This window comes from Chrysemys picta, chromosome 21, assembly GCF_011386835.1.
Source record: "Chrysemys picta bellii isolate R12L10 chromosome 21, ASM1138683v2, whole genome shotgun sequence".
NCBI lineage: Eukaryota > Metazoa > Chordata > Testudines > Emydidae > Chrysemys > Chrysemys picta.
In genome coordinates, this window is record NC_088811.1 from 18,094,091 (window position 1) to 18,215,904 (window position 121,814).

Genomic DNA, 121,814 nt, shown 5'->3' on the forward strand with positions numbered 1-121,814 from the left:
AGTTGCCCCATGTCTCCATTTTCCACTATGGGCCAGGCTCCTGGATGAACTACATCTCCCATGTTGCACCATAGCCAGGGACTCCCCATGACACACTAGATGACCTCTCCAAGAGGGAAGATCAGGGTGCATCATGGGAAACATAGTCCAACCAGAGAACGTAGTCTATAGAGGCAAATAGGAGTATTAGGCACCTGACCTACAACACCCATTTCTAAAAACCAAAATATTTTGGATTTTGGCCAGAATTTTTGGTATTCAACTTCCTGCCACTAATCAAACTTATCCATCCCCCTTTTCCATCCAGCTCCACTAATCATGCTGATAGGTAAAGCAACATTTCTCACCTCTCCACACCAGAGCAATTGCAGTCTTTCTACCCTGCAGGACCCAGCACTCCTCTTAAAGTAGGGTCTCATTTTTATGGGCCTCAAAGGGTCGTGTGTCTACTTCTGGCCATCACATGACCCTGGCACTTCTTAAAGAGACAGTGGGTTACCAAACATCTCTAATCTTGCCTTTAAAAAAGCAGTAGTGGAGTGGAACCTTCACTCCAAACCACTCGGCATGTCAGGGTACGCTGGAGTTTATGGAATCAAGTCCCTGGATCTGAACCTGCTCCTACGGTGTTGAATTCAGGTTTGAACCAGCAGCAGAAGGGGTCCGTTTTACAGCTGTCGTTCTCAGTACCTTTGTCCCAAGATGGCAGAAATCCCAATAGGACAGTGGAGCTCCCAAGAGCCCCACCATTCAGGGTGGCAAATCTTGCAATATTTTCTTCAGTGCCTCTTATGACATTTTCTACCTGTCTGTGCTGAAATTTCATGAGATGAGCTTGGGAGATTTTTGGCTCCTTTGGATCCAAATGCAGACCCCTCACCCAGATGCAGCGTTAGACCGCTCCTGGAGTCTGGTCCAGATCCGAACACACCTCCTCAGTCCAGGTCTGTTAGAAACAAGACATCGTATGTCACCAGTGACATATGGGCTGGATCAGTCTAGGCGTCAGAACAGCAGACTGGCATATAGGAGACCTGGATTCTATCCCCGGCTCCCTGTGTGAACTTGGGCAAGTCATGGCATTGCATGGTGCCTCCATTTCCCCATCAGTAAGACAGGGATACAAGTGCTTTGAGAGCCTCAGCTGCGCGGTGCCGTGCATGTGCACAGGACTAGTGTTGCCCGGTGAGCTGGCAGGGGCTATAAAGTCAAATGTTGACCGGAACAGGAAAGCAAAGTCATTTCGGTCATAATGACAGCAGCCTCCTTTAAGGCCTTTCACCCACCAGCCTGCGCCTTCGTGTGCAGGCACAAGTCCAGGCAGGGTGCGGGTTGGGGAAGGAATGTTGCCGTCAGCATTACGCTGGCAGGGCGCCGTTCGGCAGCGGGTAGCTACAGGCCCTGAAGCAGACCCTGGGATGCCCGCTGTTCGGCGTTAGAGCAGGGATTCCTGTCAGCGCCCGGGGGACACAGGGAGAGCTGTCAGTGCCCGTGAAGAGAGCTGGGCACGATTCCCGAATTTCCCAAGGTCCCCCCCCGGCTTTCTGAGGCGGAGTGGGCATCGCCGCAAACACTGCTCTTCATCGTGATGAGGGGGAGCCTCAGCCCACCCCCTCTGCAGCTGGCCAGCTGGGCTGCCAGCCCCACAAGCTGCTGTCCGAGGAGCGGATGCGACAAGTTGACGCAGGCCGAGGGGAATCAGCAGCAGAGGTGGGCTGGGCTGACCTGTGGGAGAGCCCCCCCTGGGCCTGCGCTGCCCCTCTGCATCGGCATCACTCGACAGCAAGTCCAGCTCGGACCTGTTCGCACCCAGGTTCATTCCCAGCCAGCCGCTGCTGACGCAGCCCTTTGCTGGGACACTGGTGAATAGCAACAGTGACACCCTGTGGCCGGCTGGTTGGCCTAGATCCCTGCTCCGCATTTGCAGGAGAACCAGCTGATCCCAGCACTCAGAGCCAGGGGCTACATCCTGGCCAGCCAGTGCTCAGAACCCCACTGGAAGTGTGATGCCCATCAGAGATACAGTCACTGGTGGGGGCCTCAGTAGCTGGGTGGCTGCAGGAAGTGGGCCGGGGAATGCAGTAGTGACTGGGCTGGTGCTGATCCCATGTGGTGATAGCACTTTACAACCCACAAGCTCCCCTGGCTACTGCTCCCCCAGCCCCTCAGCTCCCCTCAGTCTTTTCTGCTAGCCCCTGCTGGGAACACCTGCCGCTGCCCATGGGCTGATGGTCATCCTCCCTCTCCTCCTTCGCCCTGGCTATGAGCACAAAGGAGAGGGGCACTGGGGGTGCAGGGCCAGCGGCCGGGCATGGATCTACATCAGGGCAAGTTGTTCCAGGAGAAGGGGGCTTTGAAGGGGAGGATGGTCCTGGAGCTAAAGCCTGTAATAGGCCTCTGGGTTCCACTGCTGCCTTTGCCTTGTGCGGCCTGGGGCCAACTGCTGCCCCAGGTGTAAAATGCGGGTTGTGATTCTGCAGGAACATGGGCCTTGCATCATGGGACCCTGCCGTGGCTGGCCCTGCACACAGCCTAACTTCACAACGGCGAATGGTGCAGTGAGCGCAGAGGGAGGTAAGTTTTCACCCTGGATTTCACAGGCTCGAGAGGCTGAGTGGGGCTGTGCCCAGGGCCGGCTCCAGGCACCAGACGAGAAAGCACGTGCCTGGGGCGGCACATTGTAAGGGGCGGCATTCTGGCCAATTTTGGGGCAGCCAGCCCAGCCCTGCAGGGGCACGAACTAAGCGATCCCCGCCGCTCACCGTGGCCCCGGGCTCTCCGGGACGCGCCACTCCCCACCGCCTGCACCGGCCTCCGCCACCCGTGCTGCTCTGAGCCCGGCCCAGCCGAGCTGTCTTTAAAGGAGCGGCTGAGCCAGCATCTCCTGCAGCCCCCGGGGGCTCCGCCTGCCCGGCCGGGAGAGGCACCCCAAGGCCGGAGGGCTGCCTACAGGCGGAGAGAGCGGGCGGGTGCCATCCTCCACCCCCCTGCAAGCCGCCCTGACTGCCCTCCACGCGGTCCCTGCGGCTGCCATTTTTTTGTTTGTTTTTGGTTCAGCAGTCGGGCTGCCTTTTTTTTTTTTTTTTTTGCCTGGGGTGGCAAAAAATCTAGAACCAGCCCTGGCTGTGCCTCATAGCTCAGGCCCTGGAGTTGGCCCATTCCTTAGTCGCTGGGACTGTACCCTCCCGGGGACAGCAAGGGGGGCCTGGGGGTAGGGTACAGTCATAGGAGGCAGGAGCCCTGAGGCCAGTTCCAAGCCCCCGACTCTTGGTAAGGTCACAAACTCTCTGTGCCTCAGCGTCCCCATTTGCAACGAGGCCAGTACCCCCCGCCTCCCACGGGCTGGTGAAGAGCACGGAGATCCCAGCCGGAAGGTTTTAGGGCCAACATCTCCCCATTACTTGGTCCCTACTGGAGAAACGTGATACAGCCAGGCTTTGGACTGGGGCGGGGCGTGCGTGCGTAAAATGAGCAAATCATGCTGGCTTAGGTTAAAATAAAACCACCACCATAACCCTTCCACACGGGGAGCAGGAGCCCTTCAGCACCACTTAAGAAGACGATTTTTTATTTAAGCTTCTCTCCCAGCCAAGACATCAACTCCCCACAAAATTTCACATCCCCAGCTGGCCTGCAGCCCCCATCTCACCAAGACAGGCAGTTCCACCGTGAGACCCATCAGTCAGGCCAGGCCTGCTAGCACGGTCTACTCAGCCGCCCGCTACTGGAGTCTGTTCCCGCTCCTGGTTTGCAACAGGTGGCAGCAGGGTTTACGGTCGGAGTGGAAATGGTTCTGAAGGACCCCCGCCTGATGTGGAAGGTAGGAGCCCAAGAACTGGCATGTTGGACTGGCCCGTGGACTTCACCCATCATCTTACTTGGCTGGATAGGCCAAAGCTAGTGAGATACAAATGCCGGGCAGCTGGAGGAGGGTAGGGGCAGGGCAGGCTGGCGGGGGTGAAGAGAAGATTGAAGCACATCAGGCCACGTAGCTCCAAACATTTCCTGTCACTTCGATTGCCGGTGATCAGGTCAGGACCCTCCCACGGCCAATGATAAACAGTCAGAAGCGCCGTAACGAGGGACGGGGCTCTAGCCACCCACCTTCCAACTCAGTGTGTTTTAAACACTTTATTCTCACGGATGGCCATACAATTGACAGTACAAACCTCCATGGATTCCCCTCTTCCACCGAACTCACTAGACAGGGAAGCTGATGGGCACCGCGCCTCACGTCTCATTATGGGATGGTGTCTGGAGCCCAGCCCAGGCGCTCACTGAAATCACAGCCCCAGAGGATGTGGCCCAAGGGTTCTGAAGGTTCAAGGTCGGGGAGAGCCTGAATGGGACAGAGCAAACCTGGAGCAGGAGGTCCAGACAGTCCCATCATGGGCTGCTCAATTTCAAGGTCAGCTCCAGCCACACACGAAGGCAGCAATTCAGAGATCCCGTCCAGCTGAGCCAACCCCTGCTTTCCAAACATCCAGCTGCAGGCTCATCCCCTTCAGAGCCCCTGAGGAACGGCTCTATGCCCCCGGGACAGTTAGATGCTCAGGGGTACTGAGGGACACCCCAGCCCCTGGCATAGAGGGACGCTGAGGAGGTGCACACGGAGGGGAGGGCTTGCCTGCTGCTGTGAGATGAGAGGGAGCCCCCACTGCACCAACACCCAGTGAGGAGGGGTAATTCCTTGGCAATGAATTAGGAGTGAATTCTTTACAGGAAGGGTGTAGGTCCTGGATTAACAGGCCTGGACCTCCATCCCCCAGCTTGTCTCCTCTGCTGCCCGGCCAAGGGGCCTCAGCCTTGACTTGAAGGGGGAACCTCCAGGAGGAGAGCAAGGCCCATGTCCATTCACTCTCTAGCAGCTGCTGAGCAGGGGGTCGATGGGGACTGAGAGTCAGGCAAGAGGGACACCTGTGCATGGATCCAGCTGGCCACCAACTCATTCCACCCGGGCCACCAAAAACCTCAGATGGCAGCAACCCCGGCTGGCTTCGACCAAGCTCCTCCTAGCCACCCCGTCCATCATGGCCTCTTCCCCGCCACCCACCTCCAGAACTGGCCTTATGCACCAGTTCAGTGGGCAAGACACTTGGCTTTGGGGTTGATCCAGGGACAGGTGGCTCCGGACACGAGCATTGCAAGCTCAGGTGCCCGGAGAGGCTGGGATCACTAGCCCCCGAGAGCTGCTGGTCGGGGCAAGCTAGAGACAATCTGGAAAGAGCCAGCAGGGAAAGTGAAACCTTTCAAGGCCAGGCGTGCGGGGGGGACTGGTTTCCCATTCTCCAGTATGCGATGCAGCCCGGAGGGCGATGGGGGCCTCCCCATTTCCAGGGACCAGTGCAATTCGACCAACCGCAGGGTGTTGGGGGTTGAGGGGAGCAAAGAGTCATCTAGGTAGTTAACCTGGGACTGTGCAAACAACTGTCCATTTGAGAACGTCCTCAGCAGATCGCCCCCGAGCCTGGTTTGCTACTGGAGCACGTACGGCATGTGAATTAAGCCGCTTCAGCGGACCCGGCCTGGAGCTTAAAATGTCACATTTCAGTCCCGGTTGCTGGGGCTTTGCCGGTCTCGCCATCGCTGGAGCATGGCAGCCCCCTGCTCACCTCTCGGCTCCGGCCCCTCCACTTGAGGACCTGGTCACGGAGCTGTATTTTCTGCCAGGGGCCTCAGGCCTAGGCTGGGGCTGCCTGGAACTGGGTTCTGGGAACCTTTGAGAAAAATCCTGCGGAGAAGCAAAACCCCATCCCCCACCACCACACAACTATTAGACAGCGAACAGCCTCTCCAGCCAAGAGCCTGCCCTCACAGCCTGCCCGAGCGGCATCAGGCATAAGCCAACCGGCAGGTACCTGCGCCCCATAGCTGCACAGCCTTGGCCCACTCCCCAGACAGGTGTGCCCTGAGGAGGTGCTACCTGTCTCCCTCCCACGCTCAGGGCCCAGGTCTCTGCTGGAGTCAGTGTCATTCCACCCCAGAGAACTGGGCCCTTGCACTGGGCACAGATGTTCTCATTGGCTCCATTGTAACTGGTTGCTGGCTTCATCCTCCTGCCTCCGTGGCAGCCCCTTAGCTACTCATCCTCGTTCCCGTCGACCCGCTGTGCTTAACATCCTTCTCCTCTCCCCTCACTTCCACAATTCCTCCCCCTCCCCCTCAACAGAGTCGGTGAGACCCAGAGCCCATCATGCGAGTGCCAAGCAGACTCTCCTGAGATTTCCAAGGCAGGGGAACAGTTCTGCCCTTGCAAGCCTACTCACAGTCCCTCGGAGGTTAGATTGCACAGGGCAGGGCTGGATTTGCCCCGAGGAACACAAGAGACCATTTGGCAACACTAGGGCGTCTGGCTGCCCTCGTGCTCCTCCAGGTGCAGCATACGCGTACGGTATGTGGGCAGTCTCACCTGCGCTCGGCAGATGTCCAGCATGATTCCTGCCCGAACCAGGCACCAGATCTCACCCACCAGCGAGATGAAGATGTTCATGATGTCCATCCACCGGCCCACCGTCATGAGGAGGATGAGCAAACCTCCCATCCTCACAAACACCGTCTGATAGACCATCTGCTCGCTGGGGTTATGCCTCTGCTCCTCTGTCAGGAACAAAACGGTCATGGCATGAACCATTTCCTCCCCTCCCTTTGGGCTCGGGCAGCAGCTTCAGCCAGGTGGCTGCTATGGCCAGGAAAATGGTCCCTTCCTGAGACATTGGATTCAGCCACACTGGCGCTGGAGGTGTAACTCCCAGCTCGGGCTGACATATCTGCACTGGCTTTGACCAAACTAACGTGCTAAGAACAGACGAGTAGCTGCAGTGGCACAAGCGGTGGGACGGGCTGGCCACCTGAAGTACGCACTGAGGGTCCCGTACTACGCGTCAGCATAGACGCGCCCTTTGCAGCCGCATTGCAGCCACAGGAGAGCAAACTGGCGTCTGTTCTGCCTCCAGGGAGGGGCTGCAGGAAGCCATGCTCTTGACCTGCTGCCCGGGACAGTCCAGATCTCTGCCCTTGGCAGAAATCGGAGAATGGATCGTAGGCGTTGGAGTCCTATGACCTGAGCTAGGCAGGAGGTCAGAGGAGAGGATCACAGCGGTCACTTCTGGATTTATAATCTGGGGGATCAAGGTGGTGAGAACAGTTCCCAGGACAATGCTTCATTGCAAGGACAAAGCTAAATGCGGAGGTTAAGAACGAGAGAGAAACATGCCTGAGCGTTACCAAAGCTACACAAGCAGCAGGAGAGAATTGGGTCCCATTCTGGTTCCAAAAAACATTCCCGCCCACCACACTCGCTCCACCAACGAAGCGCAAAACAGAAGCGGCACATCATCAGAACGAGCTCCCATTGGCTGATCATACCCTGGAGGGCAACTTGACCCCTTGTCCTGCGTCCAACGGCTGGACTTGCTCATTGGGAGGTCTCCATTTAAAGGTCCCGTTTTGAGCGTTTTGTCCCCACGAATAAGACCCGGGGGTTCCTCCGTCATGCCTGGAAGTGCACAAAACAAATCCCCTTGCCAAAAAAACCTAGGGGCCTTGGGAGCATCCGGCCAGGAAGGAGCTCAGCTGGTTTCCAGCTGCCACGGGGACCTCACCTTGCATGTAGATGACCAGCAGGGTGTAGCAGATGGTGAGCGGCGTCCAGAAGCGAATGGCCTCCGAGGTGGTGAGGAAATCCCTGTTGATCAGCGCGACAGCGGCCAGGTCAGCCACCACGAAGGTGATCTTGAGGGCGTTGCAGAGCAGGGCGGGGATGCCGTGCCAGGCGGTGAGCAGGAAGATGCAGACCCCGCAGTAGCGCTCCTTGCTGTGGAGCTCGTACATGGTGCAGACGTGCCGGGCCAGCCTCCAGACGTAGCAGGTGATCAGGCCGGCCAGGCCCAGGCTGAGGAGCAGGTTGTAGCTGCGGTGGGGAGCCCCCTCCAGGAGGTAGCTGAGGCTGCAGGAGATGCCGCACCCCAGGGAGTACTGGCACAACAGGTACAACTGGCTGCTGTGGGCCCCCTGCGGAAGCGGAGCATTGGAGATGCAGCACGTTAGCTACACGCCCGTGGGATGGCTAGTTACACATGTTCCTCCAGACGGAGCCCAGTGGCTGGTCTAATTCCCCGGCACAGCAAGTGGAAACCACTCAAGACATCAGAGAGCAGCCGCCAACTTGGGGCGGCTAATGTTACACCACAGCTAAGATCGTGGTGGTGTCACAAGACAGCGGAGTAAGCGCTGGGACCAGAACACGGCTCCTTCAGCTACCCACCTACCACCTGAGCTACGGGACTGCCCCAAGACAGGTAGCTCCTTTGTTCTCCGTTGCCCTCTAATGTCTGGCACAACATCCCTTTGCCTGTCCTCTCCTCTCCTCCACATCCACACCCCCACGTGGCCTGTGGCCATGAGTTAGGACTTTGTAGACCTCTGCCTTGAGGTTTCGTGAGCTGCAGACCCTTGGGCGGAGGAGCACTGGTAAAAACGAGGGGCTCCCAACCCTGGTAGGTTCTCCCATCCCACAGCAGCCCAGATACAGGACGGTCTGATGAGCAAAACCTCTGGGCCTACACTTGCTTCTAATCACGGTCATCTGACGCTGCCCAGGAAGGGTGGTCCAGCGGCTAGGCTAGTACCCTAGGCCGGTGGTTTTCAACCTTTTTTTTCTGGCAACCCAGTTGAAGAAAATTGTTGATGCCCACGACCCAACGGAGCTGGGGATGAGGGGGTTGGGGTGCGGGAGGGGTCAGGGCTCTGGGCTGGGGGTGCAGGCTCTGGGGTGGAGCTGGGGTTTGGGGTGCAGGAGGGGTCTCTGGGTTTGGGGGGCCTCAGGGCTGGGGCAGGGGTGTGGGAGGGGGTCAGGGTTCTGGGTTGGGGGTGCAGGATCTGGGGTGAGGCCAGAGATGAGGGGTTTGGGTGCAGGAGGGGGCTCCAGGTTTGGGGGGGGCTCAGGGCTGGGGCAGGGGGTTGGGGTGCAGGAGGGGGTCAGGGCTCTGGGCTGGGGGTGCAGGCTCTAGGGTGGGGCCAGGGATGAGGGGGTTGGGGTGCAGGGGGGGCACAGGGCACGGGCTTACCTCCAGCTGCTCCCGGTCAGTGGGGCAGCCAGGGTGCTAAGGCAGGCTTCCTGCCTGTCCTGGCACTGTGGACCGCGCTGCACCCCAGAAGTTGCCAGCAGCAGGTGCTGGCACTGCCCCCCCAGCTCATGGGAACTGGCCAATGGGAATGTGGAGCCCGTGCTCAAGGTGGGGGCAGTGCACAGAGCCTCGTGGCCCCACCGCCTAGGAGCCGGACCTGCTGCTGGCCATTTCCAGGGCGTAGCACAGTGTTACACAGGTAGGGACTAGCCTGCCTTAGCCAGGCACTACCGCCAACGGGCCTTTGACTGGCCCGGTCGACGGTGCTGACCAGTGCTGCCGCGACCCAGTGCCTTCCATTCCGCAGTTTGAAAACCACTGCCCTGGGCTGCCACTCAGCAGATCAACATTTGACTCCTGGCTCTAGTCTCTTGGTCCTCAGACCAGCGAGGTCTGGAGAAGTAATCAGCGTCAGCTCAGCAGCACCTCCCTCAGGTCAGTCGCAGGGGTGTTTAGAGACATCAACGAAGGGACTGGGCACTCCCTGGGGCAGGAATCTTACAGGCAAATGGAAGATGGAGAACCATGCACAGTGTGGCCTAGTGAACAGAGCACTAAACTGGGACTCATGAGACCTGGGTTCTGTTCCTGGCTCTGTGAGACTTTGGGCAAGTCTCTACTCCACTCTGCCTCAGTCTCCCCTTCTGTAAAATGGGGATAAACGACACAGATCTCCTTTCTTAAGCATTTTGAGATCTACTGAAGAAAAGTGTCCTGTGAGAGCTGTGAGTTATTACTACAGTGCACTAGACTATACATCAGGAATCCACCCTCCTGGTCCAGGCCCAGCGATGGCTCATACACGACTACAGAGAGTATCAGGAGATTATTACACAGGCCCTTTCCCAGAGACGACGACTCACCTTATTCAGGGACAGCAGCATAGACACAGCCCTGAGGGAAAACTCCAACACCACCAAAGCAGCCACGCGATACCCAACCACCGTGAAGATCAACGTCAGTAGAAAGAGGTGGACGTGATCCAGCAGGGACCACTGGGAGCGGATGGTCTCCTTCTCCTTCTGCCTGTCCGGGTCACTGGGAACAGAGAGACACACGCTCAGGATCAGCCCTCCGACTCCCCCCATTACTCCAACCAAGAGCAGCTTTTCTTGCTTTTGCCTTTGGTCCATCCAGGCCCCTCTCCTGCCTGGAGGATGCCCCCTGCTCCCCAAGTCCTCCATCCAAAGCAGCTAATAACTACCACAGCAGCTCAGGATCCCAACGTGTTACCCGTCTGCTCTAGTTTATGCATAAAGGCCAGCGCCGCACATCCAGCCCCAGCGAGACGCAGCCGACTCTGGGGAGAGGAGCTTGAGTCAAAGACACCAGCCGTACGCTTATGAACGAGGGGCAGGAGATCTTCACAGAGCAGCGGGACTCGTGTGGGTCTTTGGGTCTGACCCAAGAGATCCAGGCACAAGAAGCTGCCCAGGGTTGGCTCCACCTGACGGGCAGCGACTCCAGAATTCTGGCCACACAAGAGGCCCCCTCAGCCGGAAAGTAAATAATAACCCCAAAGAAACCCAGTTCCAGACTCTTCCCCCACCCCAGCTACCCACCCGTTCTCCCAGAGCTCTTCAACCTACACCAGGTCCCCTGTCCCAGGCCCCCCCGGCAGCTGTTCCTCACAGATCATCTCCTGGGCTCTGGCCATGGGGGAGAGCGGGTCCACTCTGGTGGAGGGTTCAGGGCCAGGGAGGGGGGTGTTCCCCTTTGGCTTTTGAGGTGGCAGGTCTGCCCTGAGCAGTGTTGGGGTGGGGGGCAGATGTCCCAAGGCTGGAGCAAGGAGAAAGGGAAGGGACCCCTTCCAGAAGCAGCTGGGGCTGGGTTGAATAGGCTGCAGCCCCTCCGTGCAGGGGTAGCTTGGTGCTTTCTCCTCCCAGTGCTGCAGGCAAAGGCTCTGGGGTGCGCCCCCATAGGCACCAGAGACACCCAATTCCCAGCCACAGGGGCGCTAGTGGGTCCCTCTCAGAGAGGGCGGAGCAGCTCGACCAGCAGAGGTTGCCAACCATCCAGGATTCATTTCATGCAATGAAACCTCCAGGAATAACGCCAACCAAAATTGGCCACCTGAAGAGTGGCCTGTGCATTGCGGGGTGGGGCACAAAGCCTTCTTTTTTTGCCAATCTTCCCCCCCTTCCCCAAGTGTAACTAGTATCTGGCCCCTGCTGCCCCCCAGAGGCAGCCTTAGGACTGTGGGGCCAGCCAGGGAGCTGATCTAACACATTGGCCGAGCCAAGAGAGGCCCTGAACGTGTGTCTGTAACGCGATAACTTTGGAAGGCCGGGTCTGGTCAATTCCAAAAGCCAGGGAATGTTCTAGGCATCACTGGGCAGAACCCTATTGATTGGGTGGGTGGGGGGGGAGGTCAGAAAAACCCAAAGGGGGAAGTGGGGAGACCCTGTCATGTGGTTGGCAGAGTCAGCAGCTTCAACCAGGCTTGCAGCCTTGGGGGGCAGCCATGAATACCATCCAGCGTCACACGACCCCAGCCCAGCTGTGCCCATCCTCCCCATAGAGGCTAACATGCTGACCCCCAGAATGACTTAGCGCCAAGACAGAAGGAATGAATAATGGGCTTGCGGGGGGGGAAGGGAGGCCCCCAGAGCCATGGGTATGGGGAAGAGGGAATGTGGGTACAGAGAGCCCCTGGCATGCAGGGCAGAAAGAGAGAGAATTTTATGGGGGAGGGGGACACCCTGTGCCCTGGCATGAGGGAGGAGCGGGGGGATTGCAGGAAGTCCCTGTATTTTTAATGGAGATATCTCACCCATCTCCTAGAACTGGAAGGGACCTTGAAAGGTCATCGAGTCCAGCCCTCTGCCTTCACTAGCAGGACCAAGTACTGATTTTGCCCCAGATCCCTAAGTGGCCCCCTCAAGGATTGAACTCACAACCCTGGGTTTAGCAGGCCAATGCTCAAACCACTGAGCTATCCCTCTCCCCCTGTAGTAGAAGGGGATGAGGGGGCAGCACACGGGGATCTGGGGGGGGGGGGGAGAACAGAGGGATGTGTGCAGTGAGCTGGGCCTACACAAGGCATGAAGTGTGTCACGCCCTTGTTGTATAGGCTAGTAACCAGCGTGTGTGAGTGAGAGAGCGAGCGCGTGGCGGGGGGGGGGGGGGGGGGGGAGAGAGGGGGCAGCCTAGCCCCAGATACCAGTTAATCTTTACAATCAGCTCCAAGGCTCTGCCCAAGGGAAAAGAGCTAGAGACTCAAACAGCTTTTCCCCCGCCAGGCCCAGGGGCAGCTCCGATACCAGGGGACTGGCAGGAGCCCAGCAGGGGACAGAACCCGCCATTCCAGACAGCCCGGTATGGTCCCGCTGCAGGGGTAAGCTGCGACCCGCCTGGATTTTAATGCCAGGCGTCAGAGTCCGTTCTTCTCCACGTGGGATTCATGCAGCTGGCGTGCCCGTCTCAACTGAACCCGCAGGGCGGTGGGACCCGGGGGCAGGGAGAAAGGGCTTGGAGGAAATCAAAGCTGCTCAGGGAATCAGTTTTGTTGGGACGAGCGATTCCTCCCCCACTTACTTCAGACACTGGATGTAGAGATAAATCTTCACCAGGCTGCAGAGGACAGACACGGCACAAGCTCCTATTAGCCCTGCAGGGGAGAAAAGAGCCAGGTGGGTCCTGGGGAAGCCAAGGAGACCAGAGAGGGAAGCTAGTAAAGGGCTCTAACCTCACCTTGCAAGAGAGAGTCCAGCAGGGTGGAACCCCAGGCCAAGCTGGGGAAGCCAGGGAGCCAGGAGGCCAAGAACTCAAAGGAGAACATTTCCCACCAGCTCTGAGCGGGCTTGGAACCAGGTGTGGGGAGCTGGGCTGATGTCAGTCTCAAAGGTCTGCAGAAAGGCGTTTGATAAGAGGCACCAGGAGGGGGCTAGAGTGCTGGTGAATCATTCTCCATGTGCCCTGCCGCCTGCAATCAGCTGGCCAGAGAGGGCTGGGGGAGTGGGAAGGGCTCTTCACAAGGTTGCCTGGAATTCCTGTGTTAAAGGGACCCAGCCAGGCAAATTCGTTCTGCGGCTGGGCTAAAGAAATCGTTCCAGTCGTCGCCCCATTCACAGCCAAGGAACAGATTTCTGTTCAGCACCAAGCATTCGCCCTGCCCATTTCACAACCCAAACACTGCAATGCTTTGCTAGCCTAAGGCAGCCGGCCCGGTGGCAACATGGAGGGGAGAAGCTGGGTTCCGTGCTTGGTTCTGCTACCAACTCAAAGCCTGGGATATGGGGCAAGTTATTTTGCTGCTTGTGCCTCAGTTTCCCCGTGTGTAAAATGCAGCAAATGCTGCTCACCCTCCTTTCTAAAGTGCTTCCAGACCCTCTGATTCAAACTCTCCTTGTGTCCTTGATATTGTTAGTAGTGCATGAAAACTGACCCACCCCCGCTTCTCCGAGCATGAAACAGAAACAGCCAAAACGTGGCAAAGTACCAGTTTTAAAAAAACCCTTTTGGGTTGTATCAGCTCAGGTTTTGGTGCTCACCTAGGGGGAAAAAACTGGTTCTTTTCTTAAAGTGATTTTAAGCCTGACCCCGCCCCCCATGTGTGTAGTTAATCAATGTAAGCGTGGGGGCGGGAGCCAATACATGGGAGAAAAACTAGAAGAAAAGCTGATCTCTGTCCCGCTCACCCCCTTTCCTCCGCTCTCTTCTGTCTGGGTATTTCTGCCGAGCCAGGTGGGATCTATGTGGAGAAGATGATGGCAAAGAACCACTCTCTGTTTACACGTCCCTGCCACAGGGCAGAAGGTGTGAATGGTCCAATATAACATTTCTCAGTCAGTTTCTCATCCCAATGGCATTTGGGTGTTTGAATTAACCCCCCTTTTTTTTCGAGCAGTGTGGCCAGACACTGAGGGAAAGGGACTTAGTGGTTGGTTAAAGTAATCAGTGATTACTGGGATGCCCTGATACTTTAACCCCTTCAGAGCTGCAATCTGAAGGCCCCGCTCCTGTGATTAGCTCTGTGTGGGTCAATGCCAACACCCATGCACCGTGCAGGGCTCATTGCTGGCTGAGCCTAATCGTAGAGCATGTGAGTGGAACATGCTTCAAATCATAGTCAACTGGGTTTTTAGGAGAGCAGGGCACCTTTGGGGGCACGAGCCCAAATCTGCCCCACCTCGCTCCCTGCTATTGGAAACCCTCCCCAATGCTCGGAGCTGCAGCCCTGCCTGCAAACCCTCGAGCGCATCTAGAGGCCAGGTGTCACCTCTTTGGGACCTGGCCAGCTTCCTACAGCTCGGATAGTGGCCCCCATCCCTTAGGGCACATGGAGCTGTTTGGGGCAGGAGGGTTAATTGTTTGTGTCAGTGATTCTTGGCGCTGGGCGGGTCTGCTCCAGCCCACATCCATGGCCTTACAGCCCAGCTGCCCCTGGGATGCTTTGAGGGGAGTCTGTCCTGCAAGACTTTCTGCTGGTGCAGGGGGATAAATTTGGAGGGAGGGGGTGGGGGAGTTAGAAGGGACAAGCTGGGTGCTTGACAGAAGGGGCAGGGACTATTCATGGCTTGATATAGGTGTTGGCCACATAAGCAGCCACCTAAAGCATCATCATTTTAAGCACCTCTAGCCCAGCCACCCCCTACCCGCTGGAGGCCAATCAGTTACGGTCCTGGCCTTTTCGGAGTGCTCCCCCACACCCCAACTTTCAGAGGAACTGGCTAGAGCAGCAACCCCTTTCAGAGGGGAAACCCAGCACTGAATTGGGGGGGGAGGGGGTCTGTATATTGCAGAGTTTCTGTGCCACTCGCTGGTGGCATCAGGGCAGGGCACCAGGGGGTGATTCTATGGGCCATGCCCCTTTCCGTAGAGCTGTATGCCCTTTGCTCCAGGGGCACAGGCATGATGCCAATGAAGTATAATTGGTCACATTTCCTGCATGGCCCCAGTAGGTGGCAGCAGGAGTCCACAGGGACCCAGGTGAGCTAGGCCTGGACTCAGGGCCAGGAACCGGTTTAGTGCCTGGTGCCCAGGGCTGGGATCCCAGCCCTGCGTGAACACACTGTGGCTGACGCGCCTGGGATTGAACTAGGGATCTCCAGAGCTGAAAGCACAAGCGTCTACAGCCTGAGCCACAGCTGGGGGCTGTGAGAGATGCCTCCCCCCGTGGGTCCGCCCTGAGGGGCCCGTAACACGCTCCCCAGCGGGTTACAAATGCCTGGCAGCGTCTGCCCTGCTGCCAGTACTGGCATTGGCCGGCTGCACGTGCAGCCTGGCACGGGCACCAGAGGCCGACTAGCAGGTGCCTAGGGCGGCACCTTGGTGCAAGGGATGAAGCTGGTGGGGCTGCCTGAGGGCGGGGGCAGCTGCCAGCTGGGGCTCTGAGGAGCTGGAAGCGGCCGCCTGCCCCTTCCCCGGGTGCTCCCCGCCCCCAGCACAGGTGAGGCCGGGGCTCAGGCGCTGAGCAGCTCAGGGCTACTCCTGGCAGCACCATGAGCGCGGCTGGGTCTCCACCTGGCTCCATGTCAGTGCCCAGCCCCCACGGGCACCCCAGCTCCTGCTTCAACGCCGTGGTGTCTGGGCTCTGGGGGCGCTGCCACCGCGTCCTGGCTACGAACCAGACAGCGAGGTGCTCACCTGGAACAGGCGGGGCCCAAGCTGGGGGGCAGAGTGTGGGGCACTGGCAGTGCTGGGGCTGAGGTGTCGGGACCCCCCCACACCCCACTCCCTGCGTAAGGAAGGTCAGTGTGCCCAGTCCTGGTGGCGTTGTGTGGGGCCGGGGGAAGGAGGGGGACGTGCTCCCCGTTAACTGGCGCCTATGGGCTGGGAGCTGCCCCCTGCGGGGACATTGGGCTCCTTGTGGTCGAGCTGAGCCGCTCCAGGGGGAGGAGCTGCTGCTGCCCGAGCCCGTTCCCCTCTTGGGCCCTGGGCAGCTGGACGTGCCTGGAAAGGGCCATTGGGCAGGGCAGCCCTGGGTGAGGGTATTGCCCACCCAGAGGGCAGGGCTCAGTGGCTTGCAGGGCCTACGGCTAAGGCCGAGGGGGTCTTTCATCCTGGCCTGGCCCAGTTCATCCCGGCATCTGGCACCGGGGCACAGTGGCCGCTGCAGCCCCAGGCCGGGGTCTGTCCCTGCAGCCTCCAACCCAGCAGCGCCAGGTCTGGGGGCGGTGGTAGCGGCAGCGGGGGAGGTGCCGGGGCTCCACTGCAAATTTCTAAAGGGGTGGGCGGCAGTCAGAGCATCTTAAGCGGCCCCTGGCAGGCACCATGTTACCAGCACTGATCTCCGTGCCCCCCAGATGGCTGCTCCCCGCCCAGTTCTCCTGCTCTCTGGCCTTGCACTCCCGTGCTGTCTGCATGGCACTGCCCTGTTCACACGCCAAAGTCAGGGCTCTGCCCTTCCACGTCCCCAGCAAGGGGCTCAGTGCCTGGCCTTGCTCTGATGGGCCCGGTTCGTTGCACTGGTTTTTCTTTGCGCTTTCCCCTGGAGCACCCCTCTGGAGTTGATCACCTCCTTTCCCCCCACAAAATACACCGACAGTCAGCTAGGGGCCCTTCTTACACTGTGGCCTGGCTCCCTGGACAGCAAGGGCCAGAGATACGGCATTACGGCTAAAACAATAAGGAGTCCAGTGGCACCTTAAAGATTAACCGATTTATTTGGAGAAGTGAGGTTTTTACCCACGAAAGCTTTTGCCCAAATAAATCGGTTAGTCTTTAAGGTGCCACCGGACTCCTTGTTGTTTTGGTGGATACAGACTAACACGGCTACCCCCTGATACTTGTCATGCCTGCTGTTTATCCCGGCACCGGGGGAGCCGGGTTCAAGTCTGGCTCATGCAGGGGACCTGATCACTAATTCCAGTTGCAGAATCCCCGTTCCAGGTGCCGACGCAGGAGCCAGAATGAGCAGGGTGTGCCCTCAGGCCACGGGGCAGGGGGCCTGCTGCTCCCATACAGGGCAAGTATGGGGGTGGAGCGAAAGCGTCCCCAAACCTGCATGGCTAACGGTCAACACTGCACCGCAGAGCCCTGCAGTGCTGCTCAGTTCTCTGGGGCCGGTGCAGTCTATCAGCCTGGTACACACCGGCGTATTTCTAACAATCTCCCGTGGCTGTGCCTTGCCAGCGGGGGTTGAGCCTGGGACCTCCCGAGCTAACGCCTACAGCTTTACTGCCTGAGTAGCACCCCCATAAATCTCTAGGCACAAGTCTAGCCACTAGAGGGGGACAAAAAGCCAGACTGTGTTCATGGGGAGCACAGTTGCCCCACCCTGGGCAGCGACAATGGCCGGGGAAGCCGTGCAGGCAGGACCCACGGGCTGACAGTTTACTGGCCCCTCGGCTCCCCCTGCTCAGAGCAAGTCTCGGCGTGATTGTTAAAGTTGACTCTGCTAAGGGCCAGATTCTCAAAAGCTCATCTCCCAACTGCACCCCATCCTAGTGCCCCTCTGAAGGCCTAGTGCAAGGGCAGCCCTGGTATCTTGGGAGTGGGTATCGTCTAGGGAGGGGGGCGGTTTGAGCCAGGGGCAGTTGGTGCCGTGGTGTGCGGATGGGTTTTTTTTTGGTGGTGCTGGCCCAAGGGGGGGGGGAATCGAAATCTGTCACGAGAGCTCCCAGCTCCTTACGCTGCAGCAATCTCATCTCCTTTTCCGGGTGTGAGGGTACAGGGAGAGCCCACTGCTGCCATGTTCCCTTGGCAAAACCAGAGATGCCCCTGCATCGGTTCAAACTTGCTGGTGCCTGAAATTCCCAGCCAGGAGGCCCGTCCCCAAATCTCCCCCCCAGCTGTGTTCACTGGCAACACACTGAGATGGGTGTGATGCGGGTGTGATTTGGGCACCGTACTCCCAGAAACAGGTGGCTGGCACAGGGAAGAGGGAAAGGAACCTGGTTCAGCAGCAAAATTAAAACCCACTGGAGAGATGTAAAAGTAAGAAAGTAGAAAAAAATCTTTTATTTGATTGCGGCAAGCGGCCCGGAGCTGGGGCTGTGGTTCCAGCATCTGCTGAGTAGAAGTGAACGCTGTGCTGAGAGCTGGTGACCCCTGCACAGAGCGGGCAGCACTGGTTTAGTAGCACCCAGCGCGTGCCGGGCACTAGGGCAGGGTGAGATTAAGGCTTAGAGATGTGGCAGGCCCAAATTGTCAGAGCCCAGGACTTAGACGTCCCCCTTACTCAGGAAGATGTTCTCCTGCTTGCCTCCTGGGAGGGCAGGAGCAGGTCCCAGTGACCCCGCCAGTGGCACAGCATCCTCCCCCGGCACATGCCCCCGGCTGCGTGCAAGGACCTGGGAACACCGAGCGCAGCCTGCACCTGTGGGTGCAGCCAGGCTGAGCAGAGCTGAACTCGTCCCTGCAATCTGACTGAGCAGGGCTGGGGGGAGGTGGTGATGTGGGGGGGGCCCTGCCTTACAAGGGCAGGGGAAGCAAGGGCCAAAAGTTAACCCCAAACAAGCAAATCAAATTCACCGTGAAACCCAGGCCTGCCTCCCCGCCTTGCCCCACGGCTGGGGGGCTCCACGGCCTCATCGGGGGGCAGCCTCTCACCACTTTGCTTCTGGCTGATCTTGGTTCCTGTGCCGTGCCTGGTGTCTGAGCGCCTGGAACTTCTCGCAAGCCAGGGATGGGCACAGTGCCAGGGCACCCCAGGCTGGCACCATGCTGGGACTCGGCGCTGCCAGGTACGTGCTCCGTAGGACGTAACAGTCCACCCTTCCCTGCCGCAGCTCCTGGTACAAGGGGTTAAATGCGATTTACTCAGGGAAGAAGGCCAAGGCCTGCACCGGGGAGCACCTCCTTGAACAACGCTTAGGAACGGCACTGGGTCCCTTCAGTCCTTCCAAGGCCACGTTTACCTGGCAAGAATCCACCTGGCACATGTATCTACCCACCTCTTTACAGCATCAAAGCACTCTGCAAAACGTCAGGTCGTTTAATCCTCACAACTGCCCTCTGAGGAGGCACCTAGGAAGATCCCCATGTCACAGATGGGGAAACTGAGGCACAGCGCGGGGCGATGGGCTTGCCCGAGGCCCCAGAAGGGAGTCAGTGTCAGAGCTGGGATCAGAACGCAGACCTCCTGGCTCCCAGGCACACGGACAGAGGACAGCTCCCTCTCGCTCCACAGCAGCTGGCCAGCGCTCCTGGATGGAAGCCCGCTCTTGCTCTGCGCGGTGGCTGCAGGTGGGAGCCTATTGTAGGCAGTGGAGTTGGACACAGAGCTCCTCTCTCCTGAAACCCTACAAATCTGGGGGATTTCAGCACCCCCTGAAAGTTCTGAGCTGACTGCCTGGGCTCCTAGACTGCCGTATCCCCCTGTCCCCCACTTCTGGTCCCATCAGGCGGGCGGAGAGACCCCCAAGGCCACGCGCAGGTGATCTTGTGGCAGGATCTGCCCACGTAGCCCCAGGGGCTTAAACGCCATGTTGCTGGTGGCGGTAGGTGAGCTTCCTGAGTTCGTCCCAGAAGAGCAGGCTGAGGATGGTGTGAGGCCCCAGGCGGAGGTAGGCAGGACCGATCCCTTTGTACAGAGCCAGGATGCCCTCTTTCCTGGAGATCTGCACAAAGCAGTCGAGGAACCCTCGGTAGTGCTTCCCCTGGGGACAGGAGAGACGGAGAGGCATCAAAAACCTGCCCCAGCACACACAGGCCTCCGCTCACATTTAATATACATGGGTCTGGTCTACATGCTATGGTAACTCACTGATTGTAAGGCCAGCAAGGACCACAATGACCATCTAGTCAGGCCTCCCGGCTGAGACGGGCCAGAGAACCTCAGCCAGGAATTGCTACAGCAAGCTCATAACTTCTGGCTGAGCTCATTTGGGGGAGGGATAGCTCAATGGTTTGAGCATTGGCCTGCTAAACCCAGGGTTGTGAGTTCAATCCTTGAGGTGGCCACCTAGGGATCTGGGGCAAAATCAGTACTTGGTCCTGCTAGTGAAGGCAGGGGGCTGGACTCGATGACCTTTCAGGGTCCCTTCCAGCTCTATGAGATAGGTATATCGCTATATACATACATATTTAGAAAGACATCCAGTCCTGAGTGACTGACTCTGAGTACTGGAGACTCCACCACTCCCAAGGATTAATTCCTCCCTGTTAGTAACAAGCACCTTATTTCTAGTCTAGCTTCAGCTTCCAGCCACTGGATCTCATTGTCTTTTTCTGCTAGATTCAAAGAGCCACCTACTACCAGAACTCCCTTCCCCACGTAGTCACGCGGGCTGCAATCCAGTCACCTCTTCACCTTCTCCCGTGAAATGAACCCGCCAGAGCTACTCTCTCACTAGTTTCCCAGACGTCAGAGCATTCCTGTGACATCTTTCTGACCCTCGGCCATTTGTCAACATCCTTTTCGATGTGTGGACACCAGAACCAGCCAGAGGCTCCAGGGATGGTTGAATGGTGTATACAGAGGTAACCCTGCCTCCCTACGCCTGCTTTTCTCCGGCTTTAACATCCAAGCCAGGCCAGATTTTCAGAAGAGCTGCGCACGTTAGTGCTGAGTGCTACTGAAAACTCCCCCCCCCTCCCCCCGAGCTCAATAAACAGAATAATTCACAATGCTCTGAGCCCCTTATCCAAATGCTGCAGACAGTGGTTAATTAGTCCTCACACTAGTCTGTTTGGGGGAAGCCAACACTACTTAGCCCCATTTTACTGATGGAAAAACTGAGGCACAAGCAGTTCTATTTTGTAGTCCCCCCGCCTCCCCACTCCCAAATTACAGCTTGTGACGCTTGCAGTGCACGGCCCCTAGGTCTCAACGGGACAGTGACAAACACACACCAGTCTGGTTCCTCTGTGTGCCAGTATTGTTAAAATAGGTATTAGAGTTAGAGAAATGTTTTTAGACTTTATGAAATGCTTGTAAGTAGTTGCCTGCATTCATCTCACAATATCTGTAGCCCCGGTTAGAACATTTGCTGTGGGACTGTAAGTCATCAGGCAGGAGAGAAGCATTAACGAATGTGAAATACTAGTTTCCAACAGGTGTTGGCTCCGACCCAACCAAAGAGGCCCATCAACGCCAGGCAAAGCACTGTGGAACATCAGAGGACAAAAGACTTGGTCGATTGCTCCCCTTCCCCCCCACGAGGAGGAGACTTGTAACTGAATTCCTTCCAGCAGCTGAATGTGCAACTTGAAGCAGAAGCGGGGAAGGGATAAAAAGCCCTAGCAAGGAGGAACTTGTGTCTTTTATGCTGCTTGGACTCTAAAGCGCAAGGAATTCTAAGTATAAGCAAAAGATGCCCAGTGTTCGCCATGGGTGAGCCCTAAAGGACACATAGAGCCTGCTTATTATAGACGCTTCTCTTACCTTTTGAAACTTAAGACTGTAACTCATTTGTATGTGTCTGTTTACCACCTTTAACCCTGTAAGGAACTCTCCTATTTCCTTTTCCTAGTTAGTAAATCCTCAGATCGTTTATGACAGGATTGCCTCCAAGCGTTGGCTTTGGTATGAGACTCCAGGTCAGTTGCACCTTAGATAAGTGGACTGGTCCTTTGGGACTGGGAATAACCTGAATCTTGTGATTTTTGGTATAAGGGACCATCTCTCACAAAGGCAGGCTTACTTGGGTGGCAAGATAGATCGGCGTACCCAAGGGGACTGTCTGTGACTCCACGGTAAGGCCGTTATAGTGTCTGAGCAGTTGACGCTTGGTATAGGACTCACAACCAGTTTGGGGTTTGTGCCCTGGTTCTTAGCAGTCTGCCCTGAGGTTGGCACTCACGCTCTGGAGCCACCAGGGCAGCTTGACGCACCTTTTTCACAAAAGGGTGGGTTTTGGATTGAAACAGGTAAAGTATTGAAAATCACGGTTCAATAACAGAGCCATTAACGAGCCAGACTGGGTTGCCAGTTACCCCAAAGTGAGATTGACCAGCCTGCGCCGGAGTAACTGAGGGCAGAATCTGGGTCCTTTGTTTTCATTTGAAAACCTGCGAGATGTTGCACTTTTGTGGACAAGACTGGGCCAAATGCCACCAGGTCTCCTCCACCTCCAGTGGGAACCGTTCACCCTGTATCTGGCCCTCGCGAGGGTTCTCACATCCTTGTGAGCTCTCAGCTGGACTCTTGCAACATACACGGACACACGCTCCTCAGATAGGGCCGAACCTGGGTGCAGCCAGCTTCAGGGGCTTTCCCACCTGTTCTGCACCGGCGTCTGGGTGGAAAACTGTCGACTCTGATCTGTGGAGCCCTTCTATGGGTTGGGTCTCCCAGCAGCCAGGCCCCACCTCAGCAAAGGTCAGCTGAGCAGAGATGCTCAAATGAGCAGCCCTGCACTGGAAGCCTGGGGAGCTGTCAGCAGGGTGATCTCCAAGGAGGCCCCACCGTTCTGGGATTCACTGCCCCATTAGTCCAGCCGGGCTCAGGAGGGTGCACGGCTCAGCTGGTCACTCGCCGTGGGGCTGGCACATAGCGGCTCGGAGGTGGGTGGGGTTGGTTTAGTCCGGGGCTGGCTGCCTGTGCCTGGCCTTGAGCGGCATGGTGCGGATTTTGCTTTTAAATGCTGTGAAGTTGCGTGCGTGCAGTAGACTGGTGCACATGACGATGCTCCAGGTAGCACGGCCTAGTGGACTGAGCACAGGGAGGCGAGCCAGGAACCTCTGGGATCCAAGCCCAGGTCTTCTGCAGCCTGCCTGTACAGCCCTGCCATCAGTAAACGGGGATCTGGCCTCCCAGCTGCGGGACATACTTACCATGCCCCGCTCATCCACGGGCTGGTTATAGAGCCTGGTGCTGACCACATCGAAGGGCGTCATCGCCACAGCCACAGCCACGCTGCTGATCATGCCTCCCGCCAAGGCCACCATCCAGCTGCCCTCCTTGAACCACTGCCAGACATGGGACCAGTTAGACTCATCCCCTGCACCAGCTCCTGCCGCTGGGGTTGCAGCTGCCACGCGTTGCCATGAGAATGAGAACGTCACCATCGCCAGAGCAACGGAGATGACACGTGCGTGCAGGGAGGAGGCCAGGTAAATGTGGGGGGAAGATGCAGCTGTCTAGGGATCTCCTCAAGGTGACCCACCATGCCCATTGAGGGTGGAGAAAGCCCCAGGCCCAAACCCAAATCCAGACGCCCCTGAGCTCCTGGGCAGGGCCAGAATCATGAAGCTGGCTCCAAATTTCACAAATGCTCCCTTCTGTGTCATGGGTCGAACCAAACCCTTGAATCGGACGCCCCACCCACCCCTGAACCATGAGGTGTTCAAAAGCTGAGCCCAATCCGCCCCAAACTTGGCTGGTTCCCCCCCGCCCCCCCCCCATCTCTCTAATGGGCCGAACTGGACCCCTGGATCCGAATCCTGAACCACAAGGACGACAAAATGCTGATCCACGTGTGCCCGAGACACAGAGGTGCAATTAATTCCCACCCCTAGGGGGCAGCAGACGGGCCTGTTGAAGCAGCGACTGGCACCGACAGCATGAGGGGAGATGGCCCAGCCCTCTAGGTGCCCTCTTCAGGCAGCTGTTTATCTCTCTGTGGGCTGGGAGCAGCAGGCGTGCCCCAACCCGCTCACCCGGCCCCGCTGTTATTTTTAGCTTTGATGATCCAGGCAAAAAGCCAGGATAAAGCGCCTTTTAAGCAGCGCGTCAGTTCCGCTCGCCATCCTGCACGTTCGCCCGCACCAGAGCCCTGTTGATCTTGTGGTGGGAAAGCACTGAGTCAGCGCCAGGAGGGATCGACTCGAGGACAGAAGCGCTGTTTTTCTGAGTTACATGAGGAGCAGAGCCGGCCTGTCAATCTGGGAGGCTGCTGACTGGCCAGCGCGGAGGGGAGCAGAGGGCAGGCTATGAGACCGCCTCACCCACCCACCCCCACTTCTGGGGAGTTGGAGTGGGGGTGGGGGTTAAATCTGGCAGCCCCCTGGTCTTCCTGGCAGCTGTTTGCTTTTCTGATCATGAAGGCCTGAGTCAGACCTGATTGGGGGAAATAGGCACCACTGTCTCTAAGGGAACAAAGACCGATGTGAAACGGACACCAGCTCCGGCTCCCACCAGTCCCTCCTGGAGCGTGCAGCAGGGGAGCTCGTGTGTGTGGTGGGCTAGTTCTGTAGATCATGTGAATGAATCTGTTGCAAGGAAGTTCCTATAACAGAGGGAGCCGGAACAGAGAGGTCCCCTGCCGGCGGCTGCCTTTCCTTCCCTGATCCCCACGGTCTACAGAGTCTGGATGAATAAGTAAGAAGCTGCCTGGCTCAGCAGTTGACGCTCTGCACTGCCCCACTGGAGCCCTGAGTTTGCTTCCAAGGAGTGGGGTCACTCCACGGGGTGGCTGAATCCACGCACGAAGGACGGATTCCTCCTTGGGGATCTAAAGCAGGGGGAAATGAAGGCAAGGAGCCCTGGGTGGGGAGCCGCGGCATGAGCATCATCTCTGAAGAGATACTGCAAGCGACTGGACCAGCGACACTGGGACACAGATGGCTCCAGAAACCAGGCTGGGGCTTCGTGGCTGCTTGTCTAAAATGACAGGCCTTAGAGGCCCACTGTGACGTTGCACCCACCCCATAACGCTTTGTGGAAATACGCTTATGAATGTAAATATGACATAACTGGGCATTTGGGCAGCTTCTTTAGAAAGGAATGTGCAGGTTAAGTGCCCAATCAAGAAACACTTAACGGACAATGGATCTTAAAAGGCTCCAATCCACATAAGAAGTCTACCTGAGGACGTTCAAGGTAGCATGTGAACAATGGCTGCTACCTGTAAGTTCTGAGTCATGCATGGACATGTGACTTGCCCATGTGACTCCAAAACTCCATCTTGTAGCTGGATTCTACACAGGGGAAGGGAGGGGGACCACCCACATGAGAAAGTCTATTTAAACCTCTGGGAGACCCCTCCATTTTGTCTTCAGCTGGCTCAAGAGATATTTGGGGGTGGAGAGGCTGATACCTGAAAGAAACTGGAACAAAGGACAGTAACCAGAGGGGTGTGAGTGATTGCTGGACCCAGACTAGAAGGAGACTAGTCTGTAAAAAGAAGCTTATTGGAACTCCTCTGAGGGTGAGGTTTTATCTCTATTCAGTTTTCTTACTGTATTAGGTTTAGACTTGCGTGTTTTATTTTAATTTTGCTTGGTAATTCACTTTGTTCTGTCAGCTGTTACTTGGAACCACTTAAATCCTACTTTTGTATTTAATAAATCAAGGGAGGGGGCATCCGGTTTTCGATTGGAGCGCCTGGTCGAAAAGGGACCCTGGCAGCTCCGATGAGCACCCCTGACTGGGCCTCTTAAAGTCTGGTTGGCTGCACGGGGCTAAGGCAGGCTACGAGTCTGGCTCCACACAGCTCCTGGGAAGCAGCAGCATGTCCCTCCAGCTCTTAGGCGGAGGGACAGCCAGGGGAACCACAGCCAATGGGAGCTGTGGGGGCAGCACCTGCGGGCAGGGGCAGCACACAGAGCCCCCTGGCTGCCCCTCTGCCTAGGAGCTGGAGAGACATGCCACTGCTTCCCGGGAGCTGTGTGGACTTCCTCTGTCCCCGGGAAACGCCTGAGGTGAGTGATGTCTGGAGCCCATACCCCAAACCCCCTGCCACAGCCCTGAGCCCAATCCCGCACTCTGAACCCCTCATCGCCGGCCCCACCACAGAGCCTGCACCCCCCGCCTGGAGCCCTCTCTCCGTCCCGCATCCCAATGCCCTGCCTGAGCCTGGAGCCCCCTCCCACACCCAGAACCCCTCATTTCTGGCCCCACTCCAGAGCCTGCACTCCCAGATGGAGCCTTGCACTTCAACCCCCTGACCCAGCCCAGTGAAAATGAGCGAGCGACAGAGGGAGGGAGGATGGAGTGAGCGTGGGCGAGGCCTGAGAGAAGGGGCGGGGTGGGGCCTGAGAGAAGGGCGGGGCAAGGCAAGGGTGTTCGGTTTCCTGCAATTAGAAAGTTGGCAACACTACTCCAGAGCCAGGCCCCATGGTCCTGCCCATCTCTCACCCCATAGGGGCCAAGCAGCCCCTCCCACCACTGCTCACCTTGAGCTTCTCGACCCACTCTTTGGCTGATGCAAAGGTGGCCAACTGCACTGCAGAGCCCACCATGACGCGGGGCACAGCGCCGTTCACACCCCGCCACAGGCCCACGAGCCCCTGCTTCCTGTAGATGGTCTCAAAGGCGCTGGAGACGCCCTAGGTAGAGAATCAGAGAGGTGAGGAGATATTAAAGTGGCAGAACACAGGAGGATTTAGGGATCTTTGGGAGGAAGGGGGGAATCTCTGGGTCGGTCCAGTACCCCAGTGGGCAGGGCGTGCTGCATCCAGTCAGCGGCTCTGATGTAGCTCAGGGCCACCTGAGTGACCCTGTGCCAAGGACGCAGCCTAGCAGAGGATGTGCTTGTAAATTAGTATCCGAGATAAGCCGGGCTGCACCATACCCAATAATTGGCAGGATTCCACTTACATAATCCCCTTACAGGCGACTTCGCGGCTACGCCCCGCAGCCTGGGACAGACACGTACAGTGTGTCCTGGCCACCCCGTACCTACGGCCCACGAGGAGGCCTTTGCTTCCACCGCCCCTAGGAGCGGAGCCAATAAAAGTGCCGAGGACTTTGGAACCTGCTCCGTGCGGCTGCCGCGCAGAGAAACACAAACAGCCTGGTGGAGCCAGAGTCCCCAGCAGCAAATGGCCCATGACAACAATCCGCCCCCCCAGGCCCGTTCCTCCCATTCAGCAACTTTCTTGTTGAAAAACACTCCGCGTCGTCATCTGCAGGAGCGTTAATGGGAGTGAGTCACCGTGTACAGAGCAAGGCAGCAGCGGGAGACTCAACAAAGGGGCCCCCGGAGGGAACAGGACCAGTGCACTCCAGGGGAACAGGCATGAAAACCCAGTGGTTCCCTGATCCACTCAAGTGCAAGGGTCCTTCACGCCAAACAGAACAGCCAGCACACGCAGACAGCATGTGCTGCTACATGTCACACATTCACCACGTGTGTCATGGACACATGCACACACAGCCACCATTCATGTCACATCCATGTAGCCACCTGCCACACATCACACTCAGGCACACACATCCACTGCCCTCGCCGTTCTCATGGGCACCCAGGCATTTCCACTAGATTTGCACACATGGACCCAGCATGCACTGCATGGCACACTTACATATCCATGCAGGCCCACTTGGATTTACTACGCAAAAAACTACATGTGCACACACTCATCTCACATGCACACACACACTCACACGACCCCCATAGTGCTATACATTCAGACCCCCTTTGCACATCGTCCTACTGTGGAGAACATAGGAATTCTCTGTATTGATTTTTATTACTCTAATATAGCTGCACATAATCTCTGTGGGTTTGGACGCTGAGGTGCTGCTGACTAAAAGGCAGCTAAGGGTTAAATCCTGCAGGACCCATGGACAATGGCTGAAGACAGAATCAATCCCCTGGTGCGCAGTGGGACAACACCGAGAAGCTACTGTGCAAAGAGCAGGAAGTCTGGAGACATGCAGAAACTAGTCTGGCCAGGTTCAGGTGCCCAGCACATAATCACAGGCGATCATCAGGTGGGACTGGGTTGTGGAAGGGATAAAAAGACAACCTGTGATTTCAGAGGGCAGAGATACTGATGGGGTGACAGACTATCCAAGATGCAGCCATTACAAGATGCAATTTGTCTCCCCACAGCTGGGTGCCCCGTGGACCCTACTGGCAAGGAGAGGCTTAGGTTAGGCGACAGAACCCATTTTATTATTTTAACCCTGTTTCTCTCTGCTCGTTAAATTTCAGTGAACCAATAAACCAAACTTGGCTTTGATCAAGCTGCCCAGAGGCACCACAAGTTCACACTGGTCACAAGCTCCGGAGAGAATTCTATACCCCGACTCAGAGCCGGAGGGGTCAGAGGCGGTAATATGATGTGTAAAGGGGAGAGGGTTTAGCCAGGTGACCCCTGAGATTCCATTTAAAAGAGGGGCCTAAAGCGAGAGAGACAGAGAGACCCAGCTGCAGCTCACCCTGGAACCCCAACACGGATACATACACAACGCACACTCGACACCCAGCACAGCCACGCAGTCCCCGCAGCGTCCTGTGCACACAACACTCCTCATCCCACCACCAGCGTTAACTGCTCCAGGTCACACGCACGAACCAGGGAGGACTGGGCAGATCCCAGAACCCGCTGCTCACCTGGTGGTTGTGCTGATGCCCCACAGCCATGGCTGCCACCGTCTGGGCTTGCAGATGCGTTTTGACCTGTCACGATGAAAGGGAATTGGCCAGGTTAGAAAGGAGCAAGTTGCCAGGCTGCACCCAGCCCCTCGTAGCAAGTGAGACACCCGTGTGGTGGGGCTGGCTCACTGAACCACTCCAGCTCCTCCTCGTCTCTTCCCGTGCAAGGGAGTGAAGATCCAGGCCCCAACTTGCAACCTGTCCTAGTGATGGGGGAAACAACAGGGCACCCACCTCCATGGGCCCCACCCAGACTCATCACAAAGAGCTCAAGTCCAGGAGGTCCTTTCCCAAACCCTCCCACCGACGCCATCTGGGTAGGCGCCGCTGCCAATGATCCAAGTGCCACCACTGCTGTGACCCACATTGGGAGCCAGCATCCTCCCCCCATGCTCCCCTCACAAGGGTATAACTTGACTAACAGGAAGTTTCTTCTCTAATTTACCCCCCACGGGTCCACTACGGGGTTTATTGCATCCTTGTCTGAAGCAGCTGGTGCTGGGACGTGACACTAGAGTAACTGGACCCCGGGTCTGATCCATGTCACAATTCCTCTGCTCCTACACTGAGCAGGGTCAGACCTTCGCACGGGAGTCCTCTGAGGAGGAGCAGGGGAGCTGCTGGAAGTGGGGTTGGGGGTCCAGTAGGCGTCTACCTGTTAGCTTAGAGGCATGAGGCCTAGTGTTGTGGCCAAATTCCGCGTTGGTTAAGTACATTTCGCCGCCCTGAATACCGCTGTGCTTTCATTCACTTCCTCTCCTCAGCAGCTGTATCACGTTGCTGTGCGCTGTTAAACAGCTACCACATCCCACCCCAGAGATGGCTGCATTTACAGTAGTGGGGGAAGTGATTCCAGGTTGCCAGGCTGCACCCAGCCCCTCATAGCAAGTTAGACACCCATGTGGTGGGGCTGGGTGCAGCCTGGCAACCTGGAATCGCTTCAGGATGAAAAGCACTAGAGAAATCCTTATGCCCCTTCAGCTGACCCCCTTCTTGACATGCTAGAAACCAATCAAGAGCTTGTGATCTAGTGATGTTAAAGTGGCTTTTGGATCAGTTGACTGGTGACCAACTGGCACCGCCGATGGGTCACGTGGGTTTATTACCAGGGAAGGAATTTACTTCCCCAGACTCACCCGAGAGCACACGTTCCCTCTGCTAAGCCAAGGAGTGGGGCTCCGTCCACTCCCGGCCTTGATTTTCTTTTGGCAGAAGCAGATGGCATTTGATTTCCTCACAATTAGTGTGAGCTCAGCAGATGTGATTCCGAAATCAGAGCTGAGGAGGGGGAAAAGTATAACCCCACCATCCGCACTCACCCTTCACCCACCTGCCTGGGTTCCCGTCTAATGAGACTGATTTGCGGGCTGCTAGGGGGAAAGGGTCCCGCGGGAGCTCAGGCACCTGGGAAAAATGAAAAATTTGCCTCTTTGTAAGCCTGCCTGTCCCCCCAGCACTCCCCCGAGCAGAGAGGAGCTGGGGGGGGGGGGGCGTTGCATGAGTCTCTGCCTGGCTCCCTTTCAGACTTTGAGCCCTGTTTTCTTCCCTTGCAGCTGTCAACCCCCAGTCTCTCCTCCTCTCCAGAGCCCAACTAACTCCCTCTTTAGAGGGCTGGATAAAGGTCATCACCACCTCAGCTTGGGCTTCACAGGAGCGACTGTGGCAGCCCCAGGGCAGACCCCCCAACGCAGCATCTCAGCTGAGCTCAGACGCTGCTCCCAAGCCACCATCCAGACTGAGCAGCTGTGTGCCCATGGGCTGGTCTCCCCTCCACCGACTCTCATAACCCTTCCATCCCCATCCAGAGCAGTGACCCCAGGCTGAACGGTTTCTCGTATCTGTTTTCCCCACACACCCCAACTCTGCCAGTGTCCCCAGGCCTGACCCACAGAACCCTGGTTGCTCCAGTTCTGACCTGTCCACCCCAGCTACGCCAAGCCCCTCAGTCCTGACCACAGCCCCTCTGCCTTTGTCTTGGGTTCTCCCCTACAGTTCTACTAGCGCCCCTCAATCCTGACCCACAGTCTCCCTAGTCTGCCCCCACTCCGACAGAGGCCCCTCTCCTGTGACCTGCTGTGCTTCAGCCTAGCTCACGCCCAGGTCCGCCCGGCAGAGAGCATACCAGATTTGGTGGTACCCTTGCAAGGTGCACGGAAAGGGACTTGCCAAGGCCAAGACCAAACCCTCTCTCTCTCTCACAACCTTATTAAGATTGAACCCAGGTGTCCGGCGCACTGCAAGTCTCCTCCAGAACTCATTGCCCCATGGAACGCACCCCACCCAAACTGGTCTGTAAACACTCCAGCAGCGCAGAGATGGGCTGACAGGGACGGGCAGGTGGGGGCGATGGCTGCGGGCCAAAAGAGTCATCCAGCTGCTCTCCCAGCTCAAGTCCCCTGCAGGGCCCCTGTGAGCCATCCCTCTGGCACTGCTGGGAATTCTTCATACAGGCCAGGCTGGGAAGGGGGCCATAAACCAGGTGCTTCACAGGGACTCCAGATGCAAACCCAGGCCTTAATGACCCAGAAATGTCACTGGAGGCCACCCACCGAGTGACACTGACACACGATGCAGCATAAACACGATGCACGTTCATAACAACTTTACAGGTGGCAGGAGCCCTCGTCTCCCCCCACCCCCTTCCGTTGACCCACTTTCTCTCATTAGAGACCCTGGTGCTATCCAGATGGGAGCTGCCACTTCTATCAAAGGGAAATCATAAGCTGGGGGGGACCCCACTCTCCTCTCAGGAAGCATAGGAGCTTTTCCAGCAGCAGAGACAAGGATACAGTTAAAACCTTTCTGCAGGAGAACGGGGCCTGTGATAGTCTAGCCCTCCCTTGTGTATCTATGGGGCGCGGTGGTGCTACTTTCTCAAAGAACATTGCGCTGAAGTCCTGGGTCAGTCTCAAATATTAACCTCCCCTCCCTCTTTTGTTTCTGGTCGGTTCTGTGGTCTCAGGGGGGTTTGGTTTGTTTCCAGGCCCGTGGGCGAGGTTCCCGCCCCTCACCAATGTTGACAGCTGGCTTGGAGGTTACCACCAGCTCACCTATCCATGCACAGCTCTGGGGGCTTTGGCATGGCGGGGTTTGTGGGTGCATTTGCATCAGTTTCACCCATTTGGGTTGCACTTGGGGTTCAAACAAGCCCCGAATCTCCATGCAAAATGCAACTGGGGCCGATCCGTTCCAGACCGAGAGTTGTTATTATGGGGGTGATTCTCCACCCAGAGCCACGGGGGGAGACAGAGCTACCCGCTTGCGGGCTGAATGGCCACGCGTGGCACAGCTCCCTGAAGGGATGTGGCCCAATATCTAGTTTGCTCCCCCAGGAGGGGTCTCCTGGGATAAGGGAGCTACTAGCCTGGTACCGTGTGACCACAGCATCCCAGCTGCCCCACAAGAGCCTCCCCCAGCAACGCAGCCCCCACCTCCGCCCCTATGGAGAATCACACCACTTTTCCGCTTGCAGGGGGCAATCTACGGAGCCGCCCCGGCAGTGACCCCGAGTCCTGTCCCCTCCTCGCCCCAACCAGCCCCCTGCCTTCCCCCTAACTCACAGGGGCAGCAGTCCTCCAGCACACCCAGCAGCGGGGGCGGTTTCCCCAGCACCTGCCCAGGGGGCCAGGTCTCCAGACCCTCCCGCAGGCGTCTCGCCGCCCCCAGCCCTGACCTGCCGCCCCCTCTGGAGCCGGCCGCGGGTTTGTTTCCACCGCCCCGCCGCTGTTCGGGGGGGAAGCGGAGACGAGTCCTGCGGCCGGGCGGGTGGATGGAGGGAGACCCCAGGGAAGGCACCAGCCAGCGGGGCAGGGCGGGGGCACGGAGGGGCCGCGGCGGGGACTCACCAGATACGCCGGGCTGCCCACAAACGCCCCCAGCGCCCCCGCCACGGCCCCGGCCGCGACGGTGCCGCCGGGCCGCTGCGTGAGCCCGCGGTCCTCGGCGTGCGAGTAGCAGTAGAAGCGGACCCCGTTCATCAGCCCCTGGTAGAGCAGCCCGGCCGCCAGCCCCTTCTGCAGCCCGCGCAGCCCGTCGGCCCGGCTCACGGCCGCCAGCGCCGGCAGCACCCCGCGGTAGTGCCGGCGGTAGGTGCCCCGCGGGCGCAGCTCCCCCTGCAGCTGCAGCCGCGTCTTCACCACCTCCAGCGGGTTCGTGAAGACGCAGGCCAGGCAGCAGCTCGTGGCGCCCAGCACCAGGTCCACGGGCGGCGAGACCGAGACGGCGGGCGGCGGGCGGGCGCGCTCCATGGCCGAGCCCCGGGGCCCCGCGACGAGCCCGGCCCCGGGGGCGCAGGGCGAGCGGCTCGCTCCGGGCACTGCCCCGTCCGTCCCGCTGCGGCCCGGCCCCGCCCCCGGCCAATCAGCGCCGGCCCGGCCCCGCACACCCCCGCCCCGGGGGCTCCGCCCGCCCAGCGCCCCCCCCCCCCCCCCGCACCTGCCGCCCGCCCAGACCCCGCGTGGGAGCGCGCAGCCCCCTCAGGGAGCCGCCACGGGCGGGGGCACAGCCGGGGGGGGGGGTGCAGGGTGACCCATTGAACGGGGATTGGAGGGCACACACAGGCTGTGGGGGAAATGGGGTGACCCACTGAACGGGGATAGTTGGGGTACGCGATCCCCTGAGGTGGCCTGGTGTACGCGGCACAGTCGAGGTACAGGGTGACGCAGTGAACGGGGATAGTTGGGGTACGGGATCCCCTTAGGTGACCTGGTGTATGTGGCACAGTCGAGGTACAGGGTGACGCAGTGAACGGGGATAGTTGGGGTACGGGATCCCCTGAGGTGACATGGCGTACGCAGTGCAAAGTACAGGGTGACCCATTGAACAGAGCACAGTCGGTGTGTGGGCTCCTCCGAGGTGACCTGGTGTGTGGGAGACAGTCAGAGTTCGGGCTCCCCTGGGGTGACCCAGGGTATTGGGGCATGATGGGGGTGCAGGTTGCCCGGGGGTGACCCTGCTATGATGGGCACAGCTGAGGTGGGGTACTCAGGTGGCCCTGTATACTACACAGGCCCGCCCAGCGCCGGTGACATACGGTGATTCAGGAAGCAGGCTGCCTGAGAAAGCACTGGCCCGATTCTTGGCATCCATGGTGTAAACTGACCTTGAGTAAGAGGATCTGAGCTGCTCATGGAGAGTTGCTGCCTGGCAAGGTATTTGACCCTCACTGTTCACGCTCGCTGCGCATGCTGCGTTCATGCTATGACTGGCCCGAGGAGTTGCCTGGCCACCTCCTAGGTGCTCAGTTGGGTCACACACAGCGGGTTGTTGCTCCTGGGAGCCATTCCCTCACCACAGCCTACTTCCTGCTAACGCTCCCCCAGTCCATTGGAGAGAGGATGAGTTGTCGGCCCAGGAGAACGTTTCAGATGAGATGCAGAAGGAGCTGGACTGTTACTCAGGCAGAGGTACACGGCCAGGCTGATCCAGCCAGTAGGGACTGCAAAGGAGAAGCTCTCTCGCCCAGCCTGGTCGTACTCCATAGAGAAGCAAAGGGCAGTGGGAGGAGAGTAGTGATGGCACGGATTCAATTCAGCCGGAGCTGAGCTCTGGTAAATATTTTCAAACCCCTTGGCGGGGCAGTCTTCACGGCTGAGGATGTTAGGGAGATTCCCAAACCCGACCTGGCCTTTGTAGGTGACAAATCTGAGGAATTGTTACAGACTGAAGTGTCACTAGAGGAGGTTTTGGAATTAATTGATAAACTTAACAGTAAGAAGTCACCGGGACCAGATGGCATTCACCCAAGAGTTCTGAAAGAACTCAAATGTGAAATTGCGGAACTATTAACTATGGTTTGTAACCTGTCCTTTAAATCAGCTTCTGTACCCAATGACTGGAAGATAACTAATGTAATGCCAATACTTAAAAAGGGCTCTAGAGGTGATCCGGCAATTATAGATTGGTAAGTCAGTACCGGGCAAATTAGTTGAAACAATAGTCAAGAATAAAATTGTCAGACACATAGAAGAACATAACTTGTTAGGCAAAAGTCAACATGGTTTCTGTAAAGGGAAATCATGTCTTACTAATCTATTAGAATTCTTTGAAGGAGTCAACAAACATGTGGACAAGGGGGTTCCAGTGGACATAGTGTACTTAGATTTCCAGAAAGCCTTTGACAAGGTCCCTCACCAAAGGCTCTTATGTAAATTAAGTTGTCATGGGATAAGAGGGAAGATCCTTTCATGGATTGAGAACTGGTTAAAAGACAGGGAACAAAGGGTAGGAATTAATGGTAAATTTTCAGAATGGAGAGGAGTGGTGTTCCCCAAGGGTCAGTCTTAGGACTAATCCTATTCAACTTATTCATAAATGATCTGGAGAAAGGGGTAAACAGTGAGGTGGCAAAGTTTGCAGATCATACTAAACTGCTCAAGATAGTTAAGACCAAAGCAGACTGTGAAGAACTTCAAAAAGATCTCACAAAACTAAGTGATTGGGCAACAAAATGGCAAATGAAATTTAATGTGGATAAATGTAAAGTAATGCACATTGGAAAAAATAACCCCAACTGTAGGTACAATATGATGAGGGCTAATTTAGCTACAAGTCAGGAAAGAGATCTTGGAGTCATCGTGGATAGTTCTCTGAAGACATCCACGCAGTGTGCAGCAGCAGTCAAAAAAGCAAACAGGATGTTAGGAATCATTAAAAAAGGGATAGAGATTAAGACCGAGAATATCTTATTGTCCTTATATAAATCTGTACACCCACATCTTGAATACTGCGTACAGATGTGGTCTCATCTCAAAAAAGATATACTGGCATTAGAAAAAGTTCAGAAAAGGGCAACTAAAATGATTACGGGTTTTGGAATGGGTCCCATATGAGGACAGATTAAAGAGGCTAGGACTTTTCAGCTTGGAAAAGAGGAGACTAAGGGGGGATATGATAGAGGTCTATAAAATCGTGAGTGATGTAGAGAAAGTGACTAAGGAAAAGTTATTTACTTGTTCCCATAATATAAGAACTAGGGGCCACCAAATGAAATTAATGGGCAGCAGGTTTAAAACAAATAAAAGGAAGTTCTTCATACAGCACACAGTCAACCTGCGGAACTCCTTGCCTGAGGAGGTTGTGAAGGCTAGGACTATAACAGGGTTTAAAAGAGAACTAGATAAATTTATGGAGGTCAGGCCCATTAATGGCTATTAGCCAGGATGGGTAAGGAATGGTGTCCCTAGCCTCTGTTTGCCAGAGGGTGGTGATGGACGGCAGGAGAGAGATCACTTGATCATTACCTGTTAGGTTCACTCCCTCTGGGGCACCTGACATTGACCACTGTCGGTAGACAGGATGCTGGGCTGGATGGACCTTTGGTCTGACCCAGTACAGCCGTTCTTATGTTCTTACGGCAGTGAGCTGGTTTCAAAGGGTCCATGAGGCCCCATGGCTGAAGCCCGGCATGCCCCGCGAGGCAGAAACCCTTGTGCCCCTGTAGGACTGAAGCCGCAGTGGACACCCCTCCCAGGCTAAAGCCCCAAGACCCCCTGCTGCAGCTGAAGCCTGGAGCCCCAAATGTGTGTGTGTGTGTGGGGGGGCTCTGGGAAATAATCTATGGGAATTTAAGCCCTGAGTGACCGAGCGAGCCCGTGGGAAGTTGTTCTAGGCATCCTGAGCTGCAGTGGGGAAGCCTCTGGCTTGGGGAAGGAATAAGCTGTTTGTGGCTTCAAGAAGAAATCTGCAGAATAAGGTGATGTAACGTGGCACACAGCTGGCTGGGGGCTTTATACCCCACCTTGGGAGGAAAACCAGCTGTTTGTCCTGCATTTAACTAATTAAGGATTATGCAAGACACCAGGTATCTACAGTCAGGTCATCTCTGTGCAAGTTTCCCCACGCACAGCTAGGCCCCTGCACCTGACCTGCCACCCCCTCGCACTAGGCCTGGTGTTCCACCAACACAATTATGCCTCTTAAACTTGACCCGCAGCCCAGCTACCCAACTCCTGGCTCCCCACCCGTTCTGGTACCGCACCTCAGTCCTGATCTGCTGTCCCAGCCTGCGTGTTGGTTTAGAATCCAGGTGGTTCTCAACCTATTTACCATTGTGGGCTGCATCCACACAGTATATATACGATCTGTATGGCCCTGAGGATGTCACATGGGCTGCAGGTTGAGAACCACTGGGCTAGACAAATATGCCCTGGAACCATCCACCTCATTGCACTTGTGACAACTTTTGGTCACAGAAAGCAACAGGAATCTGTGCATTACTTGAAGGGCCAGGCTGGTTTCAAGTTTTTCTCTTAGGAGGATGTTCTCATGGCCCGTGACTGGGCCATAGTTTCCTCTGTGAGGCTTGTCTGTTCCTCCCTAGGTTATCGGTGGGGTTGGGTGCAAAGTGCTTTGAGTCTGGAAAGCCACCAGGGTATGTCCTGGTGGGGGTGGTTTGGCCCTTTCTCACCCTTGCTCCGCCCTGTGTAATGTAACCCAGCCGGAGCTCAGTCTCGGGCTGGGCTTTCTATTTGGGGCTGTGTTTATTGAGAGCCCTGTTTATAGCTCGCTGCTCAGCTGCCCTTTAGCACAACGGCTGCATGGAGCACATAGGGCGAAAGCTCCTTGGGGCAGGTCTCCATCAGGCCGAAGGCTTTTCCCACGTGTGGCCCCCAACTGGAGGAACATTTGCTAGCACCTAGGTCCCTGGCTGGGCTCCCACCCCCCAACACATACACAACAGCTGCTGCACACGCAGTACGTGGCGGTTGCCAGACACAAGTTGTTGTCATTGCAAACAAGCCTTCCCGACCTCAGCCAGGCTAACAAAGCAAAAACAACAAGAGCTGCACCAGGGCCGGGGGCTGGACTTGATGCGTGCTCGAGGTCCCCCCTCGCCCCGCAGGTCTATGGTCTGTCCCATGGGATAGCAGGTCCTTGACCCTCCTCAGCTGTTAGCAAATAGGCTCTGTCCCCCCATAGCAGAGCAATGCAATAGCGCTACTGTAATAGCTTTACAATGTCATGGGGGCGGGGGGGGAGGGAATGTGCACTGGGTAAGTAAACAGCACGTGACTTGTGGCCCTAGGCGTGAGTCAGAAATGGATTGTAGTTTGCCGGCAAGTCCTGCTCACCCCATCCCCCCTCAACCAGCCTCCAGCTCGCTCTGCCCAATCTAGCCCCACTCCCTGCAGTGTTTAGCCCCTGTCACTTTAATGTACCGCATCATACTTTGCGCTTATAAACTCAAAGCACTGAACAAACAGAATCCGTCTTGCGAGGGCAATGGCTGATGGGGCTTTATTGGCTAGATGAGCCAGCGACTGCCTCACCTGATAGACAAATGCCCTTGAAACAAATACGTGGCATGGGAAAGCAAAGGCCAAACTGCAGGGAAGTCAACACACCCGTGAAATAGCCTTGGTCTCCTGAGCAATCGTTTTGCCTGGCCAGTGGCTACCTTTGTATCTGTGCCTGAGCCCCGGTCCTGGCGGAGCCCCTCTCGGCACTTGGCCTGTGGGCAGTGCGGGATCCAGCGGTGATAATTGCTGTGGGCGATTGAGAACATTAATCTACACACCACAGCCCCTGAGCTGTGCCCGGACGTGAGCTCCCAAACCCAGCCCCGAGCCGGGAGAGGGGCAGCCTCTCCGCTCCAAGCACACAGGCGTGGCTGCTCCTTCCCCATTGCCATCCAGGAATGCACAAGGCCGAGTCGGGGCTTTTGTTCCACGAGGGTCCGTTTGCTGAAGTCTGACAGAGCGTGATGTGCAGCAGGGGGAGACATCCCCACACGTACAGCACTCCCTGGGAGAAGATGCAAACACTAGAGATCACCAACTTCCTTATGGACTTCCATGCGCAAGGCCTTAGCGCCAGAGTCAGGATCTCTCCAGGCCTACTGGGCTTGCCCTGTTGTCTCTGGTGACGGATCCCCTTGAAGCCAGGCCCAGCTCTTTGTGACTAAAGCCCCACGTGTCTGCTACCGCCACAGACTGGCTCCTGTCCCTGCAGTCGTGTTCCTATCACCTAGAGCAGTGACTCAACCTTTCCAGACGACTGTACCGCTTTCTGGAGTCTCATCTGTCTTGTGTACCCCGAAGTTTCACCTCACTTAAAAACTAGTTGCTTACAAAATCAGACATAAAAATACACATGTCACAGACACTATGACTGAAAAATTGCCTACGTTCTCATTTTTAATCATATAAGTATAAAATAAATCAATTGGAATATAAATATTATACTTACATTTCAGTGTACAGTCTATAGAGCAGTCTAAACAAGTCATTGTCTGTATGAAATTGTAGTTTGTACTGACTCCGCTAGTGCTTTTTATGTAGCCTGTTGTAAAACTAGGCAAATCTCTAGATGAGTTGATGTACCTCTGCGTACCCCCGGGGCACACCTACCCCTGGTTGAGAACCACTGACCTAAAGGCCCCAGTCAGGACCCATTGTAGTAGGTGCTGTTTCCAGGCTCCTAATAATAACCCCTAACTCTTACCTACCGCGTTGCATCAGTCGCTCTCAAAGTGCTCTGCAGTGCTCAGGATCATTATCCCTCCTACACAGATGGAAAAAACCGAGGCACCTAGCAGGGAAGTGACTTGCCTAAGGTCACCCAGCAGGTCAGTGCCAGAGCTGGGACTAGACCCCATATCCCAGCCCAGAGCTCTATCCACTAAGCCACACTACCTCTCATGAGGCCTGAGTCTCTTCTCACAGTGTAACACAGGTGTGAATGCACGGACCTCTGTGAAGTTAGTCTGGTGTGAGTGGAGACTCCAGTGATGGTTGCGAATATCATTCAGTCCACATCAGCGTGTCCCTGGAAAGCCATTTTACATAAGAACAACCATAGTGGGTCAGACCATTGGTCCATCTGACCCAGTATCCCATCTTCTGACAGTGGCTGGTGCCAGATACTTCTGGTAGTTGAGTTTTAGGGGCACCTGGTCCTGGAGCATGCGGTTATGTCCCTGAGCATCTTGGCTAATAGCTATTGATGGGCCCATCCTCCAGGAACTTAGCTAGTTCTTTTTTGAACCCTGTTATAGTTTTGGCCTTCACAACATCCCCTGGCAAGGAGTTCCACAGGTTGACTGTGCGTTGTGTGAAGAAATACTTCCTTTTGTTTATTTTAAACCTGCTGCCTAGTCATTTCATGGGGTGACCCTTTGACTGGTCCTTAACAGAGCCGCCCTCTCCTTCCAGTGGTGCACCCCAGTACACTGAAATACAGTAAAACAGGGCAGAGGGTCACTGGCTCCCCGGGGGAATCTCTTACAGGCTGGGAATTTGGATTCCACCCTTTGCAGATCCCGCGCCCAGGCACCATCTGTGTTTTAAATCCTCTCATCACAGATGGAGATGTGGGAGGAGGTGGTTTCCCGTCTGAACTGGCTCAGTCGCTACAGTCTCCTGTGCTGTGGCCAGTTCGGAGAGTTTGGAGCATTAGTTCATCCAGCTCCGAGGCGCTTTGCCTTCCAGGTGAGCGCCTGCAGGGTTACAGCTGCAGACTCGGGCGGAGCAGCAGGCTGGATTGTGCTTTGCCCTGCCACTGTTTCTAGTAACACCCTTGTCCCCACACCCAGAGTCGGCTGCACCTTCCAAAGGGCAGAGAAATGCCATGAAAATAGCAGCCCCTGCCTCCCGTCACCCGCAGCTGGTGATTTAGGGAGAGCTCAGATCCGAGTTCAAGAGGGGTTCTGGGGCAATGCCATGGTCCCTGTGATCTAATGGGAGACGCTGGGCTGCCAACCAGGGCGGGGTTCTGAAGACTAGTGGCCCAAACGCCAAAGAGGCAGGGGTCGGTATCCATCCTGCGCCTCACACTTGTTCTTAGATGCCTCCTCCTGAGCCCGCCTACACCAGCCGGGAAGCTAATCAAAGTTAGGCACGTAATTCTCACTGAAAGTCGATAGGAGGCAGGCTGCTAAGGGCCCTTCATAACTTTCACCATCTCCCCCCGTGCTGGGCTACTCCTCTGCCTGGACTATGACACGATGAACATTGGCTAATAAAAGATGGCAACCACTTGAGGGGATTTGGGAAGCAGCATGTCCCCTGGCTGAGGGGTTCCTGCAAAACAGTCTTGTTTCGGAAGGAGAAAAGGCTTGGGCCCAGATCCCCAAAGGTTCTGGGGCTCCCAACTTCCCTTGAAATCAAGGACCCTAACTGCAGCTGTGGCTCTGGGCTGCGGTTACCTGATTAGCCTGCCCAAGAACAGGAACCGGGCTTTGGCCTTACGGGCAATTCTAGGCCAGAACCAACATGTGATTCCATCTGACGTGTATTCCGGCATTGCTCCGATGCCAGCTGTCCAGGGAGGGAAGAGAATTCAGGGAAGGGAGCGTCATCTTCCGGGGATCGCTGATCAACCAGGTGGAATGATACGGTTGTTCCCCACCCGCTAAGCACGGGAAGCTACACGCACAGCGCTCGCTGAAGCTCTGCGCATTTTTGCAGTCACTTTACAGAGCAGAACCTCCCTTTAATCCTCTCAGCATGCCTGCGGGGCCCGTGTCATCCTCATTATACTGATGGGGAAACTGATGCACAGCGAGGGGAAGAGATCTGCCCAGTGGGTCACTAAAACAGTGTAGCACCAGGAGGAGGCCGCAGATGTGCTAATTCCCAGGCCTCTGCCTTAACCAGCAGGTGCATATGGTCCCTTATTTGAGTCCGGTCACTTCCCAGGCCATGTGGGTGGGTAAGTGACTAATAGTACAAGCTGGTAAATTAATCACCAGCTCCCAGCCGAGGAGAATGTTTGTCTGTTGCCTCACCCAGCTGACTTTTGGTTCAGACTTGATATCACCTCCCCCCATCCCTCCCAGCCTCCTGCCCCCAGTGAATCCTCGACACGGCCCACAGAGCAGTCAGACAAACACGGAACCCCCTCAAAGACACCGTCAGTGACTGCATAACCCAGAATCAGGGCTGGGCACTGGGGTCAGGGGTCTGACCCCCAAAATCAGAGAGGGGGCCCTTCTCTCTCACCTTTCATAGCCACCCTCCCAGGAGTCAGGATGGAAAGGGTTAATCTGGGATGAGGTGACAGGCGTGACAATGTTACCGTAGTGCCCCTGGTGGTCAGCGGGGAGCAATGGCCCACACCTGGGGAAGACGGGCGGGGAACACTGGGAGCTCCAAACACCCCTTAACCAGGCAGACTGGGGGTGATCAAAGGGTCCAGATCAATTCCCCTTTCCCTTCTTGCCAGAGGGAGGGACGTGTCTCGTCAGTACGTCTCTGCTGAGCGTATGTCTCTCTCTGGGGGACGGAACGTCTCCCCCATCACCACAGTATCTGGGCACCTCACAATCTCAAATGTATTTATCCCCTCAGCCCCCCTGGGAGGCAGGGCAGGGCAGGGCAATTATTATTAAGGCCCAGGTCATCAAAGGTATTTAGGCACCTAACTTCCACGGAAATCACCGGTGCCTAAATACATCTGAGGATCTGGGCCCAAGTGACTGGCCGAAGGCCACACGGTGAGTCTGTGGCAGAGCAGGGACTCAAACCCAGGTCCTAAACTAAAGCCCCACCAGCCAGGGCCACCCTGCTCTACCCCCCCGGAGTAGAGCAAGCTCAGGAGCACAGACCAGCAGTCACTGGAGCAGGTGCCAATTGCATGGTACAAGAGAGTCCGGACCCTGAGCTGTCGCCAGGCCCAAATGAAACAGGAATCTGGACAGACGGAGGGAGTGTAATTGGGTGAAGGTTAATCTGCAATATGAGAGGAACGAGGGCCAATTTGCAACGTCTGTGCAATCCAAAGTGAGCTGCCAGTGCTCGTGCTCTGAGAAGAGGTTAAACGCCTGTCTCATAAAACCACCCAAAGCAAAACACGCGGCTGGATTCAGGGAAATCTGTTACCCCTTCGCCCAGGGCGCTAACGCAGCGCAGTGATTCTCTCAGGGGCTGGGCCAGAGATTGGCACAACAAATAGGATCAGTGGGGGGGAAGGAGAGGAGAAAAATAACCAATAAAAGGGAATTTCTCCCCACACCCAGCCAGTTGGATGTATCTAGCGCTGCACCTAGGCCATAGCTACTGGCCAGGCTGTAATGCTTGTTAGCCAATCGCCAAAGCACATTAACTCACATGACCAACGTTTGCTCTTGGGCTTGCTTCACCTTAGGCCGAGCGAGGGTCAAACACGGCAGAAGCGTCTATGGAGCTGTCAATCCATTGGCAATGTTACAACACACCCAGAAGGTCTAGTCCAAGGCCTGCTCTCCCAGTAGGTCAGGAGTGTGATTGTTTTTCCAGTACAACCCCTCGTGCGAACCTAGGTGCCTTCTACCCGGTCAGCGGGTGCCCCTTTCTGCATGGGAACCGTGGTACCAGAAGAAAGCACCTTACACTGACAGACCTACATGCCCCCCAGGGGAGTGCTAGCACTTTAACTATACATAGGTCTAGGACGCTGGGCAACAATCTAGCGCAGACACAGCCTAGGTCAGGCCCAGGGGAGCCCAGCTAAACACAGTAACAGGAGGCAGGGATTTTTCTTTTCAAGACTCGTGTGGCTCAAGGTCTCCTCCAGTTTCCATCTGTGAGCAGAGCCCTTCACGGCAAACTGTCCGTCTTCAACACCCCACTGCTCGGTTCTGAAAGCCCTTCATTCCTCCCAGCAATGGGGCCAGCCTCAGACCCCAGACTGTCTGTGATCCTGGCCCATAGATTACCAATGATGGTTTAGAGCGAGCCACAGAGGAAAACCAACGAGAGAATTCCAGCTAGCCAGACGTCAGCAGGGCAGACACCGAGTTACCAATGAGTATTTATTCTGGGGCAGAGGAAGCAGATGTATATACACGTACATTCAGTCACATAGTTCACCTCCTGGAAAAAAGGCCCCATGAATATATATTACATTAGGTCTCCCAACTTATTAAAAAAATCCCAAAACAAATAAAAACCCCAAACCATTCTCCATAGTGGATAATTGCTCTTACCTTACATGGCCCCAGATCATAGGGATTTGCTTTTGCACACAGAGGGTTAATAGATCCCTTCCCCCCCCTCCAATATTTGTACTACCGCTCTCAACGTTGAGATTTGCAAAGCAATCCAGGAGATTTAGACACATGTTCCAGTTAAACGAATGGAAGGCGTTTGTCTAAATCCTCCAGAATACTCTGAAATTCTCAATCCCCATGTGTCTAAATCTCTCTGCTCCTCCCACATTAGATTGCCTGGATTTGCTTCAATATTTCCCACACACTCCCCCTCGCCTTTGTCAAACTCCTAACAACTCCAGCAGCAGCCACTGGGCAAGTGGGGGGAAGAGAGAGGGGCCTACATACCAACGGCCAACATCTCTGATGCTGAACACGCTGCTTGTGCTTCCAGAAGAGGGTTAATTTTGGATCAAACACAACGCTGTGCTCCAGCTTCTCCCGTTCTCTCCCCTTTTAGACATCAGATCAGACCCAGGAACCCACGACCGCAGCCCAAAAACGGAGCCAGCCCAAGTGCAACTTCTTCCATGCGAGCTACATCTTTGTTTCTCGCTGCGGCTTTGTAGGGCTGCGATGGGACAGGTTATGTGCCCTGGGCAGAGATCGATTAACACCAGAGAGATCTCCTGGGCAGAGAAGACCCAGCACATGCAGGTCACAAACGGTCAAGGAGAGGCATGGGGGGGGATGGGAGGTGAAGCAGTGCGTTAGTTTGCGATTGTATTAGCAAGGATAAAACATGCGCAGCAGTTATTTAGTGTTCCAGTCTCACCACATTTACAACCTAACGTGTTCTAAAATGAACAACTAGTCAGTACAAGCGCTCGGACCCAGCCTGGTGCCCAATGATGCAACGAGCGAACACCCTGCCCTGCCCCACCCCTCCCTCATTAATATTAGGTTATTATTCCTTTAAAGAGAGAGTCACTTGCCCGGAGGCAGCTGGGTGATGGAGAAGGGCCTGGACCCGGCCAGAGTCTCTGCAAGGCCCTCTGCACAAAGAACTTGATGCAGGTGTCCACGCATGGTGGCTGATCTAGATGAAGCTCCCCCATCTCCACGCTGTGGGCCTGGTACCGTATGGTCCCGCTGCCACGCAGCAGAGAAGCGACGTACCATGGTGCAGCGCGAAGGCTTCCGTTCAACAAGCACAACTCCGCCATTGCAACCGCTGAGAGGCAGCGCTCGGCCGATCCAGGATATCCGCACATACGTTCCCAGCTAGAGGGACAGCACTGGGAACCCCGGGCTTGCAGCGAGTGCAAACACTGCCAAGGAGAACGTAAGCTTGTTTGCTAAAGAGAGTCCGCCGGCCTGCACCGGGAAAGGGACAAGACTGCCCCGCAGAGTTAGTGTCGGGGTGGGTAGGTTAGTTTGTGCCTCTTATAACGTGGGGTTGTGTCTTTCCCTCTGTTAACACCAGGGGTCCCGGGAGGCCCGGCCACGGCACAGGCTGTCGCTGCGCTGCCAGGCGCTGCGGATCAGGCTCAAGGCATCCTCGCATTTCTTCTTGACTGAGGCTTCTTGGATAGCCTTGTGCCGGAGATCGACCTGGAACACGCAGAGCCACAGGTCACTGCCGCTGAGTGGCGGAGATTGTAACACGGCAAGGGGCCCCGGGGGTTACTGCCCAGGATGTGGGCGGCACGTGGCCGTTTGAGGAACCTGCCACCACCACGAACCGCTTTGGCTCTACAGACGAACTAGCGTCTGGGAAAGAGCAGGACTAACAGCACTGGCAGAGTGGGGGATGGGTTATGTCACGGTTAGCCTCCCCCCACGCTCTCCTGACGCCTCTCCCGCCTGCCCTGCAGCCCTCCCGGCTATTCCAGTCTTCACCCCAATGCCCCTCACTCTTGACCTGTGGCACTCCCCACACCCCAGCTCTGCTGATACCCCGCAGTCCTGCCCCACAGCCCCCACTGTTATCCCTGGACAGAGCCTGTCTTGAGCAGACACTAGATGGTGTAAATCAGTGTCCAATTCCCACTGGACCCAGGACACACATCACAGCTGACTTGTCTCCAATGCAGGCTGTGAGCTGCAGACTCCAGGGAGGATCCCCAGCGGTGGGTACCGCCCATTGCTCCCCTGGGCACACCACTCGCTTGCTGCCCCCTCAGCAGGCACACAGCTCTCCCCACGGCCACCAAACCCGACCCGCAGAAGGCAGGAATGGGGGCTATGTTGACCCAGCATGCTAAGTGGAGTTTTGCTGCTCTCCCGCCCTAAGCAAGGAGGCCAAGAGTCTGAACCCAACCCAGCTGTAGGCCAATGCAGGCCGACCTCTGCAAGGCCAGAGAGCCACACCCCTTCCCTGAATCGGGCCTCCTAACCCAGCTAGGGATGCAGGAACAGGCAGCTCACCCTGCGAACAATGAGCTGGTGCTGCCTTGGGCCTGTTTACCTGGTAGATATTTCTCCACACGGTGCTCAGCACCACGAGGAACCTCTCCAGTTCCGTAGTGCAACTAAAGTACAGGACCCAGGGGGGCAGGAACTGGTGACGGTCCTGAGCAAACTCCTAAACGCCAACAGAGAGGCACAGCAGTTACTTACTGGAGCCAGCTCCCCTCCCGTACGCCAGTCAGGCCCACACACGCGCCCACACTCACTATTATACAGTACTCCTTGCCGGCTTCCGTGGAGACAGTGGCCACGTCCGGCAGCTCCACGGTGGCGAGCGAGCGGAAGAAGCTCGTCTGGCAGTCCTCGTGGCAGGTGAAGGCCTTCTCGTCGGTTATGACAAGGCAGCAGGGGATGCAGGGCGTAGGGACCACGCCCTGGGGGATAACCTGGTGGGAGGGTAAACCATGAGAACCAGTCACCCTTCTGGCTGCAGGCCACAATTCTCCGCTTCTCATCCAGCCCTAACGTATGTGCAGAGGTCTCTCTCCGGACACTGCTGTGTGCGCCTGAGATAGAAGCCACTCCCAGGCCCAGACTGACTTCAATGGAGCCACACTGATCTACGCAGCGGAGGATCTTGCCCTGCCATTGGCCCGTTCTCCAAGATCCTACTCCAGGTCGCCTCTGCAGCTTCAAATCCTGGGCCGTGCACAAAGCCCTGCCTCACTATTTATCTTAAGGATCCCTTGAGAGCTGCCCCTTTGGTCCAGTCACAGAGGCCCTACAAAGGACAGAGCTCAGATGCTCTGGGGAGGGGCTGGCCAAGTGGCTGAACAGACAGGTGTGCTTCGAAGCCAGTGCTGCTCTGTTGGCTGAGGGGGAAGCAGTGGTTGATTCACCAGCTGCTTCCTTGCCCCAGAGTCTGAGCCCCCAGCCTCTCCTGAGCCTTCCCGGCAGGGTCACTTTACAAACCGGGGACCGAGGACCAAGCACTGCCCCTGAGTCACTTCCCGGCAGAGTCACTTTACAAACCAGGGACCGAGGACCAAACACTGCCCCAGAGTCACTTCCCGGCAGGGTCACTTTACAAACCAGGGACCGAGGACCAAACACTGCCCCAGAGTCACTTCCCGGCAGGGTCACGTTACAAACCGGGGACCGAGGACCAAGCACTGCCCCAGAGTCACTTCCCGGCAGGGTCACTTTACAAACCGGGGACCGAGGACCAGGCACTGCCCCAATATGGAAAGTGACCCCAGAGGATTCTGCTTCAGAATTATCAGCTACAATCAGGGGGGTTCCAACAAACCCCCAGGGAGGGGGCCGGAGAGCCTGGCTCCTTTACACATGGGATGGATGTGAAGCAGATGGACAAAACTGTGTGTAATTTAGAGATGACGATGATGCTGGACCGCAGGCCCCCCCGCACCTCTTGCACGCTAACTGCGGAGTACTACACAAAGGTTTCATTGGCTGGCAGGTTTCCATTCAGGGTCAGGAAAACGGCTCATGGCCTGGCACGATGCAAAGTGGCCTCGTGCCGCACACAGATCAGCGAGCGCATGGGGAGCTGCTCACCCCTTTGGAGACGGCCTGGCACAAGTATTGCATCCAGTCTGCCATCTCCTCTTCGTTCTCGGCGCTGAGCTCCAGGGAAGGGCGGTCGGTCAGGATCACCTGGAAGGAGTGGGGGCGATCTGTGGTGTTCGATCGCCGGCACCCGCCACACTGCTCCCCCCTGAAAGGATCAGAGAGCAGAGATCAGAGATCAGAGACGACCACAAGGTAGGAGAGCAAAGGGCCCAGATCCACCGTGCATCTGGGCAGACTGCTCCAGGGAGGGCAGGACGTGCCCCAACATCACCAGCTGTTAAACCTGGTTTATGCTCAGGCAAATGCTCCTCTCACAGGCTGAGGCTTCTCACCTTCCATCAGCCAGAGGACCCCTCGTGTGCGGTGATTCTGGGTTTCGTTCTGCCCCTTCCCGCACTCCAGCGCACGCGAGACGCCACTGGAAGTGACCGGGGGGTGTTAGGGGCTGTGCTGATTTTTAGCTCTGACGTACGGCTCCTGATCTTGGCCTTGTCGATTCCTAGCTTCCCCAGTGTCTGGCCAAAACTGGGGCCTGGCCAATGACAAGCTGGAGGAAGCTCGGACTGGAGTGGATGGAGGGAATGTCAGTTGGGGGTGGCGGGGTGGATGTACCATTGCAGCACTTGTTGCCCAAGAACAGGGGCTCTCAAACTGGGGGTCAGGACCCCTCAGGGGGTCGTGAGGTTATTATGGGGGGGGGGTGGGTTGCGAGCTATCACCCTCCACCACAAACCCCGCTTTGCCTCCAGCATTTATAATGGTATTAAATATATTTAAAAGTGTTTGTAATGTATAAGGGGGGTCACACTCAGAGGCTTGCTGTGTGAAAGGGGTCACCAGTATAAAAGTCTGAGAACCCCTGCCCAAGAAGCTCCCAATCCCAGGGTAATTATAACCCTCCGACAGCTCGCAGCGGCGACTAGGCCTGCTTTGGGCCGTCTCTAGGTAGCTCAGAGTCTGCGGCATCCCGTGGTGTTGCTGGTCTCACCATCACCCCAGACCTTTGCCACCTCCCGTTGGGCTAGCGTAACACCCTCTGGTCAGCTCAGTGCTCGGTGAAACAAGTCCCGGTGAGTCCGGCACCCCCGGGCCCTGCGGGCAGCACTGGGTCTCCCAGGTGCAAGTCGACGTGTTGGTTCTAATCACTATGGTCTAGAAACCTGGCTTCTGGGTTTGCTGTGCACTGCGGACAGCCTGATGTATTTCATTTGGGTCAGACCCCAGGGTCTTGGGTGTGTAAAACAGGCAGGACATAAACAAGCCTCCAGTCCCATGCTCTACTGTCAGAGGACGGTAGTCCTGCCATGACCAGCCCTTAAAGCACACAGCATTGCTAACGGGAATACTCTGCTCTCAGATACGGGTTGGGGCTCGCCCGGATTTCACAGGCACCTGTGCACATGCTTAGGCCTAAAACTTCAAACAATAACCCACTTTCGATAAAGGGGGAAACCGAGGCACTGACTAAGCGACTTCTTCAAGGTTACAAAAGAGTCGGTGGCAGAGCTAGGAATGGAACCCAGGAGTCCTGACTCCCAGATCCCTACCAATTTTGACTTAACACAGAAAGAGAAAAGTTTCTGCCGTGTTGTATTTCAGCCAGGTCTCAGCAGAGAGCGACGGATCTCTGCACCCTGGGATCACTGCTAACAGCCTGCCAACGGCTGGGGAATTCCTGTCTAGTTATCCCCAGCAGACGTATCCTTCAAATGATCTTAGCGCTGGACGAACAGTCCTGGGAGGTGGATGGAGTCACACATCCACATGCACAGTGCAACTGGCCTCATCTTCCCCAGCTTATGTCCCTCTGCCCCGACCTGCAGGGACGTAGGGGGAGGAGGGGGAGTCCAGTCTCCATGGCTCATTCACCCTTCGGCCGGAGGCTGTCTGTAATGGTAGTCTCTGATGTGGAACACAGACCCTGCACAGTAGGGACTGGCCTGACTCCCAACTTATTTCACACAGGGCCAAATGCCCTCAGGTATCACTGACTTTCTATCCCTGCTGCTGGTGAACTACAGGTGCAAGGCTCTGGCTCTCATTATCAATCATCCAAGACCATCCACGCTCTCCGCTTCAGGTTAAATGGGGGCTGCTGCCTTCTCCTGGTGAGAGACACTGGGAGGTGCAGAGATGTCACAGATGTACTTAGTGTACACATCCCTTCCAGTAGACAAAGACACCCTAGCTCACTCCACAGGTCAGTTCTAATGAGACCAAGTGACACCATCAGCTGCCTACGGCAGGTATAACTTCAGTAGGGAGAGGAACATTGCTACAGTACTGCACCACAGCTAACATGCTTAATGGCCACTTACCCCATGTTCACGGAGAGCAGAGGGATAATGTCAGTGCGGTCTGGATACTGGTATAAGATCCCATTGCTGCTGATTGGAAACACAAGACGACGTAGATAACTCAGCTAGCGCCGCCTGACCAGCACCACAAACCTCCCCACGCTTTAGCCCAGCAGCGGTCATAGAAACTTCCCTCCCGACTAGACACTGGATTCCTGCTGCTAGCACAGCACAGGCTGTGACGGGACTGGGCCGCACGATGCTATGACAGGCTGGCTGTAGCCGGACCGTGTCCCTGAGCTAAGGAAGGACAGGTCAGCTCTGCACCTGGATACAGTCTCGATCAGGGGACTTTATCCTGGGCTTCAGGACAATCGGATCCATGATCTGTGGGGTTCTCTCTCTCTCTAGCTATCATGGTACGACATTAACATTTCCGTCAAGTGCAGGCTGGCCCAGGGCTAAGCTCCCAGGGCTGCTGCTGTGAACGACCAGGACTGGACTCAAGTCCCAGCTCTGGCTCTGCCCTGAGGGGGTCACTTGGCTTTACTGGAGCAGAAACAATAGTGGGCTCCAAACAACACCCGATCTAGCAGCTGCGGGGGAGATCTGAAGGGGTGAGGGGTGTGGAGAAGGCCCACTCCTGCTCCTGGATAAAAATTAGCCTTATACTATGGTGCCAATCTGCTAAGGTCAATAAGGGCTGATGGTCGCGATGGGCGTTCTGGTGTCTTTCCATCCTGAACTCGCCCGGGGTGTCCAGGCCCCCCTAGACAAGGCCGTACCAGGCAATGAGACTTCCCCACTGCACTGCCTTCCCTCAGCGCTTCACACCCCAGACCTGTCAGCGCACCCCTGTAAACGCAGCCCCAGCTCCCACCTGAGTACCACAAAGCAGGTCTTCCAGTGCTCCTTGCCCAGGTATGAGGTCCCAGCCTTGTAATGCAGGATGCCTTCTTTAGTGACCGAGTTCTCAGGAGACGTGTAAAGAGAGGGGGCCGGTCCCAATGCCTCATCCATGGGGTCCTCCCAGTGAACGAGGCCATAGAAGCGCACGAGCACATCGGAAGCCTGGGAGAGACAGACAGGCAGACCGAGCAAAGTGTTACCAATCTCTCAGGCCTAACAGCAACGGGGCTAATCCCAGGGACAGCGGCAGGGGAGCCCGTACTGCAGGAATCACATCTCCAGGACGGGCCGAGAGCCTTAAGGGCCTGGACAGAAAAGGATCAGGCAGCAAGTCAGAGAATCGCTCCTGTCAGGGACTACATGGCACACGGCTTAATACAACACAGAGCACTTTCCACTGGAGCGTCTCCACACGGTTCCTAACAACTCTGCAGGACCCCGCTGCTGAAACTGCAGCCACCTCTGGGGTGGTGTGGAGCAGCGAACAGACTACAACAGGGACAGGCGGCGAGGACTGATCTGCACAGATCGGTTAATGCCTGTGGGAAGAGGGCACTGCAGAGCAGAGCGCAGGAGAGAAGCCCCTCTCCGCAGAAGGTGCGTTGGGAAGAAGAGACGTCAGTGAAGAAAAGATTTCAAGATACCCCTAATTCCCACCTCACCTCGCACTTTGACTCTTGGGCCACAAACTTGGCCAGCGCCAGCTTCTCCATAGTGGCGTCGGTGAGGATACTGGGGTACGGTGGCTCTCGGCAGCCTTTGACCATGGCTGACTTCAAGGAGACCAGGAAGAACCTGGGGGAGGGGAGAATGGAGATCTTCGCTGAGGTCACAGGTCACAAGGAGAGCTGGGATCCTGCAATCAGGTCCACAGGGGCAGACCCACGCCCCCTACCCATATCGCAGGGGGGTTCACCCTACACGGATCCAACTGCAGGGTGGGGGCCCAAAGGCGCTAAAGGGTCTTGATAGAAAGTAAGAGTCCAAGGAAATGGAAGCTTTGAAGCTGCTGGGAAGGAGTCCGAGAATGCTCCTCTCAGGGCCCTGAACTTACAAAGCCCTGTTGAAGTAACACACTGGGAAGGAAAACAGAGAACACGTCAGGGGGCTTTGGAGAGAGCTGTCCAGAGTGCTGCCTAAGAACTCACATAGGGCCTAAAGAGTCCAAGAGGGCACAAGCCACCTTCTCCCTGGCCCAACATGGTGAGAGCAGAGCTGCAGATTTGCCAGTGAATTCAAAACCCGACAATTTGTCCTCATCCCTGTTCTGTTTGGGGCCAGTCAGTCACAGCCTGATCATGGGGGGGAAGGCTGATGTCAAACCTTTCTTCTGCAATAAGAACGGGCAAAGCCATTCACAGCAAAACACGGTCACCCACCGGTGGGTCTTGGGAACCAAACACAGCAAGCGTGCAAAAATAATTCGAGAGGGATTTAAAGCAGCAGGCCCTGCAGACAGCACCACATGTCAACCAGCAGAGGGAGCATTTTGCAACTTTTAATGCAAGCAAAGTCAAACCGTTTGTGGGGCTAAATTGTGGTAGTTACATCAACCCTCCAACCTGAGCAACAGCCCTGGACTTTTAAACAGCAACGAGAGAGAGCGATGATGAGATCCAGCCCTCCCCAAACGCTACCCTTAACTAGAATCACTTGCATTTGCTTCACAAGCAATTTCACAGCTGTAAGGGACGTGGCCGACAAACAGGCCCAGGCACATGGAAAGATCAACCCGTCTGCGCACTCCAGTCTCGCTTACTCTGTAAGGGCCACATCGGCGGTGTCCAGCAGGAACTGCTTCCGACGGTTGGTGCAAACCAACGTCACGGTCTGCTGATCCAGGCCAACCTGCCGTGGTAACACACAATTAGGGAGGCTTGGGGGATGGGAGACAAGGCTTTGGAAAGGCCCCCCCCATGTGCCCTGGAAAGGCCGATGTACTACCAGCTAAAAGCCATAGGGGGAGCCAGCAGCGGGGGCTGTGTCGGAGCCCCCAAGTGATAGACCAACAGCTGGGATGGATGATGTTGGCAGGTACAGGTGGCACCAGAGGGCTGGGGCGGCAAAGGCGCTTCCCTCTGCACCCCCAGTTAGGTCGCCGGCATTGAAGCTGCAAACCTCCCGGCCATGGAAGATTCGCTCTTCAGCGTCCTCCAACAGCTCCTGACTCCATCGGGAATTGCTGCTTCCGAGTGGCACAAAGCCCCTCTTGGTACCTCTGTGATGCTCTCCCGTCCCACCAGCGAGAGAAGGAGGGACAGAGCCCGGGACTGGAAAAGCCAAGCAAAACAAGAGGCGTTTCCCTGCACATCTCCTCTGCTTTCCCCGGCGCACTGCTGCGAGCGACAGGCCTGGATGAGCTGCTGTGAGCTCAGCCTGGACTCACCGAGATGTAGTCTAGCTCATTGTACGAAACGGTCTCCTCCACCAAGTACGGCTTTTCCGCTGCTCCTAGCACAGGACACAGGACAGGGGTATGAGCAGGTGGGGAGGACACTCCCAAAACGCAGGAGAGATTCGCCCAGATCTCGCCCACCGCCTAGCAGCAGGAGTTCAGTCTGCAGAACTAGCAGCCCAGGGATTCTGAGGAGCAGGAGGAGGGGATCTGAGCTTCCAGGGGCCAGGAGGAGTGTCCCTGGCAGCCTAGCTGGTGAGGCACAGTGCCTGTCACCTAAGCAGGCCTGCACCTCTCTGGTTCCCCCAACAGCTGAGACGTAGCATTACGAATGTCCTGGAGCCAGCTGGTTGTGTATGAACCTGTGGGGCAGGTGGCCCTTTCCATAGGGGTATGTACTCCACACGCCACCCTCCCAATACATCTACAGGTAAACCCCCTGCTGGCCTCCATGGTGCCTCCTGGGATGGTAATTCAGAGAGGCCACTGGGATGGGATACCTTTCCGGATCAGGTAAACGTAACAGTCCGTTAGCAGGACATAGAGTAGCTGAAGATTCCCCTCCATGTGCCCGGTGCTCATTCGGATCATCTGTGAGAAGAGGAGAGATGCCTCGTAAAGAACAGAGCTCCCAGCTCGCGGTTAACCAGGGCCACAATTCCACCTCCACGGTGCACAGCTACGAGCTTCGGGATCTGGGCAGCACGCGGTGCCTCCAACATGGCTAACGTGCACTTTGGTTCTCTAGCCCAGATGAGACCCACCCGAGGAATAACCGTGTCCCCGGACTGCGCCACAGCCTTCGAAATGCCCCGGTCTATGGCATGGCTCCGGGGCATGGTCAGGTCTCACCTACTCCACAAGGCAGACGTGATATAACTGGGCCATGCACTGATGATATTACTGAACCCAGCACCACAGCAGCTTTCCTAGTGTAGATGGGACCTGCCGGACAGACAAGGAATACATACGGAGAGGAACCCACCGGTTCCCAGATGCCAATGCCTCCTTCTCAGCCTTCAGTCAATAACCCACATTCGGCACCACAGCTCCTGCCAGGAGTTTGCCTTCACGTGGCCAGACTTACCCTGAACAGCTGTTCCTCATTCTCCCGGAAGACATGGATCATCAGCAGCAATAGATGGTTGTTATCCACCCTGAGTGAGGAGAGAAGTGGGAAAGAGGGTTTGATGTGCAGGGAGACATGTCTCAGGGGCTCCGAGTGCAGCCCAGAGATGCAGTGGTGGACGCTATCAGGTCCCAGCATGCAGTGGGATGACGAGGTCGCACTGCAAGCTCTGGAGTCTTGGGGTGGCCTCAGCTCTGAACCTGCCACTCACTTGCGAGCTGCATCTGTGGCCACTGTGCCAAGGGCCAGCAGGGGATGTGGCCATATGGCCACCCACTGGAGCAGTTGAATATACAGAGTAAGGCAGCTATTCTTGCCCCCCCTTCCCCCCAGTCCTACCTCCTGCGCCCCGCCCCCAGCCTAGCCTGCACTCCCAGGAAGGGCCTGCCTTCCCAGAGGGGAAACCTGGGGCTACATGGGTGGGCAGTGCCTCCCCTGCTTTATGGGTTGCTCTGTTCAGTTCATATCAAGGCCTCCATCCCTGCCCTAGGCACCCTAGTCAATCATTTAAACACCCCAATCCCAGCACCCAGACAAAGCCAATGGCAAACTCCAGCTAAAACGAGCCAACTCTTACAGAAACCCCCAATTCCACCCTGCCCGAAAATCACCCCTGATTCCCAGCTCTTTCAGACCAAGGAGGGGAGCAAACGGTCTCGCACCCAGCTTCTCTTCTTGCCCATGGAGGGGAAACTTTATCCTGAGAGCCATTTCCCCACGTTGCTGCTTGCCGGGTCCCGCCCAAAGATCCTCAGAGCCGGAGCCGGGCTGCTGCAGAGATACCCCCTCCCGCTCCGCCTTACCTGAACTCCGACGGATGGGCCATTTCCGACGGGCTGCCCTGCCCCTCCTCCACCCCAGAGTCATCAGCGCTGCTCAGAGAGGGACTGGGCTGGTCTCCTTTCAGCCTGCTGAGTGCCTCCGTGTGGCCAGTTTCCATTTCGCTGGCTTGGGTTTTATCTGCCGCCTCCTGAGCGTCCTCTACCGCCCCAGCCGTTTCTCCCTCTCCTCCTTCTTCCTCTTGTCCAGCAGTCTCAGGGCTACCAGGAACATGTGGCGGTTGGCCAGCCCCTGCAGGGTCATGGTCGCCACCACTTGGCACAGGAGAGTTTGGACTCTCAACGGTAAAGCGGTAGAAGTCCATGGGGGTCGAAATCCCCTCGCTATAGCTGCCAGAGGGCGGCCCATCCGGGGTCTCCCCTGGCGTGCCAGTCCGAAAGGACTGATCGGGGGGCTCGACGGGGCAGTTCCAGCCACTGGGGTCCAGCTGCCCGTTCAGTCTGTCGATCACTTTGCTGAGTGGCTGCCCCACGCTCTCCATGGAGGTGTCCTTCATCTCTGGGATCCGCAGGCCCAGTTGGCTCAGGGTCGAGTGCTTGCTGCTCTCTCCTGGCCTCTCCTGGCCCTCTGGAGAGGGCGGCCTGCTGTCTGTCTTCAGCTCAGCTCCTTCGCTCAGTCTGTTTGGGCCACCATCCCCGTCAGCCTGCGTGGCACTGGGGGCAGGGGGGGTCACCATTTCCTCCAATTTCACCTTCTTTTTCTTGCCGGTTTTCTTCTTTTTAGCTAATCTGCAAGGGGAGAAACCTGCACTGATGTTACCAGAGCCTAACCGTGCCCTCTGTGCCCATGGGCGGGAACCCTGGACTCCCTGGGTCTCCCTCTTGAGCACCGGGTTATTCCTCATACGCGCAGGGTAGTTTTTCTACTAATCAGAGGATTCGGATGCACTCAATGGGCTAGAGGAGAAAAGCCCAGGGGGGTATTTTCAGAGCTGAACAGGACGGCACTCAAAAGACCCAGCATTTAATCAGATTCAGATGCACATGCACAGCACCTTTCATCCAAGAACCACACTGCCCTCTGCTGCCATTAACTGAAGCTGCACAACACTCCTGTCAGCTTGGAAGTATTAGTCCCTGCTACAGATGGGGAAACGGAGGCAGAAAGGTTACGTGACTTGCCCAAGGACACTAGGTGAGAGTCAGTGGCAGAAAGAATCCAAGTCTCTCGACTCTCGTTCGTCCTGTTCTAAGCACTGGACTTCCCTGCCTCTGGCAAGCCCATCTGACTTCTTGCAGCCTCTCTACTTGCGTTCAAAATATTCCCTGTCTCCATGCCAGGCCTCTCAAGAAAGGCAGAAAATGCGACATTCTTCGGGACCAGTGTTCTGATAAGGGAGAGGGTTTAATTCCCCATCACTCTGAGCCATCTCCAGTTCAAAGCAGCTTCTTTCATGCCCTCCACTGGCAGCGGGAGGTACCATGAGCTGACACTGAGCAAAACTGACAAGGACTTTGAATGGTCTCAAATCCACTGGCCAAAACCATGGCAATTAGATCTGGTTTCCAGTTTATGGAGTCAGGTTTCAGAGGGGCAGCCATGTTAGTCTGTATCAGCAAAAACAACGAGGAGTCCTTGTGGCACCTTAGAGACTAACAAATTTATTTGCGCATAAGCTTTCGTGGGCTAAAACCCACTGCATCAGATGCATGGAGCGGAAAATACAGTAGGCCTGTATAAATATACAGCACATGAAAAGACGGGAGTTGCCTTACCATGTGGGGTCAGTGCTAACGAAGCCAATTCAAGTAGGGTGGATGTGGCCCATCCACCCTAATTGAAGGCCAACGGCATATTGGGCTGCTTTAGTAGGAGCATTGACAGCAGATCGAGGGAAGTGATTATTCCCCTCTATTCGACACTGGTGAGGCCACATCTGGAGTATTGTGTCCAGTTTTGGTCCCCCCACTACAGAAGGGATGTGGACAAATTGGAGAGAGTCCAGTGGAGGGCAACGAAAATGATTGGAGGCTGGGGCACATGACTTATGAGGAGAGGCTGAGGGAACTGGGGTTATTTAGTCTGTAGAAGAGAAGAGTGAGGGGGGATTTGATAGCAGCCTTCAATGACCTGAAGGGGGGTTCCAAAGAGGAGCTCGGCTCGGCTGTTCTCAGTGGTGGCAGATGACAGAACAAGAAGCAATGATCTCAAGCTACAGTGGGGGAGGTCAGATATTAGGAAAACCTATTTCACTAGGAGGGTGGTGAAGCACTGGAATGGGTTACCTAGGGAGGTGGTGGAATCTCCATCTTTAGAGGTTTTTAAGGCCCGGCTTGACAAAGCCCTGGCTGGGATGATTTAGTTGGGGTTGGTCCTGCTTTGAGCAGGGGGTTGGACTAGATGACCCCCTGAGGACTCTTCCAACCCTAATCTTCTATGATTCCCAACAGTTGACAAGAAGGGGTGAATATCAGAGGGAAAATTACTTTTTGTAGCGCTAACGAGGCCAATTCAATCAGGGTGGATGTGGCTTCTTGTCAACTGCTGAGAATGGGCCACATCCATCCTCAGTGAATTGGCCTCGTTAGCACTGACCCCGCACTCGGTAAGGCAACTCCCATCTTTTCACGTGCTGTGTATTTATACGTCCCTACTGTATTTTCCACTCCATGCATCTGGTGAAGTGGGTTTTAGCCCACGAAAGCTTATGCCCAAATAAAATTTGTTAGTCTCTAAGGCAGGGGTGGGCAAACTTTTTGGCCCTAGGGCCACATCAGGTACAGAAATTGTATGGAGAGCCGGGTAGGGAAGGCTGGGGGAGGCTATGCCTCCCCAAACAGCGAGGCGTGGCTTGGCCCCAGCCCTCCGGAACCCCCACCCCCATCCAACGTCCCCCTGCTCCCCACCCCTGACTACCCCCTGGGACTCCTGCATCCAGTCCAAACACCCCTGCTCTCTGCCCCCGACCATCCTCCTGGGACGCCCGTCCCCAATCCAATCCCCCCTACTCCCCACCCCCTGGATCCCCGCCCCTATCCAACCCTCCCTGTTCTCCCCGCCCCATGTTACCTGTAGGGTGGGGGGAAAGAGGGACTCGGTCCCTTCCCTGTGCGTTTCCCCTGCTCGTTTGACTGCTCTCCCTGGCAGTCGGGCAGGGCTCACTCCCTGTCTGGGCTTGGCTGCTGGGGACAGGGGCCAAATATGCTAGGGGTGGAGGGAGGCCCTGGCTTGCTCTGCCCCTGTCCCTGGCAGCAGGACCCAGGCCCCTTGACTGCACCCCTGCAATCCCTCCTGTTTCTCGCCTCTCCCCGGAACTCCCCCTGCTCCCCGCCCCCTGACTGCGCCGCCCTGGAGCACTAGGTCTGGCGGCGCTATAGCCGTGCCGCCCGGCCGGAGTTGCAGCCACGCTGCCCAAGCGCTGGGGGAACTGTGACTGCGAGGGAGGCAGGGGAGCAGAAGGGGAGGGGCCAGGAGCTAGGCTCCGCCCCACTCACCGCGCTGCCTGGGGAGTTGGGCTGGCTCCGCCACAAGCCAGTCCTGACCCCGCTCTCTGGCAGGAGCTCGGGGGCCAGAGGGAAGGGTCCTGCGGGCCGGATGTGGCCCGTGGGCCGTCATTTGCCCCCCTTTGTTCTAAGGTGCCAATTTATGGAGGAAATTCAACATAAATGTCGAGTGCCTCTAGCTGCCAGTAGAGGGAGCAGTAAACCCACCACACTGATCCTTTTTCTAGTTATAGACACTCTGAGCGCTGTGGTTCCCATACAAATGTGGAAGGTGGCGTTCTGGGTGCTCATGCCACAGCCATGAACAGGCTCAAAGTCAGGGTTGCGGCTAGTAAGGGCCAGAACTCCTATTATCCTGTTCCCACTGGCTGGGTGCTGAGCGTAGGGCGGTTCCCCAGAGAAAGCAGGATGCAATCCGCATCCTGCTCACTGGTCTCCCAGCATTGGAGAAAGCCTGGCAGGTCAGAAGCCGCAGCTGTGAGACCACTGCCCTTTCCCCAGCTGTCAGGGAGCTGGACATGCACCAGGTTGGGACACCGCAGGCTGAGCAGGGGCAAGAGACTTCTGGGGAGACCCCAGGGTATTACTGCAAGGGGGGGTTAGTGGTTCAGTAGGGGCACCCTCCCCTTCAGTCTGCTCTCAATCAATGCCCTCGTTGGGCTCTTGGAAGTATTGACTTTCTGATGAGAAACGCAACAGAGGTCCTGTGATCACTGGAGAGCCCGCGGCACTTGCTGTGTGCCAGGAGCGTCACTTGGGGGTTGCTCTGGAGAGAGGCACTATCAAACAGTGACAGCCCAACAAAGAAAATAACAGAACACCATTAGCTGTCACCTTCAGCCCCCAACTAAAACCTCTCCAGCGCATCATCAGAGATCTACAACCTAGCCTGAAAGATGATCCTTTACTCTCACAGATCTTGGGAGACAGACCTGTCCTCGCTTACAGACAACCTCCCAACCTAAAGCAAATACTCACCAGCAACCACACATCACTGAACAAAACCACTGACCCAGGAACCTATCCATGTAACAAAGCCCGATGCCAACTCTGTCCACATATCTATTCAAGTGACATCATCATAGGACCTAATCACATCAGCCATACCATCAGGGGCTCGTTCACCTGCACATCTACCAATGTGATATATGCCATCATGTGCCAGCAATGCCCCTCTGCCATGTACATTGGCCAAACCGGACAGTCTCTACACAAAAGAATTAATGGACACAAATCTGGAATCATCACATCAGGAATCATAATACTCAAAAACCAGTGGGAGAACACTTTAACCTGTCTGGTCATTCAATGACAGACCTGCGGGTGGCTATATTACAACAGAAAAACTTCAAAAACAGACTCCAACGAGAGACTGCTGAGCTGGAATTGATATGCAAACTAGACACAATCAACTCAGGATTGAATAAGGACTGGGAATGGCTGAGCCATTACAAACATTGAATCTATCTCCCCTTGTAAGTATTCTCAAACTTCTTATCAAACTGTCTGTACTGGGCTATCTTGATTATCACTTCAAAAGTTTTTTTTCTCTTAATTAATTGGCCTCTCAGAGTTGGTAAGACAACTCCCACCTGTTTATGCTCTCTGTATGTGTGTATATATATATATATATATCTCCTCAATATATGTTCCACTCTATATGCATCCGAAGAAGTGGGCTGTAGTCCACGAAAGCTTATGCTCTAATAAATTTGTTAGTCTCTAAGGTGCCACAAGTACTCCTGTTCTTTTTGCGGATACAGACTAACACGGCTGCTACTCTGAAATCCCCCATCAGACAGTCACAGGCCAAGAAAGCAATACAGGCCTGCAGATTTAAAGGATAAATGTTTAAAACAACATGTGGCTTCTCTGCTGATGATACATTGTCAGGCACGGGTGCGTCTAGAGCCAGCCAGCTGTCCCGGGGCCTGAGGAACGAGATCTGCTGGTGCCTAGAAATAGACAGCTCTCACCAGGTGGACTTTCCTAGCTACAGGTCAGGCTGTGCCAAGGCCGCCCTGCACACGGCCTCTTCATCAGCCTACCAAGGGGGCGGCATAGACCCAGCCTCCACCGACTGATGTCCTCCATGGGGTTTGTTTCTAGGCTGGTCAGGCATCTCGAGGCCATCGGGGAACAGGGCTGGCAGCCTTGAGTGAAGGAATGACTCAGCTGATGCCGTTAGCAGGAGGAGGAGGGGGGAGACCTGGAAGGTTCAGATCCTGCACCAGGAAACAGCTGCTATGCACCAAGCTAAATGCAGGGTGCTGTGCTGAGGGTAATACGGGGGATATACCTGCGATGGGCAGCGGGAATAAAAAGGGGCTAATACGTATGAAATCAGTATGAAAAGGATTGTTTTCTTAGTGCCAGCCCCGCATGCTTGGGGATCAGAAAGTCAGTGCCAGGGGACCACAACTGTGGCTCTTATTTGACGATATTTCATTCTGCTCCCCATGCTATAGCATCAGGTTCTTAGCATTCGAAGGCCGGATTTTCAAGAGACCTCTGCATGTGGCACTTCCCATTGAGAACCCTGGAGAAACGCTGCCTTGTCCCGCACTGAGACCAATGGGCCTTGATGGGTGCTGAGCACGTTGGAAAGTCTGGCCCTGGAGGTATGAAACAAGAACCCAGAATCTCTACCTGCCAGGCTCCCACTTCCAGCAATAACCCCCCCTGTGGTCCAAGTGAGAGCACATGGCATACGCCAGCTCCCTCCCACAACTAGCTTGCAGACCCCTCTCCTTGTGTTTGGGAGGCATGGCACCAACCTGATGACTTCCAGCTCCGTGCCGCTCTCCAGCTGGTCCGTGCCTTCCGTCGTGGTGTCCATCCGCTCCAGGGAGGCGGTGTGCGCAGGGGTGGTTTCGGTGGAGGACAGCACTTCAGCCTTCTCCTCGTTGAAGGGGTTGTAGCGTTGGGTCGGACTCTTCACGGAAGCCTTGCCGCCGTTCAGATCAGAGGCCAAGGAGTGCGGGCAGCTGAGAGTGTCTGTTAGGTCTCCATCTGGGAAAGAGGAGAGGGGGAAAAAACCAGGATCCCAGTCAGCTGCTATTACGGGAGCAGGAATTCCCCACTGAGCTTCTGGACCTGGACAGAGCGAGGCTGCACGCATGGCGCTCAATGCGGACTCTGAAAGGTCCTGGCCAGAGCACCGCTTGGGTATAAACTATCCAGTAGACTTGCTAATCAAACTGCTCATTAAGAATCAGCATTTGGGAGTCTCCTGCAGGCAGCGGGCACGCAGTAGCGAGAGGGCATCTGTGGGGCAGGCAGGAGAGAGCCCAGCGCCACAGACGGAACCAGTATCAATCGACCTTTCCCAGCAAATGCAAAGTAATGCCTGAAAACAGAAGTTTAATGTTCGGACTGTGACTGTCCAGGCAGCCTTCGAACAGGATCACAGTCTGATGGGAGCTCCTGGTACAGGAGGGCCTGTCCGCACCGGTACATCACAGGCAGGCAATAGAGAAAATCAGACCTCAGTTCCATTGTGCTCCTCAGGAAACGGCAGCTGCCTGCAGGAGGCTCAGAAACGCCCACTGGACACTGGGGGACGCAACCTGCAGACACTGGAATCAGAGGCTGGTTTTGCCTGACCAAGGTGCCACTTGCCTCTAGCCTCAACGGGCTCAGAACTCGTGTGCAGTGGGGGGAGGGGCATGCAAACATACACAGGCAGTGCTGGAGAAGTGCAAAGCTTCCCTCACAAGTTGGGTGTGTGTGAGAGGGAGACCTGAATAGCATCAATGAATTACACTGATTTCTTCAGGCCCAAGCCACCGCTGTTCTCTGAGCTGCCATGCAGGGATGGCAGGGGCCAAAGGAGCTGTTGTGGATTGAGTATCTTGCATTGCTCAACACGACCATCCCTGCTTATGGAGCGACACTGACTGGGGCCAAGACTGATGTGACCAACCTTAACTGGCTGGGAGCACAGTAACTGCAACACAGGGCCAACCAGTAAAGAAATTATCCTTCTGTTCTTATAGGTCTGGTGATATAAGACCCCTAGAAAGAAGAGCTTCATTAAACTTCACCAAGTTTCTGATGAGAAATCAGAGAAATAGTTCAGAGAAACTATCCGAGCAGAGGCGGCCAGTTCTCCACTAAGGGGTAGCGATGGATTTAGTTGCCTTTTCCCTATGGAGCTCAGGTTACATTAATGCTCAGACTCCCTTTGCCAGGAGCTCTCTGCTTTGGAAAGAGAAGTTCTGAGATTGCAGCGGACGGACCGTTACAGCAGATGCTACTTTTCTCCTGGTAGACAATAAAGAGAGGAGCCTGAGGTGTGGGCAGAGAACTACATCACTCACCCAGCAGCAAGAGAGAAGAAACGACACCGAGAACAAAAAAGTCTTAGTACAACCGGCTGGGCCGATGTTAGTGGTAATGGACAGAAGATACTGATTTGTGGACTCATGCAATTCTCGCTCAGGGTTATCGGTCCACAAAATCAAGCCAGGTAAAGGAACATTACCATGCCCTTTAGACAGATATTCTCAGGCCACATAAGAATCTATCAATGTTCCTGCAAGCAGGGATATTAAGAAAATGTTAGCAGGAAATTAATTTCAGATTCATGATCACGGGTGTTTGCAGTGAAAGCCACAATCTAAAGCGTTGGGCTCAGCCAATCAAGAAACAGAAACAACAGCCTGCTACACGTAACAGAATTAAGAGACTCTGTCCAGTAATGTACACTTGACAGGTAGGTTTTGCATTAGGAAAACAAACAGGTTTTTATAAAATCCAATGTTAAGAGATGGTTTGTGAATATGAATTTCGAAACAGTGTTTTTGTTGAAATTTAAACATTGCCCTGTCATATCAGTGACAGATCTGAAACCACAGTGAAAGTGAAACTGACTAGATGCAAAAGTGAAACTGACTGGTCTATTTTCACCATCCAAATTGAGTAAAACAGAAAAATGAAATGACTTTTTAAGTTCTATTTCCATTTCAGCCACTTAATTTGTTATCTTTATTACCAATAAGGTTATTTGGTTTTGTCTAAAATACAGGGTTTATTCTGACAGGGTCCATTTAAATGGGGAAGGGTGAAGGGAGGGGTACAAATTCTTAACTGTTTGATTTTTGTGTATATGATTAGAAATCCATTTAGTAAGCTAAGGTAGGAGAGAAGGGTCTTTTTGATGCAAGCAAGGTTATTGCAGGGAGGTCTGATCAGTACTGCAAAATCGGATCCTTATGATTTAGGGCCGGGGTGAAAGTAACTTAAAGGACTTACCGGTATGGCCGGAGTCCTGAGCGGGGGTGTGGCCTCAACCGGAAGAGGCGGGGCCTCAACCGGAAGAGGCGTGACCTTTCAAAATTTAAAGGCCCTGGGGCTCCGGCTGTGGCTGGGAGCCCCAGGGCTTTTAAATCACCCCAGAGCTACCAGCTGCAGAGGCGGCTGGGAGCCCCGGGGCTCAGGGGTGAATTAAAGGGCCCGGGGCTCCGGCCACCGCATAGCTCCGGGCCCTTTAAATCACCGCAGGAACCCGGCTGCCAGAACTCCGGCGGGGATTTAAAGGGCCCGGGGCTCCCCACAGCGGCTGGCGCCCTGGGCCCTTTAAATCACCGCCGTGGAAGCCGGTCCAGTCCGGCACGGCGTACTGGCTCTTGCCGGTACGCCGTACCATACTGCACCGGCTTACTTTCACCTCTGTTTAGGGCCCAACCTTGCAATCTGACCCCCATGGGTGGCTCCATGCCCCCAAGGATCAGACTGCACAGCTGGGGTTGTGTTATAGTGGCATGAATGGAAATTGCTCATAGAAGCAGCACAGATCTTGCACAGTAAGGAGGATTAAACCACAGCCCACACAACAACACAGACTATTAAGTAGCCCATTGTTTCTTATTTTAAAAATGAAATTAATATTCTCTGCGTTTTCAAAATGTATTTACAAGTTTAAGGAACAAACACCATTGTTATATTGGTATGAAACACTAGAATTAATCACAACCTCTCAACAGCCAATCAGGCTTGTCATAAGATGACACCCTGGATGCTGCCTGACTGGGGGCAGGGAGGAAAGGGGGGGAATGACACGACAATAATAACTGATAATACGTACAGCACCTACTACACCCCCATTAAACACCAACACCAAAGCCAGCAACCAGGAGTGCTGTCCAATATCCCCTGTCCAGCAATCCACAGCTGCATCAAACCTAATTTCTTCCATCCATGGTAACCAAAGGGCCCAATCAAAACATTATGGCTAAAGAAAGCTCCCAGCCTCTCTAGCAGGAGCTGCTGTGGGTAGAGGTGGGGGAACATTGGCTTTTGGGGAGATCACAGTTCCAGGACCCCTCGGGAGGAAGTGCTGGAGGGAACAGTGGCTGTGAGGAAACACATACAGATTATTTAATTCCACTCTTTCCAGGAATGGTCAGAATAGCAGACGCTGTTAGTACCCTGGCTGCAGAGAACTCCAGAGCTAGGCCAAACCCTGTGTTAACGGCATGTGACTGCAACAGGAAAAGGTTCAGTGGTTTTGTGTTTTCGGCTACTCAGAATGTGCTCTGAAAACCAAAGAGTGTCTTTTGTGCTTGGAGAGAGAGAGAAAGTTTATAGAGAGGAGAGAACGTTAGAAACCAAAGGCCATCGTAATGGAATTCAAGCAGATCTTTACCAAAATGCTGTATGAGGTACTGGTTTGATGATGATAATACAAAACAATTTCAGCTGAAGGAATCTATCAAGCTTTTAGGTAGAAATGACAGAAAATATATACGTATATTTCCTCCGTGGGTAAAGAAGACAGATTTCCTAATCCAATTATATATGAACAATACACAGAGCTGTCTAGTCGTGTCTTTATGTGAGTGGAGATGATGTATTCCAGGCAGAGGAAGTAGAATAGATTCCTATAAAATGGAGATGTGCCCTTTACTCTAAGAAATAGAGATTGCTGACAGCCAGGGCTAAAAAGGGGAGCAATGACCAAACGAAATAAGGTCATTATGGCTTTGATAGATATTTTAACCCAAGAGGGAAGCCTAAGTCAAGGCCTGTGAAGGGGAGAAAAAAAAACACTTAAAAATGAACAAAAATTCTATTAAAAGTAGAATTCCATCAGAAGCCATTTTCAATATCCTGTTGGGCAATTTATGAATGTAGATCTCTTGCAATATCCAGGCACACATCTGCTCATCAACACATCTGCTCTTTACCACATGAAGGAAATATAGAGCTGTATATTGAGAAGGAACGCTTTGGTACTTTAGTTTATAAATACCTGATACATTTGGGATGTTCCCTGATCACTGTGTGTCAGTTTCATGGCAGGAGTAATTTAACAGGTTTCTTTATTAGTCCGGTAAAAAGATTCCCTTATTAATCCAGCTCCCATAATATATTAGATAGTCATTTTATTAAACAAATCCAATTTCACTTGATAGAAACTTCAGCTACAAATGACCATCGGTCAGACACGTATGCCAGGTGCAAGTGACACATTAATCAGAATCAGGAGAAACAGTCACAACGTTCTGTGACGTATAGTAATGTCAGAATCTCTGTGGAGCGCTCAGTAACTGGAGGGAAACCTCACACACGAGCATACAGAGTAGGTGACACAGAGCTCCAACTCTGTGGTCAGAAGATCCATTCAACACAGAGCTTGTTTCTGCTGCTACAGAATTCCATCAAGATTAGAATATTCGTTCTTATTTAAAAAAATCAATTGCATGCAGCAAGCTTGCTATGGAAAGGATGCAGAAGAGATAAACATGGTAACAGATGACTATGTCCCACCTTCCCAGGCTGAGCTGGGTATGGACGGCACTGCGGGAAAGACATCTCCAAAATCATAATCTATAAAAATGAGGGATAAAACGGAGGATTAGAAACACAAGTAGTCAGGAGGGATGGGGGACATGGGGAGCATGTGAACAGTGAGGGGTAAACAAAATAATCATCTGAAAAGAATGAGAAACTGGTTAAGAAACATGTATGTAAAAGGAAGTCAGCCTTACTAATTACCGTTGTTTGTATTAAAGTAGCTTCTAAGGCCCCCCGATAGAGATCGGGGCCCCATTATGCTAGGGGTTGTAAAGTTAACATTGGAAAACGGATGATTGGTGTAGCATACCTAAAGGCATGTGCACTGGGCTGGGGGCCAGGAATTCCAACCCCAGCTCCACCAATGACTTGAGGGATCAGCTTGGTGATTACTTACCCTCTCTGTGCCTCAGTTTCCCCACATACACTTGCCTCCCAGAGGTATTGTGATGTTTAATTCAGTAACGTTTACAAAGCCAGGGGCTAGACTAAGGGGAAAAAATGGTCCTCTGAATAAGCTCCATCTACAATCCCAGAGTAGCTGGGTGTTCCTATTACAATGATCAGCAGTGAAACAGTTAGTGAGTTAATGTCCAGTTGTCATTGTTATGCTTCAGAGTCAACAGCCCGCTGAGAGGAATGGGGGCTGCTCATATATAACGCAGAACCCAACACCTGACACCCTGCAGCAAGCCCGCGTAAATAACATTGTGTGCTGATTGCACGTTCCAGCCAACGGTTCGAAAGCACTTTGGAAACTTTATTTTACTGAGTCCCCTACATCACTGTGGGAGGGGGATGGGGCAGCCAGTATGGTCACGCAGTGAATCTGTGCCAGAGCCAAACCCAGCACCTAGCAGCTGGGACTCCCAGTTCCCATTTCTAAATCACACTTCCAGCTTCTTGGGAGTTTCAGCCTCACAGCTGCATCTCCTGCCTTTCACCCTTAAGATTATTTGTGCACCGTATTAACACTGTGGCCACACAATGGCAATATCAGACGAATGGACATTCCATAAGCGATTATTCCCGGGATCCAGACATGTTCTGCGGATGGCGACAGAGCAGGGGGTGGGTTACATCTACAATGGAGACCTGACACGCTGGGACCCAGTAGTCTGGGCCAAGTCTCCAGTATAATGGCAGAGACCCAGGGCTTGGAGATCAATACAAAATGGACTGATTACTGCTAAGTCTGCCCTCTACCCTGCCCTGCCTCCAATCTGTGCGGCTGGGGCTTTCAGCATTGCTCCCGACTGCCTTCCGACAGTAACAACAGGCTGGCTGTACTGTGGAGGTCAGGAAGGCTGCTGACTTAGTTAAAATTGCTGTGAACTTTACTACTGTGTGTAGCTGGAAGACATTTATCCCAACTGGGCCACCCTCCTCCCTTAAAACCTGTAAATACCCCTGTTTCTATTTTGCAAACCGACAATAGGGACTGGCAGATCCCACTGAAAAGGCCATCCCAGTCCTGTCAAGTTGGCCCAATCATGGACTCTGTATCCAGAACCCCACAGCACAGGGCCTGAGGCAAGGTCCCCTGCCGGTTGGCTGAATTATTGCCGAGGGCTTTTCAGCTGATTCTGTTTTTGTTTTGTGGACAAGAGAAAAAGCCCAGAGGAAAGGGCTTAAAGACTAATGCTTGGAGTTTTATTTCCCTTGCTTAGCTGGGAACAGCCCTCGCAGGTCCATTTTAACCCACCACGCAGGTGTAACTGTTATACATGAACCTCTGTAGATCGATGACCTAAACGCCACGTTGAAGCAGGAGGCCTGTGCTCAAGCACACTCTGGCTTTTGCTCTTCAGGCCTGACAGAGGTAGCTGCTGAATCTGCCAGGGGGAGAAGCAAGCCCAGCCTCCCTGCAATCAGTGCCCAAGGGCAGGTGGATGTATAGGAGCAATTAAACCAAGGAGATGGGTGTCCATCCTCTGGGCTTGAAACCGAATCGGAGCCTTACCGCCCCACCTTTCCCGCTGGAGAATTCCACTGAATAACAGTGAGCTCCTGCAAAAAGGAGCGTCCCGCCCTGTAGCACCGGTGGAATTTTAAGACTGAAGAACTGGAAGGTGCCCTGATGCAAAGAAAACATCAAAGACAAATGTGGGTTGGAAAACTTTTATCTTCAGTCTAGGCAGGAGAGTCTGGCAGTTTGGGTCAAGATGGAGCAAAGCATGCTGGGACCTGTAGTCTCCACTGGCCACACCTCCGCATGCAAGACTGAGGTGGCTCAGAGTGCTAACTAGGGGCCCACTGCTGGCCACTACAATCGGCTCATCACCCAGTTCCCACAGCTTGTCTCTCATCTGGCCCAGTGGGTTAGTGATTCTTAACAAATGGAACAGCACATTATTGGATATCTGGGAAGGCACCGGTGTTGCCCAGCTACAAAGCTTTAATCATAGTCCCAGTGAGAAGAGATGCCAACCAGACCTCTGCTGGGTTGGGTATTGTCCTAGAACCTGGGAGCTTTTCTCTCGTTCTTCTGTAGCATTCAAGTTCTCATGCAAACAGATGCTGCACATCCACCCCCCGCCCCCCGTCCTGGGTGGCCACTTACCCTCACTTGAAGGTGCAATGGCACTGTCGTCCCACTCCAGATTGGTCGAGGTGACTGAGTTGAAGGAGTTGAGTGACAGGCTGTCTGAGCCATGGATGGAGCTGGGCAGGCGATCCTCGAAGTCCAGCAGATACTGAGGCTTGTAGTAATCGGGCATGTATGGCGCCAGGTCCAAGTAAGGGGCGTCCTGAGAGCAGAGCCAGAGAGGAGAGTCCCTCCATCAGACGCAGCCTTTCCTCTGACCACTCAGCCAGTGATGACATTATACAACACGGGCGGCCGTGTGGAACACAAACATGACATTAGATGTCCAAACAACCTGGTTACGCACGGTTAATAAACGAAGGGATGAGCAGAGACAACATTTCAGTGCCTTGTTTTTCCTTCACTCTGAAAGCACTAGCCAGTAGCAGGCAAATTGTGTCCGGCACCGAGCAAGCTTCCACCACACAGATGTACCATTGCACATCAATCCTGACCCTGCAGGACACGTTCTTGTTCCTCTCCTGGGCTCCCCCACCCAGCTCTGCCAACGCGCCTCAATCCTGACCCTCCTGCTAGCTCAGCCCTTCCCACAGCTCTGTCAGTGCTCCTCAGCCTTGCCTTTGCAGCCCCCCTGATGAGGACAAGGGTTGTACAGTAGCTCGTGATGTGACTAAGTCTCTACTGGGGACTGAACTGGTGCCGTCGTTTGGAAAAATTCTCCCCTGACTGAGAAGGAAGCCTTGCTGGACATATGACTTCATTATCCCTCAGGCTGTTATCAAATATTTTGGTTTCATAATTGCAGAGCTACAAAGGGAACCCTAGGAAATACAAGCCAGAGTTAGATTTAATCGCATTTCTAGTTCCACACACGTATACATGGAACATATTAGCTGAGGAATACCGAGCAATAGCAGGTAAATAGTATAATGGCTAACAGGGGTCAGGCTGGAGACTCTTGCCTACATGCTCGGGGTTTTACTGATCGCCATATTTGGGGTCGGGAAGGAATTTTCCTCCAGGGTAGATTGGCTGAGGCCCTGGAGGTTTTTCGCCTTCCTCCGCAGCATGGGGCAGGGATCGCTAGCAGGAGGGTTCTCTGCAAATTGAAGTCACCAAGACACAGGATTTGGGGACTTCATCAGCAGAGTCAAGGGAAGGGTAGGGACGGTTTTGTGGCCTGGAGCATGCAGGGGGTCAGACCAGATGATCATGATGGTCCCTTCTGACCTTAAAGTCTATGAGTCTATGAGAACTCAGTTATTGACACTGGCTAACACAATCTCTTTTCTTGTAGCACACAGATGCTGAGGAAACAAAACTGACGTGCAGATCCAGCAGCAGGCCACTTGTGCTGACCGGACACCGGAGGAGGAAGGGGACACCACCAGGAAATTGAACTTGCAGCAGGAAGCAAACCTGTGCCAGCCACAGAGTAGCTGATGGAACTAGACTCAATGGAGAAAGTGAACCAAACGTCACACCTCAAATGGACTTCAGTGAAAGCTTCAGTGTAGCTTCCTGTCCAAAGTTCAGAACAGAAACCTTCGTAGCCACGGTATTCTAAACACACACGTGGTAAGGTCAACAGACAGTCTGCCATCATGACCATTTCCTCTCCTCAGGGCTAGAGTTCTTTGCACTTTTGCTTTAGGGTGGCCAGGCAGCCGAGTGGCTACAGACGCTCAGTGCTGCTTAGATAACAGCACAGCATGGGAGCACGGGGAACAACCTCCATTCTTTCCTCTCCATCCATGGACACGATGGGCTCTATCTCCTCTAGTTCTGCGGTCACTTTTCCCCACAAGTAGGGATTTTGGAACCTACGTGTTTGGTTCCTAGAAACCCCCAACCTGGAAATCCCTCCCTGACTCACTTTCGTTGGTCTGTTACTACATGAGATCCACCTTCACCACCTGCAAGGCCCTATGTCAACTCATCCCCATCAGCATCTCTCCTCTCCCTCCCTCCCCCAATTCAAATCTCCACCTCCGCCCTCCCCCCACTTCATTTCCTTCTCCCCTTTGTTGTGCCTTCTACCATGCTGCCCTCATGCTTGTGTTTATCTACCACGCATCCCCCCTCAAAGCCTCCCCTCCAGGACTCATTCCCCCCATGTTCTCCTAGCCAGGGAGCCTGACCACTTCCCTTTCTTGAATGGCTGAAAGCATCTTGTCCTATCAGTCTGGGGTTGTGAGCTCCGGAGGCAGGGAATGTGTGTTTCACTTAGGCTTTAAAGCAATGTGCATATTATGGTGCAGGGCAAGTGATTTATAATAATAAGTCTTTGCCAGAGCTTGGCAAAAATTTCCCTTAGTAGAAGCCCCTGTTCCTTGTCCGACATGACAGCCCTATGCTGCCTTCTCCCGGCCGGGCCCAGGGCGGAGAATGTCGTTTTTTGTAGAACTGGAGAAGTGCTGACTTGTGAAACTGGATGATGTCTCTGACCAAGGGCTACGTCTGAACTACTGCAGCAGAGAAGCTCTGAGGGTGCATTTCTCTGGCAGGCACCGTGGACAGCCAAGGGGCAGAGTTTATTAACTATTAAGCTGGCCCAAGCTTCAAATGGTGTATGGGGTTTTCCTGCTCTACAGCCTTTCTATCCAGCAGCGAAGACGGTGAAACAAGACAGTAATTCTCACCAGATCCAAGTCAAAGCGAATGAATTCCAGCCCAGATACCAGCGTCAGGAACAAAGTCAGGTGATCATGACTGCAGACCAGGGCATTCCTGTGACACAGATAAAATATAAGAACGTTCAGCTTTGGCATGGAGACAAAACAGTTGCGAGTGTCCTCACCGAGCACATGATCTTACAAATCAAAACACATTCTCCACCCATCTGGTTTCCAGGACGTGACCCTGAGCTACACTGTAAACAACTTTAGACTCAGACAGCCGAAGTGGGATCGCATTGTTTTTAGCACGTCAAGGTTTCTCTTTGGTTTCTGCGCTCGAGGCAAACCAGGGTTGAATGGCTGTGAAGGTAGCACACTGCTCTTGCAGGCTCAAGAGAGCAGCTGGCCGCACTTCCTTTAGACATTTGCCCTTTCCTGAGTTAAGATCAGCCTTCGGGGCACGCCGTAACCATCTGTCCTCTGGAAGAAAGAGGCAGACAGGGAGTCTCCTTGAAAACCTTGAGGATCAAGAGACATCTACTAGACTTGCAGTGAGGGCATCAAATTAGCCAAGAAGCTGGTGAGCTTTCTTTTTTAAATGTATAGCCCACATGCTTACCAAATTCATCGCAAGCATTGGTCAAGTGGCAGGCCCTCTAGCGCCCCTCACTGCAAAATAAAAACAGTTATGGTCTCCTTTGAACATCTATGGGGCAGGGGGACAGGGGAAGAGCGGGTCAAAGTCATTCAAGACAGAGAGAAGCAAAGTACAGTAACACAAAGCAGGTGTGACATTCAGGAGGTACCTGTAGTAGCCCAAACAGTTGTGAACACATTCCGAGAGGCTGCCAGGATCATAAACCATGTAATAATGGCTATGGGTAAAATGTTCAAAGGGGCCTGAGGGACTTAGGAGCCTGAGTCTGATTTTCCAAAATGATTTAGTCCCTTGGGAGTCTCATTGAAAGTCGGTGGGATTTTTCGCCTCTTAAGGTCACTTATGCACCTTTACAAATGTTACCAAATGTCAATAAAGGGTGTAAGAGAATGTGCCTTATCCCTGCCTTACTGGTCGCTGTCTAGTTTATTAAAGACAATCACGGTCCCACATACTCCATATTCTTGTTGATGTTTAGAAGGATGAGTTGGCCATGACAAGCAAGTGCCATGCAGCCATACGCCACCATCCAGGAGTGAGAGACTGGCTCCATGCAGCTGAAACTCCATGAGCGGGTCCTTCGGCTCGCTCCAGGCAGGGTTACATAGAGCAGGCACACCTTCCTCTTTGCCTGGGAGGTCACAGTGCACCAGCAATGCCGTCCGCAGCACTAGCCAATCCAGTGCCCGCACAACTGAGGTCTACGACCAGGCCTCTCCCTAGAAACCCAGCTGTAACCACTCAGTGTTTGCAAAGACCTTGCGGGAGGGAGTGGAACCTGATTTGCTGCAAGTTTGTTTCAAGCAAAATGGAGATTAGCTTCCTAAAAGGAGACTGTAACCAGCAGCGGAGCCCAAGAGCCAGCTGGCAGGGCTGAGAGGACAGGGCTACTCACTTGACATAGTACTTATGCAGCAGACTTAGATTCTCCTGAAACAGCCTTAAGTAGCTCTCCAGCGAGTTCTCATTGAGGGCCAGGTACAGCCAAGCTCGACCTGAAACAAGCATAGAAGGTTATTTACCAGCAGACCCTGCTTTCCAGAGCTGGGCAAATACTGGGAGGGGAAAAAAAAAAAAAACGACCTACAAATATTCATTCCTATTTTTAAAGCAGTTTGCTGAGGCCGTTCAAGCCCCGTCTGCAGTCACGTGCCGTGAATAGTCTAGTGAACCAGGGCACGGGCAGGAACGTTCCTGGACGCAGAGATTTGAAGAAAGCAGTAGCAGGAAATTAATTTCAGATTCATGAGCATGAGCGTTTGCGGCGGAAGCCACAATCGGAAGAGAGCTGTGCTCAACCAATCACAAACCAGAAACCATTCAACGTGCCCTACGAGTGCAATCCAAAGCTAAGCACCTGTTATTTCAAATGGCGACTAATTACAATGAACAACTCAGGCAGAATTAACAGGCCAAGAATCACCCCCTAAATCGTTTCAAATAATGAGCAGGATACTCGACAATCAGGAGCTGCTGGAGGACAACGTGGGAGCGCAAAGAGAGGTGAATTTCACTGAAGGATGAGGAATGCGCTCTGCTCTGCTCTCCTCTCATCGGGGTAGGGAGGAAGCGGTGGGAAGAGAGTAGGGATAATCTGGTAGAGCAGGGGGGCTCTCGACAGCACTCCTGCTCAAAGCTGGCCTTGATGTGAATTGGTTCCGGGCACTTTTAATAATGGGCAAAAAACATCTGCACATTTCACATCACATGTCCTCTGTCTGTCTCAAAGGAAAAGGTGCTTCAGTACCTGTGGCAGTTACACAGTAACCTTCCGGGACAGAATGGGAGAGGCCTATACAAATCACCTAGGGTCATGCTGCCAAAATCTCTCCTACAAGCCAATTCCACAGCCTGGCTGGTTGGTTTGTGTCAGAGATGCATTAGAATCACATCCAGACCTTCGATTCAGAAAAGTCTGGCTATGAGATCTGTGTGCAAACCCCAAAAGGGGACAATCAGGAGACATCCTATAAGACACTTCACTGCCATGCCCAGCCCAGTTTTCTGGTGCTGGCGCTGTCCAAATCCTGCATTTGGATACTTCAATCTGTATTTGCATGTTTCAACCCGGTCTTAGGGCCCAAGTAATCTATGGGCTTCTATGCCCAGATCTGAGCATCCAAATGGGGGATTGAGGCATTCCACTAACACCTGGTAACTGGGCTTGCAGTATTTCTTATTAAAATTGTCTCATTCCAGGTGATCTACGCACCTCTGTAACAAACAGCCTGTGCTACCTATGGTCACCACACAACGACTCCCTACTTCCTGGTCTGGCAATAAAGCCGACTCAGATCTCATGCCAGCTTTCCTAGAACTGCGACTCGCCCACTGAGAGAGCTGCCCTAGAAGGTGAAGAATAAAATACTCACTGCGCCCCAAATTGGTGGCGACATGTTGCAGGACTTCTATCTGCTTGATGGCTTCCCTGCGGGTGAAGTGAACGACCAGCACCCAGTAGCCTGAAGAGAGATCTTGCAGCCTGGGAGAATGGAAACAGAAAGGATAATTAAGGAAAGAATTCATCGTTTTCAGACCCTGAAGCAAATAAGTTATTGCCTAGAAAGAGTGGAGGGAGGGATGCGCTCTCCATAGTCCGTACTGGAAATCACCTAACCTTGAATGTCATCATGGTGTCTCAGCATCCGGCTGGGACAGGATAAGCTACAGAGGGTTTCCTAATTGGGACGACTTTTTCAAAACCCAAGCACCGGGTTCTGAATAAAAAACAGAGGAGAGAAGGGGAGGAAATTCAGAGAGGTGGGAGGAGGAGAGGACCTTTCAAATGGTGAGGGAAAGACAAAAGAAGGAAGAGATTGGAAAGGAGGAAACAAGAATTGGGGCCCTAATCTTGGTGCCCTGCAGTATTTTTTTCCAGCTAGGATGACCTCGACACCGGGGTTTAGAAGCAGGTAGTCAAAATATGCATCCAGGGATCCCACTAGGACACTGCATAATGAAATCATTTGTTCCCCTTCCTGAACACCCCATCCCTTCTTCAAGCCCAGCTCTGTAACGTGGGTGGGGCACAGACCGGCTGAACGCATCATCCCACAGCATGGTAGATCTTACCCATAAAGCAGAGCGTGGTCCAGGTGCTCACACAGCCGCTGCAGGACTTTGTCATGATTCCTAATTGCTGGGGTCTCATCCTCACAGGCTGCAAAGTAACTCTGCAACTGAAAATAGAAGAGACGGTGTCAGCTACCACGCAGAGGACATTACAATCTCTAGGGCCATATTCATACATTCCTTCAGTGACCCGCCCTGATGTAAGGAAACCCCCAGCCCTTAACTCACCCATATGCAGTTTCAGGGCCACATTCAGACCTGGGGCAAACAAGTGCAATTCCATCAGACTTCACTCCTATCTCCTCGCAGCCTTAGTGCCCTACCGGACAGGTGACATACTGGACTGCAAGACTCTCCCCATGGCTTGCTGAGCACATTGAAAAACCCACCAGCTTGCACCCATGTGTACATATTTGGCAGGCGATTTTCCAAGCGGCACAGAGACATGCGCCACAGGTCAGCCAGCAGGGCTGTGCTTTTAAAGGGAAGGGGATTTCGGAGCAGGATTCATATTTCTTTATTGTCGTTGCATGTTTCCAGCATGTATTTGTGTCTAAATATTTATTCCTTATGCTTTGGATACTAGCCAGTCACTTCAGGACTTTATGAGTCATCAGTTCTTGGAAACACCGGCCAATCTTGGCCCATTTTGAACGAGAAGTGCTGAACGAACAGCCTGTTGAACAGCCTGGTTTTAGAGATGGCGCTATGATCTCCCCAGGCCTCTGGAGCCAGCCAGGGAACGGCAAAGTGTCTGGACCTCCTCTACCGTTCCAAACAAGCAAATTATTATTGCCCCAACCATGGATGATGTGGCTACTCGATGCACAAGCTGAAAATCAAAGACTACTTCCTGCAACTGCGGTCAGAACATCCGAACCACCCAACACATCAGAAGGCAGTGCCTCAAATATGGCTTCAGAGGTGAACTGGGTGTTAGCCACAATGTCACAAAGGAGGCCTTGAAATGGCGTATGGACGTACAACAGCATCTAGAGAACATTGCTCTGGAGACGCCATAGGTGCGCACGAGCGAGAGATGGCAACAATTTTCACTGGATTCACAAGAGCTGCGCTCACAGGCGCCAACTTTCCTTGGCGCCGGCGGGTGCTCGCGCCCCCCCACCCCCCCTCCGACTCCGCCCCCTCCCTGCCCCTATTGGACCCCTCCCCAAATCTCCGCTCCGGCCCCGCCTCTTCCCTGAGCACGCCGCGTTCCTCCTCCTCCCCCACAGCGGTTTCACGGCACAAGCGCTGGGAGGGAGGGGGGAGAAGCAGGACTCGGCGGTGTGCTCAGGGGAGGAGGTGGAGGCGGGCGGAGGCAGAGGTGAGCTGGGGCGGGGAGCTGCTGGTGGGTGCAGAGCACCCACCACTTTTTCCCCATGGGTGCTCCAGCCCCAGAGCACCCCCGGAGTCGGTGCCTATGGCTGCGCTGACACTAGCGAGACAGGCACTTCACTGGGTGTGGATGTCGTGTCTCTGCTGGTCAGTGCTGAAGTCCCCTCTGCTTTTCTGCCCTGGCAGTCACTAAAGGAACCAGGTTATCGCTGGGGTGAGGAGAGCGTGTGGATCTCTGATGTGTAGGCACGGTTCTCACAGCCGGGCATGTGCGCCAAAACGAACATTCATCATCCAATAGGACAACTGCTCAAAGGTAACATGAGCCCTCCCCAAGCCTCTCTCTAAAGGGTAATGACACATCAGTCCAATTCTCCCTTTTTATACAGCTAGCTGGGCTTTGGGGTTAGGGCGCAGGACTGGGAGTTCAGTTCCTGGCTCTGACTGACTCCCTGAGGCACCACTGGCAAATCACCACCTCAGTTTCCCCATCTATAAAATGGGGATAATACCCGGGGAGGGGCTGGAGTTGAATTCATCAATGTTTGTGACGCAGTTAGGGCCCCCCAGGTTACAGGCCCAGGAGAAGCGCCCAGTATTACTATTATTACACAGATGCAAGGAGATGGTCATGCATCTTCGTAATAAATAAAGTATAATTGCAGCTAATTGGCTGTACTAAGCCTCAGACTGACCCACCTGTCTCGAGAATGGTCTTTGGCAGGAGATCTGGGTTCCCATCCCCAGCTTTGTGACTGACTCGCTGTGCAATTTTGGCTGAGTCATTGTGCCTCTGTGCCTCAGTTTCCCCGTCTATAAAACAAGGGTGGCGATACTGTCCTGCCACCCAGGGCGGTAATGAGACTTCCGTTTTTAAGGTCTGTAAAGTGCTCGGAGATCGTCCACACGGAATGCGCGAGACGGGCAAAGAACAGCATTGGGTTCTAGAGGCCGGCTCATTTGCACTGCTCCCACAATGCCGCCTTTCAGGACAGCCTGGTCAGTCACAGAACTGCCCTGGGCTTGGGAAAGAGAGAGACTCGGATGGCAGCTGCCACGGCCTGGTTTAAATACCCAGCTCCAGTTCAGTCTGCCCACCTGAACAGTCAGATTTGTTCTGCGTAAGCTTTTAACAGAGCAGAGGTTATCCTGTCATTTCTCCCCAACAGCAGCTGTTCTTGCAGATGGAAACACCTCGCTAAAGAATGGCTCTGAGCCGCCTTCTGTGATATCAACAGCCTCCACTCCTGCACATTAAAACGCACGTAGGAGGCTGCTCTCCAAAACCTAGCAGCAGGTCTGAGTCGCAAAGCTCAGATGTAGTCCCTTTGCGTGTCTGGATTTGGCCCATCTCTACCCCAATCTTGACATACACTAAACGCTATCACCGCTGGTAATCATGTAGGCAACAGAATACGCCCTTTGAAACTCAGCAAGCACTACAGGAAAGCATTAATAAACCACAGTTTAATAAGTCACACCTAGATCTAGCTCAGAGCGGTGCAGCAACTTGTTTTCAAGAGCACCCTGAAGCATTGGGAGGAACAAAATAATCCACAGAAGCATGCGCTCATTTCGGAAAAATGCAACTCAACGTGTTACTCCACGGTCATGCTGCTGGACATCTCTGCACTGGAGTTAAAAGGTATGTTGGGGGTTCCATTAAACCCCCTGGAAAAACGGTGTCTATAAACCAAATCATACGTGCATGGCTCACAGTTTACAAAACCAGTTTGAAATGATGAAATCAAGGGGTCTGGATGCTATTGCTGGCCCTGCCACAGACTCACTATATGGCCTTGGGCAAGTCCCCTTCCCACTCTGTGTCTCAGTTTCCCAATGTGTAAAATGGAGTATCATCACCGACTCCACAGGCGTGTCGTGAGGCTCCAGTCTCAGTTATAAAAGACAGTCTGAGGTTACCAAATGAAAGGAACTAGACAAGAACATTATTATTGGCTAACAACACTTTTTACTACATCAAATCCAGTTGAGCTACGTTTGGATAATCATACTGGATCTAAATGACCAGTGGATCAGATAGGATATCAGTGTAAACAGGGAAGAGACAAGACAATTAAAGCTAGGGCTAGGGTTCCTAGATAGTGCAGCACACATTATGTACTTTAAGATTAGACCCGGATCAGAGACCTCAGCAACATGAAAGAATCACAGGAGGAGATTAAGGACAGAGAGAGGCAGGAACCCTTTCCTTACTACTATTGGCTTAAGTCAGACACTTGTTTGTCTTTGATACTGATAAAGGGCTCTTTGCTAGCGAGGCTCTGAACTGCACACATTCTACCACTGGACTGCTCTCTGACAGTGTTGCATAATTGGGCTTATAAAACAAGAGTCTTCGCCATTAGCCCCTGGGTTCCATTAAGATCAGATTTCATGGCCTGAAAATGGATCTCTCGTTTCTCGTTGCACTTATGCTCAGCCCAGCACATCAGTCAGAAAGGCAATTTCACAGGCAGCACTTTCACTGGGATGGGAATGTAGATTCTTAGCGAAGAGACGAGGAGAGAGGCTACAGCCGCAGTATGGGCCTGCTCTAGCTGATGGCTCGGAGGGCCCAGACCTTGTACTTCTTGCAGTACATCGTAAATTATTTTTCTGTTTTTGCAAAAAATGCTGAGAGACACTGGAAATCCCCTTAGCTCTAAACCCTAATTCTCTCACACGCTGCCTTGCCAGCCTTCTATTATACATCTGGTTTAGCAGCTTATTTGGGGCCATTTCTTACACGTACTCAGGATTCATACGGTAGGATTACTGATTACATTCTAATCTTAGTCATATGCCTCACATTAACTACTCCCATATAACATAGGTAGCATGGTAGTGAGGAACCACGTGATTTGCACAATGTGACCCTGAACTAGGCTCCTAGGGAATGAGGGAAATGATCTAATGGGCCTTGATCACCTCTAATTCTTACGACCTCAGACTCCCACCAGCGCGATTTCTGTAGAACAAATGAAGGACTCACATGCTTTACAGGTGTTTGCAGTCACCTTTTCCAACTGAGCTCTATCAAATCAGACTCTGAAGTGTTTCCAGAGAAGAGGGACCCTGAAGAATTAAAGTGAGGTCTCCCTGCTTAGCTTGGCTAGGAAGCCCACGACTGGAATTAAGAAGACATGATTGGTCATGCTTTGGGTCTGCGAAATCAAGTGCAACAAATGGCAAATGTTGTTTCTTCTACCCAAGCAGAAGAGCGTTGGAGACCATCCAATGTCATATCTAGAGAGAGTCCTCCCATGCAGTCTTTGACCGAAGACAAGGAGCTCTCATATTCTGAGCATACTTGCCTTGGCCAGACAATTCATCAGAGCCACTGACATTCTTTCCCGTTCTGATCCCTGTGTCAAGACCAATGTTAGTAGTTTTGAGTTAATAATGAACGCTGAAAACCACAGTTTGATTATCATCTTTTTTCTACCCCCAGCTTCAATGCCAGTGTGATTTTAACCGTTAGCCTCTCTCTCAGTTCAGAAGACACGCTGAGACAAGGTTTTATGGGGCCCTCGATGCAGCCTGTTTGCGCTCAGCATTTTCTAAATGGACAAAGCCCCTGCATTTCAGACACTGACCATCCGAACGGTGCCACATGAGCACAACAGAGAAGCCAGGTTAGAAGTGCTGGACCTGCTGCTTATGCGGTAGCCATGGTTCACAGCTTTTGTTTCTAGCTCTGACAGTTTACAAGACAGCAGACCAGAAAACCACATCTGATCCCTCGGGCACCTAGCCCCTTTCCGGCACTGGCCCAGGACTGAATTGTATCAAGTCCCAGCATCAGACCCATCCAATTTGCAGTCCTCTGATCCAAGGTGGCCCCTGCTTCACTGTTCTCAGCTAGACAGACAGACAGACCCCAGGCTGTTGCTAGTAGCTGTGAAGTGTCAGGCTCAGACAATTAGAGCCAAGCCTTTGGTTGTACGGATTAAGGGGCAGGATTCTCTCTAAGTGCTTTTTCTTTAGCATGATATCTTAGCGGAGGCTTTGAATCTGGTAGGATCTAAAATGGTTACTGGTTTATGGATTAATTAGGAGTTGCTTCCCACTCAGGGCCAAATTCTGCTCTCAGTCCAAGTGGTGTAAACCCAGCCTCGCTCAATGTCAATGGAATTAGTGCAGATTGATGCTGGAGTAACACAGCAGAGTAGGTTTTTTTGGGGGGAAGGGCTGTCTGGACTCTCAACGTTGGACAAACCCCACTGCACTGTAGACTCCCTTACAAATCATAGACTTCAGGCCAGTATCCCAGGCCCAGTTCAGGAGGAAGTGGACTTTTAACTAAGACAAAGCAGAAGAGAGTCCTGCAGAGCAAGGGTTTCTGGTGTAGAACTGATCCCACCCAGGGAATCCTACCCCCAAGCAGGAGAAAGACCGGCTGTGCCTCGGAGCTGCCAGTCCAACCTAGGATGGAAGGGTGAAGCTTGAATCATCTGACCACATGGCGTATGTCTGTCTGTCCTGTGTAATCTAGATGGCAGGGACGGTATCTTCCTCTGTGCTCTCAACGGAGCTGGGCACAGTCTGAGCTCTCAGCAATCATTCCAAGACACCCATCATAAAGCCACCGGTGTGGCTCTCAGATTATTCACGGGCTCTATCCCAGGTGGAATCAGATGCTTTTTAGTGCAGTCGTTCTCTTTGTTCCTTCCAAGGCAGCGAGTTCTCCAGGCAGGACTGGCTCCACAACCCCACCAGAATGACTCACGAATAAGGCTGTGCCACTAAGACATGGATCAAAGCTTTTTAATTACTTTTAAATGTATCAGGGAGGCGCTGGCTTCTCTGGAGGTTTATAGAGTAACCGCGATCCATCCTGGAGGCGCTGGTCTGTGTTAGCAGGGCAGAGGTGGTAAGAAGCGATCACCGTTCATGTTTGGCAAAAAAACCATTTAACCCCCCTGGAGCTCACACCCCACTTCAATCTTTATCCCAGTTTATTCCCCCAAATCCTTTCTCCCCACCCTGCTGCATAAAGCTAATCGTATTTTCTCAGCTTTTTGATGGATGAAAATACCCTGGAAGATTATGCTATTAATAGGCAGTTCCAGGGTGGGGGAAGAACAGCAGAATATTCAATTATTCAACATCTATGACAGCCATTATCTCCAGCCAACGCTTTAACACGTTCCCACAGTGAGGAGACCTAGGGGCCAGGAATGAAGTCACATTTAAAGGCACGGTCCCATTGAGTAACAGATGTAAAGCAGGGTGGGTTCTGATAGGCCCTACACATTTACCCATGGCAGCTCCTTGCTCTGAGGGAGGTGGTTGCTCAGGGTTGGGACAAGCCGAGTTTACAGAGTGCGTTGATTTAGGGAATAAAAGTGCTGGATTCCTGACCAAACAAGTGGTGTAATGGACACAGTCCAGTCTGCATTTAAGCCACTTGGAAACTCATCATTATATTGCTAGTAAACAGAATACAGGAGGCTCTGCTGTTTCTCCCTAGGCCCCGTCCTGGGAGGGTCTGCGCACTCCCCACCATCGGGGTTTTCCTCCTTATTTATAAACCACACCCTGGAAGCATGAAATGGCCATTTGCTCCCTTTACCAAAATGGCTTCCCTTCACCATGTACACTACAATAGTACCAACACTTCACTCCTACAGAGTACGGGACTCTCACTGCACAGGCTTAGGGAATACTCCATCCCGCAACGTACAAGCGTTTCCCCATTTTAGAGATGAGGAACTGAGGCACAAGGAGGTTAAGTGCCTGCCACAGAATAAGTTAGTGCCAGACCCATAATTAGAGAGCAGAAGTTTGTGGCTCATCCCAGCTACGTACAATTCATGCACCATAGGGGAGCAGGAGTAGAATCCAAGGAGTCCCGACAGGTCTCCTTCCAGGACATTAACATATGTCCCTCCAGGACTGACGCTCTTATTCTCGGCTCCGCCACTGACTGGAGAAAGCGGAAGGAGCAGATGTTGAGCAAACTGAAAAATCAGGCCCTCTGCTGACTTCTCATATGATTTTTCAGCCAACTATGAGTCAGAGGCCATACAAGCCGATGGAAATCAGCATCGCTCCATTGAAATCAACGGAGCTTTGCTGATTTACCCCAGCAGAGGATCCTACTCATGATTTTTTGTTTTGTAACTTCGTGCTTCTCTCCCAGGGCTGCCATGAGGTGTAATTAAGCTAGCAATGCTTGTAACGTGCTTTGAGATCACCAGCAGAGAGGTTCTATCACATGGCAAGGATGATCTTTATCTCCCCTTCGTCGGGAATGTCTCTTCCCTTGACCATCTCACCTCACCTGCCCGTCTTGCAGTGAGTCTCCGTATGCACACCCAGCCCTGGAAGGTCATGATGGTGTATTATCCTTGGCTGAAAGCTCCTGAATACCTCACTGTCCCGACTATGGGAATTTCCCATTTCTGGGAAGGAATCCAGGTCTCAACAGCACATAGCTGAACTATTTTAAGCATTTCCTCATTTTCTTCCCCTCCTTCCCCAAACCAATTTAGACTGTTTCAATTACCGTCCCTGTTCTTCCTTTGCACAGCTAGAAACGAGCTAACGCCATTCGCCATTCGTAGCTTACGGCCTGCCTGAGACTCTCCAACATGGCTACATTTATGGCGCTGGAGAGCAGTCCCGAGAGCTCAACCGGTTTTTTATTTAAGGAACTGCATCACACTGTCCTGCTGCTTGGAAACAGTCAGCAAATCCCCCGGATTAGATCATCTCCTCTGCCTCTGAACGGTGATGGCCATCGAGCATTTTTCATCCAGATTTCTACACATCTCCAAGGAGTTTCTGCGGCATTTCCCACTAGGGGAAGGAACGTCAGCAGAAACAGAAGTTTCACAACATGCCTCCTGCATTCTTTAAGGAGCCTCTGACACAGGGCATCACCGAGGAGGAACCTGCCTTCTGAACCACAGTGTCAGCGGTGCCAGGGCACGGGCCATTGGCAACACCTTAAAACAGTGTTGGGCATTCTGGTGCTCCTACGGGCAGCATGCAGTAAGTCAGCAAGGCAGTTTCTATTTGAACTGACACTGGGTGCCTCACGAGTCTTTGATGAGCAGGATTCCTAATGCAGCCTTCCCTTCCTTATCTGCCAGACTGCCTTGAAAGCTAGCACTCCTCAACTGCACTCAGCACACAAGGGGCAGACAACCAAGGGGTCCCGTGCAGCCTAGCATTAGCGACAAACTGAACGGGCACAAACATATACATGTGATATTTATCTGAGAAAAATAAATCTCTGTCCGGGGGCGTAGCCCTGCATTGTACATATTCTCTGTCGTGCAAAGCCCGGCTTTGCTACCATTCTGCCACACCCACATCCAATCTACAGCGACGGCCGGGGCGAATCTAGTGCAAATACATGTGCATGCGATGAGTCTTTCCTCTGCAATGTCAGGAGCTGGGCGATGCACTCGTGTGACTTGTTTGTACTGAAAGGCTCACGGTCATGTGACGGCACCAGCCCCGTGAATGTGGGGCGCCTGTGCACAGCAGACACGCACACACAGTGATTCCTCCCAAGGCTGACTCAGGGCCTCTGAATCAAGCCATTTTAATTCGGAGCTGCTGGGCTGTTAGCACTGGGGACGCAACCCAAAAACTCCACACCAAACACACCCACAAGAGAGAGCTCCCGGGGTCCATAATGGGGACGGGGTCTCGACGGCTGTGGATCAATGGACCCAGAACCGTGCAGGTGAATTACAGGCACATAGATACATCAAGGGATGGGTGACACGCCCAGCCCCCAAGAAGAACACACCTGCTCAGTGTTAGACAAAGTGGAACCTCCCCTCTTGCAAACAACCTGAGGACTGGGCCTGCATTCCTGACGCCTCTTCCAGCGGGCAGCGTGGGGCAGAATCCATCAGAGCTGCTGCTGCAGAGACGGGCACCAGATTACTTGTGTAGCACTCTGGACGTGCCTGGCACTTTGCAGGGATGCCAGACTCCTTTCCCCAAAGAGTTTCCAATCTCGGCTGAGAGGCGGGAACAACATTTAGGAAAGGAGGAAATAAAACACTGAGCAGTCACTTGGGAGGGAGGGCACAGCCCACATGCCTATCATCGAAGGGATGCGATACTACCCTCGGGGGCTGACTGCAAAGCCCACAACAGTTCCAGGCCCTGTCAAGCGGGAGTGGGCATCCAGTGACTAAACTGGCGCTCTCCACACGGCAGAATAAAGTGCTACCACTATGCAATGGATGGGAGACGGCATCTATGACACACACAAAAGCCATCGAACAGAGTTCTCAGTGAAGCACAGCCGGGGGCTTGGTGCTACACAAGGCACACGTGGCCACTGCTCCACGGGGCTTCCAGCCTAAATGAAGAGACAAGACAGGCCAGGCCTGAGCCACAATGATTATTATAGGGCTGCACGGCTAGCTCAGGTGGGTCAATCCTAGTGAACCTGGCAGAAGCACTGGGCTTTCAGGGGGGCACCAGGGACAGTGGGTTAGAGGACGGAGCTCCCAGAGTCGGAGACAACATGGAAAGTGGCCTGAAAACGGGAGTGGGAAAAGGAAGCCGTTTGGCTGCAAGCCTGAACGAAATGAAGGCACCGGAGAGTAGTAAGAAAGGAAACCAAACGCATAGCCAGGGGTGGAATTTAGCAGAACCTTGAAGGGGAGGATGGGAAGCTTGGATTTAATTCGGAAACCAGTTGAGGGAAAGGATGTGGTAGGATCAAGGAAGTGGGATGGGACAGGATTTTACCTGAAACTCATGGTACCCAACCCCTGGTAGTACAGACTGACCTCTGGAGGTCATCTCCAGTTTGGGATCGTGACCTAGTTATTACATAGCTCATGTCCACACTGACTGGGGGAAACCAAGCTAGTGACAACCCTTTAAAGCTAGTTTTGGGTAACACAGGTTGAAACATGGATGCTCTAATCAGATCATGAAATGGTTGGGCCTGGCTCGCCACTAGCTGAAAATTATCCAGAGACAGCCCGGGGGGGAAATGATCATTATAAGCACCCACCCCTGGTTCTGTAACTGCGCTAGCAAAACGATCATCAAGGTGTCTCCAAACACCTGCCTATATACCCGGTAAAAACATAAACCTGTGCCAACCCTGTGTAACCACCCTACCCCTACCTGCACTTCCCAACACCACACCTGTAACCTGTCCGCTTATCGCTTGCGGATCTTCAACAACGTGCTCCGTGCTGTACAAGACGCACGGTATTGCTCAGCCCTGCTTTAAAGAGCTCTGTGCATTTTATATGTCCTCTTGAGCTGCCTCCTGCAAATATCCTTATAAAGCACAAATGAACAATTCAAAACAAACCTCCCTCAGTCTAATTAGTCACTTGGCCAAAAGAAACTGTTTGGAGCGTGGTGATCAAATCCTCCCTCACATGTGACTCTCCTGTGAAGTAATTTCCTGCCTGTGGCTGTGGGCTGAGCTGGTAATTTAAATATAGACACTCGCAGTTGGACAAGGAGGAAGGCCGGGAAGCTTTGACAGTGCGGTAGCATTTCCTTCAAGGATATTATTCGATGGCCTTTCCACTTAGCCACCTCTCTCCTCCCCACACACACTCAGTTCAGTTCAGCATTCCCGGGGTTCATTCACACTGCAGATGCCGGGATTAACCCAGTAACTTCAGCTCCGATAGCGAAAAGCAACACTGCCACAGGAGACGGAGCGGGACGTCACCCCATTCAGAGCCAAAGCTATCTATAGACCTTCCGCTGGACAAAGTAACTGGTGTCCCCATCCCAAAGGCATCCCTGCAATTACCAGCCGGGCGTTTCTCGGCTTCACACGCGATGGGACACAGCGTGATCTGAACAGGGGCAGATCGCTGTCACTGCGACACTTAGGAACAAAAACAATGTCGCCTGCCAGCCAAGCGAGGAGCCGGACAGGAACGAAATTCCTCAAGATTCCAAATAATTCTATGGATATAAATTTAGATCTGTTTGTAAACAAAAGACAGTAGAAATGTTTGTCCAATGGGGAACAGGGGACTTGTTTGAATAAACAGGGGTGCAGAAGAGATGGGACATACATAACCCAACTTCAGAGAAGAGGGGAGCTAATGTCACTGAAAATCATTTTTCATTTACCAGCCAAGAATTGAGCTGAGGGTTCTGCATTCCTTCTGCAATCACCAATGCCAGATTCAACACAACACCTAGGACAGGGCAGGATGGGGCATTCCTTACACCGCTTTATAGTAACTTCACCAACTCTTGAAAAACAAATTGACTTTTGAACTCCAGTCTTGGTGGGTGGGAAGCTTTTCAATCCACTTTTTTACTGCTCTTCTACTCCAGAGCAAAAGTTGAGTCCAATGGAAGAGGCCCTCTTCCCACTACCCCCATTCCTTTGGCAAGATAACTCGTGGATAAAGCAGGGCATTTCAGTTCATTCCATGCTGAGGACTGGTTTTGATATGTCATTTCGTTTCAATGTCTTTGGAGGAGAGGCTCCTCAAGAGAGATCATAGCCTAGAGCACCCTGGAGAAAGTTTAAGAGGCCTACAGGAAAACCAGATCTGCCCTGTGGTGAGATCAGAAGGAGTTGAAATGCTGGATGTCCAGCTATAAAGATTGCAACTTTTGGCCTTGGCTACAAGGTTAGCTTCGGTGCTGCCCCCATCTCAGAAGTCTGGAATGTAGATGTCGAAGGCTGCAACAACACAGAACATGGACTTAAGGCATCAAAAGCTGGATGCAGTGTAGCAAGCCTTTGCCCAAATGGAGAAGTAAGAAAAGATTGTGGGCTGTGCTCACTACTTCAAGAACACAATGGCAAGTTTGAAGAACATCTCTTCAGGACAGAGACACGGAAACCGCTGTCATGAAAAGTAACAAAAGTCTTTCTGAGGACTGATCAGCCGGAAGGGGGGCAGCGTATTGAAAATGGAGAATACAGAAGCAAGCGAGGATCAATGGGTATTTTTTGCTTTCCTAATTTCTGAACTATTGGTACCAAAGTACTCCACAAAAGGCATGTACCTGTCCTTAGCGTCAATGCCATCTCTTCCTGAGACAGACTGAGTGACATAGAAACCTCATCTATTATTGGGAGTGGACTACATCCACCCTGATTGAATTGGCCCTGTCAACACTGGTTCTCCACTTGTGAAGTAACTCCCTGCTCTCCATGTGTCTGTATATAATGCCTGCATCTGTAACTTTCACTCTATGCATCCGAAGAAGTGAGGTTTTTACTCATGAAAGCTCATGCCCAAATAAATCTGTTAGTCTTTGAGGTGCCACCAGACTCCTTGTTGTCTTTATAGAAACCACTGTTGCTTACGAAGGAAGGTTTTCCACCTCTCCCAGGAGAAAACAGAGGATTAATAAATACCGGGCCTTGGGACAGCTCCAGATGGCATTGCGGCCTTGCCCAAGCCTGGAAGATGTTTTTTAAGGGGTTAAAAAGTTCCAGAAACCCCCGTGAGATAGGTAAATGCTATTCCCATTTCACACATGTATTAACTGAGGTTCAGAGAAGTTAAGCAATTTGTACAAGCTCTCCCAGAAAATGAATAGCAGAGCTTGGGACAGAAATTCTGACTCCCATCAGACCCCTCTGCTCTAACCATTAGATCACATTCTCTTCCAGGAGTAAGAGAAAGAAGCTTTGAAACTTTCCTGACCCAGGGAGATGGGGGGAAAAGAAGGGGAGGAGAACAAAAAACCTCACTGAAAGCAACAGAACTAAACTGGAATTTGGAAATTTCTTCCACACCTGGAACTGATCTTCATGACTCAACCGTGGTCTCTGGCTCTGACTGGTTACTGAATGCTCAGCTCATCTGGGTTTGAAATTCTTGAGTACTGCTTCAGAGATATCCCCTGGCAAGACAAACACTCTGAAAAAGTAAAGTAAACAGCTAGACAGGGCTACTCAATACACACCTCTGGGCCAGCTCTTACTCCTGTGTTCTTGCGGGGCCATTGATTTGAAGTGGGGAACTATAAAGCCCCTTCCCTGCCCACGTGCCAGATTAGCAATCATTCTACTGCAACAAGATTGCAAAACGAGCGCTTCTATCAGTGCAATGACTGGAAGTGGAGGTTGATCATGTAACTTTAATTGCATTGGGCTTCTTTCTGTCTCCATTTCCAACCTCTCAGCCCCTTCCCGAGGGGCTGATAACATCTTCAACCAAGCTAGCAGGATAGCGAGCAAGCAGCTTTCCCTGAACAGACAATACTCCAACCGTTAGCAAGATCATGACGGGGAATTAGGTTGGTGGCCCACGTGAGCCATTGGTAAGATGCACCATATCCACATGTCTGCTCTTTCCCCCAGCACTGTGACAGATATACTGACCCTGTGCTGGGCTGTCCCCTCTAGACTGCACTGGTATGGAGCCTTTGTAGTGGAAGTGGAACCAGGTGTTTTTAAAGCCTGTAGTTTGCTAGGAACAGAGTTTGAAAAGCTCAATCTAGCAATGTGACCAAAATGACAATTAACAGCGGGCCCAGGGGCTTGGCAGTGAGCAGGGCTGGATTAACTCTCCTGTGGGCTATTAGATTTTGTGGGGCCCCTGTATACAAATATTTTTCCTGGGAGGGAGTTTGGTGCAGGACGGGGCTGGGGCAGGGGATTGGGTGCAGGAGCGGGCGCGGAGTGCAGGAGAGGGATTCTGACTTGGGGCTCGGGTGGAGGAGGGGGTGCGAGGTGCAGGCTCCAGCCAGGAGGTGCTTACCACAGGCGGCTCCTGGCCAGCGGCACAGCAGCAGGGCTCAGCCAGGCTGCCTGCCTGCCATAGCCCCACGCTGCTCCCAGAAGCGGCTGGCTCCAAGCAAGTCTCTGCGGCCCCTGGCGGGAGGGGGACAGGGTGTCTCCGTGCGCTGCCCATGCCCGCAAGTGCCGCCCCCGTAACTCCCATTGGCTGGTTTCCAGCCAATGGGAGCTGTGAGGGCGGTGCTGGGGGCGGGAGCAGTGTGCAGAGCCGCCATCCCCTTCCCCCCCACCAGGGGCTGCAGAGACGTGCCAGCAGCCAGCTGTTTCCGGGAGCAGCGTGGGGCCATGGCATGCAGGCAGCCTGCCTGAGCCCCGCTGCGCCGCGGGACTTTTAGAGGCTCGGAGTTGGAGATGGCTGCCTGTGATTTATTTTTGCGGGCCCCCCCTTGAGCTGGGGCCCTGGGCTGCAGCCCCTAAAACCCCTGCTTTAATCCAGCCCTGGCAGTAGAATAAGGGTTAGGAGTGACCCTGGATCTCCATGAGGGATGAAGCATGGGGTACAGAGCTCTTGTCTAGTGCCTCAGCATCAGTGTTAGTTGCCCAGTCATTGGCCAAGCCCAGCAATTGCAGCTCTGAGGGAGGAGGGAGGGGGTTGAGGTAAAGAATGAAGAAGGTGAACCAGAGCAATGGGGATGGGCACAGCCTGCCTTAGAACTTAAAAACATAAGAGCAGCCAGGCTGGGTCAGACCAAAGGTCCATCTAGCCCAGTATCCTGTCTTCTGATAGTGGCCAATGCCAGGTGCTTCAGAGGGAAAGAACAGAACAGGGAATCATCAAGAGATCCATCCCCTGTCGTCCACTCCCAGGTTCTGGCAAACAGAGCCTATGGACAGTCAGAGCATGGGGTTGCTAATAGCCATTGATGTACCTATTCTCCAGGAACTTATCTAAATTCGTTTTTGGATCCCGTTATAGTTTTGGCCTTCACAACATCCCCTGGCAACGAGTTCCACAGGTTGACTGTGCATTGTGTGAAGAAGTACTTCCTTTTGTTTGTTTTAAACCTGCTGCCTAGTCATTTCATTGGGTGACCCCTGGTTCTTGTGTTCTGTGAAGGAGTAAATAACACTTCCTTATTCACTTTCTCCACACCAGTCAAGATTTTATAGACCTCTATCATATCGCCCCTTAGTCGTCTCTTTTCCAAGCTGAAAAGTCCCAGTCTTAATTCTCTCTCCTCATATGGAAGCTGTTCCATACCCCTAATCATTTTTGTTGCCCTTCTTTGTACCTTTTCCAATTCCCATCTATCTTTTTTGAGATGGGGCGACCAGAACTGCCCGCCATTTTCAAGATGTGGGTGTGCCATGGATTTGTACAAAGGCATTATGATACTTTCTGTCTTATTATCTATCCCTTTCCTAATATTCTGTTCGTTTTTTTGCCTGCCGCTGCACATTGAGTGGATGGTTTCAGAGAACTATCCACAATGACTCCAAGATCTTTCTTGAGTGGTAACAGCTAATTCAGACCCTACCATTTTGTATGTATAGTTGGGATGATGTTTTCCAATGTCCATTACTTTGCATTTATCAACATTGAATTTCAGCTGCCATTTTGTTGCCCAGTCACCCAATTTTGTGAGATCCCTTTGTAACTCTTCGCAGTCTTATGTTCTTATGTTCATTAATAAGCTTTATAGTAAATGAAGTGAATTTCAAAGGGCAGCAACGCTCTTGAAGATCAACACAATTAGCCAATCAATACTCTGATCTTCTGGGTTCTAACCAAACTCGCTTCTCCCAGCAAGAGTCATAGAGACGACTGTGAAATGAAAAATGTGCAAAACTTGAAGTCCCTTCCCTTTTGCATAGGCAGGAGACGGTGGGGTATCCGGGTGCAGGTGCACACTTCCGGTCACCTGATCGGGCCCAACATTTCTTAGAACAAGCATGTGACAAAGCAGCGATCCCGGCATTCTATTTCTCACCCCGGAAACATAGAGGTCACCAACACAGCTTGCGCTATAATCAATAGTGCTATTGTCCAGATATCTGCTCTCATATTAGCAGGCTCTCCCTGAATAGCTTATTACCACCTGAGAAACAATTTTCACTGATGTCAAAACTGCCTGGAGAGAGACAGATGCATGTTCATGGTGCACCAGAACAGGAGCCTTGATCACAGGGCGCTGAACCCACAGAGGGTAGAAGTTGTACAGCTTGGAACAGAACACGAAGCCCCGACATTTTTAAGCATTCAAGCAACAGAGCGGAATCAGAGGCTTACAGCTTCTCTGTCTCATTACTCATGTCCAGGCTCCATCTACTTAGGAGCTCTCCTGAGCCCCCCGATGTCATTTTCTTCCGTTAGAACTGTCCTGTTCCAGGGTGTCCTACACATGTGGATTTTCAAACCCAAGGGACTTCGTTTAGGTTAGGTATGCTCTTTCTGACAGACAGATTCGACTCCAGGCACCAATCGTTTGCACTGTATCTATACAAACAGCCCTGTTGCAGCCAGACATGAATTGGAGACTGGTTTTAACTTGTGCTGGTGACATCTGTTTGCATGTACTAGACAGCAGCCTCTTAGCTGGCCATCGCACACATGGTTGGCATCTTAAATAAGGCCTGAAACACACCCTCGTCTTGACAGCTGGGTCTGAGTAGCCTGCTATGGGTACAATTTATCAGTTACAGATGATCAAGACTTCGCGGTGTCACATGACTGCAATGGAGCGCGTTCCTGACGTTAGAGTCACAAGTTCTTCAGCACAACAGAGGCACAGATTCCACGGGAGAGCAAACAAGCAAGGCTGGACACTACAGGAAGAACAAGCTAACTGGTTTGCAGGAGTCTGTTACGGCTAGCTAGTAAAACTAGAATAAAGAAATCTGACCAACATCAAGATGGCTAAAAATCAGGCTTGTGCAAATCATGTAGGTACTAACGTGTCTCGTTACAGAAAGAAGCAGCCTTTGATTTTTCATCAATCTGATCAGCACTGAAGGAATCTTTCATAGAATCCCAGCAGCTAGAGATGGTTTCTCTCTCTCAATTTCATTCCGCTGTTCCTAGTCACGCCCCGGTCTGTCACACCACGTAGTAATTCTTCTACCGTCTTGGTGTTTGCTTCCTTCAAAGTTCCCCTCGTTAGCCATCCCTTAGCCAAACAATACAGATTAAAGCAACAAAGAGTCCTGTGGTACCTTATAGACTAACAGATGTATTGGAGCATAAGCTTTCGTGGGTGAATGCCCACTTCATCAGACGCTCCAATACATCTGTTAGTCTATGAGGTGCCACAGGACTCTGATGCTTTTCACAGATCCAGACTAACACGGCTACCCCTCGGATACTTAATACAGATTAAGCACTTTTAACATCGCCTCACAGGCAGGGCTGGTGCAAGGAAGTTTCGCGCGCTAGGCGAAATTTCCATCTTGTGCCCCCCCCACCAGCTAACCCCGCTCCCCCCCTCCCCCCGTGGCAGCTAACCCCGCCCTCCCCCACCAGAGGAGCCCCCCCTATGGCAGCTAACCCCGCCCGCCGCAGCAGCTAACCCAGCCTGCCACCACCACCCGGGGAGCCCGCCACCCGGGGAGCCCGCCACCCGGGGAGCCCCCCCCCCGCAGCAGCTACCCCACCTCTGCAGCTAACCCCGCCCAGGGAGCCCCTCCCCACGGCAGCTAAACCCACCCGGGGAGCCCCTCCCCACGGCAGCTAACCCCGCCCAGGGAGCCCCTCCCCACGGCAGCTAACCCCGCCCAGGGAGCCCGCCCCAGTTTACCTCCGCTCCGCCTCCTCCGCTGAGCACGCCGGCGCCGCTCTAATTCTCCTCCCCTCCCAGGCTTGCGGCGCCGATTGGAGGAGAATTAGAGCGGGGGCTGTGTGCTCAGCGGAGGAGGCGGAACGGAGGTGAGCTGGGGCAGGGAGCGGTTCCCCTGTGCGCCCCCCCCCCTGTTACTGCGGGCGGCCCTCCCCGCGTGCCCCCCCCCAGCTCACCTCCACTCTACCTCCTCGCCTGAGTGGGCTTTTAGGCGCCCTCAATCACTAGGCGCCCTAGGCAGCCGCCTAGTTCGCCTAGTGGTTGCACCGGCCCTGCTCACAGGTTAGTCTCTACAGACCTCTTGATTATTTTTGTTGCTCTTCTCTGAATTCCCTCCTGTTTGTCTGAATCTGTCTGGTGCTAGGATATCCTGGACTGAATCTAAAATGAATATGAAACAGCCAAGGAATGCCAAGAGCTCGCTGTTCAAATGCCATGTCTTCATCCCAGACAATGGGTTTCCATTCTCCGGGTTACTCTGAAGACTGCTGACCAGCCATGGTAGATCAGAGGCAGTGAGACCGAAGGATGTCAGTTACCGCTCACTGTACCAGATTCACAGCAGTACAGTTACAATTCCACCTGACGAGCCATCCTCATCATGAGCAAAGGTTTGCACCAGCAATCTGGAGAACTAATGTAAATGTTCAAAACACCATTGCTGCTTTCTCCACTAGCAGATGTTCACGTGAGCTTCCAAACTTTCTCTAACAGATACAGTGAGTAGCTTAATTTTAGACACCTGTATAATTTAACCCACTTGTGACTGAAAGATCCCCTCACCCTTAGGACACGGGAGTAGCTATTTCAAAAGAGAACGCCTGAAATGACAAATATACTTGGAAGAAATAAACGGCGATTTGTTGATGAGTTTTGCTTTTAGCAATCTGTGTTGAACTATATTATTAGCAGATAGTCTTCCCAACTGAACCTTCAAACAAATATTAGAAGCCTGTGAATGTCCTTGGAGGGTGACTGGCAGAGAAGTTCTCAAGCTGTGGGGAGCATGTTCCCACCCCTAGGGGTTGGTGAGACTTTCTGGAAGGAGTGTATAAAGTACCTGAACTGTCCCGGTATCTTTATGGCTAATTTGTAAGCACCTTTGTCATCAATTATTGTCCAACTGTTTTTTTTAAACAAGCTGCCTTTGGCTTCAGAAAGCTTGAGAACCCCTGGGTTACACCTGCACTAAGAGGTTCTCCTGGAATATTTCTCCTTCCGCAACATCTATTGCGAATGATGGGAACAATGTGTTATTTCTTGTTTTCCAACATTCATCATGGTTAGCTGGATAGACAACGTTAATAACATTAATGTATACAGCAGAAGTTATCCTTGATGAAGGACTCAGATGCCCCGATCCTTAGCTGTGTTCCAGCTGTTTCACACCACTCCACTGGCACAAAATGGCTGTGTATCTTGCCATGAGAGGATCACTCCAGTGCAGCAGGATCCTCTGGTGACATATAGCTGGTTTAGCAGCCAGCATAGGGGACAGTACCCGCAGAGCGTGCGGCTGTGGTCCTATTTACATTCCCTTCAACCTGCACAATTAGCAGCTGCTCTAACTAACATCAGGGGACTGGGCCAACACACAGCTGGTGCAGGTTCAGGGGAACACAAACATGGCAGAAGATTGCATTTGCGCGTGCACAAACCCTCTGTGCACACCCTGGCTGCAGCTGAAGATCTGGGCTACAGTGCACACAGAATGGATGAAACATGGACAATAAGTAGGCAGCAGCTTGACATTAATAAAACCTTGTACAGATGATGGACTACAGGTGATTCTTTCAAAGGGCAGCAGAAGGTACAGGGTATATCTTGAAGCTACACTTTCTCTAGAGTCACCTCCCCTTTTGTGAGGGGCCTACAAGAGAGTAAGGTCTTTTCATAAGTCAAGAGGTTTCAAGTGAAACCTTCTGGACGTCATAACGAGGTGTAAATCACTCAATGACTCTTGTTAGTAGAGGATTCTTGGTACAATACCCAAAAATACGAGTTCCCAAGGTCAACAGCATGAGCGGAAGGGACCAGAGCACTTTGCTACCCGTAGATTATTACCGTAAAACAACAAAATGTCTCCACTGAAGAGGTTATAAAAAGCCCCAGCCCTTTTTGAGCTGGCCTGTAGGCACGGATCACACACTGGGCTGCCGAGGCTGTTCGCCATTTGCAGGGCTAGTAAAAGCCACAGCGAAGTCGCACCGTAGTCGGTACAAAGGCAAACACATAGCAAGTGCGGAGGATTCAAAGACCCACAGACTTTAAGGTCAGAAGGGACCTTCACGAGCATCTAGTCCAGGGGTTTTCAATCTTTTTTTCTGGCGACCCAGTTGAAGAAAAGTATTGATGCCTGCGACCCAACGGAGCTGTGGATGAGGGGTTTGGGGTGTGGCTGTGGCAGAGGGTTGGGGTGCGGGGGTGCAGGCTGCAGGGTGGGGCCAGGGGTGAGGGGATCAGGGTGTGGGAGGGGGCTCTGGGCTCGGGCAGGGGGTTGGGGTGTGGGAGGGGGTCAGGGCTCTGGGCTGTTGGTGCAGACTTTGGGGTGGGGCCAGGGATGAGGGGTTTGGGGAACAGGAGGGGGCTCTGGATTTGGGGTGGGCTCAGGGCTGGGGATTGGGGTGCAGGAGGGGGTCAGGGCTCTGGGCTGGGGGTGCAGGCTCTGAAGTGGTGCTGAGGATTGGGGCGCGGGGTTGGGGCGCCGGCTTACTGGGGGTGCTAAGGCAGGCTTCCTGCCTGTCCTGGCACGGCAGACCGCGCTGTGCCCTGGAAGTGGCCAGCAGCAGGTCTGGCTCCTAGGCCAAGGCGCACAAGCGGCTCCATGCAGCTCCCATTAGCTGGCCCCATGTCCCCCCTACCTAGGAGCCAGACCTGCTGCTGGCCGCTTCCAGGGCGCAGCGCGGTGTCACAACAGGTAGGGACTAGCCTGCCTTAGCCAGGCACTACCGCCAACGTGACTTTTAATGGCCTAGTCGACGGTGCTGACCAGAGCTGCCGCGACCCAGTGCCTTCCATTCCGCAGCCCAGAACTGGGTCGCGACCCGCAGTTTGAAAACCACTGATCTAGTCTGACCTCCTGCACCCTGCAGGCCACAGAACCTCCCCGACCCACTCCTGAGACAGCATTTGTCAAAATAAAGGTGATGAACCAGGTCAATTCTCAGCAGATTCCAGACAGTCATTAACCTCCAAACAGTCCGGTCCATGGGTCAGTTCCATCAATCATGTCGTGTAACTGGGGGGAATCCGGCTGTGCTGGAACGGGCCCTGTAGAACGGAGAGCCTAAGCCATGGAGGCCAGCACGCTGAGCCAGCTCACCCCGAGGGACGGTTCCAGTTCTCATGATATTACCGAGAGTCCCCGGACTTGGGCTGCTGCTGCAGGCAGCCTCCCAGTGAAGCCAGAAGCTGCAGCATCAGCCTGCCCAGGGGGAAATCCACTCTGAACAGCTGCCTTCCCCACTTCTCTCCTGGGGAAGAACAGGCAATCAGAGCAGCTGCAGGATCCGGGCAAAGCTCGTCCCCTAGGAGCAGAGAGAAGTTTTGGGGTAGGGGCAGAGGAAGCAGTAGATACCACGGCCACAGGATGGGGGCGGGGGTAGTAGATTCCAGAAGAGGAAGGAAGATCTGCTACCACCTCCCCACTCCTCTCTTATGAAAAATGAGTCGGCTGATCTCTCTTCCTCCTCTCTGTCCCTTCAACGCCAGGCCTGGGAGAAGAAGAACACACTGGAGCTGGTCCCAAAGCCTGATGGAGGGGTGAAGAACCACTGACGCTGCCCTTCTCCCTCCTGGCTCACCCCTCTCCCAAGCCCCGGGGGTGAAAAGCCTCCACAGCTGCAGAGGAGCAGGACTGCTGGGGGGGAAGGGGTAGATGTGGGGCGTGGAGGGGGTGCTGAGTCGATGTAGGTCTGGGGCAGAGAATTGACTGATGCAGGGCTGAGGGGCAGAGAATTGACAGAGGGCTGGAGGGGACAGAATTAGAAATGGGCCATTTGGGAGCTTGGAGAGCAGCGGGAAGCCCTCTGCACCATCAGGCTGTGCTGGGATCTGATCTCAGGTGGGTCTTTCAGTGAGAGCTCCTGCAGCACAGGCAGGCAACGCTGCCATTGTCACACCACGCCCGGAGACGGATCCGAAACCACGATTTGGGCCCTCGCGCGTGATTTCTTAACTTTTGAAAATGGCAGCACTGGAAATCCACATCCTGGCACCGCGTTTGAGCCAGGCAGATATCAAATTCCTCCTCTGCAATGGAGCCTGCAGCTACCAGGATGGCACAGAACTCTGATAATGGGACACATTTGGGTCACTGGTTTGAATGTGACCAAGATCATCTCTGATTGCACGTGGCTACCAGCTGATGGCTGGTCAGGAGCACATATGAAATCTAGGCATCTAGACTGCGTTCATTTGTTACTGTACTGTGTGTACCCAATTGGTGGTCTCCATCCAGTGCCCCAGTACAAACGATTACCATGGCAGGGGGGCAATTTCTACAGAGAAGCCAAAGACTGATCTGCTCTGTCACCTCTAAAAGTGCCCCACCTATCTCAGGGTCGAGGCACCCAGTGAGGAAGCTTACGGTGTCACCGACAGCACGTGACTGTGCAGAGATTTTCAGACCCCGGCGGTGATGGCCTTGTGGCTTTGCCAAGCCCTACATTCATTTTAAAAAAACAATCATCCATAAATGGCCACAATTAACATAATTCCTTTCTTGAGCATGGCCCAGTAGGGTGCAGATGCCTGCTGGGGCCTGCCAGGTGTTAGGGAGAGAAGCAGGAGCAGCTAAAGAGAAATAATGAAATCACTAAGCTGTCCAAATAATCTCCAGAAAAACGAACCTGTCTTCCTTTGAATGAACTGGTATCTAATAGGGAAGACAGAGCTGACAAACTACAGACAGTAAATCAACCCATCACTCACAATTCCCCCAGATATTTGATTTGAAACGGTAGACAATTCTACACCCCCGAAGGCAATGCCCGTCGTACAGCGCCGATTAAGGAGAAAGGTCATACATACAGCATTCTTGCTCCAGTTACAAGTGGGGGCCTATTCTGCCAGTGCTGGGCCCCCTCAACGAGTCAGTGGGCATCAAGGGCACTTGGCACCCCTCAGGATGAAGCCGACAATTTACATTTCTTTAACTCTGAATCTCTGCCCATCCTTCTGTACGTTTGGGGCGCGAGCCTGGGCCATTGCAGTCAACAGCAAAACTCTCCTGGCCTTTAATGATGCAGAATTGGCAGGCGAAATATACCAACAATTGCCATGCTTGGCCATTCAAACAAGTGTGGTATTGTGGTATTTCCCCCCTCATTTTACATACCTAAGACACACAGCTCCTCTTGGCAAATTAACATTCTTCCCCCCAGGATTTTAAAAAGATAGTTTAACAAGGCCCTTCTTGTGATCCACTGGTCTATGTTCTGTCGCTTTTCTTAAATGAGCTGTAACTTTGTAAATTACTCTTTCCAATCAAGTTGACTTCCTTACATTTTTCACCTACTGATGATACTTTGGCACATGATCATTAATTACTTCACTGAGGGGGAGGGGAATAAAGAAATATCCTTGCCTCCTTTCCAGGGCTTGACAAATCCACTTCCCAGTGGGATGTTCTCCCAGGTAAATGAACGGGCCTCCACTACCAATTTCTGTACAATTTACTGGCTACTTTTGTTCTGAAAAAGCCCGAGGGCCTGGTCCTGATCTCACACCAGTGAAACTCAAAAGTCCACTGAAGGCAAGCAAGCAACACTAGTATAAAATCTGAATCAAGCCCTGTCTGTCTATCCCTTACGGTTGTGAAGCTAACACACTGAATGTGCCCTGATGCAGGACGTCCCAGTCGGCAGTACAGACTCTCCAGTGTCTCCGCCCTCGACCCATGGTTTCCCAATGTGAAGCTGACAAAAATCTGGTCACGTTTCACTGTTGCTATTCAGAACAGTGTAGAAAGCAGTAAAACTAAGAGGCATCAGGTCAATTTCAAGTTGTTGCTTAGGAAGTTATGAGGCAGGCATTGGAGATATTGGCCCTAGATTTCCCTGGTGCTTTTCAGTCCTACTCATCATTTGTTTCAGCCTTTGCATGCTGGGTGTAGTCCTGGCTATTTTATATAAATCAAACTGGTGGGAACATTAAAGTAAGCTTTCTGTATGGCTAGAAGGCTCAGAATGGTTTTGAAACCAGAGATCCAATACTCTCTTACTGATGTTGAAACCCATGCTACACAGTATGACAATTCAGAACGATTAGCAGGCTTGCTCAGGAAAGACCAGGACTAGAAAAGCGGAGGATGATAGAGATCTGAAAATTCACCTTAAGCCTGACCTCCGTGTGGGCCTTGGCAGGGTCTATTACGGTGCTACCTGATTTCCAGCAGGCAGGGAATTAACTAGCTGTTCTGATCTCACACCAATGTACACTGTGGAGTAAAACAGGAAGGCTGGAGACTTGAGGGCCCAAGTCAGACACCAATGAATTCAGGAAGCTCTGTAAAAATAGCTATGTGGTAACTAGAGGAGAGTGATGTCTTGGAGGAAGTAGAGCTCCATATGCAGTGGTTAGAGAGAGGGCTGAGTTGTAGCCCAAGTGGGGACTTTTGCTATTTGACTGTGGTCGGTTTGTTATAACTTGTGCATGTCAAGGCTGGGTCTACACAGGGGGGTTGGTTTGGAAATTAATTCCACTGTGGCCAACACCACTGCAGCTCGGCTGGCTGGAGTCCCCGGGCACTTGTCTGCCTTTAACAACCTCTCAACCTGCTCGGCGCAGGACAACATGGTATTACAAACACCCCTGCCCAGGGAAGTCCTGCCTACGCTCACCCGCCAGGGCTGGCACCCAGGATGAAGCCGCACACTTGGGAAATCTGTCAAAGACCAGCCCAGCCCTCATGTCAACAACAGCTGGAGCTGGAGGGCGAATGGCTGGGTAAGCGCTTGGGGATGGCGAGGGCCAGCGATGGGGGCGAAGCTGACCCCACCGACTGCGGCAGCCGGTCCCGGGAGGGGGCCGGGAGCCGGGGGCCAGCGGCCCGGGATGCTGCGGGAGACGAGGCCCCGGCCCCGGCCCGGCCGCTCTCACCTTCTTGACGGACAGGGAGATGTTCTCCAGGATCCGGTCCTTCACCTCCCCGGGCTCCATGGCGCTGCCCCCGGCGGCCGCTCGCTTCCTCCCCCGCCGGCCCGGCGGCCTCAGCCGATCGCCGCCTCCCCGCCAGCCGCCCGGCGGCTCCGTCCTGCCGGCTCGGGGGGCCCTGCCCCGCGCCCCGCCCGGCCCTCAGCTGAGCCCCGGCGCGCTCATCGCAGGCCCCGGCCCCTCGGCCGCTCCGCCCTGTGCGGGGAGCCCGGCCCGGCGCAGGGGAGGCAGCAGCGCCGCGGCCGCACTCGTGACGGGGCCGGAGCTGGAGGGCGGGGAGACGCGGCGGCAGAGGCGGGGGCAGGCGGCGGCTTCTCCCAGCCAGAGCCAGCCCCCTGCCGGGGAGCGGGGAGCCCCGGGCCGGGCCGGGCCCCCTGCCGCCCCCGGGCTCCGCAGGGTGGGGGCGCGGGGACCCCCGGCTCCGGTGTCACCCCCGGGCGGGCCCCGCTTCCCCGGTTGGGCTATTGTCCGCCTGGCTCGGCCCAAGCTCCCACCTCATCACCCGGGGCCGGCTCCTTGCAGCCCTAGCTAGGGTGACCAGATGTCCTGATTTTATAGGGACAGTCCTGATTTTGGGGTCTTTTTCTTATATAGGCGCCTATTACCCTCCACCCCCGTCCTGATTTTTCACACTTGCTGTCTGGTCACCCGACCCCTAGCTCAGAAAACCCCCACTGTGGTCTCAGGGGGCTTCAGGGTGAGTGGCTCCAGCTGCCCTTTGGTAAGCTAAAGAGCGGGCTCCAGGAGCGCAGTCACTGCGAGGCCACGATTTAGTCAGGGAGGGCACGGCCGGCACCGGTTCTGTGACTTCTAGGGCTTCAGGAGGAGGAGGCCAGACTTTGCGCTCCTGCCCTGCAACTTCGCGCCCCTGCCCAGCCCCTTGGGCTTGGTGGGGCTGCAGCTGGGGCTACACGGCCCAGTCCCACGGCATCCTGGGCTTGGCGAGGGCCATGTGCCCCAGCCCTGCGGTATCCTGGGCTTGGCAAGGGCCACAGCGAGGTCCGCATGCCCCAGTCCCACAGCATCCCAGGCTTGGCGAGGGCCGTGCACCCGTCCCCAGCCCTGCAGTGTCCCGGGCTTGGCAGGGCTGCAGCCAGGACCACACGCTCCAGTGCCACGGCATCCCTGGCTTGGCGAGGGCCATGCACCCCAGCCCTGCAGTATCCCAGGCTTGGTGGAGTCTGCATTTTTAGTAAAATAACGCACAAGTCACGGGCTCTGTGAATTTTTGTTTATTGCCCGTGACCTGTTCGTGACTTTTACGAAAAATAACCATGAAAAAAATCTTAGCCTTAACTATAAGGCATATGTTCTAATCCTTTCATCATTATTGTGGCTCTTCTCTGAAACCCCAATCTTTCCCATTTATCAACATCCTTCTTGAATTGTGGACACCAGAACTGGGCACAGTATGCCAGCAGTGGTTGCACCAGTGCCAAATTCAGAGGTAGAGAAGTTTTTACCTCTACTGTGGATTCCCTTGTTTATGTATTCAAGGATAACCTTAGCCCTTTTGGGCACTGTGTCGCACTGGGAGCTCACGTTCAGCTGATTGTCTACCATGATCCCCAACTCTTTCACAATCCTGGCTTCCCAGAGTCCCCCATCCTGTAAGTATGGCCGACATTCTTGCTCCCTAGATGTATACATTTAGCTATATTAAAAATGCATATTGTTTGCTTGCACCCAGTTTATTATTCTGTATTAATGATCTGTGCTCTTCATTATTTACTATTTCCCCATTTTTGGGTCATCTGCATATTTTATTAGTGATGATTTTGTTTTCTTCCAGGTCATTGAATGTTAAATAGCGTAGAGCCAAGAATGGATCCTTGCTGGACCCTATGAGAAACCCACCTGCTCGCTCATGATTCCCCATTTACAATTCCATTTTAAGACCGTTCAGGTACTTACCTTTCAATCCATGTAATGTTAATTTTATATCATTCTGGTTTTTTAAATAAAAAGGTCATGCAGTACCAAGTCAAATGCCTTACCAAATTTGTAATCTCATAAAAAAAATGAAGTTACTTTGACAGGCTCTATTTTCCATAAACCCATGTTGATGGGGCATTAATTAATTACCCTCCTTTAATTCTTTATTAATTGAGTCCCATATCAGCTGCTACATTATCTTGAGCAGGAGCCATGTCAGGCTAGGCCTATATGGGTCATCCCGTTTACCATTTTTAAGTATGGGCACAACATTTGCTTTCATCCAGTCTTCTGGAACTTCCCCCGTGTTCAAAGGTTTATTTAAAATCAACAATAATGGCTCAGTGAGTGCCTCAGCCAGCTCTTTTAAAACTCTTAGATGCATGTTATCTGGACCTGCAGATTTAAAAAAATGTTTAACTTTAGTGGCTGCTGTTTAACAACCTCCTGAGATACCAGTGGAATGGAAAGAGTGTTATTATCATTATATGATAGACTACATAATCCATTTCCCCCCAAAATACAGAACATTACTATTTATTAGACACCTCTGCCTTTTCTGCATTGTTATTGATAAATCTACCATTTCCATCTGGTAATGGACCAACACCATTGCCAGGATTCTTTTTTGTTCCTAATATACTTTAAAAACTCCTTATTGTCTTTAACTCTGCCAACCATAGATTTCTTGTTGTGTTCCTTTGCTTCTCTTATCAATTTTCTACAACTTCTAGTTTCTGAAATATATGTATTACACCTCTACCTTGACATAACGCTGTCCTCGGGAGCCAAAAAATCTTACCGCGTTATATCGAACTTGCTTTGATCCGCCGGAGTGCGCAGCCCTGCCCCCTCGGAGCACTGCTTTACCATGTTATAACAGAATTCGTGTTATACTGGGTCGCGTTATATCAGGGTAGAGGTGTACTTTCAACTTTCCCTTTATTCCATTTGTTGTTTTTTAAATTTTTTTATATATACTTTCACTTCTCCTCTAAACCAATAAGGCCTTCTTCCACAACGGTGGCTTTTGAGTCATTTAGTAAAATGTTCTTAAAAATAATTCCCAATTATCATTCACATTTTTCTGATTACTTTCTTCCTCCCAGCTGATTTGGCTGATATCTGTTTTCAGCTTTGTGAAATTGGCCCTTTTAAAGCACAAAGTATACTGTGACAAAGCTCTGTCCTTGTCTCCATGGGTCCCACATTTCCTGACGGATTTCACTAGCCTCAGAGGCTCACTGTGACCCTCCACGTAGCCCTTCTCTCTCTAGAGACAAGGGTCACAGCTTTCTGAGCCATTTTCTTCATAAGCCAGCAAGGGAGGTGAGGAGAAGCAACCCTCCCTCGCACAGTCTCTGTTGTCTCCCAGTCTCAGTGATTAATCAGGGGGGTAAAGGGGGGAGCCCAGGCCCGCCCTCTACTCCGGGCTCCAGCCCAGGGACCCTAATAGTATCAGCTATGGTAGCTGACCTTTTAGAAACAGGACACATACAATTCCCTGGGCTACTTCCCCACTGCAGCCCCCACTTCCTCAAGCTCCACTTCACCCTTACCTCAGGGCCTCCTTCCTTGTGCCTCTTATGGTGTGTACTCCTCAGTCTCTCCAACAGCACAGCTTCCTCCCACAGCTCCTGACATGCACGCCCACCTGACTAACTGGGAGGCTTTTAACTAGTTTCAGCCAGCCCCTGATTGGCTTCAGGTGTCCCAATCAACCTAGCTGTCTCCACTGCTTTCTGGGAGGATCTTAATTGGCCCCAGGTGTCTTGATTAACCTGGAGCAACTGCCATTTGGTTACCATGGTAACAGGGATTTGTTTAGCCTAGGGCTAACATACCTGTTCCTCACTACTTTCCTATAGCTATCTGGCCTTGCCCCGTCACAATACATATTACTGGTTTGGACTTTATTCTGTTCCACATTACAAATGTGATCAAGTCATGATCACTTGTACCTTGGCTACCATTAATTTTTAGCTCTATGTTCAGTTCCTCTTTATCTTGCAAGACTCAGTCTAATTTAGAATTCTCCCACGTTGGTTTAAAACAATTTTAGAGTTAGGAAATTGTAATCTAGAATGTTAAAAAAATTCCAGGGATGTTTTAGTCCTCACAGCTTGAGACTTCTGGCATATTGAAGTGTGGCAGCTCAGTCTGTAAGTACCTACATGGGGGAAATATTTAATAATGGGCTTGTCAATCTAGCAGAGAAAGGTATAATGACCAAATGGTTAGAAGTTGAAGCTAGACAAGTTCAGACTGGAAACGGTGAGCATAATTAACTACTGGAACAATTGACCCAAGGTTGTGGTGGATTCTCCATCACTGACCATTTTTAACTCGAGATTTGAGGTTTTTCTACTAGAGCTCTAGGAATTATCTTGGGGCAGTTCCATAGCCTGTGTTATACAAGGGGTCAGGCTGGATGACCACAAAGGTCCCTTCTGGCCTTGGGATCTGTGAATCTAAGATGCCGTTTTTACTAGCAGAAGGCAGCATGAGATCCAGCAGTAGGAAGCTGAAGCTAGACCAGGGTAGGCCACCTATGGCACACATGCCGAAGGCGGCACGCGAGCTGATTTTCAGTGGCACTCACACTGCCCGGGTCCTGGCCACCGGTCCGGGGGGCTCTGCATTTTAATTTAATTATAAATGAAGCTTCTTAAACATTTTAAAAACCTGATTTACTTTACAGACAACAATAGTTTAGTTATATATTATAGACTTATAGAAAGAGACCTTCTAAAAACATTAAAATGTATTACTGGCACGTGAAACCTTGAATTAGAGTGAATAAATGAAGACTCGGCACACCGCTTCTGAAAGGTTGCCGACCTCTGAGCTGGACGTATCCAGATTAGAAATAAATGAAGTGAGGGTAATTAACCATTGAGACAATCTACCTGCGGCTCTGTCACTTGCAAGCTTTAGATCAAGGTTAGAGTGTCTTTGCAAACAATACGCTATAGCTCAAACAAAAATTAGAGGCTTCACGCTGAAATTACTGGGCGAGGTTCTCTGGCCCGTGCTATGCAGGAGGTGCTACTAGACGACCAATGCCATCTTATTCACAGAGCAGGGATGGTGCAAGTTAATGGCAGGACTAGCTTCCTCCCCAGCCACCAGGCCTCCATCCACCAGAGCTACCTCGAAGAGGGAGAAAGGAGTTCTGTCTCTTGGGTCTGCTTCACTTGTAGCCTCTCTGCTAAGGCTATGAACAGGGGAGCCACTTGGTGCCATCTGTCACAGTCATTTGAGAGACATGGATACTTGTCCATTAACAATTGGCCTGAGCCAACCAACTACTTTTCTGTCAGTTAGGGTCCAATCCTGCAAGTAGGGTGACCAGATGTCCCGATTTTATAGGGACAGTCCTGATATTTGAGGCTTTGTCTTCTATGGGTGCCTATTACCCCCCAGCCCCTGTCCCGATTTTTCACACTTGCTCTCTGGTCACCCTACCTGCAAGGTTCTGGACACCCCCAACTTTTATCAACTCTGCTGGGAGTCAGAAGAACTCAGGATCTCATGGGATTACGCTCTTACCGACCTGTGTAGAGGACTGGAAGTAAAAAGAATTGGATCCCGTTACTGATCTGCAGCAAGTCGATTCCCCCCCACCCCCGCTTGTATAATAATGACCTGTTCAAAACCAAGTGTCATTTGTTTGAGACACAGTAAAGTGCAATGACACGAGAGATCAGGGAGGGGCCTGCTTCCGAACCTCTGGGCTGATGCTAGTTGTTCTTATAAAGAAAAATAGAATTGAAGTTTGTTTTAGAAAATAGCATGGACGAAAGGTGAAAATCATTTCAAAGAAAACACGGCGTTGCCCAAAGTCACCCTATCAGCATGATTTTGGCCCCTTTTGGTGGGGGTGGGGAAATACCATGATATGAAACAGGCAGCTCAGGAATTTGGCCAGAGCCACCAGCAGTTCCCCTATCCAGCCACTAACGGCTTCTGTGCGGAGGGCAGACATAGGTGCTGTCTGCAGAGCCAGGCCCCCCTGTGCCAGCCAGAGCTTCAGAGCGCAGCCACCCCACTCCAGCCTCGACAGCAGCTGCCTGACAGCCGTCCCCATACACAGGGACTCTAGGAATGAAAAGACTGGGCGTAAGAGCCCCAGGGAAGCCTCTTTCTTTGCAAGCTGGAACTAGGGACAACTGCAGGACCCTGCCTGCTTGGGGATTTGGAGGCCTGCCGGAATTGAATGAGGGGAGGAATCGGCGTGGTGGTGTCTCTATATTTGCACATGGTGTGTATTTAAGGTTGGATTCTCAAGCTGTAATTATCCTGTATTGGGGTGGGGCAGGGGAGTTCATAAACTACAAGACAAACTTGATTTAGTCTTGGTTTAAAATTTCAATTTTTAGGCCAGTCTCATGATTTTTGGGGGTTCTGACTCAGGCTTTCCGAACTCCAGGAGCTGACGCTACTGAACACGACGTTCAACCCGCTGTGGGGACTGATGACTGATTTTAGTTTCATCTCCATATTAAGTCACAAGAGAAATGGGTTTAATTTGCACTGTTTCCCCAACCTGGTACATAATTCCCTGGCAGGGCTCTGCAGTGAGCTGGCTGACGCTCTGGCACGGAGCACTGCGCGCTTGCCAGTTTTTTGAGGTAAACTCCACCAGCGTAATGCAATTACAGAGTTAGCCAAGCCAGTTTTGCAACTTTGCTGAGACCGTGGGAGAACCTCTTGGGGAGCAAGTGTGTTGGGAGAGATGATCATAAGCACACTGGGTAGAACAGGGCTGGAGCCAAAAAAATAAAGTCCTCCTCATTTTTCTTCCCATCTCCCAACTACTGCTGCAGTAAAAACAGCAGCACTGTTTATTATTGTTCTATCCAGAGACCCCACTAAAGATCAGGGCCCCCTGGGCTTGGCCCTGTATCTCCCTAAACACTTCCAGTCTAACTAGACAAGGAAGACAACAGGTGGGAAGGGAATCTGTGGCACAGAGCGGGGATGGGACTTACCCAAGGCAGACCGAACATCACGGACAGAGCTAGGATTAGAACCCAGCTCTCCTAGGGCCACGTCCCGTGCCCTGGCCACTAGCCCCTGTAGCCTCAGGAAGGAGTTGTTAGGAAGTGAAAGAAGAGGTCACTGAGCGGAATTTGGATAGTGAAATATTCCCTTTCAAGGGATCTGACAGGTCACACGTGGAACATTGTTCTTGTTTAATGGTGTATTTTGGGATTAAACTTGTGCATAGCAAATGAAGGTTCTGAACCACTGGCCAGCACTAAATGCATCTTGCATTCTTTCGACTTTGATCCCAAAATGCACGTAGACAGTATACAGCCAGGAATTTGCTTCGAGCCCGGAGCCTGCTCCAGCTCTATAGGCCCTAGCACCAGCGTATGTTCCCTCATATTTTGCCTTCAGCCCTTTGGGCTCCTCACACCTGTCCCTTGATCTCTCCAGGTTTCTACTTTACTTCAATAGCCCCCACCCCTTTCGTTAAGGCTGCCTTATGTCTTCCATTCTCCATTGCCCCGGCACGTTGACAGGGAGAGGTTATGAGCTGTCTTCTTTGCCCACCGCCTGCTCCCAGGCAGCGTGTCCATTGAACTGAGCAGCCCTCGACTGCGGAGATGCGCGTGGGGATGCAGCAGGGACTGAACCAGAATTTTACTAAGGTGCCGTGGTTCTTTGGGGTCCCAGGTGCTGCTGTGGCCCCTCCAGGTCCTCCTTTCGCTTCGCTCCCATTCGTGCACCGTTCACAGAGAACGGCACAGTGGGATGGAAACACAGATCACCCCCATAACTAAATTTCCATTGTGGGGGCACTAGACCCCATCCTGCCTGGTTCTGCCATCCCTGGAAATTGTGGCCCTTTGGCACAACACAAAGAATGGGCCTGGGTGCCAGGGCAGTGGGTCTCCTGCAGGGTGGTGAGCCTGGCTGCATCTGCTGCAGGGCCTGCCAGGATCCACTCTACCCAGGCAGCCAGGGCCCAAGCAGCCCAGCTCCCTGAATCAACCCCAGGGGGAGGCTGAGAGGGGGCCAGGCTGGCTAGCCCCGTCCCCTGCTGTTCAGGAACTCCTAAGCCCAAGGCCATGATTCCTGGAGCTGAGGCAGGGGACTCAGTCCCTGGCTACTGGGGTGGAGGATGGTGGGCCTCCCAGCAGCTGCAGCCAGGCTTAAGGGCCCCAGGGGAGACTCCCTCCCCTGCATCCCACACATGCCAACAGGCTGCCACTTCCATCGATAGTCAGGCCCTCTGGCCCCTTCATTGCACCCCTGGGCGGCAGGTATATAGGGGAGGTCTAGTCAACTCGACATGGTGCAGATGGCTCTTACCTAGTTAAAAAAACTGGGTGGGTGGGAATGTAGAGTAATAGGAACAGGCCTGTCTCAGCTGGAAGGTAACATGGGATAGGGACAAGCACTCAGCCTAAATGCATTGCACAACCTATCAAAAATACAGTCAGGAACCAGACAGCAGTTAGACGGTCACTCCCTTCAATCCACTCCTCTTGCTACTGGCAGATGTAGCATCAGCAGGTCTCCCGGTGAAGTGGCACGACTTGAGTAAACCATAACTATTAAGATACAAAGAAGTGACACTGTACAATACACACAGACAAGTATAAATGTACATTTAAAAATACCAGAAAGACACCTTCTCCTAGAGTTTAGAGACAGTTGTCACTCGGTAAAGTAGCTCCGGGGATATTATTGTCTCGTTTTCTGTAGCCAGCTGTTGTCTCTTGTCTTATACTCAGACTACGAGTTGTTTAGGTCAGGGACTGCCTTTGTTGTGCATTTGTCAGTGCCTAGCACAATGGGGCCCTGTCATGTCCTAGGGCAGCAAAACCCCCAAAACAGCCAATGAAATTCAGGGTATGTCTACATTGGCAGAGTTCCAGCGCCGCTCAGAGCGCTGAAGGGAAATTGCTGTTGTGTGTTCACACCATCAGCTGCCTGCACAATAGCGTGTTCACACTTGCGGCGCTATTTGGAGCGGTGCACTCTGGGCAGCTATCCCACAGAGCACCTCTTCCTCTTCCACTGCTAAGAGTTGTGGGAAGCTGGAGGGGGTCACAGGGCATCCTGGGTCCTGTCCCAATGCCCTGTGATGCATTGGTTCGCATCCCAGCAATCCCTGTGCTTCCGTCCGCATTTGATGCCATCTTTCAACGGTTTATGTACTGCACGCTCTGCCTCTTCAGTCTGCAGGAATGGATCCCGCACTGTTAACCAATATGCTGCTCGCTCTGAGTAACTCGTCCCAAGTGGCAGTGAAGTTATTCTTTAAACTACAAAGGCAAGAGGAGTTTGACATTGATCTTGCCACGTGTACTAGCTATGACACGAGATTGCTTGTGGCATTCATGGAGGCGCTGACCACAGTGGAACACCGCTTTGGGGCTCGGGAAACAAGCACTGAGTGGTGGGATCACATCGTCATGCACGTCTGGGATGACAAGCAGTGGCTGCAGAACTTTCACATGAGGAAAGCCACATTCGTGGGACTATGTTATGAGCTTGCCCCAGCCCTGCGGAGCAAGGACACAAGAATAAGAGCTGCCCTGTCACTGGAGAAGCACGTGGCGATTGCACTGTGGAAGCTGGCTATGCCAGACTGTTACCGATCAATTGCTAACCAGTTTGGAGTGGGAAAGTCAACAGTTGGACTCGTGTTGACGGAAGAGTGCAGGGCTATTAATTGCATCCTGCTCCAAAAGACCGTGACTCTGGGCAACGTGCGTGACATTGTGGATGGCTTTGCACAAATAGGCTTCGCTAACTGCAGAGGGGCGATAGATGGCACGCATATTCCAATTCTGGCCCCAGACCCCTAGCCACTGAGTACATCAATCAGAAGAGGTATTTCTCAGTGGTTCTCCAGGCACTTATGGATCACCATGGGCATTTGTAATCATGCTGCCTTTGGTGGGACACTTCTGAGAGTATCAATTCAGGACAAATTGCTTAGAGAAGGGCAGTTACAGCCCAAGGCTGGTGGTTCTCCACCTCTAAGGCAAACCAAACCAGCCAAACAGAGAGGACTTCAGTTTTACCCCACTGGCTAATCATAAGTCATACAATCAATTCCCTTAGACACTCCAGTTTCCAGTATCACCACCAGTGCCACTCATTCTGGGGACGAATGGTTATGAAAACCAATACCCCAGTAAAAAAAAGTTCTCCCGATCCCAAAGGACCAAGCCCCAGACCCAGGTCAATATACAAGTCAGATCTTACCCACAAATCACACTGTCACCCATCCTTTAGAATCTAAAATCTAAAGGTTTATTCATAAAAGGAAAAAGATATAGATGAGAGCTAAAAATGGTTACATGGAATCAATTACATTCAGTAATGGCAAAGTTCTTGGTTCAGGCTTGTAGCAGTGATGGAATAAACTGCAGGTTCAAATCAAATCTCTGGAGTACATCCACAGTTGGGATGGGTCCTCAGTCCTTTGTTCAGAGCTTCAGTTTGTAGCAAGGTTCCTCCAGAGGTCAGAATCAGGATTGAAGACAAAATGGAGGGGTTTTCAGGGCCTTTTATATTCTCTGCCCATGGAAGGACACCCCTTTGTTCTTACTGTAGAAAATCACAGAAGCAAGATGGAGTCTGGATCACATGGGCAAGTCACATGTCCATGCATGATTCAGTTTGCAGGCCGACGCCATTATTTACATGTTAAGTTTGAACTTTCCCAGGAAAGCTCAAATATGGATTGACGTCTCCCAAAGTTCATTGTCAGTTAAGTGTTTCTTGATTGGGCACTTATTGAGAAGTCCTTTCTCAAGAAGCTGACCAAATGCTTCACTGAGGCTACTTAGAATCAAAACACATTGAGATACAAGTACATAACCAATATTCATAACTTCAACTACAAAATGGTACACACATACTGATAGCATAATCATAACCAGCAAATCATAACCTTTTCATAGACACCTCACACGACAACCTTTGTACAATATTTGCTGCAAATATATAACAGTGGTAGCAGTTTATGTCAATAATGTCAGAGCATTTCATGGACATTAATGCAGGCTGGTCCAGAAAGGTGCAAGACACAGGCATCTTTCAGAACACTGGCCTGTTCGGGAAGATGCAAGCAGGGACTTCCTTTCCGGACCAGAGGATCAGCATAAAGGAAGTCAAAATGCCCATTGTGATCCTGAGAGACCCTGCCTACCCCTTAATGCCGCGGCTTATGAAGCCATACACGGAGCACCTTGACAGCAGCAAGGAGCGGTTCAACAACAGGCTGAGCAAGTGCAGAATGACTGCTGAGTGTGCTTTTGGCCGTTTAAAGGCATGCTGGCGCTGCCTATCTGGGAGGCTGGACTTGGCCGATGACAATATTCCTATGCGTATAGCCGTGTGCTTTACGCTCCATAATATTTGTGAAGGGAAGGGTGAAAGCTTCACTAAGGGCTGGACTGCTGAGGCTCAGTGCCTGGAGGCTGAATTTGAACAGCCAGAGACCAGGGCTATTAGAGGGGCACAGCGCGGGGCCATAAGAATCAGGGATGCCTTGAAACAGCAATGTGAAGCTAAATCCACTAATATTTGTTGCTATGCTCCGGAGTGCAGTGCTTGTAATGCTAGGAGGTGATTGTGATTGGTGCAGATGATGCACTATGAAGGTTTAAGAAAATTGCCTATTGCTTTGCAAGACTCTGTTTGCTTTCAATTAATTGAATAAAGATTGCTTTCAAACCCAAACAATTCTTTTATTAAAGAACCACAACTGGTGGAGAGAGAGAAACAAAAAAACCCACATCTGCACTGAGGGTTAGGGGGAAGGGAGGATCCCAGGATGATTAAAGATTTGTGTATGTCCGGGTATCATATCCATCCTTCTCCTTTGGAGTACAGTGCAGCAGGTACTGTACTTCAGCAGGGCTAAACTGCAGAGGGACGGGTGTTGAGTGCAGTGGGTACTGGGAATCCGCAGGGCTGGACTGTGACGGGGGAGGAGTGGAATGCTGCGGGTAGAGAGTGGAGCCAGGAGGTTGATAAGAGTGTGTTGGTGGTGTCTGGGGGACACATGGGAAAGTTTTGCAACAGCGGCTGCAGGGGAGGGTGTGCACGCATGCGAGGAGCTGCTCTGTTCGTAGTGCTAGGAGCGCCTGGAGCGTGTCCGCTTGGTGCTCCATAACGTTTAAGAACCACTCCATGGCTTCGTTCTGGTGCGCCGCGTTCTCCTTTTGGTCCCTCTTCTCGCTGTTCCGCCACTCCTTCAATTTTTGTTTTTTGGCTGCGGAGTGCATCATGACATCACACAGAAAGTCCTCTTTAGTTCTTCGTGGCCACTTTCTAATTCTGCACAGCCGTTCGGCCGGCGATAACAAAGAGGGAGGGCTGGGCTCCCAAGGTCATATCTGTGAAACCAAAATCAACAGGTTTCAGAGTAGAAGCCGTGTTAGTCTGTATTCGCAAAAAGAACAGGAGTACTTGTGGCACCTTAGAGACTAACAAATTTATTAGAGCATAAGCTTTCGTGGACTAACAAATTTATTAGAGCATAAGCTTTCGTGGACTACAGCCCACTTCCGAAGAAGTGGGCTGTAGTCCACGAAAGCTTATGCTCTAATAAATTTGTTAGTCTCTAAGGTGCCACAAGTACTCCTGTTCTTTTTGCAAAATCAACAGTTTACAGAAGCCGTATTGTTTGCAACACACAGACCATTGATTCAGTGATTTAAAACACAGCCACTATTCACATACCTGTCACTAACTGGCTGACCCCAGGCAAGCACACATGAGCCACAAGACCCCCAAAATGGTGAGGAGCCACAGGGGCAGGGAAAATCAGTGTTCTCGGACCCTAGTGTACACTGGGCACTTGGGGAGAGCCAGGACTGTAGGGGGGCTTTATAATCATTACTGTCCCCACATTTTCCACAGGCTGTGTTCATTATGGAAGATATCTCGCTGGTGAGGGGGAGCAGGGAATCAAGGAAGGGTCTTCTCCAAGACTGCAGCTTCCACCCTGGCCCTTATGCGGCTCACCTGTGTGCAGCAATGGTCCCTCTCGTCCCCCACGATGGCAGAGTGGTGCAGGAAAGTTTCCCTTAATGGGGCGAGAAACAAAGCAGCTCTGACAAAGAACCTGCGGCAGCGGATTGCCCAGTATCTCCATGAGCGTTTCGTGGAGATCTCGGAGGCAGATTCCTGTGAAGTGAAGGAGTCAATCAACACCCCGTTCTGCCGCTCAGACTAGGCATGTGGTGGTACACACATCATGCAGACACAAGTCTGCTTTCTCCAGCCCTCCTGCCCCCAACAACTCGCTTCAGTGATTCCCAAAATCAAAGCCACTTAACCAGGGGCCTCCTCTCCTCTTTGCACTTCGCCAAGCTCCAACAGCTGTGACTGGCTAGCCTCCTCCAGGGCATAGCTCCTGGCTGCATGAATCTCTGACCTCCTAGTCATCCTCTGCCTCTGGGTCCTCCTCTCCCTCTTTGTCCCAAGATTTCCTCCTCCTGGCTCGGTCTACTCTTGACTGGCACATGAGCCAGTGAAGTATCTACAGGGGCCTTCGCAGTGGAGGTGGGGTCTCCACCGAGTATTGAGTCCAGCAGCTCGTAGGTGCAGCACCAACAGCGATTTGCCTCCCGTGCCTTGTGGTAGGCGTTCCGCAGCCCCTTCCCCTTGACCCTGCACTGCAGTGTGTCCCAGTCATGGCCCCTTTCTGTCATGCATCGTGACATCTGTCCGTAGGTATCGTAATTCCTACGGCTGGAGCACAGCTGGGACTGGACAGCCTCCTCTCCCCAAATGCTGATGAGGTCCAGCAGCTCAGCATTGCTCCAAGCAGGGGATCGCCTCGTGCATGGAACAGGCATTGTCACCTGGAAAGATGCGCTGAGACCACTGCATGCGTCACTGAGCAAACAGGAAGGGGACTTTCAAAATTCCCAAGGAATTTATGGGGTGGGGATGATGGGTTGGTCACCTGAGGGCAGGGCAGTAGAGTTCAAACCAATAACCAGAGAGGCAAGAACAGGCATTGTGGGACACCTCCCAGAGGCCAACTGCAGTGCTGTAATCAACCAGCGTGTCTACACTGGCACCGCAGCACTGTACGCCCGGCGCAGAAAGCTCTACGCCTCTCGTCGGGGTGGTTTTTTTACAGCGCTGCAACTGCGCAGTTTCTGTGCACTAAGTGGCTTAGCAGTGTTTACACCTCAGGAGTTGTAGCGCAGAAAGCTGCTTCACTGTGCAGAAACTTGCCAGAGTAGACAAACCTTACAGGCGCCTTCTTCTGCAACATGCAAAACATGTTCGTATATAGTAGGCGACAGCCTCTCTCTGTACTGGCTTAATGCAATCGTCTATGGAACAGGTTTCAGAGGGGTAGCCGTGTTAGTCTGTATCAGCAAAAAGAACTAGGAGTCCTTGTGGCACTATTTCCCCTTGTTAATTTTCCCTCTACTGTTACTCACACCTCCTTGTCAACTGTTTGAAATGGGCCATCCTGATTATCACTACAGATTTTTTTCTCCTGCTGATAATAGCCCATCTTAATCAATTAGTCTCATTAGAGTTGGTATGGCAACACCTATTTTTTCATGTTCTCTGTATATATATATTTATATCTATATATTTATCTTCCTACTGTATTTTCCACTCCATGCATCTGATGAAGTGAGCTTTAGCCCACGAAAGCTTATGCTCAAATAAATTTGTTAGTCTCTCAGGTGCCACAAGGACTCCTCGATCTATGGAACAGTGTCACAGACATAGGCCCCTTTGTAAGAAGAAAGGTGTCAACAAACTGGAAGGAATTCAGACAAGCAACAAAGGCCGCTCCGGAGCTGGAACAACTTATGGAGAACAAAGCGAAGAGTTAAATTGCTTTGATAAAAAGGGTTGGGACCTAGATTCATAGATTACAAAGCCAGAAGGAACCGTTTGTGATCATCTGGTCTGACTTCCTGTATAACAAGCCACAGAACTTCCCCAAAATCATTCCTAGAGCAGATCTCGAAAAATATCGTTTTATTTAACAATGGTTAGTGATGGAGAATCCGCCATGATCCATCTGCAACAGTGTAAGGATACTGATACCGGGAGCAGAGGGGTAATTACTGACAGTGACAAAAGGGAGTGAATATCGGGATGAACACTGACTGCAAGTCCAGTGTCTAACTACCTGCATTCCTGTGAACCTCCCTACGCTGCAGAGAAACCAGTCAAAGCCTTCAAGCCAGGCACAAACTTCAGCCGTCAAAAATGTTGGCAATTTTAATTAGACAGAAGGTGACTTAAAACTAGTCACCATTTTGGCAGGCGCTGCATTGTTTAAACCCTGAGGAAGGCAACACTTCCTCAGGTGCTGTAGCTCATGAATTTAATTAGCAGCCATGGCACCACTTAGCACGCTTTGTTCATGGGAGACTCTACATGCATGAGGGATGTCTCAGCCCCAATTTACAAATGGGGAGATACAGGCAAAGGTGCTAAATGATTTGCCCAAGGCCACAGAGTGAGTCAAAGCCAGGATTAGAACACACGATTTCCTGAATCCCACATTCCCGGTTTAGCTAGGGTGACCCGATAGCAAGTGTGAAAAATTGGTACAGGGGGTGGGGGGTAATAGGAGCCTATGTAAGAAAAAGCCCCAAATATTGGGACTGTCCCTATAAAATCAGGACATCTGGTCACCCTAGATTTAGCCACTAGACCTTAGAGCTGCCCTCTCAGACCCTTGGCCACGTAATGTTTGAATCAGCAGATTGTTAGAATCATGAATAACTTTACATCACATATAGGTAAGGTATAGAATGCTAATGAAGAGCATGAGGCAGGTAAGAAGTGTACCTGTGAGATTAAGCTCAGTGACAGCTCCAAGGTGCTGCGTGTCATTTAATCATCTTCCTTCCCGTTCTCATCGCTCAAACTACTAAGGGGCAGACAGGTGCGAGATGCAAGACTTATCCACTTGTGGCTGAAGTCTGATCTACAGTTTCCATAGTGGTATCACTTTGTTGGCTGGGGGTGTGATTTTTAGTGATCGGTTTTACCAATATAACTAAGTAAGGATGCAGTATTACTAGATTAAATGTGCTTATACGGATATAGCTTATTCCCTTTCCAGTACAGGTATAATTAAAGCAGAATAACTTGTGTATAGACAAGGCTCAGATGTCTGGAGAAAAAAAAAACTTCCAGACAAAGAAAAAATGTAATTGTAAACCAGGAATAATCATTGAGCAGGTGTGTTTCCAGTAGGGTCCTGAAGGGATTGGTTCTTGTCCCTTCGCTATTTAACATTTTTAACAATGACCCGGAAGAAAACAAAATCATCATTAATAAAGCGTGCAGATGACAAAAATTGGGGAAGTGGTAAATAATGAAGACAGGTCACTGATTCAGAGTTATCTGGATCGCTTGGTAAACTGGGCACAAGAAAATAACATGCATTTCAATATGGCTAAATTTCAATGTATACACCTAGGAACAAAGAACGTCGGCCCTACTTGCAGGACGGGGGGACTCTATCCTGGGAAGCAGTGACTCTGAAAAAGATTTGGGGAATTGTGGGGGATAATCAGCTGAACACGATCTCCCAGTGTAATGCTGTGGCCAAAAGAGCTAATGTGATCCTGGGATGCATAAACAGTGGAATCTTGAGTGGGGGTAGAGAGCTTATTTTACTCCTATATTTGGCACTGGTGCGACCACTGCTGGAATACTGAGTCCAGTACCCACAGTTCAGGAAAGATGTTGACAAATTGGAGACGGTTCAGAGAAAAGCCATGAAAATGATTAAAGGTTTAAAAAACATGCCATATAGTGATAGACTCAAGGAGCGCAAACTAATTAGCTTAACAAAGACAAGGTTAAGGGACAACTTGATTACAACTTAAGTACCCACACAGGGAACAAATATTTAATAATGAATTCTAGTAGAGAAAGGTTAATGCGATCCAAGGACCGGAAGCTGAAGCTAGACAAATTCAGACTGGAAATAAGGTTTTTAATGGTGCGAGTAAATTAAGCACTGGAGCAATTTACCAAGACATCACTGACAATTTTTAACTCAAGATTGGATGCTTTTCTAAAAGATCTGCTCTAGGAATTATCCTGGGGCAGTTCTGTGGCCTGTGTTATACAGGAGGTCAGACTTTTGAACCTGTGATCTTTAACATAGCAAGCCCCTGAATGCGACCCCCCTTATAAATTAAAAACACATTTTAAATGTATTTAACATCATTATAAATGCTTGAGGCAAAGCAGAGTTTGGGGTGGAGGCTAACAGCTCACGACCCCCCATGTAATAACCTCGTGACGCCGAGGGGTCCCAACCCCCCAGTTTGAGAACCCTGGACAAAACAAGACAGTGCTCTGTAGGGACTTTCCTTCACTGCTGGCCTATTAGGCCTTTTCCATCTCTAAGATTCTTCCATATCTAGCTTGCAGAGGCCACAGTCAAGGTTCAGTTTTTCCTCAGTGATGCCATCACTAACACCCAAGCAGCCCCACGCACCATTTCAGGAGTTTAACACCTCAGCACCTCAAGCGTAGAACCCTGAACCCTGCTCCTGGCAGGCAAGTGAAGAGGAAACCAATGTTCAGACATTTCAAATGGACGCCTTTGTCATTCTGTTATTGAGTGCTCTTAAACAGCTTTGGTTTTCAGTGTAGAAAAGCTTATCTTACAGTAACGACAACTTTTGAGGTGAACAAGACTTAGTGAATTAAGAAGTTTGCCTCAAGGGTAAGTACACCCTAATTTTGGTCAAAACATGGAAACCAATCACTGCACTCTGGGGCAGTTTCTCCATCAAAAATGGCTTCATTATTGTCACAAATTTCAGAAGGGAAAAGTGTTTTCTTTCAAAACTAATAGACTCTGGCCCATTAGCCAAAGCTACGTTCTAATTGTCCAGTTTGGCCTTTGTGATGATGTCACAGCCCAAATGTGCCTAGTTGTGACCTCGTCACTAAAAAATGCTTATACCCTTCCTGTTAAATGGGCTTGGGGAGCAGGAGAAGAGACTCTAACGTGAGCTTTCATTTCTGGTCATGAATTTAACAGTTTTTTTTTTTTTTTGGAAAAAGGATTAAGTTAAAGATCTAGACAAAATGTATGTCTGTGTTCTGATTGGCTCAGAGATCATTTGTATAGGCGGCCTGACTTGTTTCTGTGAATACATGCTGCAGCCAATCAGAATGCAACATCTTGCACATATGATTTACTTAGTTAAGATTCCATACTAAAGTAGTGCTCCGAGGATGTCAAACAGAAATTTATCAAGCTCTCACATGACTATTTTGAACCCATCATAAGCGAGGATTTTTACAACAGTGTAAATTTCTGTTTAGCTCGTTACTTGTCAAAATGGAAATATTACAAAGAAATTACCTTCACTTAGGAGAGAAATAAGGATAAGAATTTGAAGCTGAAAGGCCAGTAGTAGAGGTCAATATATCGCAAAGCAGAGGAAATGATCTTTGTATATTAATGGTGTAAACAAATTGACCAGACAACATTGTGATAAAACTTTTGTTTATTTTTTTAAATATCAAACTGGTTTTTGCACATCAATTTTTTCCTGGAGAAACAGTCCCCCGATATTAAAAAAATCAAGTCAAATAAAAAAAGACTCGTGTGTATTACGGAGGGCAGAACTACATCCCATTACAGGATTAAGGAATCCTCCCTGCTCAACACCCAGCTGCAAGAAAAAACACAGATGTTCAGCCCAGAAGAGTAAGTGACAAGTGCAACCAGCTTTAGGATTCCTGAGTACGGATTCCCTCAAGTTCCTTAAGTGAGTTTGCAAAACCCTTAAGCTAAAAAGCATCAGTCAAATAGTAACCAAACAGCTTGACATGGATAGAGATGGAGAGACAGGCACATTGTCAAGCTGTGCCTGGTTGACAGCCCTGAAGAGCAAAGTTCTGCTATCCACAGATGGTGAGCATAGGCAGCAGCATTGCAGGACTCCCCGCTTCCCCGATCACCGGCCAAGCTACTTCAAACCTATCTAGTAGCTGATACTTGCATCACAAAAGTCACCATCACAATTGCCTCCCTTGTTGTCAGCCTCACAGATAAGGCCAAGTATTGAATGGGCCATCAAGGCAGTATTCTTTCACCTGTAAAGATGATCCCTCTGCAGCATCTGAAACAGCCAGACCTCCAAGTCCTAACATTATGGATCCACGGTCTTTTCCACAAGCCAAGCTCGTTGGCTAGCAGACTTTATAATCCTAGTAAACCCCAGACCAATCTAGGGGGAATGGACCAAAGGAGGTCTTTTGCCCTCCTCTGTAAAACGATACATTCCACATCACCACCATCCATTTCTTGAGAGGTTTCCACACTCTACTTTACTCAGCACAGCAGAGGTCCCTCCTTTCCCCGACCCAGCATATCCCTGGCACCATCCTCTTCTGCAGACATCCATCGTGCCTAAAAAAATTCAGATGCCAATAGTTTGGTAAGCCCTGGCTCCATTTCACAGAACACTTTAAATACGGGAATGGGAGAATTCCTTCAACGGGAACAATGGCTACCGACAGAGGATTTCCTACATACTGGGATTTTTATTAAGAAGCTTCTGATTGTTCCTGTGGTTCCACATTACATTTTTTTCCCCTGCCACTTATACATGTCACAGGGAAGCATTAGGAAGGGGATGGATGGGTCACTGTGTTGACTGGTTTGCTTTGGAGTTGAGTAGAAGGATGGAAGAGTAGGAACAGTCCTATTTATAGCACAGGACATTTATCATTTGGGTACTTTACCCAGTTGTTGATGAACTGAGCAGGGCCCATGAGCAAAGCGCTGTGTAGTACCAAGGCCTAACACCACCCCAATGTCTGTTTAAGGTGGTAGAGCCCAGATGCTCCTGGAGAGGTTTTCCCCAGGCTGGAGCAGCCCGGGTTCTGTGGGTCAGAACTGAGAGGCATTGGCAAAGTTTGGGGTGTGGGGAAACAGATAAGAGAAATATTCCCATTTGGGGTAACTGCTCTGAATAGGGAGAGAAGGGTTGATGCTGGTCAAAGAGCACAAAGAGTCTCTAATCCAGATTGTTTCTTAGGAACAACGTCTGAACTCAGCAGAGATGCTGCATTGGGGGTCAGTCCTGGGGCTGCCATATTAGCTCCCTTAAAGCCAAACTGAAGTTATGACCTTTATCCAGCCCTCTAAGGAGAATGGTATTTAGGTTCTAGAGCCAGCAAGGTGGAGAGGAGGTTAAGAGAACATCCCAGGGATGGGCAGGTGCAAGGGAAGAAAACAGGGCTCCAAATCTGAAAGGGAGGCAGGCGAAAAGACATGCATACCCCACCCCAAGGTCCCTCTTTCTCCCTCTCGCATCAGGGATGATGGGGTTGGGTGCTGGGAGGTGATAGGGAGATGTAGGAAAAGGATCCTAAGCCCACTGGAAGTCCCCTCAAGCCCCCAGTTCTGTACAGCATCAGTACACCTTAGTCTAGAAATAATACTTTTCAGTTACATCATCTCAGACCCAAAGGGCTTTACAAATCCTTCCAACATCCCTGTTAAGCAAGAGAAATATCATCCCCACTTTACATGTGGACTAAGGCAGAGAAGTTAAGTGACTTGCCAAAGGCTACCAAAGACTTCCTGGTATCTTGAGTAAGACGCAGCTTTTCTGGGCCAGTTTCCTGATATGTAAAATAGGGAAAACATTTCCCTCCCTGAACAGGGTGTCACAAGATTTAACTCAGTTGTTTGCAGAGTTTCAAGAGCCTTTGATTTAAGGCACTCAATAAATGCAAGGAATCTGGAAAGGCTCCCTTTCGGTGCAGGGAGTAGTTTACACGGCCCATTCAATCTTTGGTGCCTCTACTGAAGCTATCAACAAGTGCTCAATTCCAATTTGGCAATGGACAAAGGCCAATGAACTGCGCTGAACACAGACTTTTGGAAAATACCAGCCTGAAATGGGTCCACTTCTTGGCAAGAATTAAGAGACAGTCAAAGGATTACCAGACCAAACAGAAAATTCTCTCCACCCTTGTCATTGCTCCTCTTTCATTTTGCCTTCCACTCCCGCTCACAGAGCCAGCTCGTTCTCAGTATACTCCTCCCCCTCCTTGTTAGCTTCAGATGAACTCAGATTTGATCATAAAGTTGACGGTATAGTTACATTGCAGTCCTGTCTTCTGTCTGATGCATGCAATGTTAATTAGAAATGATGTTTTAATCCTCAGACAAAATACTTAATTTGTGCTAATTGGTTTACACAGGGTGGATTCTAATCCCCTCTAAGAGTTTGGGGAGGAAAGTCATCTGCACTGTAAAAAAAAAAAAATCAAGCCTGAACTCTTAGAATAGAATATCAGAGTTGGAAGGGACCTCAGGAGATATCTAGTCCAACCCCCTGCTCAAAGCAAGACCAATCCCCAGACAGATTTTTGACCCAGATCCCTAGATGGCCCCCTCAAGGATTGAACAACCTGGATTTAGCAGGCCAATGCTCAAACCACTGAGCTATCCCTCCCCCGCATCCTTTTTTTTTTTTTGTGTGGAGGGGGTGGGGGGAGGGGGAAGAAGGGGAAAGAGGGAAGAGGCAAAATCCTCTCCTCTGAGGACAAATATATGTAGTCTGTCCTATCACTGTCATCCAACAGTGATTCCACATCACTTTGTACAGAGGTAGCATACTGCACAGCAAAAGGACACGTGCTACACGTTAAAATAGAAGACAGTTCTTAGGTAGCACTCTCTCTAAGGAAAAACAACGCTATGCAGTCTACTGGATTAAGAAGATTCAAGTAAATTGTTTTAGAAACAAACTTTTTTTTCAATTTTATAATTCTGTTTATTGGATCTTGTTCCTTAAGAGACAAAATTATTCAGTTCTGTTTATTCTCTAATTTAATCCCATTGCATTGCTCACTCAAAGTAAAGTTTCATATAATAAAGACCTTAAACTCACCAGGTTTAGATAGATCTTAAGTAGTATTTGCAGCTATTTTACAATTTTGGGGTCAGGCCTCTGTTTCCAGCCATTTAGAGAAAGGGACACAGGAAATTCTAGCAGTACTGATTTGCGTTTATT

General features: G+C 52.5%; 3 protein-coding genes and 2 long non-coding RNA genes across 9 annotated transcripts; all 5 read right to left on the bottom strand.

Moving 5' to 3' along the window:
• Nucleotides 1–4,112: 4,112 nt before the first annotated feature.
• TMEM82 (transmembrane protein 82) lies at nt 4,113–13,182 on the bottom strand. Its single transcript, XM_008169877.4, has 6 exons — nt 12,819–13,182; nt 12,663–12,735; nt 9,989–10,163; nt 7,602–8,010; nt 6,410–6,597; nt 4,113–5,731 (listed from the first exon to the last, which is right to left on the bottom strand). The coding sequence occupies exons 1-6, from the start codon at nt 12,904–12,906 to the stop codon at nt 5,609–5,611; spliced, it is 1,056 nt and encodes a 351-aa protein (XP_008168099.2). The 5' UTR covers nt 12,907–13,182; the 3' UTR covers nt 4,113–5,608.
• Nucleotides 13,183–18,000: 4,818 nt separating this feature from the next.
• On the bottom strand, nt 18,001–32,629 carry SLC25A34 (solute carrier family 25 member 34). 2 transcript variants are annotated; one of them, XM_024106573.2, is made up of 5 exons: nt 32,125–32,625; nt 28,238–28,303; nt 26,070–26,222; nt 22,788–22,922; nt 18,001–19,669 (listed from the first exon to the last, which is right to left on the bottom strand). In XM_024106573.2, the coding sequence occupies exons 1-5, from the start codon at nt 32,524–32,526 to the stop codon at nt 19,487–19,489; spliced, it is 939 nt and encodes a 312-aa protein (XP_023962341.2). In that variant the 5' UTR covers nt 32,527–32,625; the 3' UTR covers nt 18,001–19,486. The 2 variants fall into 2 exon arrangements, with proteins under 2 accessions (XP_023962341.2, XP_065431378.1); XM_065575306.1 differs by lacking the exon at nt 22,788–22,922 and having other exon boundaries at nt 32,125–32,629.
• A 10,367-nt stretch (nt 32,630–42,996) lies between these two features.
• PLEKHM2 (pleckstrin homology and RUN domain containing M2) lies at nt 42,997–99,987 on the bottom strand. Of its 4 annotated transcripts, XM_065575302.1 has the most exons (20): nt 99,787–99,986; nt 74,842–74,948; nt 74,142–74,251; nt 72,665–72,764; nt 71,136–71,223; nt 68,509–68,695; nt 65,919–65,978; nt 60,923–61,157; nt 54,666–55,430; nt 53,821–53,890; nt 53,234–53,324; nt 52,725–52,789; nt 52,098–52,186; nt 51,001–51,133; nt 50,310–50,500; nt 49,451–49,516; nt 47,118–47,277; nt 45,806–45,985; nt 45,598–45,714; nt 42,997–44,741 (listed from the first exon to the last, which is right to left on the bottom strand). In XM_065575302.1, exons 1-20 carry the CDS (start codon nt 99,844–99,846, stop codon nt 44,604–44,606), a joined length of 3,012 nt encoding a protein of 1,003 aa, XP_065431374.1. In that variant the 5' UTR covers nt 99,847–99,986; the 3' UTR covers nt 42,997–44,603. The 4 variants fall into 4 exon arrangements, with proteins under 4 accessions (XP_065431374.1, XP_065431375.1, XP_065431376.1 ...); XM_065575303.1 differs by lacking the exon at nt 65,919–65,978 and having other exon boundaries at nt 99,787–99,987; XM_065575304.1 differs by lacking the exon at nt 45,598–45,714 and having other exon boundaries at nt 99,787–99,987.
• Nucleotides 86,278–87,582, bottom strand: LOC135976986 (uncharacterized). Its single transcript, XR_010594282.1, has 2 exons — nt 87,460–87,582; nt 86,278–87,223 (listed from the first exon to the last, which is right to left on the bottom strand). It is a non-coding gene; the product is annotated as an uncharacterized LOC135976986 (long non-coding RNA).
• A 10,045-nt stretch (nt 99,988–110,032) lies between the features above and the next one.
• Nucleotides 110,033–112,944, bottom strand: LOC135976985 (uncharacterized). Its single transcript, XR_010594281.1, has 2 exons — nt 112,780–112,944; nt 110,033–112,148 (listed from the first exon to the last, which is right to left on the bottom strand). It is a non-coding gene; the product is annotated as an uncharacterized LOC135976985 (long non-coding RNA).
• Between the last annotated feature and the right edge of the window lie 8,870 nt (nt 112,945–121,814).

Bases quoted from the DNA above. Each gene is read 5' to 3' on its own strand.
- TMEM82 (XM_008169877.4), bottom strand. From the start codon at position 12,906: ATGTTCTCCTTTGAGTTCTTGGCCTCCTGGCTCCCTGGCTTCCCCAGC. The intron at 10,164-12,662 runs GTAAGTGGGGGA...CTCTGTTCCCAG, and splicing joins CTCTACATCCAGTGTCTGAA to TGACCCGGACAGGCAGAAGG. The intron at 5,732-6,409 runs GTGAGACTGCCC...GCTTCTCCGCAG, and splicing joins TGGACATCTGCCGAGCGCAG to GATTTTTCTCAAAGGTTCCC.
- SLC25A34 (XM_024106573.2), bottom strand. From the start codon at position 32,526: ATGGAGCGCGCCCGCCCGCCGCCCGCCGTCTCGGTCTCGCCGCCCGTG. The intron at 22,923-26,069 runs GTGAGCAGTGGT...CATGTCTGGCAG, and splicing joins AGTGGGTCGAGAAGCTCAAG to TGGTTCAAGGAGGGCAGCTG. The intron at 19,670-22,787 runs GTAAGTATGTCC...TCCTGTCCCCAG, and splicing joins CCGTGGATGAGCGGGGCATG to GGGAAGCACTACCGAGGGTT.
- PLEKHM2 (XM_065575302.1), bottom strand. From the start codon at position 99,846: ATGGAGCCCGGGGAGGTGAAGGACCGGATCCTGGAGAACATCTCCCTG. The intron at 53,891-54,665 runs GTAAGGCGGAGC...CTCCTCACTCAG, and splicing joins GCCCATCCGTCGGAGTTCAG to GGTGGATAACAACCATCTAT. The intron at 45,715-45,805 runs GTGAGTGTGGGC...GTTGGCGTTTAG, and splicing joins GCAAGGAGTACTGTATAATA to GAGTTTGCTCAGGACCGTCA.